General features: G+C 29.6%; 3 protein-coding genes and 3 long non-coding RNA genes across 25 annotated transcripts; 5 read left to right on the forward strand and 1 right to left on the reverse strand.

The window, feature by feature from the left end:
* Positions 1 to 3,098: 3,098 nt before the first annotated feature.
* Positions 3,099 to 5,643, forward strand: LOC149061419 (uncharacterized). The gene is made up of 3 exons (XR_016189477.1): positions 3,099 to 3,398; positions 3,477 to 3,604; positions 5,249 to 5,643. It is a non-coding gene; the product is annotated as an uncharacterized LOC149061419 (long non-coding RNA).
* A 13,264-nt stretch (positions 5,644 to 18,907) lies between these two features.
* PMCA (plasma membrane calcium-transporting ATPase 3) lies at positions 18,908 to 83,630 on the forward strand. Of its 17 annotated transcripts, none has more exons than XR_016192471.1 (18): positions 31,062 to 31,216; positions 48,249 to 48,405; positions 53,884 to 54,048; positions 54,115 to 54,306; positions 54,382 to 54,611; positions 54,691 to 54,826; positions 54,893 to 55,027; positions 55,477 to 55,704; positions 55,767 to 55,969; positions 56,068 to 56,823; positions 56,888 to 57,067; positions 57,130 to 57,324; positions 58,448 to 58,654; positions 59,405 to 59,967; positions 60,491 to 60,629; positions 63,406 to 63,589; positions 66,555 to 66,623; positions 80,072 to 80,214. XR_016192471.1 is itself a non-coding variant. In XM_015516345.2 (17 exons), exons 3-17 carry the CDS (start codon positions 53,892 to 53,894, stop codon positions 80,330 to 80,332), a joined length of 3,651 nt encoding a protein of 1,216 aa, XP_015371831.1. In that variant the 5' UTR covers positions 18,908 to 19,136; positions 48,249 to 48,405; positions 53,884 to 53,891; the 3' UTR covers positions 80,333 to 83,630. The 17 variants fall into 17 exon arrangements, 14 of the variants coding, with proteins under 14 accessions (XP_015371831.1, XP_015371829.1, XP_015371837.1 ...); XR_016192472.1 differs by lacking the exon at positions 80,072 to 80,214 and adding an exon at positions 75,328 to 76,618; XR_016192470.1 differs by lacking the exon at positions 80,072 to 80,214 and adding an exon at positions 69,762 to 71,760.
* Positions 83,631 to 86,115: 2,485 nt separating this feature from the next.
* LOC149061420 (uncharacterized) lies at positions 86,116 to 110,279 on the reverse strand. Its single transcript, XR_016189340.1, has 3 exons — positions 110,018 to 110,279; positions 86,337 to 86,501; positions 86,116 to 86,253 (listed from the first exon to the last, which is right to left on the reverse strand). It is a non-coding gene; the product is annotated as an uncharacterized LOC149061420 (long non-coding RNA).
* Positions 110,280 to 110,461: 182 nt separating this feature from the next.
* On the forward strand, positions 110,462 to 112,706 carry LOC107167340 (uncharacterized). The gene is made up of 2 exons (XM_089215422.1): positions 110,462 to 110,623; positions 111,978 to 112,706. The coding sequence occupies exons 1-2, from the start codon at positions 110,612 to 110,614 to the stop codon at positions 112,626 to 112,628; spliced, it is 663 nt and encodes a 220-aa protein (XP_089071548.1). The 5' UTR covers positions 110,462 to 110,611; the 3' UTR covers positions 112,629 to 112,706.
* An 11,317-nt stretch (positions 112,707 to 124,023) lies between these two features.
* On the forward strand, positions 124,024 to 132,998 carry LOC107167343 (uncharacterized). Of its 4 annotated transcripts, none has more exons than XR_016189339.1 (8): positions 124,024 to 124,458; positions 124,658 to 124,859; positions 124,994 to 125,153; positions 125,670 to 125,832; positions 125,952 to 126,190; positions 127,019 to 127,137; positions 129,866 to 129,987; positions 130,052 to 132,998. It is a non-coding gene; the product is annotated as an uncharacterized LOC107167343 (long non-coding RNA). The 4 variants fall into 4 exon arrangements; XR_016189337.1 differs by lacking the exon at positions 127,019 to 127,137 and having other exon boundaries at positions 124,026 to 124,458; positions 130,052 to 130,224; positions 130,289 to 132,998; XR_016189338.1 differs by lacking the exon at positions 127,019 to 127,137 and having other exon boundaries at positions 124,025 to 124,458; positions 129,815 to 129,987.
* Positions 132,999 to 139,816: 6,818 nt separating this feature from the next.
* On the forward strand, positions 139,817 to 141,796 carry LOC107167338 (uncharacterized). The gene is made up of 2 exons (XM_089215380.1): positions 139,817 to 139,979; positions 141,037 to 141,796. Exons 1-2 carry the CDS (start codon positions 139,968 to 139,970, stop codon positions 141,721 to 141,723), a joined length of 699 nt encoding a protein of 232 aa, XP_089071506.1. The 5' UTR covers positions 139,817 to 139,967; the 3' UTR covers positions 141,724 to 141,796.
* The last annotated feature ends 2,383 nt before the right edge of the window (positions 141,797 to 144,179 follow it).

The following is a 144,179-nucleotide window of genomic DNA, read 5'->3' on the forward strand; positions in this document are numbered from 1 at the left end:
ATTTTCAGAAAAATGTATATGGTAAAAACACTTAATTAAGTCAAAGGCTGATTTTTGACAAATTTTTTTAAATATAAATATTTTCGTTAGGTAAATTATAGTAATTTATAGTTTATACATCACATATATTATTAAAATAAATACAATAAAAAAAATAATTAGATTTTAACATGCACTTATTTAAAAATGTTCTTATAAAATATTAAAAAAAAACTTTATTATTATTTGAAATTACAAGGTTTCTAACATATAATAGATCGTAATTTACTTAACGAAAATATTGATATTTAAAAAAATTGTAAAAATCAGCCATTTGACAAGTGTTTTTACCATATACATTTTTCTAAAAATCAGATTTACAAATTGGCTATATTGAATATTTCGAAAAAAAATTTCATCAATTTTTAAGTTTTTATTTTCAGTATTAAAAAATAAAAAATGTATTCTAAAAATGTAGCGCAAGTGTCTATGGATTATATTTAAAAGAAATTTTTAAAAAATATTGATTAGAGCAAATGTTATGTCATTTGTCAGAATGTCAGATCTCTGTGGGACACCTGTATAGGAATAGATAAAATACCTTTCTAGTTGTGAATTAAAAAAAATAAGATAGGCACTTACTAACTATACATTTGAAAAAAATAAGTAAAATTGATATCTGAATAGAATTAATAATATTCTACCTATTATTAATATTATTTTTATTTAAGTTGCATGAAAAAATGTATAAAATTATAGTTTATGTGATTACAATTCGATTTTCCGTAACTTAATGAAAATATTTGTATTAAATACACTTAGTAATCTTTACTTTTCGTGTTCAAAATTGAAGTTTGTAAATATTTTCATTGCAAATCGAAAGAAAACAAGCATCTATCGTAATAATAGGCTTTCACATTTCGGTGTTAGTAAAATAATAAAACATTTTCCATACCTAGGTAGTGACTAACATTTTATCGCCCCCCTCCCGATACCGCTCCGGGACAGGCACTATACACTTATATCTATAACTGTTCGTTACAAGCTATAATTCATACACTGTTGAATAAAATGTATAGAAGGTAAACAACAATTTACATCAAAAAAATTATTTTAATATTCAACAATAATTACTGAATTATATTGTGTTATGATAATAACAGAATCTTAATTATTATGTGCTACGCACAGTGCAATTTTCCAAACATTTAGACTAACTTTAAGCTATTTCTTTATTGCTGTAATATACAAAACTAATTATTTATCAATGCAGTGGCGCAACTAGGATCTCTGGGCCATTGCAAAGTAAATCTGGGGCCCTATAATAACTCATATATTACTTATTTGTAGTCATTTTTTTCTACTGCTGTCACAATTCGTATTTATTTTAATCGAAATAATACTGTTTACATGATTTATAGTTATATTGTAATAGTAAATAGTAATAGCATAATTACAATATTTATTGAGAAAAAAAATTTAATTTAATTTAAAATATAATTATTTTACTAAGTTAACTTTTCTTGCTTTGGTTTCAGCAAATAGATTTATGATTTTGTCCATATAGGTATTAGATTGTTCTTTTTCGATGTTTAACAAAGCAATATTTGACAAACGATTTTGACCCATTGAATATTTCTTAAATAATTCTTAATTAATTTAAGCTTCGAAAATGTACGTTCTGCTGATACAACTGTGACTGGTTAAGTGAGATACTTCACTATATTACGTGGTACAAAAATCATATTCAATAATAAACATGGCTAGTTGTTTAATATTTTTAGTATTTTTCAAATTTATTAAGTTTTTTATGCATTAAAGTTGTCTGGTGAAATCTGAGCCAATATGGACGTTATAAAAATGATGAAACATGTATGACTTACAAGCCAGAAGTAACGATATTATATTACTGATATAATATAACAATCAACTATGAAATATTTGCCACTGATTTGATTAGTTTTAGTTCAACCTACCATATTGGATACATTTCTAATAGAGAGATAAATTAGTTATGGCGGTATTGTTGATATATAATAGAATATCCTTCATAATAGAGGCTGAAACACTAAATCCACTTGGAGTCGTTTTTCATAGCCCGTAGGTATACCCACAGTGATTTATTATTGAATTACAATTTATCGCAGAAGTGACATAGTTACCTGCTCAATGACGAGATCAATCAAAATCTGCAATTTAGCAGAGAGACTACTGAGGTTTATTTCAATGTTATTTTTAGATTATGGCCACTAGCAGGTATTGACAAAATTAATTGACCTATTGATAAAATGAAATTGTCGTAATGCTACTCCGCCTTATGTTCCTATATGTATACATAAGTAGACTCTTATGAAAACAATTTACAATATCTATTTCTGTCTGACAGCAAGTACAATAATATTTCTGTTTCATAACATTAGTTGTAATAAATGTAGATAACTGTTAAGTTACTTACTTCACAAATGATTTTAATTAAAATTATTTCCCGAGTTTAATAATAAGTTGCATCATTGATAAAATAACCAAAATTTAAACATTTGAATCACTATAGGTAAATATTAAATTATTTCCCATGACTGAAATTGTTCACAGACATTTTCCTCAGTCCCTTGAATACATAATTCATCCAAAACAGAACAGGTGGAATATTAACTAATTCTTTGGACATGTAGTAAACCGACGGAGTCAATTTACTATACTATATATATTATAATTACAAATCAACGATATTACATAATATACACCCAAACCGATGCGCATCTTCAGTATCATAAAAAAAAACACTTAGTTTTATTACCATTTCATATTTTCGTGGAAACATTATAATAAAACGGCAGAATCGTTTTATTATTTGCAATATTATATATCAATGCGCATCTTCAGCCTTGTAATTTTAATACCGCTGCGGATTTATTACAATTCGTAGAAATATTTGATAGCTACGAATGGGAAACGCTTTCGACTACATTTGGCAACAACAACCGCGACGGTACCTTTTGATCCTCCTGCCTCCTTGTCTCTTACGTGTAACAATTTATAGCCACTAAGATTCTGCATAAATACAGGACATCGTCCATAGCAGAGTTAGAATTAGTTTGTGTCTCACCCAATGTAGAACTTAGTATAGTCGTTGAGCTTGTCCTCAACATTGCCGCTATACATAAGTTCATTCCATTACTATTTAATTTTACATTACTAATTTTTCAGGCAGATACTATACGTTCTGTCCTCAAATTTATATAATTTATATTTTTTATTTAATAAACATTTAACAATTTTTGAACGTCGTGCAAATCATAAACTATGTCAACTTCTCCTTTGAAAATCCTGACCGTCAATCCAACGTCGCTGAAATCAAATATAAGCGTTAGCGAGGGATCACTACAGACATCAAGAACACTGCAAACACAGCTGATGTGGTAACTCGAGTCTTGGCGTGCAAAACGATTTATTAGTGATCATCATAAAGAAATGAAATATATTTTGTATTTACTTAGATTTATTGTCTGTTTGAAAATTCTTAATACTAAATAATAGTTGAATAGAATTGGTATCTCAAATGTACAAGCGCACCGAGAATATCTAATCTTCAAAATTAATACTTACTACACTACTACTTAGTTCGGTGAGCATTTAAAACTTTTTGGTATCCAGATAAAAATAATTTTAAAAAAAATATATTATTATTTTATCCATATAATGCATAATGTCAATATTGGCGAATTTTTATTTATGTATGATGAATAGTATACCATAAATTTAAATTTTGTAATCGCGTCGGGACCCGTTGCAGGTGTGAGCACTATATGTCAGTAGCAGACGCGTCGTATATGTATACAACGTAGGTGTATCATGTTATTTTCGACTTTTAAATATTTATTTATCTGCAAATATATTGCATTTATTTTCATCTCCCGATATTTGTACCCATGAAAAATATATATACCATATAATAGAATAATACCCACTACCCGCACGTATGTATATTATAATAACATGATACCGAGTTGTATATAAAATGATATGTATTTTATACCTATACGATACTAACCTATATAAAACCTAGGTATATATATGATATTATTATGTAATTGTAGTGTGTATGTACAATAATATGAATGGGGCGCGATACAGGTAATAGAGCGTATAACTAGACGGTATATACATCGAGTATGTATATATTGTATGTAATGTATATATATATATATATAATATGTATATACCTACGGTAAGTCGACGTGTGACGAGGGCGGCGGCGTGAGGCGTCGATGGGGTTGAAAAGTTACCCGTATCGGCGGGCTCTTGTACTATATACCTATAGCACTATATATATTCATACAGTACAACAGCAATGTAACGACGCAGAGTCAATTCATGCATATTTATGGGGACGCGTTTCCCGGGCATATAATAATAATAACATACATTATACATAATATATATGTTTATATAGGAATATAGGTTTAGGCGAGTCGCCGCACGCGTCGGAGAATTTTTCATGGGATTATAAAATACTACAAAATCGCGTATATTATAGAATAATAGCGTTTAACACACGCACACGTTATATAATATTTTGTTAGACGTGCTTATATTGTATCTCTAGGTAGGTACTATATACACACATTTAAATTATATTATACATTTTTATTATTATTATTTTTTTTTTTTTTGTGGTTAAAGATAATGAACGAAGCGAAGAATGTCGACATTTTTTGTTTTTCTCGTAACCTACGTAAATAGTTATGTAGTTGGCCCTGTGTGTTATCATTCTTACTATAATAAAATTAATGACGAGCATAGTCTTATCTTTCAATTAGCCGCTTAATCTAGTCGGGTAAGGTCGAATCGCACTTATTTTTGTCGAATTCCACTCGGGTTCAAAATAGGTAATGTTCTAATATTTACACTTGATTCCAATTATTATTCAAAGGTCAAAGTCTATTTACTAACGCATATTAGTCAATGGTCTGAAGAATAATTTGTATTTAATATTTTAATAGCCAAATAAATTTATTTTTTTCATTATAATATTATGCCTACTAATTTCTAGTTACGATTTAAAACTAATGATATTAAAATATTTATATTTATGAACTATTTAAGTCATTTAGTAAATAAAAATTCCATTATTAATATTAAACCTATCGACTATGGTCAATGACACACTTGCAATAATTATCAATTAAAGTTAATATTATTTATAACTACTTACTTATGTGGTCTAATGACTGAATCGAATAAAATTAATTCAAACTGTTTGGTTTAGGTAAGGAATGAAGTACGGCGATCCTCGTCTAATTGCAAGTTGGCTGATGAATAATTGACTAATTTTATTAGCGAATGGTGTGCGTATAAAACTAAAAAACTATACTTTAAAATAATGTGAATGGAGACATCTTATCATATCCCATTGTTTTTCACGAGATTTTGCATCTTAAGTATTGTATGTTATTGGAATATTTGGAATGCAACAAAATAATAACCCTATAAAATGTATTTAAACATTTTTGAAATTCTAGGAATTGGCAGTTGAAACATAATAATAATATATAATTTTTAGGCCTCTAAGTTATAATTTTACTTGAGAGTTATTATTATAGAATCTTTGATTTTTATTACTTAGACTATAAAACTTGTAAACGTCATACATAATAATATGTTATATGCACTTATTCTGTCCATAATATAATTAAAATCAATGTCAACATGTTTTTTATAATGGTATAATGCTTGAATAGTGGTGAACTGGTGAATTTTTAACATAATTAGAAATGGGCTGATACCCGATACCTGCTACTGATATAAAATCGATAACCGAAATATTCAAAAACAAAACTTTTGGCCAAAACTGTGAGCCAATATTAAGATAAAATCGATACCTACCTCAAACTTATAATAACCTGGTAAAATTCAGAATATTCAATTATAAAACAAAATAATTAAATAAATAACTTTAGTTATTTCCTTTGATTAATTTACAAATTGTGAACTAAATAACAAACACAGTACAAAAAGTTCAAAACAATCTTTTTAGAAAACAATTTTAATTAAAACAAATTGTTAATGATTAAAATATTAAAACAAAATACAGTACCAAATAAGTAATAATAAATTTAATATTATGTTGATCATAACAAGCTAATCATATGGCAATACATTTTTACAAAATACGTGAAAAAAAAACTGAAAACCTATTGAGATAATAGTACGATTCCAAATTTAAAAAAAAATTAGCTGTATAAGTCATCCTGCCAAATATTCGTGTATATGTCATTGAGTATATCACCAAACCATTTTGTTTTTATGTGTTAAATTTGAGTTCAACAATCAACCATTGTATACGAAAAACTATACTGAACGATACAAAGAATCAGCCAATATTATACGAAAGATATTTTATATTTTTTATTATTTGGTTACGTTTAACTGGAAGCTATAAATGTGTGTTTATGTCGATAATATTTAGAGTAACAAATTCAATATACATAGTAGATACATAATTTAACCATCGATATATTAATATAATGTTTCATGTTGTGTGGTTTTTATAAAGAAAAAAATGCAGTCCCCTTTTTCATTTTTTTTTTTTTTTTTTTTATGTATACAATTTCATTGAAAAATACAGCGATTCTGATCAGACAGTTAGTCTAGGATATTTTATACAGTTGACGCCGTTAAAAAGACTCATTTTAGCATAAAGTGAGCCTTATAACCCAAAATAATCTTATATGAGATATAAAAAATACAAAATACAAAATACTTACAACTTTTATTTTAATACATATCTTTAATATCTATATAGCTTTTAATTTAATATACTTTATTGCATGCATATCACACATTACTTATTAGGGAATAAATGAATAAACTGTACATCCACGAATTAAACAGCGTGAATCAATAATAATCAACAAAAATATGTTATTTTTTATAACATATTTACTTCTGAATTTTTATCAAACATTTTTATTTCCTACCATCTTTTTTAACGACATTTGAGGTTTGTAACCTAATTTTTTGTATAATAATGTATTTGAATACGTCTGGTCCGTTGTAGACAATTTTGAGTTTATTAAGCTACTGAACTTTATATCCATAAGTATTTTAAGCAGCATCCACTGATTACTATAATTATGTTATTATTTCAAAAAAACATAGGTACTTTTGAGACATTTAAACGACATACATTAAACATATTCAGTGAAAATCTCATGCATATATGGTCATTTGTTTTAGAGTTTCACCAAAAACCAAAATTGACTTTGGGGAAAACCAATTTTTCATAAAATTACCTTTTCTATAATTTTAATTTTTTACAATGTTGTGTGTGTGTTATTTTGTTGTCTGTGTACACGATAAATTGTCAAAATAATGTTTCAATTTTCAACTTCAGTAGCTTTTCCGGTTAAAAAGTGACTCTAGTTGATGCATTGGGGGAGGTAAAATTTTAAAATTCCCAATAGTTTTCAAAAGCACCGAAAAAGCCAAAAAAAATAAGGAAAAACGGTAATTTTTACGCAAAATAAATATTTGAGAAAATCGATTTTAGATATTGGTGTAACTCTAAAACAAATTACCGTATACATGACTTTTTCACTGAATGTTTACACAAGCATTTTCTATACATGATAACATTTTCAATAATGTTCAAAACTTTTAAAATTATTTGTAAACATTTTTCAATCTTTTTAATTTTTTTTTTATAAATAACAATAAAATCTTATTCGTTGGGTAAAAAAGCTTAAAAATGTAATACAAGGCTTCTAATATATTGTCACAAAGGTAGTTAAAAAATATTAAAAATATGTCATCACAATTTTTTTTAATAAGTATTGAACGTGCGAATTTTGACGAAATACGTAAAAATCACGATAATTTGCAATTTGTTTTAAGTTAGAAATTCATAAAAATTTATCTTTCTATATCTAAAATTTGAAAACGTAGGCGTGTTTTTTTTATAATCATTTATCACATAAATATCATACAATATTAATCATTCCCCAGGTGCTTTTGAAAACTACTTGGAATTTTAAATTTTGACCATTCAATGCACCAAATAGATTTACTTTCTCACAGGGAAATATACTGAAGTTATCCAAGAAGAAAATCCAAGCATTATTTCGAATACTTATTATTGACACACACATACATACAAATCATTGTAAAACCAATAAATTCATCGTTTCGCTCGAAATCAAAAATTGTAAAAAAATATTTCCATCATTCAGAATCGTCGTAGATCGAAATATGACGAAATATATACCCAATTAGAAAATTTCATAATCATGTGAAAATTATAATGAAATTAGTTTTTGAGATTTGAACATTTATATTAAAACATATTTAAGCTTCAAAATAAAAAAGCTGTAGGTATACATACTATAATTATATACATTGTATTTTTCATTTGAATAATTGTTATATTTTATGAGTTCAACATTTTTAAACATATATTTTTACTGATTGTTAAAATGTTTAAAGGTATAATGCCGAAGTGATATTAACTGTACCCATGTGAAAGGATCATAAGGTTAGGTTTTCTTTAAAACTTACAACTTTGTATTAACTTTAGTGGACAGAGGTGTGTTAACGGGGAGGAAGGCAGGGTCCAGCGTCAAGATGCCGCTCCTCAAAACCAAAAGAAAAAACTCATACGTCATTGAGTGTATAGGTCACCGCACTAATGAGTAATGAATGTGTTGCATTTCAATTCAACGATAAATCATAGCATGAACGAAAACTATTCAGAGCAGACAATCTGATAGACTGTATTACCAAACATATTTTATTACATATTATATTTATAGCTATATTGTCATTAGCAATTTATATTTATATTAGCAATACTATAGTAATATATAGCTATTAAACATAAATACTAAATTTTTCAAAAAATAATTCTCATACAATATATTTAAGTGTAAATACTAATTATTACAATGTGTATTTCTATAGCTGTTATCAACTTGTTATATAGTTAATTATGATGTACATTGGACGGTATATAATCAGGTTTATGATGTAAATATTTTAAAATGAAATTAAATATTATTTTGAAAATATCATTGTGTAATTCAATAATGACATGGGCAACCTACGTAATGGCATAATATTTCAAGTTCCATGAATACTTGTTTTTTCATTACAACAAAATAACAAAAATTGTTATTTTTCATTTAAATATTCCATTTTGCACAAAATGTAGCTGGAAATAACTTTAAAGAAATTACATCTTATATATTAAATATGTATTTACAATATAAACTTTGAATTTAAATTTCAATACATCTATGATAAAATTAAAATTTGTTCAAAATTTAAGAATAATATAATTTGAAAATGTATGGCGGTCATTTTGACGAATTTTGTCAAAATGTATACTTCAAACACTAATGCGAATGTATTTTAATATTTTTAAACAGCTAAAGTTGAAACTCATGTGGTATTTTTGATTTTTCATTAAATTTTCATGCTTGCTGACCGAGACTAAACAATCTTATCAACAACACTTAAGAAATTAAAACATGTTAGGTAAATGCCTGTTGTATATATATTTTTAAAATGTCATTATGTATAGACATTTATAATTTATTGAATAGTTAATAATTAAGGACCCTAGAGTACTAAACCTATTTAGTTTCTTCCAATATATGCGATGCGAAAGGTTTCAAGATTAAAAATAACAATAATCGATAGAAAATAAATTGTTATATATTAATAATATAATACAATTGAATGTAGTCAAATTTGAACTTCAATCAAAAGCCTCATATCTCATGTAATTAAAACAATTTAACTGCCTTTTAATACATTAAAATAACAATATTTTATTTCTAATTTAAGTTATTAAATTATAAATAATTTTATAAATAATTTTTACAATGTTCTACTTACCTTACTTACTACTGTTTTTACGACTACACTCGTAAAATTAAAAACTGTACCTATTTCTTATTGTAAGAAAAAATTAATAAACATATGAATAATATATTTTTTCAAATAAATTATAAATTATTATTAAAATAGTTGATTTAAAAAATAATAATAAATTCCCTAATAAGATCACTATATATTCATTTTTGTTAAAAAATGGAATGATATCTTCTTCAATAAACAGTTAAAAGATCCAGATTCCAGATATTGCTGGTTTATCGTGGAACTAAGTTTGGTTTTATAAATTGTCCATTTTAAAAATATACTTCTACACTTAACTTGTGTGCATTGAAATTTAAGAACGTACTTATTTGAATACTATGCATAGTAATATGATGAACAAAACAGACTCAACAGACATAACAGTCCAATGTTTACAAATTGCCTACCTTGTATTATGTATTTAAACCCGAGTCACGTCTCATAAGTCATTTAAATATAGATTTTCTCATTTGTATCTGGGTCCCCAAAATTGAAAAATATTTAAAGGCCCCCGGTGATTGTCAGATAGTCGGATGGACTGACACTGTTTCAATCGATCATAAAAATTTAGATTTCTTTACAATATAGGTACTTGTTTTTATTAAGCCCTATAAAGAAAACAAATCATTGACAACCACATTTTAACCCAATGGCAGATCTTGTGGTCAACACTCCACACCAAGCTCAATAAAATAAAATCCACAGTCTCCCCATAGCCATTCTTCTCATTGCCAAGACATCAAGAAGTAATTTTAAACAGACCACGGATAAGTCACACATGGATGACTCATAAACACGCCTTATGAACAGATCTGAACCTGACCAATGCCAAACTTGCGGTGAAACTTCCACGGTTGAACACCTAATATGCCACTGTCGTAAATTCACCGACATCGGACAACCTTGAAGAAGCTCTAAGTCCACAGCCAATCAACGTAGAAAAATTAATTAATTATTTAAAACTAACTAAGCTATACCAACTAATATAATCTAGATATATTTAAATCTCATTTTTTTATACTATTATTATTGTTTTGTATATATTATTGTTAATATTTCATACTTATGTGTTAAAAAATATTTATGTTTATAGCCAATAACTTTTGTTATTGAGGCTTAATTAAAATTAAAATAAAACAAATAAGGAATCTTGAATTGAATTTTCAAGTCTCATTTAAGCATTAAAATTTAAATAATTTAAGGATTTTAAATTTTAATACATAGCTATTCATTTAGTTTACCAATCTGGACTTAAATGTAAATTGTAAACAAAATTATGAGTGTATTTTTTATATTTGTTCAATTATTTCGGTAAGAACAGTTGGTGAGTTATGGCTTATGAAGATTATCAAATTTTCAAACTTTTTAACTCACAAACAACAATTTACAGGTTAAAATGTTATCACATAGAACCAAAATAAACTAGTAAATGCCATTGTAAATATGTTGTAAGCATTTTAAGTTTCTGCTATAATTAAACTTAAAAAATAAAATCGATTTTATAAAAAACTTATATTTTGTAAATATTTCCGTTTCTCCTAATTATTTTAAAAACAACTGGAAATTATTTTCTTTTACCTTGTACAAATCCTTGTTTGTTGAAAAGTTGAAAATTGAACTATTTTTATTGGTATTTAAGGCTAGGGGTCGGTCACACTAAAAAAACACTTATTGTAAAATCAATACCTATACATCGCTCCACATTGCTCTATTCAGAATCCAAAAATGTCAATATTTTTAAAGAATTGAGAAAAAATGTCAAAACAAACTATATGATAATCACATTATATGTCATAAAAATATACGTATATATGAATTTGTACAGTGTGGCCAATTATTTTCCTAAATAAATATCAACTGTATGTTAACGTACCTGTCTATATGTCAACTACCTAAGTATTAGGTTCCGTCTTTTGCTGATGGCACTTGCTGTTAAAAAAAAAATATTATTGTTTATTACAATAATAAGTAATTATCTATATTCATTTTAATTTTAACGATCACAGTAATATCAATCGTATAACAATATAAATTACAGTTGATATAATATTATGATTTATGACGGTATAAAAATACGTATGAGAAAGCAACTACTTACGTCATACTACCAGCCTTTTTCTAAACAATTGTTAGTACATGCATTTGTGACATATTGGTGGATTTGGTTTTTTTTACGGTATCAGTCTAAATAATGCTTCAATAATATATAAGCTATACATTCTATCTTTATCGAGTATCGATTCTAGTATATCGAACCATCTCTATACAAATAATGCAGGGACGTTATGTATTGAATTTTTCATCGATATAATTTTCGGGATATTTTTTGAATGCTATCATGTAACATCACAATAAAATTGTTCGTAATAACATATCGCTATCCAATTCAATGGTGAGCTCATTGAGACGAGTGATTCCCCCCCTAGTACGTTTAATGTACATATTACATAATATGTTTATTAAAAATATCAATAAAATGTCCAGACGTTTAAGTAAACACTCAAACGATGACAGTGAATTCATATTATATTCATATAGTATTTTTTTATTATTAGTGATCACTGGTCACCTACCACTTTGCCAAAAAAATAAATAAATAATTTTATTTATTTTAAATAAATAAAATAAAAATAACAATCTACGACTATAAATTGCCTAAAAATGTATCTTACCTGAGTATAATAAAAAATGATATATTCATAGTAATTATTTTTATTTAATCCAAAACTTTTTCGAACATCTGAACATTGAGGACTTTTGGGAACATAATAATGCACTCTACAGTGAACTCAGTGAAGCCCAAAACACACCAAAATACATAAAACCTTTCGAGTGTATATTACTCCGTATCTTATACACAGTTAATCATCAGTCCATTACATATAATAAATACATGCAGATAAAAGCACAGGCCACAGAGAATCCTTTTAAGTTACATCAATTAATTATAAAGCATAATATATTGCGTTGAAATTGCAAAATGTTTGTAGACAGTACAGCAACCGTCACGAAACAATTCGATGTTGACGCGGTGATTGTACGATAGACGATTGTACTTTGGACTATTTAAAACGCACGATGCAAGTCACACTTTTTGCAGTAGATGTATTATAAAGGGCAAACAGTTGGCAATTTAACCGAGGCACTTGGAACCGGACGCTCTCCAAAATCTCTGGACTTTTCGCAATATCATGTTGTTTATTCGTGGACGAAATAAAGCATCATATCTACAACATTTAAACGTACAATATTATATACCTTTATAAGTTATATGTTGAATATTGAAATACCTATGCTAGATTGAATGTGTATATATAATATGGTTTAATCCAGCTTAGTTGTGAGTGGTGTACGTATTAATCTTACATTTTACAAAATATCATTGTCATATATAATATTAGTTGTAGCTATTAGTTTATATATATTTATATATTATGTAAATAATTTATTATAATTATAGGTAATTATATTACCTGAATAACTATTAATTTATGTGTCGTGTATATACTTCATATTTATACCTATATAAACGCTTTATTTTATTATTATCTAGGTATAGATGTGTGTTATTTAATTTTTAGATTTTGGGCGGGACAATGAATAAGTTTTTTTTTCAAATTAATGAATCCAAATAAAAATTCGAAAAAATATAATTTTTGAAGTATTATCAAACATAACAATAATTGTTAAGGATAGTGATTACAGTTAAGTGGATCAAATTTTGATTTAGATTCAACAAATTTCAAAAAACATATCTGCAAAATAATTTATAGTAAAAAGCGTGATACTCATTTGAAATCAGAAGTTTATATCACCACAGGACACTCTTTAAATGATATAAAAAAAAAATCAAATATCCGAAAACACAGTCTTTAATACGTATGTATATATTATATATATAGAAATTCGAAAAATCGGGCTTTTATAAAAGCTATATATAGCTACCTACTCATTATTAAGTGAAAAAGTGGGTGAACATACTAATATTAGTCGATCATCCGGTATTTAAGCTCAAAATTCAAGAGTCAGTGGGCAGGTATTGTTTATTTTTTTACGTTTTTCTAAGTCATCGATCAAGTTTTCTCTGCAGTCTCCGGAAACACAAATAACCTATGCATATAAAGAATAAACATGTACATGTATGATATTATACATTTATGCACCATTATCCTTTTATATGGGTAATACATTTTTTTAACCAAAATTCCAGAGCACCACTGATACCGGAAATTGCGTTTGTATATAATATTTAAACTGGACAACACTGAATATATTATATATATATATATATAGATAGATAGATAGATACTATATACATAATTTGTTCAAGATACATAAGTGCACAAGAACCTATGTATTTATAATATATAGTTATTATATACTTAAGTATACGAAAAATAAATAAAATCAGAATACTATAAAATTCCGAACACTAATATATACAAATAGAATGTTCAATGTATATAGACGACGGTTAGGTAAGAAATTAAATTAAAAATATGTATTGTGCATATTTATACTATATGTATTGAGTAGTAGTTGACTATTTAATAAATAATAAGTATAATTTAACTTTTTTAACACATCATTTAATTAACCAAATGAAAATATGACGAACTATTTGGTAACCATAGTAACCGCTATACACTTTTTATACTACCTACGTAATTATATAAGTAGGTACTATAAATTACTCATTATGCGTTATACTTTACTTACCGAAAGGTTCTGTATCGACGTAACTTGCCAAATAATTAAATAGAATACGAATTAAAGTATCAGTCTATTGTCTATATATATTTTAGAAACAAAAAAAAAAATCAATAAGAATCACAGACTATATAGCTTTAACAACTACACCAGGCATTGACAAAAAGACCTAGATAGGTAACCGATATAATATTATTTATAAATCGTATAACATGAATATTAAAACTTTAAGTAATGGCCTACTTACAAAGTTTTAATTGAGAGTAAATGCCAATTATGTATAGAACAATTTAGTTTTTCACTAAAAATTATTGTTCAGTTTACTTGTGGATAATTCTAACCTTCGATTATTTGAAACTTTCGGTAATTCGATGTAATTGCTCGTTGCGTTAAAAACCTCGCAGTAATTCGAACTAAAACAATGCATTTAGATATACTCGGTAATTAGTTTTAAAATTTCTGGGAGAACTGGCCGTCAACACACGACGAATCAATGTTTAGCGCAAAATCACCAAAATGTATTACTTATCATTTTATCATTAATAGTATATTACTCAAAATTATGTATACATTTAATTTATTCCGATCACTATCGAATTATTATCATAATTACGGAATTTTCTTTTTATAACTCAGTAATTCGAATTATTATTTATTTTCCCTCTAGATATTTAGATCCACTCGGCAATTCAAACTTTCTGTAATTCGAAATTTTTCATAAGTTCCACCAACTACAAATTATCTAAAGCCATCTGTACATATAATTCTGTTGGTTATTATTTTTATTTATTGAATACAACTTAATCATAAAAATATATAAATTGGTATTTTTTATTTTAAGTTACATATTATATGCTACCCATATAATATACGTGATTGAATATAAAAATATACCTATGTAAATGGTGCTTGTTATTTTAAGTTATAAATACGTGCATCTTCCGTATTATAAAGACATAGGTGATAGGCGAAGTTGGAAAAAAGTGTGCAAAACTTTGGTACAGAGTATATAATATAAAACATACCGTGCAGAATCTTGGGGAATTTAATGCTGATAATAATAAAATTTCTACTAACGTAGTTAAGCGATAAAATAATATTGAGAACATTATAATATTATGTCTATCTAATCTTGCAGGGTAATACACTTAACACCTGATTTAGTGGCAAATTTTATTAAGTCAAGCACTTATATGCTCGATATTGTATTATATTATATTATTATGTTTTTACGTATCGAGTTGCCAACGCTGAATTGTTTAAAAACAATTTATATTTCAACGTCGTCAAAAGGGTAAAACATTCACTAATACCTAATAAGTATTATTTACTAATAAATAGAATATTAAATAAAGATTTTATTTAACATACCGTTTTAAGAAGATAGTTTTTTAATTAAATTTAAATGTTCGCTCAACTGAACAACTTACCTTCTATATAAAATACGCGATTAATTTTAGTACTAAATAGTTCATTATTTCTTTCGATGTATCGAGAATAAATTACTAGGATATCTCAAATTATAAAATGTTTAAATGTGCATTGCATCAAAATTCTGAGCGTGTTTCGCACATACGAAACGGTAGGATTTTTGAAATTGCTCGCGTAACATAACTATCTGAAGACCGTGAAAAATAACAATTATTGCGTATTTCTAATAACTCCAACTAAAAATGCCACGATTGTGCAACAATGTTTTAGAGTTTAGAGCTGCGTATTGTACGAAAATAAAAAATCATAAAAACAACTTTTATTAACATAGACAATTAACTCTGTAGTGTAATCTGCGATAACATTTTTAAACGAAAAATCGAGTCAACGATAGTTGTAAGACCGATTTACTGCTGTGTCGGGGATGTTTAATATCGTAACAAAAAATACTGATGCGTCATTATAATTTATAACCCTATTACCCTAAGTGGTTTTGTAACATCTAATGAGTATCGAGCTAATGAAATTTATAATGAAAATATTTAATATTCTATATTAGTTATTGTAAAATCGCATAACTATTTTCCATATCTTAATAGTGGCAGGTGTGTGGCAAGTGTGAAAGCAAGGCAAAGCTCTCCAAGTCGATTTTCCGTCAACAAACATTAGGTTTCCGTCTCCTGCACCTGTCAATTTATTTCCTTATTTATATGACTGCAGTGCTAAAAATATATATCTAATGGTACAAATATTAAACCCATTACTTATATTTTTTATTTTTTATATAACATAGGGGTTTCCAGGAAAAAGGAAAAATATGAAATAACTCTCTAAGATGTAAAAAAAAAAAATGAATTTACAAAATGTTTCCATTGAAAACAGAAACTACATTGAATACTATATAGGTACATGCCATTATAAGAATCCAATGGTTAGAAAAATCTATAAATATCCGTAAGGTGGAGTCCATTCGTCTGCAGAAATCAAACGCGTTGTGCATTGACAACCACGTCATTAAAATTCCAGTGGGGACATTGTATATTGTTATATTATTATTATTTTACGTGAAATTAAGTTCTCTTACATATTATATTATACAATAACAACTGTAATAATATTCAAAGTACGGAAAAGCCAGGGGAAATGTCCCGCTCCTCCTATTGATGCCCATGCAATACCCTCCCAATCCAAAAATCATCTGACTTGATGCCTAATGAGGGTAGGGTTTTTGCGTGAGGATGTTTTAAAAACAGACTGCAGTTGACAAGTTTAAAATGCATATTCAAATAGAAGTACAGTGAAAACTCTCTATAACGAATCTGAAGGAACCATGTGATTTCTTTCGTTATTGAGAGTTTTCGTAATAGAGAGTAATTAATAGGTTTTAAATCAAACCAACCATTTTAAGTTAACTTAACGTTATTTACGCAGTATAGAGTTTTTCGTTGTAACGAGTTTCGTTATAGAGAGTTTTCACTGTATTGCTAAATTTCTCGGATAAAAATTATTGATAGAGCCGTGCACAATATCGTGCCGAGTTTGAGAGAATGATTTTTTTACATTTGAAATTTTATCAGTAGATTTTTTACACGTAGTTATTTAAGAATTCTTCGAGCCACCTATACGCGTGTAATATTGGTATTTGGTCAAGTGATCAAATTTGATTTTTGTACAGGACAAGACTGCGCAGTGCTCGTGCGCGCCAACTTATATATTATTATTATGCCCTTCGTCCGTCGTTATAGTATAGGTACTTAAGTCACACCCTTGGGGGGACGGGGCGGGGCGAGAGCTGCAGACGTTGGATCGGCCCGTTTCGGCGCCAGGGCGGATTTGAGCTTTTCTGCGTGATATAATATTATGCGTCGTGGGGTCCTGGAGGCGGTGCGTGGAGACGGACGAGCGAGCGAGCGGGCGGACGACGACGACGTTTTGGGCGTCCACGTTCGGCGATATAGAGCCGATTCGCGTGACTATTGTAGAGCGATACACGGACAATACGCGCACGCCGCACGTTATCGTATAAATTATAAACAATTATCTCGCCATCGTTTTTCCACACCGCTTTCATTTGCGCATTAATAAATGCCTATGCTCTGTCGGGTAGCCGCAATCACCATACGGCTAATGAACCCTTAAACGAGGATTAGTGGGCCACGATTGGTCCATTACGTTTGATAGCGAACCGTTAAATTAACAACTTTATGCCGGTCGGCGTATTTTAATAACACGACGACACGTATAGGTATTTCGTGTTTGCGTTTCGGCGCGTTACGCAACGGTTTTAAAAAAGCTTATCGGAATGTAAATATATGATAATAGTATTATTTGAACTCGCTCTCCCACTCCGGCCGTACAGCGCCGGCCCTGCAACCGTCTCACGGTCTCCGAGAACAGCGTGAAGCCACACGGTGGTACACTTGTCGTTTATTTATTTATATTTATTTTACCTAACGTGACGTAATAAGACGGACCGGGACCGAGAAAATGCGCTTATGCTCTATATAATAACGCGTGCCGTTATTATAACATAATATCATATTATATTTTAGCGGATCGCGGGTGCATCGTTAGACGGCGTTTTTTTTGTTTTTTTGTTTTTTGAAATTTTACGTTCTCTTCAACCGTTCAAACTCTCGCAAACCTTCGTAGCGCTTAGCTCGGCGTAAGGCACGCACACTATTCGGTGATCGGTGCGCGCGCGTCCACAACCGCGTGTGTGAGCGTGTGTGTGTGTGTGTGTGTGTGTGTGTGTGTGTGAGTGTGTGGTGTGTGCGGTAAACGCGAACGCCGCCGTGCCGCAACCGTAACCAGTAAGACCAGCCGCCGCCGACGCCCGGGGTCTTCCGTCACCGACACCGCCGCTGCCACCCACTATCGATCGGCCACCAAGCCGCCCGGTGACCTAGCGGCAGACTCTTCTCCGTGCGTGTGTACATGCACGAACCCACACGCGCGCGCGGGTGTACCTGCCCCGTATAATATCGTACCCGCAGCGCCGCCGCACGCCTATAGAGTCACCGCCAGGGTGGATATATAACACCGTCTTCAGAATTCAGCCGTCGCCGGCCATCCGACTGCGCCGAGATACGACAGAGGTGAGTTTTATACGATTTTTTTTTTTTGATTTTTTATTACTATTATTATTATCGATCTTCACGGAGGCACGCCGTGCACCGCGACCGTTACGATATTTTCATTTTCATTTTCATTTCCTATTTCTGTTATCGCCATCATATTATATTATTTATAAGCATTTATATTATCACGACGGACGGGTCATCGCCTTGGCGAGGTACCACGCAAAGGTGGCGTAGATCGATAAGTATAGAATATAATATTAGGCTAGCTTATATCGCGACCGCGAATCGTACACGCATTACTACTATACGACTTAAAATAATAATAATAATAATAATAATAATCTATATAGGTTACCGTAACCTAACCTAACGTGATGGCACAAGAGATAACCGACGTGTAGAAATCTACGTATTTTAGGCGCCCGCACACTATACCCACGCCGTCCATTTACGATATCTGCAAATAAGTAGGTACCTATATACATTTATCGAAACAAATTGCAGTCGTAGGTAACGTTGCAGGACGAGTGCCTACAAATTCCGGACATCGGACATTTCCTTTTTTCCCACCGGGACCGCCAAAATATTGTGCATCGAAAATAATATTATCATATTGCCGCGGCGCACATTATTTTTAGCCATACTCATTTCGATCCGTGCCGAATCGGATCCGAGCGTGACCTCGCCCGGGTTTGACGGGTTTTCGAATAAAAAAAAAAAAAAACTCAACAACCGCGAAACGTCCGCCCGCGATTCACATTATTGTGTGTTCGCGGTTTTGGCGGGCGACGGGCGTACGCATGCTGCAGATATGCCGCCGATTGTCGCGCACGTATAATATACGACGTGTGGTACGAGACGTGCAAGCAAATAAGTAAACGTGTGCGTGCGTGTGCGTGTGCGTGATGCGTTTGCGTTCGCGTGCGTGAACACAAGCGCGGTGGCGGCGGTGGCGGCCGAGGCGGCGGCGGTGTTTTTGGCGTCCACGCCAACCCAGGAGGTCGTTATAATATGCAATTTTCGCAATAATACCGTTTCGGCGGCGTGTGTGCGACCGACCGGCCATTGTCAGAAAGAAAACCCATATTATAATATATCGTCGTCACAACTCGCTCTTGTTTTGCCCATTACACCTCCGCCGCCGTCTGTATAGTCGTAACACCGCGGCGTACTCGAGACGGCGGTACAACTATTTTTAACCGTTTCCAAGGGTCTGGCCACCGTCGCAGCAATAATATAATGGTCCAGCACCGGCGGCTGCGGCGACAGCGCTGTCGTCTCTAAATTTAGAGACAGACACATTCGCGCGCACACATTTCGTATGTTGGTCGCGGCCGCCACCGCCGCCGTCGCCCGATCTTCTGTTTTTCTCATTCCTTCTTTCTTCCACCACACCGTCTGCAGCACCCGTCTCTCTCGTTATCACTGATTCGCGGGCGCGTTTAACCGTTTTCGTCATCGCAGAACCAACCCTATAGTATCGCGACGCTGGCCAAATGCCTCACCATCACCTCGTTGTCCGCAACAAATCAGTTGCACTCATTATTATAACTGCTTCGACCAATCATGTGCATGTCATAATGTTATATTATTATTACCATTACGTTACTATATTGTACGACGCGTAACATATTTTACCACTACGCTGCCACCGTGGGCCCGTGTCGTACCCGTGTCGAGTAATGACCTCGGGACACGCGTAAAAAGAGGACATTTGGCCGTGATTGGTTGGTGGTGATGGTGGTGGTGGTGGTGGTAAAGGGATGTTATTCGTTTGTTTTTTTTACGAGAAATACTCGTCGGTCACCACCACTGCGTCCGACGGGTATGTTTCACGGCGGACTATCGTCAGCGGCGTACCAGAGGCGGTGCGTGGTAGAGGGATCGTCGCGGTTACGAAAATAACTCTGTGGCGATTGTTATTTTTATCATTTGGTGGCGGCGACGTGCGTGCACTATCGTACGCCGGCGGAGTCGTCACCACCGATTTTTAGATTCGTACGGTTTTTTTTGTTATTATTATTATTGCTATTACCTACTATTATTATTACGGATTTCAAACACGCTAATCTTATGAAAACGCGACTGCCGCCATTATACCGTCGCCGACACTTTGGTTTTCATGAGCAGACGCGCTTACTTGTTACAATAATAAATAATAATAATATATGTTCGTGCACCGTTACGGCGCCACGCCAGCTAGGGCTGGTCGCCAGGGCAAGACGGTTGAAAACGTTCATTTTTATTTTGTTATCTTTCCAAACACTCGTCACGAGTTTCGTACACGTTTGCGAATTCAAAATTTAAATACCTACTAAATATTAATGTTAATATGTTTATAGCGGCCTGCCCAGTTTTCATTAAATTTAATTCAAAAACGCATCGAATTCGTCTGTTAAACTTAAACCGTATAACAATACACGTTGTTGTTATTGAAGTATACGACTTGTTCCGTGTCGTAAAACAAAAACTTTATAATCTTTCTCGTCGGTCTATCGGACCATTATGAAGTGAAGCCACATAAAAGAAAAGACCGTGGATATATAATATCATTTCAAATATTTGTCAAGGTATTTTTCAATTATTTAAATTATTTTACTCGAATACTCAATGGTAAATCAAGCGAAACTTCCGGTTTTCCTATAAAAGCATTATCGTGGTATAACAACTTTTAAGTACACGATCAAAAATTAAAAAAAATCAACAATAACAATACAAATAATCGCTTTACAGAATTTACAGATGAACGTAAATCATATTTTTAGAATGAATCTTCTTTATTTCTTAATAATAATAATTGTAAATTATATTATTATTTTTACACGACTTATTCGTCTCAATATATTCACAACCGGAAACGCATATGAAATAAATTCAAATATTATATACTCATTGTAAAAGGCAGATTAAAAAAAAAAAAAAATTATTATATACTCGAGTGCACAAGAAACGTAATATTATTTATCATCTGTAGCCTGTATCTTTATGACACTTCATAAGTTTGAAAAACAATGACGTAACCAAGTACAAGATGCGATGAGTTATACCATTATGCACTACGAACGGTGTTATAAGCCCCCCTCAATATTACGGTCCAATCTAGCGCATCACCAATGCACGCATTAATAGACGCAATATTCGGCTGATCGACGTCTCATGATTCGTCATCGTCGTCTATACATAATTATCATCGAACCGTAAGTCACATATTATTATAATATAATATAATACATATTATTATGAGGATGACGGTAAGTATAAATTTCGACCCGAGGGGGGGGGGGATTTATTTGTCAGTGTGTTGTTGTTGGATCGGTAAAAATATACGAAATACATCAGCGTGCAGCGTATATTATACGCGTTTGGCAGGCACCGAAATACTCGACGAAATGCCCGTGAACGATTGGAATGGACTATTTTTGAACTTTTGATATTCATGCGTTACGTTTATTATGCGTAGGTATTTATTATTGTTAGTTTTCCTATGTATCGATTAAACACTAAATACGATTCTGACTATACTCTGCTTCTATGCCATTACTGCACTCATGTTCGTTTTCTTCGATCTCTTTTATACTAAACCTATAACCATTACGACGACTACGTTTTTAATTTTTATAGATCGCAGACAGTCGTGCGGGACTTTTCTTGAACTGCAACCCCGGTAGTTATTGTTTAAGCAACGACTTAGACGTGCCTTTAACATTAAACACATATTGTTATAGTATAGACTATTAGGTACAAAGACCCTACCTATCCTCAGGGCATTACAAACATAATAATAAATAAACTTCTATAGTCAAACAGATAGTTACGCAATTTAAGTATTTTAAACACTAATTTGCCGTATTCGGTACCTCTTCGTAATGAAATCCTATACTTTGCACGCCAGCATTTTAACTTTATTATATACATACCTGCTAATACATACCATGTGTAAGTATACGTCTGGGCTTACTATATTTTATATTTTCGCATATCATTGTTAGTATACACTTGGCTGTACAACTATTATTGTCTGCTTCTAAATATTTATTATTATTATTCTGAGTATAATTCTATAAGATAAACATTTTAGAGTAGACATTCAGGCATCCAAATATAACAATTTTAACATTTAAATTGTATGTTCGTAACCTATATATTATACAATTGATACAGATGGATTGTATACAGATGGATACACTTGGATTCACCAAGCACGGTGCTCACCATCTTTTTTATCTTTAAATAAAACTTATATAAGATTATTAGAATTATAGGTAGGTATATAAATATTGTATATACAAATATAGTTAATAGAATTGTTTACAGTATTTATTACTAAAAGACTCTTTGATTTTGTATCCCGCATTAAAAAATATGGAGTTCTGTGGCGAAACAAACTTATTTCAAATTCAGAGCGGAACAATTAATTTATTAGTTTTATACAAAGGGGGATTTTTTTTTTTTTTATTCCTGGCGTCATTTTTAAAAACAATAAAATCCTTTAAATTTATACTCTGTGTGTGTTTTCTGGTAGCAATTGGATTTAGTATTTTAGGTAAAGGGGATCAAAAGTAAAATAATCCCATCGTCTTTATTTTTTTCAAAATATTTGGCGTTGTTCCAGTAATAAAAATTAATATCTTTTAAGTCTTGAAATGTTCACCAAGTATTTATACTACGATATTTTCTAAATATTTTGGATCCTTTTGTATTATGTGTAAGCGAAATTTTCAATATTTTTTTTCGATGTAGAAAAAATATTATTGTTTGTAGGTAAGAAAAAACTTATAAATTCAGTATAACTTACGATTTCCATAAGTTTTTCTTAAAGTAATTAAAAAATATCAAAAATAAATAATCACAATTTGTTTATAAGTGTTTGAAGTTAAAATTTTTACAAAATTATACGGAAAGTTGCAAACAAAAAATAAATGTATTTTAATACTGAAGACTTTTTTTTTCGTATGGTACTTTGGCTGGGAGTAGGCTTGAGAATGTAATATAAGATTTCTCAAAGTATTTTAAGTTAAATTAAAAAAAAAAAAATTAAGGTTTAAAGCCAAAAATATTTTTATGACCTTTTGAAGTATTTAAATGTTGACGACATTGCAGGATATTAATTAACTAAAGAATAATATAGCAACTTATCCTAAAATGGCTTTTGTTATTTTGTTGTTATATTGTTCATAAAATATTAATTGTAAAATTATAAAATGTTCACTTTCGCTGAAATAATGTGTTATAATTTATAATGTAAAAAATGAAACAATTTCAACACATTTAAGCTTATTTTGAGCTTTATAATTATTTACAATTTTAGTTTTTTTTCTTCATATTTCGAGGATTAAAATTGATTAATTATAAATTATACCATTTATACCACTAACTTATTCACACCATTTTGAAGCAATCGTGATGGATATGACTTGCAAAAATTAGGTACTTAATAATCATAGCTATGTATAATATAATATATACTTACACGAAGTTTTTGCACAAACCGTAATAGGTATAGGTACTATATGTACTACTGATAGAAAAATAAATCATGATAAAAGTAAATAATGAATAATATAAATTATTCATAACAGATTAAACTTCGATTAGAGGTTGAAAGGTACATCGATCAAAATCGTTTTTTGTATGAAAATTATTAATTTATCATTGAATTGAACACATCCATTACAGTGACCAAACAAACTCAATAGCAATAGATAGGTTTAAAGTATATTGTATGATAAATAATTTCGATATTTTTTATAAATATCTAAATCCAAATTCGAACCAGTAGTTTCGGAATTAACGAGCTTTTATATGTACTTATAAGTCTGAAAAGACTACTCTAAACTACTGCAGGTTTGCGTAAAATTAAAATTATTTATATAATATTTAGACTAATATATAAGTATAGGCACTTATGCTCAGATCATTTTTACATACTATAAAATAAAAAAATCCAATATATTTATAATTATTATGATTATTTTAAAGTCATCACATCCTTTTATATATCTTTAAACCATTATTCCAATGCGCTGTATTATTAAGTATATGAATCTATAAAATTCAGAAATTTAATTAGGTCAATTTATAAAAGCACCTTCATCAAAATTTAACAATTTATAGAACATAAAGGTAGTTTTTAGTTTAAAAAATTGAGTTTGCAGCACGAGGTACCTACATACAGAGCGTTATTTAAACTTGTTTTAACAATGTACCGAATTTGAGGTAGGTACCTAAGTTTTTTTCTTCCCCTATGTATGAGTGCTACTTGAAAAATATTTTATATCAGATAACAAAAAGTCTTTACAGAAAGTTCAAAGTTCTAGCGTTATTTTTAATGTTTCAGTATTTAATATAATAATATACAATTTAAAAATGTCTGTGGCTAATGAAAGTTGAATTTTTATGCATGAAGATTTTGCTAACTGTGTTTGAACACTTGAGCTGAGACATATGCAGCGACATAACACAGAACAGATTAGGTACTAATGCATAAAACAGCCTCGTACATAGATGTAAAATATAATAATGCTGTGCAGACGATGTAATATAAATAATATAATAATATACAATATATTATTATGTGTCCCATATCACACTACATACACGTTAACACATCCTTCTATAAAAGGTTATTATTATGTAAGCAGTTAGGTTTCGGGTTTTTTTTTTTATCTCGACGCTATAATAATATAATCTTTAATATTACGTATGTTGTGCAGTGTGTTTCTCGACATGTTCTGAGCCGGAGTCTATATTGAGTAGGTATATCCTCTTACCAAACAATAATAATAACAGAAATTATTCCTTTTTTTTTGGCTTTTCGAATATACGACGTCTGTATGAAAACTCTTGATTCACTCTAACATAATATTACGAAAATAATGCGAAAAAAAATAAAAACAATAACCGACGCGTGTGAATTCGCAATAAACTATAGTTTCTGTCGACTATATAGTTATAAAATTAGTTTAAAATGTACTTTATGGTGTACATACAGCCATGGAAAAATATCTCAACTTTTTCTACTTGCTGCTTTTGACCTATCAGCGATGTTGAGTTTTAAAACAATAGCCGACGGGCATTTTATTTTAAACAGTCAAAGAAAGAGATTGAATGGCCACGCCCGTTCTATAACATTTATATTCGTAAGCTTTACAAAAACTCATTTGTGTTTTTAATAAGAGGAGAATTGTCGGGTGAAAATTGTTTCATTATGAGAATAAACTTATAAAAACTTTAAAGGTATTGTAGTCTGTAAAGCCATATAATACGGGCACGTGTAAATGTGCTGTAATGCCTGTAATATCATTCCATGACTAACAACTGCAGTATACAGAGAACTTTTGTGTTTAGTGCTTTTAACAATAAATTTGTTCACGTAACTTAATGAACAATTTAAACATTTATTAATTTCAACTTATGATAGGTTAGTATATACATACATTGAGTTATTTTAGTAAAAATGTTTAACTTAAAAGTCATTATAAATACCTATATTTATTTTATTGCAGTGTATATAGCAACTAGCACTTATAATAATAATAATATGCATAAAAATACTGTATTTTAATATACACAATTCTATAAGCTGTATTATATAATAATAGTATGCAAGATGAAAGTTAAAAAAAATTCAAATCATATTCCAAGTATTTAAATTTGTATAAATATTGTTTTTTAAATAATTATATTTGTTTTTTAATTTAAAATCATCAAACTGAAAGATTACGGATTATATATAAAAACTAATAATATAATTTGCGTAATCGCATGGGTTATTTTATATTTTATACAAGCATTGACATTTTTTTTTAACGTTTTGCGTTTTATACTTGTTATTTTTACGGTTTTCAATAAATTTACTCCCGTGTTCAAAAAAATAAAATAAATATATTTTCAAAAGGTTTTATTGTATATGGTATTATTTTAAATTACCTTCGTGGTGGTGATTATACGTGATATTAAATTACACATATTATTATGTATGGTATCTAATATCTGTATGTAGGTGTCACTGTGCGAGTAATACACTATATATATACAAGCTATACATGAAACCACTTCACATGGCGTGTCAGTATACACCTATACAGTATACAGCATATATATTAAGTACTAAGTATATATTATAATATTATAATAATACGTCGTGTAACACCCTCGCACTGCAGCACGACCCACCCTATCGCGAACCGTTGATGTGCCCCTGTCGCGGCGGGCCGCTTATTTCGCGTATATGGCAGTGCTGCAATACAAGTTCCTGCCGTGGTCCCTATACGGACGGCGAGGCAATTCGGCGGCAGCAGTTGTATGCGGCGGGCTGAGCGGTTTCAGACTTCAAGAAAAATTGGCCGGGATACCGAATCCTGCAACTAGCTCCTCCGCCTACCCCCTCCCCCATCACACACACACACACACACCGTCACCGACGCCATTCCCGCCGCCTAACACCCACTTTTTATAACCGGGGATAGTATAGAATAAGTACATATTATTATATAGTATTATACGTTATATACGCGTATATAGCGAACGTCAGACGAAAAGTCATAAACAATTTAATGCAAAAAAATACGACATTATTTATATCTTTCAGCTTCATATAATATATGTATATATAGGTATATATACTGCTGTGGCAGTTGGGTAACAATGCGTATCATACGTCATGTTCGTGGACAGTGGATATTAAGTATACAGATACAGACGTATTATAGTCGATAAACAAACAAAATATACGAACATAACATGACGTGTGTATGTCGTGATATATAATATTACTATGCAATATTATTTTAAGTTTTATACTGATTTGTGAAACTTTGAATTCTATATTATACGACTTTTGTCGAAAATACCAATTTTAAATTTGTGATTAACTCATTTTGGATGTCTGATCGTCATAATATAAGTGCATTTAAATGTTATTAAATTGTATACATTTCGTCCTATACTGGTTAATTAAAAACAGTGCAGTTACAACCGTTGGCAAACTATACATATTTTAATTTGTATTCGCTTTGTATAATTAATTCTATTATTATTATTATACTTTTGTATATAACCGAGTATCACGAATTAAACTCAAACTCAAAACCATAGCGTTAGGTATTGATTATTTAAATTTTGTCCAAATCCGACAGCCATATTAAACATCACAAATTATAATATAAACGTACAATTTTTATGATGACGTCGATGACGATTCGAACGAATAATATTTTCGGTCAACGCGCGGTGCTGTATTATCCATCTGCTGTGTGATCGCCCGATCGGCCTCACCAATCTAGTGACGGATTTATAATTTTCACATTATTCAAAAGTGCTGATACGAAAACAAAAATATTTGGATTTCACACCGAAACCGTTGTCGACAACATTAATCGATATTTTCAGTATGCGTTTTGCATACCTATATGTCATATTTTATCTAAATTAGAAAATAATATTCAGTGATTCAGTTGCAGTTTATCGTGTGTATACCTATATGCATATATGTGTTTTGTGTACGATACTCACGTGTATATCTATTGGCTTTACCTCTGTAAAATATATATTATTCGTCCGGGTAAATAAATTGTTCGTTTGTGTAGGTTATGTACGTTGAATTGTATGTTATAGTGAATATTTTTTATTATATTTATATACGTGAGCATCTGTCACCGCCCACCTCGTGCCTGTAAAAATTGATTTAAAAAACGTGATACAACCTCTTTGTTCTTTCTACTACACAATATATATATAGTGATATGTTATGCAAAATTCGTCGATCGAAAGACGAACCGCATCCGTAGCCAATTTTCGTCGTCGCTTCTTCGCGAGTGTGGTATAGCAGCTTATGATCGGAGTCCAGCAGCGCTTTTGCTCGTGCCAACACCATCGTTTTAATATACGATATTTAAACATTATAATTAATTTAATATATATGACAACGGTGAGACTGCGACTTAAGCCCTGGAAAATGAGCGATGACGTACGCAGCATTGCGTGTATTTTAAATTTTAACACGGATATTATTACACGATCTATAACAATTTAAATTGCATAATCCACGCAGTAACAATTATCATTCGCTTTATGACTGCAGTTGCGGCGGAAGCAGTGGCGAATTTAAGAGAGAGTATAGAAGGGCCTGGCTCGTTAAAATGTTTACTAAATTTATTGAAATCGTAAAAATTGTATTGATTGCTTTTAAAAATAACAGAACAACATGAAAAATTCACCGAATGGTATCTCAAGTAGATGTCTATGTCAAATATTGATGTTAAAATGTCATAAATATTTATGACGTTAAATCACCGATCAAATTTATTCGTTTCAAGCACTGAAACATATTTTAAAATTACAACGTATTTCACAGTTTTGAAGAAATGTATATAAGAATGTTTTCGGATCTTTCTGCTGCTGTACCAGTTATGAGAACAACGAACAGATGACGATTTTTTGCTCGCCGGAGTGGCGGACAAAAAAGGGGAAAGCAGCGGAGAACGGAAACGGCTGCATTGGAATCGTGGTAGGAAGGGGCAGCCTTCGTAAAAAATGACTCATTTTTCCATTGTGTTTGCAACTTCCCATATATATATATATATAGAATGTATACATTATATTTTATGATGTACACTGCGCACCCACACTCACGAGTGACGAGCGCAATACGATCATATTATTATTTGATTCGCCGTGGTCGCTATCTTTGCGGACACGCGGTAGACCAATATTATTATAATAATAATATAATGACGTGAGCATTTGGGGACGGAGAAAAAAAACTGTCGTCGTCGTCTTGTTCGTGTCCGGTGCTACTACCGCAAAACGTCTGTACATGCACGTTCATAGAATAATATTATTATAGTCACGGACGTCGTTATTATAACTGCGACGGCAGCGTGTGAGCACCGTGAGGGGGCGCGCGTTAACAACCGTCTCTTGGCTCTTGCAGTGCGGTTGTATTGTAGTAATGATTTGTATTGTAATCTACCTATAATAATCGTGTAAATATTATACCATATGATAACATATTGGTATATAAAAGCGGGCGGGCGCCAGCGTGTGAAACAGTGTGAGCGGCGGAATTATTAGACGTCGTCCGCCTTATTTTGTGACCCCCATCAATTAACGTCCCGAATGACCAGAAAACAAATTACCGTCGTCGTGCAGTCTATTTGACGGCGGACGGCTCTTCTACTCGACTAATATTATTATCGTCATAATATCATACGATAAATTCTAATCGAGTCATCGACGGCGGCGCAGTGGTCGCGACGGTTCGCGGTGGCTGCGGCTGCGGTTCAAATCCAATCATATTGTTAATATCAATTAGTTACCGAGCTACAGTGTGCTATATGGAGCTACTAATTATATAATATACTGTTGTATGCATCTATATTGTAATTATTATCACTGTTATTCTTGCGCACGGGAAGAGGGAAAAATAATTAAATCAGTGAAGGGACAAACGGGTCAATGTAGCGCGTCGGCCGTTCGTCATCGAGCAAGTGCCGCGTGCCGGACGGGCCAAATTGCAGGCGTGGATTATCGGCCGGCCGCCACGTCACCTAACCTACGCTGAATATAAAATATTCCTATACCACCCTGGTTTTAGCCACCGCCTTCGGAGTCGCCGTCGTGGTCGCCGACGCCGCCGCCTAATATTATATTATGCGTAGTAGTGCCGCTTTGACTAACGAGAGGGTTGAGCGAACGCGTAGTATATAGCATTGCACTGCATAATATTGCTGTTCCCGCGGCAAAGCGGAAAGCGGCTCTTCCGCTAGCGCGCGAACCCGCTCGCCTGCCGCCAAGACTTCGGCGGGTTTGGTTTTGCGAGCGGACTTACGGACGGGCTGGCGGACGGGCGAGTGGCGGCTGACCGACGACGACGGGGCGCGACAATGTACGCGGCGTATAACAGCAGCGCTGTGAGCGGTGCGCGGCGGCGGACGTTACGAGCGTACTACGGCGGCGACGACTACGACGATTATAACGATCGTCGCCGCGGCCGCAACCGCCGTTGTCGTAGTCGTCCGATCGGTGCCTTTTCGTTCGCGCCATCGTCGCCTTCGAGTTCTCCCGGCCGCCACGAGACCGCTACCAGCAGTCGCGTAAGTATAAAAACCGAAAACCATAATTTTTTATTTTTTCACACATTATATTATATTTTGTATTTTAATATGTTATCAAAACTGCGTCGTTGAATTTGAGAATATTTTTTTTTTCAATTTTGTACTAGCGTAACATTAAAAATTCGCCGGGGACCGCGAGGTCGATAGCAAAATGATTTGAAATATATTTACGATAGATAATTATTTATAGAGGAATAATGATTAACGTTTAAAAAAAAAAATATTATACATAAAGCATAAAGGTATATTAATATAATTCGATATAATGTAATAATTATTGTTAATCATTTCACATACAAACAACTTAAATATTGTTATACGTGTGTTGTGTACGATATTGTTATTATTATTATTATTATTATTATTATGCGTGACGGGAATCGTGACGATCGTACGGCCTGCGATAAGCCGCCCGCTTTAGTGGTCGCCAGCTAGCTGCTAGCAGTGGCATAATATTATCATCGAACTATATAATATTATGTGTATTATTATTATTATTATTATTATATTATATGATGCAAATTTAGCAGCGGGGATAGCGAGCGAGCGATCGAGCTAGCAAATGTGGGAGAGGGGGGGGAGGAATAGCGCGCGACCGGCCACTGAAGTCGCGGGTACGTGATTATTGGAAATTGAAAGTTTCCCCAGTGCCCTAGTGCTGCAACGCGGTCGTCGCACGTGCGCTCGTCGCAGTAGCTGTGCCTAATCGTCACAGTCGCCTCGCCGCCGTATTTTATAATCGTATTATAATTCTCTAGATTTTTTCCACTCGTTTATTTCCCGCGTTCAATTCTAGCCAATTTCGTAACAATATCATAAAAGTGCATCGTAATATTTGGCTCGTTTTGTGCCTATAACGCCACAACCGAGTATACTCGAAATTATTATGTGAAAACGCCGCGACCCCGTGCCACCCGCACCAACTGCACCGACCGCACCTTCGCCGGGTCACCATTTTAGGCGCGCGTGTTCCGCTGCTGGTAGCACGTATAAAATCCGTTGCCGTTGCACGTAGACCACGCCATCGGCATTGCCCTATAACATTTTTGGCGTTTGTTATCAGGACGAAGAGCACAAGCAACGGTACCAAACTGTTATAATATTATACTAAGTAGGTTTATATAGGACACAACGCATTAACACCGTAACAAGTCGTATCTAACGATATTTATTTTGCGGGCAAACTTTAATACTCGACGATATTTTTTTCGATTTTTTGATATTTTATAATATAGTTAACACGTACACATATTATACTTATATTATTATATTTAGTCAACGTAGTTTTTAACGTTTTTTTTTTTTTTTTTTTTTTTTACCATGGTTAATATAATTTTAATACGATAACATTATATAAAATAATATAACGTCTGCTCTTTGTTCGAATACATATTATTTTGTTTTCAAAAAGCGCTTTGGCCGAGCAAAGGGTTTGGTTTTTTTTATTTAACATTATTTTTATTTTTTACAACCTATTTATATATAATAATAATATCATGATTATTTTTAATTAAATGTATTAATTTTTTTAATTTTTTTTTTTACGTTCTCTTTGATGTTTTATTATGATTGTTTTCCCTCGTCACACCGTTAATAAAGGCACATAAAGCCGGTATCTAATTAATACTCTGCGTATAATAATAACAATAATAATAATAATAATAACAACAATAATTAATTGTATTAATATATTTATAATTAAAATGTATTATATTGTTTATGTTTTATTGTAGTCGTTGTATATTCGTATGTGTATTGTATACCGAAATGTATGCTTAAGCACCCACGTGTTTTCGAAAAGAATTATTTTATTTCTAAAAATTTTTAGAATAACAAAAGTTGACAATCCGGACGATAATTGGGAAGTGTTCACATTATTGTGTTAAGCCATTATACACGTTAACCGACCTTTATACACGCGTAGGTAACTATAGTAAGGTGCCCATATAGAGACCACTCTCGCAAATTACCACAACATTTGAATATTGTATTATATTGTCTACACTGGCGTAATAATAATAACAATAATATAATAATTATCGTAATACATTATTGTGCGTGCGCATTGCACCTAATACGATATATTGTCCATGCGTTAATACACATTACGTGCGAGAATTTTTCGCCTCCGAACGCACAACACAATGCAATATTATTGTTGCACTATTGTCGCGTATGTACAGAGCTTAAAAGACTATTTTGTGTTACGCCAACGGACGAGCAAATAACAAATAATAATCGTACATATACGGTCAGGCGTGACGGAGTCATTCGGGATGAGTCGGCGGCGATGGGCCGAACCGATTTAGAGCGTTTTGAGATGGTAAATTGCTGCTGCTGCTTACTGCACCGTATCAAACCGGCGGCGCGCGAGATCGGTTAATGAAAATAATATCGATACAATAATATTATAACGGCTGTCCATGACTATTACACACGGCGAGTATTTACATAACGTGTAATAGTATTAAGGTCGCGTGGATTAACCCGCGGACCCCGGGCCCGTGATTTCGGAGTTTCGAGTGGAAAATAAGACATTAGACAACAGTGATAATTACCTATGTACTTGTGTTTAATGTTGTTTATTAACTGTAATACTTTTGCAATGCACTGCCGCCGCCGCGTGTATTGTGTGATAAATATTATTATTGCCGTCGTATTATAGTACGGGACATTGCGACGAGCGAATCCGAATAAATGATCGACGACGGTTGCGATCGGCAGCGACTGCACCGTTCACTTTTCCGCTGGCCATTTACACGTCGATAAACGTCACGAGCAGCCAGCGTGACGGCACCGTTCGCACTTCTTAGTGACAGTCAAGTGGCTGCGATATTATTATTATTTTTATTATTAATTAATAATCGCAAAAATCATAATCATCCCGCTACGCGCGTATTCGTGGTAATTGCGGCTAAATGATAATAATATATCGTTTACATCACGTCGCGTCCAAACGAATTAACAACTACCAAACCAAAAGCCGCGCCGGACATTTTTAAGTTTTAGTAGTGGCGGAACGATGGTCGTATATTTTATACGTAATAATAGTATCATGTCTGTGGTGTGTCATTATTACATTGTACACGTATTGCGAACTCGCACTCGATCTCGTATTGTGACGGAGGGCTTCGATGACCCATTTTTTTTTTTTACGTACGCTATATCAATGTTGTTAGGTGTAGCAATGACGAAAACGAAATCGTTCTATTATTCGCATACACGTATTATTAAAATATACACACGTGCGCCGAATGCCTGCTGTTGTGTTGTTATTATTAAAACTAATGTTTTTGTGCTCCTCTACCAAGACGCAGGGACTCGCGTTGTACTATTACTATTACTACTACTACTACTACTACTACTACTACTACTTTTTTTTTTTTTTATCTTGGTATCGTCGAACCGGGGGAGTACTGCCTCTGCTCTGCATTCCCGGACTACTACTACTACTACTACTACCATTACTACCACCACCACTACTACTACTAGTAGTCTTCTACACATTTTTTGAATTTACAATACACGTCGTCTGCGGTTGCCGCGTACGTCTAGGTTGGCAGTACTGGTTCTACGGTGCGCGGCCCGGCTGCAATGATTTGCCGCGGTGGCAGATATGATAGGCTGGCGGGCGGGTGGGGAGTGTAAGCGTCGTCGCTGCCGCCGCCGGTTAAACGCGCCCGCGCGCTCACACACATGGACAAACGGGCACTAGTCTTGGTGTACGCGCGGTGGAGAGGTGTGATAGGCCGGCCGACGAGTGGGTGAACAGAACGATATGCGGTAGGGCGCGGCCGCCGAGGTGGCCGGGCGGTCCTATGAGCCGTGTAACGGGCCGTCCGGCGTGCCGGCCAGCAAGAGAACGGCACTACGGCAGCGGCCAATAGTCGTATCATCATATTTGTTGGGAAGCAGTTGTAATAATAACGAAAACAATCAAACGGTAATATTGTGATCGCCGATCGGCCATCAAATTATTGTTAAAACGAGAAATGAAAAACGAAAACTGTTTATTGTACGACGACGACGATAATAGTATTATTATCATAATACCGTCATCATCGTTGCCGGAATCGTTTGGTTCGCCGTTTTCCGACGATCGTCGTATGCGCTCGTTAGCGGTCGTAACGCACGCATTCCGCACACACCGGGAACGGATGGACGTCGGCGGCGGCAGTTGTGTAGTTGGACGTGGAGGAAGGTGTACACCCGCCGCCGCCGTCGCTGCCGCTGCCGCCGCGATCCCGCATTTGTTTTTTTTTTAAAATTTTTTTTTGCGTTTTCGCTCATTAACCGCTTACCGCACACGGTCGTCGTTGCGCGTGTGTACGATATTTTTTCGTCAGCTCACGAGCGCGTGCGTGAGTGTGTGTAGTTTTCCGTCCTCTCACGACGACGTTACGCAAACGAGATATTCGTGCGACGGCGTTCAGACGTGTCGCGATTAACAGCGGCGGTGAACCGGCGTTTGCGTGGCGACGCCGAAATTCGTGTACCGATCGTACAATCATTTAGTTTGTTTATATTCGTCTAGTGTTGAGTCATTGGATTCGGCCGTCATAGATTACAGCAAATAATAACATTAGAACGCTTTCATTATAAGACGCACGCCACCACACGCAGCACGTACCCGCGGCGACTGCGACGCCGACCCAAAGGTGAGACCATACAAATCCGACGCGCCGTAGGCGGTTGCTAATAATAAAATATTGTGTTTTTGTCCATTAGTCGGGCGATCGATTTCTTCCCTCCTCATAGGCTCGAAAGATTTTCCCGGCATTACAGACATGACGCGATTAACGTTCATTCCCCGAGACACACTAAAATGTAATACGGCTTTATCGACGGGTATCACGGTAACGGGCAATAATAGTAACGACTATTCGACAACGATGGATGTAGATACGACACGCGACGAAGGCTCAATCGCGGTTTATTATTATTGTCGTTTTTGTTTCTTTTGGTTTTCGTTCCGTTCCGATGGCGAAGAGAGCGAGGAAAAAAATCGTTACACGCCAAGCGTTTAAAATAAAACACGACACCGCGTACGGAAACGCGCCCGCGCCGCGGCTTGTGATATTATTTTTATCACACGCACAATAATTCCCGTCTGTTGGATTCCTCGAGGAACGTGTGATGTTGGAATAGCGTTATCGCTCGGCCGAATTCCCGTCGACTTGTTGTTTTTCTTTCCATTCGTCTACCGTGGCAGTCCTGGACATCCGGTTTGCACGTTATCCGGTTATCGTTTACGACGATCGTTAATTTTAGTCGTTTCAATCGACGAGAAATTGATATCGATTTATCTGACGACCGGTGGAATTTCATGACCGAATCTCTCCGCAGATGATACCGGTCCCGAAAAAAAAACTATCGTCGTACGTCATCGTTGGAAATTGTTACTCGGCTCGATTATTGTTATCACATTTTCGGCATCGACTTTACTGACCGTGATTAAACCTGCCTATTGCCGCCACTTTTGGCTGTACACAGTTGTTTTTTTTTTTATCTGATGGAACTGTTGTCACGTTACCGAAAACTACTACGGTATAACGATCACGTCGAACCAGTATAATAAAATAATATAATTATAATTTACCTGAATCGGGGCCGATGATAACGTTTACATTCTGCCACGATAATAATAATTAGTAGTTGGTATTATGATGGTCGTGGCGGGGTCAGACACTCGCTCGTCGGCCACACGCACTCGACGACGACCAATGATGTTGTTGTAAATTTGTGACCGAACACATTGGACCGTATACTATTATAGTATACATAATATATACCGAGTACATCAGTGGCAACGGTCATTGGAATTGTATTGTAATAACTATAAAATAAGTAAACAGTACGGTCTACATGTGCACCGGTGCGCGTACTTCAATTTATCATTTTTCATGTGATATCATAGTATTGTATTCGTTCCGCGCACCGCGACGGTTCGGGCCTACCCGGTCTCGTTGGCGACGAAAACGCGTTTTTATTACTGGTCAATTATTATGCCCACCGGTCGAGGTTGTTGGCATTCGATGGATTTCTTTGATTTCACGTCAGCCCTGTATAGGTAGTAGACGATTCGAATCCGGAAGGTTTTCATTGACGATAGTATTGTATTCATGGATAGGACATGCATTGCATTCAAGTGTATCTGAAGTGCATATTAGTCACATGCAAAAATTAAGCTTGTGATATCCTCACCACTGGTATTGGCGGTATTGCGTAATGTTAATGTGGAATGATAATTTTAAAACATATTATTGCAAAATATCGTTAGGTTTATTACCTGATTACTATAATAATAAGCAAATAAATAGGTAACAATGGAATTTATTGAATTCGAACTTATGGCATATAGCGGATTCATAAATCGTTTTTTTTTCATCTGTACTTACGACCGCATAATTTAACCAAAATTTGGTAACTAGTAGACTCTTCGACCACGCTTTAGTACACCGTTTATATTAATTCTAGATATTTCCTATTCATGTATTTATTTTCTTATTACATAATATGGAAGTTGTTTATTCTATTGGAGTTTCTATAAAAAAGCACACTCGTCAAACGCCGTAAAGTTGTCTCAAACGTGTCGGCTGAAATCGCTCTATATTTTTTTCCTTTTTTACGTAGGTATTATGTTATTATGGTACGTTGTGATAGCCGTCATGCGCCCAACCATCATGGTTCGTCTTAGATTTGTCTGATACGGTTTGATTGTAAAAGATACCTCCGAGTTGTGTATCTCAATTTGTCTCCCCTTTTCGTGTGTAAGTTATAATTTGAGGTATATCTAGGCGTTCCTAGACAAATATATACTTATAAATCGAATTACTTTGTATACCCCTTAAGATTCGAACTATATCCACTCTCGACCGTATTATGATTACAAATTAATATGTTGTACCGTATCATAAAATTTAAAATGCACCTTCTGCTTTCAGGGAGTTAAAATTGGTGATTCACTGTGACTGGTCGTATTGTTATTTTACACATTTTTTTTTTTTTATTAGAAATCCGTAGTAATTAAAATCCATATTATCTAGGTATTATTAGGTACTACACATGTTAATGCCTTTTGGGTCACTCGATTCGGGAGATGAGATCTTAGTGGGCGACCATGTGTCTACGAGGATCATCGTGAAGAAACTCCTTATATAGGTAATTGGCGTGTAGTTACACTTTCGAAATGTCTTCTACCGGGTACCCGATTATACTATATATATATATACTTAAAGGTATCTATAAACTGGGTAAACCGCCATTCACAACTTCCATTATATCTAATAACGCGATTTGGGTATCATCGATTTGTCGCGTAAAATAGCTAGTTGTTATTCAACAATCCATTTTCGGACAAGTTTAATGATCGTGTACTGCATTAATTACTCGATTAATTATATTATCACTGTTGTGGATTAATTTCAACACAATTGATCGGGCTTTAGATAGAATGGTGTGAACGTGTGAAGACATTTTTCGCGTTTGTTGAAATTATTAGATTTTTTTGGGCATAAATCGTAGCGTAAGAAATTAGCTTAGTATCGAAATTAAGAAAAAAGAGTACACTATACTCTCGGTGATGCTATTTTTCATTTTATTTTTTTTTCAATATATTATAGTTTATGTCAAACCGTAGTAACGGTTGCCAAGTCTTAATAGATAATCTGGACCGCCGGTTACTCCGATGGCAATAGTTGGACCGTTTATATTCTTAGCAGCCAATGTTGATGGTACACAATTATTTACAAGAATTTAATAACTTAATGCGTTGCACAATACTACATTGTAATAAAAGCTACACTTTCCTCGTGGCTATCTCTGTGTAATATATTAATATTTAATACACCCCGTTGACGTAGTACATAGGACATAGATAAGTACATGACAAACAAGGCGAATTGCCGAAGTGACGATAAAATATTAGAATAGCTGATGTTTCGTAAATATAATGTTAGTACGTATAAACAATACACATCTAAAAGTTCTCGACTGCGGTTAGTTTTATAGATCTTTTCGTTTAGAAGGCCAGAGTCGGTTAGGTCGTCCTCGTCCGCGCCCCACCGAACCCCGTGTATGTGTTACTTACTGTGTTATAGTTCACACTCATCACAAAAATAAAATTATATTATTATACCTAATATTATCGTGAGCATAGATTAGGACCACACCTATCATCGTTAATCATCATCTTTCATCGTAATGGTCGGCGTACCCACCTAAACAAATTTAATGTATAATAATTGAATATATTATATTATTATGAATTCATCTTAAGCGATTGCGGGTAAATTATATATCCACATCGATGCATTTAGGTCTTTATAATATGATTAAGAAATATATGCCGTGGTTGGTGACGATTGATGACCGTGACCTGCCTTGACGTATGTATTTCACACACGTTCAACGCTGTATTGTTGCGAATCGATCATTTATGTATTAGAACTATATATAGTATACTGACTACTGACTTATAAGTTATAATATTAATATTGCGCCTGCGCGAACATAAATCATGATCGTTCGTTAAAACCCTAACAATTTTTCCCTCTGAACCTTGGAGTTTCAGAGTGAAGCGCTCGTGACGGTTTAGGTGTGACGTAATAAAAATTGTATTATCCATAATAAATATTTCAGATGGTCCTTTTCGAAATGATTAAAAATATGACTAAGGATACTATAATGCCCCGCGTAACTGAATTGATATAGAAGCCACGACTAGTATTATTGTAATGTAATGTTCTTGGCATATTATGTATTTTACCCGGTATTTTATATGACGTTTAAGGTCATTAAATCTTGTGAAACGCTTTTTTTTAAGACTTGTTCTTAATAATTCTAAATTGTTGGTTGTGTTTATATAGGCATCCTCTGAGCTAGTTTATATAAGTAGGTTCTTTTGTAACTCGGTCCATATTCGTTTTAAAAAAAAAAATTTTGTTTAATATAGGATATATTAAAATCTTAAATTATAAAATCATACTTATCCTCAATGACCTTCCATATGTCGACGTAAAACTTAACTGAATAAGCGATATATAAATGCTGTCTAATTTATATAATATAGTACCATAATAGAATACTATATACTATATGTACACACTACACAGATAAGATATTTATTTCCTCTGATAACAATTTCACTATACAACCAGACAATTTTAATTTTTTTTTAAATGTAGTATGTTAAGAAATTAGTAATGGTATTTTAGAATTTAGATACGCACATATACCTACTAGAATTAGACTTCGTTCCAAATTAATTAAACACTGGATCAGATCAATAAGAAAAAACAGGATCTATAATACAGTATTTACACAGTACTAGAAAGTACTGTAGACTACATAATAATAAAATTCTTAAATGTTCAAATTTTAATATTGGGCATTTGCTTCAACATTCAAGGACTTTACCTACGATAAGCAAATCTCCTAAACTGGCTAAACCTATATACCTAACACAAAATAAATAATTTGACATTTTAAACAGTTTTTAAAGTTCGAAAAATAATAACTGTATTATTCGTAACTCGCTTTTGCTCCTCCGTTATCATTAACAAAACTGGTAGGTTCTGTTATTCATACAATGCCTTTCAAAAACTTATTTTTGGAAAGATAATCAAGAACACATATACTAAAAGTATTACATAAATAAAGTTCAACCTTTTGTTTAGTAAAGTTATCATGCTTTTATAGTAGGTATCATAACTAAATTTTGTATCCTGAACATTTTATATAAAAAAAAAATAGATGGTATCAAATATTAAAAGTATTTCAATATCTGTAGGTAACGTGTAATGGAATATCAATTTACTCGTATTTTATTTTCAATATTTATTTTCTATCAATTCTGAGCACTACGCACGTATAAAATATAATTTATAAAAACCATTAAAAGGTACGTATATAATATTGGGTCAATATCGAATTAAGTAAATCGAAAACATACAAAACCATCGTACAAGTAATGAAATCACGCCAAGCTGTCAATGTATTCAAATGTTTTCTGCTGCTTGTGTGTGATGAGGTTAAGGCAAGTAGTGTCTAAACATGAACATATTTTTGTATATAGTCGCGACTGTAATAACGATGTGTGATTAAAATACGAAGTCGAAAAACATTTCGTTAGGGCGAACAAATCGTTTGTAAATTACGTCGCTGACCGCTATTCTGTATGGTGAAAAGGTTGAATGGACATAATAACACAGCGGGGTTAAACGACAACTTGGATGGTTTTTTTTACTCCCTCCAGTCCTTAATCGTTCTATTCAAAGTTGAGACACTGTGATATTGATTTTCATTTTCCAAGAACGCTATAGTAAAAATTGTAATAGCTTTGAACACCTGCATTGATATTCTAAAGTGCATATATATGCAGACAGAAGTTAAACATTATATTATATATAGTTAAAGCCCATTCAGTGCTGTAGGTTCTAGTTTCTTTTAGTAAAAGAAAAACTTTATTGAAAAAAGACATTTGTGCACCCTTTAATACAAATTAGGTCTTATTTACATCGTAAATATGGGGCGTGAAAATATTCATTATACTATGCAAATACCTCGGCAAATACCCATACATATTTTATTAAAGACTCGGCTCTCTCCTTCCGCAACTAAAAGGGTGATTCGATTAAACCTTATTTTCATTATTCGTACATAATATTGGAAATTTGTTTTCAATCACAGTATATATTATATACTTCTATATTATATTTACCTCCTTTGCGATGATCAGATATCGGTAAACAAAATAAATCCAAATTTAAAATATTGATAATTTATTAAATCAACTTGTAAGTATTCCTGTATGCACTGTACCTTATACAGTTATTATGCATTGTCATTAAGAATATTAATTAACTATTTATATTTTCGAAGATCTGTTTCAAACGAGTTCATGTCGAAATCTAACCAATAAATAATACTGCAATATTACGTGTAGGTACCTAAAACATTTATATAGATTCGTATTTTGTTTACAACAAAACGTTTAAATTAAAAATAAAATTTATTTTAAATTTGGTTTTTTTCAAGAAATATATTATTATATAAACTCGAAGAGTCGGATAAAACAAATATTTTATACTAATGTATCATACTATATATATTACACTCCACTAAGGTATATTCGTATTTATATATATATATATATATATATATATATATATAGGGTTTCAGTGTGTTTGTCTTCAATGATTCCGTCAAATATTTTTGAAATATGATGGTATGAAAAACTTATTTTATTGGAAATCTACAGAAATTATTAAAATTTTAAATAAATGTTGATCTCTTCGAACTAAAAATAAAACAATTTAAAATGCATAATGGCGTTTCTTAAAATTTGATAAATCCGTTGTATACATAGATCGAATTTGTGCAAATATAATTTTAAAAGTTCAATTACTGGGTTCCACTATCAAGTATTCAAATAATTGTCATGCGGGTTTTTAAATTTTTTGCTGTTGGCGTGTAAATGGTGTGGGGAAGACAGTTTGCATGTGCACTCGTTATATTTATAAACATAATTTAACCCCGATTCTTTGTCAGGTTAGTGATAGCGTATCATACCTATTATCATACCTATGTTGGGTGTTTTGATAATTGATCACTATTATTGTATGCTATATTGGTACAAAAAAAATTTGGTTCATGTACAACAATTATAAATTATAATGTATTCAACGCGTGAAATAAAATTACCCATATTTTTGTATACACATTAATATGATGTATAATTTCCACGGAGTACTCTATACGTGTGGCGTCTCCACTCTGTGACTGCAGTGAAATATGAAAATATGTATATAGTTGTGTTAAGTATGAGATTTTGTATTATTAGTAGACCGAGTTTAGTGTCGTCGATTAGCTTTCCCTAGATCTTTAATTAAATACGTGATTTGAAAGTACAATAACAATAATAACAAAATAAATAATAATAAAAATAGTAATAGTAATAAACGAGGTAATAAACTAGTTGGTCGTGCGACTAGACTACCTCCAATACGTGTACATATATATTCGGCGAGTATGATTTCTCTACTTAATATTCCTGAGGCAGCATGCTATAGCGGTGGTGTTTGAAATAATAATTTAAAAAATGACACTTTGAAGTTTTCAGTATTTTTAACGAAATAATATATATATTATATTACGTAGGTAGTTAATAGGTAAATAAATAGGTAATAATATTATATTGTTATTAATTTCATAAGGAATAGAAACATTTTTTTTGCTGCACAAACGAGTGGTGTAAGTAAAGGTTTTAAATTTCTAAAATGAGGGCCCGGGGACATCGAGCTTGCTGCAAGCACCGGATCCGATGCGGCTCGGGGAATTGTATTCTATTGGATCTATTTGATAAACTGCCAGCACGCGTGTTTAGTGGTAGGCGGCGTAGACGCTATAGGTACTATATATAGTATTGACTAAATTGTATTTCACTATATTATTATTATTATTATACTTTTACAACCGACGTTAGATGTGCCATAATATTCAGTATTGTAAAAAATACTTTTTATTTTATATTCGTAAACTATTTGAATAAACGGAACAAGTAGTAGGTATTCACAATATTTAAATAAAGAATAATTAAATAAAAATATACTTTTTCATGGCTTCATGAAACATTGAGGTAATTTGTCCAATATTTTACTCTACCTAACTAAATGTATTCTTTATACTTTTTATTATAGAAAAGCAATAGTGAAAGCCCTTAGTGGTACAACCATCCTAGTTAATTTGTAAAACTTATCAAGTCAAACATAGAGGTTATTTTTAAATTATTGATTTAACCTAGATGAAAAATTCACCACTATATTGTAGCTCAAATTACGGTTTTCTTGATAAGTTTTTAACAATGAAATTATAGGGTTATTGAACTCATTTCATCAAAAAATATTCGGTAATCTTTACACAAATACAAAATACAAAAAAGAAAATAGTTCAAAATAGTAAATAACGTAGATTAGAATAATTCATCTCAAATATTAATTGGAAATTGTATTCAAATACAAACAAAGTATCAACATGATCAAAAGCTTATAATTGGTTCGGCCGTATGTACTCATTCAAACCGTTGCTGATGATTATTATTACTCGAGTATTACGTACCCATATTCAATCGTATATTTCACGGTGTTTGATCAATGTCGATTCTACATGTGCACATAGTAACCACACAAACGATGCCGGTTTTGTTGACGGGTTTGTTTAAGTTTAGGTACGTTAATGGGCTTTCATCGCCTAGTCAATTCATTTGTTCGCATACTCAGACGATTTTAAAATCAAATTTCCATGGTCATTTTATTTAATACACTGCTTTGTATAGGTAGACCCTTGACTAAAAATAAAATTGATAGTGAATCATAGAGTAATAATATAAAAATCAATTAAAACAATTGGTTTCAAATTAAACGCTCAACATCTCTGATATAATATGATATTATTACGTACCTATTTACTTTGATGTTTTACTAAATTAAACATATATGAAGTTGTAACGCCATAGACCATAGTGTTATAAGTTATTTATTTAACACTTTATAAGTGATATACTTATTAAAAATATCCTCTACTCTTAATAAATAAATTTTTTACTTTATAATTAATAATTATCCATGTGCATAATGTATTCTTTCAATTTTAAATCATATTTATTATTATTCTTTGTGTGTCAATGAAATATGTTAATATTTTAATTTCATGCAATAACGGTTTTTAGGCTATTGGCAGTTAAGTTTTAAATAAATAAAACGTTCATCGTTCACGTTTGGATATATTCTATTTTTTAGGCTTAAACTTTATAAAATATTCCTATATTAATGTATTTAATATATAATACGTAATAATTCAATTTTATCAGTTAGTAATATTTATTGGGTTGTTGTAAGTATCTTAATCTAATTTTAAATTTAAATGTGTCATTTTGTTTTTTGTACCTAATTAATTTTATTATTCTGAAATGATTCATTTGAAATTGTTCACAAAAAATTAATTGATATATGGTGTGTATCATTTTTAAAAAACTTTTCAAAGTGATAAGCTTATAAATACAAATTATATATCGCATAAGAATTATATCAATAGTTGTTCAGATTGTGTTATTTTTATCGTATCCATTGTTACTTAATATTGTTGTTTATTACCAATTACTTTTACTTTTTTCTTTTTTTACAAGACAGATTTCGTGCAAAATTAATATTATATTAACTTTTACTTTTTTTGACAATTAAATATCACTAAAAACAAAAATAATTTGTTCTTATAAAGTTTCCAATTTCCTTGAAATTATTATTATTTTTTATGTATATTTGAAAATGTTTTAAAAATATTTATGTCGGTACATTTGTGTATATTAAATTTGCGAGATTTTTTATCGGAATAGACGAAAATGTATAATTAATAATAGTTTATATAATTAAATAACAGTGGATAACAAAAATAATGGTTACAACATTCGTTGTAATATTTTAAATATAATACATACTTCAAATAATATCAAAGACTATTCAATTTTGTAACGAAATAATATTTATTAAGAGGCAAATTTTGTAAATACCTACCTATCCTCATACAATACCTATCCTCTTTGTACTACTATTATTAAATAATTAAATGGAATATTAAACACTCGATTAAACACTTATAACTTAATAATATATTGACGTTAGGGACAGAATATGCAGTAAAAAATTCGAAAAATATTTGACTCCGACGTCCTTTGTAAACAGTAAACTAGCTTAAATAATTATACTTATTACACATAAATAATTTATAAATGAACTGATATGTTTTCAACTTATTAGTAATTCAGTGATCGCCGTGCGGAAACTTATATACATGTACGTTTAAAATTTTATTTAATGTAAGTAATGTTAAATATAAATTGTTCTATTGTAATAAATTCTAAAATAGGATAAATACTTGGTAGTTACACGTCGTGTTTTTCACGCGTAGTCATTTAAATGAATTTATTTTTAATTTATAATAAAAAAAATTCGTCAAATATTGGCAACAGGGATCAGTTAGAACGCCTAGAACTTAAAACCTATATTATGTATTAAAGTTAAATTTATTACCCAAATATTATATTTCGTTTTAAATGTTTAAAATAAACTTTTCAGTGCAATATGTGGTTTCCACGTATACCTATCTATTATAAGTTACAACTTACTATACATTCAGTTTATGACTGTTACAATATGGAGATAAACATTCTTATTAATGATTTTACTCGCGTAGTGTGTTATATAATACATTTTATATATTATGCAGAATAATATACTGATATGAAATTATGCAAATTGAAATATTATCTTTCTTTTTTTACTTGGATATAAATTACCAAATAAACTTGTATTTACAAATAAAGTATTGACAAATATTGGTACATCTAAAGTTTCAAGTATTAATATGTGTTTAAAATACTCTTTTTCGTCGGATCTAATGTTATATACTTATTTATACGAATGTTTAGATGAACAATACATGAGTTACATACATTTATTAAGTACCCATTTATTATCATATAATTTAAGTATACGTCTTGTAAATTCTTCGAAACACTAATGAATGAGATCAAATCGATTTCATTTGGATTATTATGTAGAAAGATATTTATTATATATTATAATACAATACTATTTATAATCTCTCCCTGACACACGTACAACATAGGTAGCAACTATACGTATAGCAAAACTAACCCTATGTTATTACTTTTAGTTTTTGAGTGAATTCACCTATCTTCAAACTTAAAGTTAAGAGCATTATCTGTGTGTCTACGTCGGCCATTTTATGAAATTTGTATTAATATATAAATCATGAGCATCTAAATTATTAAATTGTATAGAAATTGAAATATTGTAAAAAAGCCAATTTAGGGATATAGGTAATTCCCTAGCTTAAAGTTTGATAATAGTTATTCTCTCAATTGGTTGGTGCTGCTGAACATAAATTTCGTATTTTGTGTGTGAGTCAGAGATGAGAGAAAACAAAATTATGGTGCACAGCATTCTCTTAATGTAATCCGAAAATAAACTTACTCTTTTTCATAGATATTTAGATATATAGTTTTGATGACTAAGGAAAAAAGCTTAAATAGATTTAATTTAAAAAAAAAACTTATCATGACTCAATACTTCTACATTTACTTTGATATCATGTTTGCACCTTGAATCTTGACCTTACACATAACAAATTCATATTTCGGTATTTCTTTTATCTTTTACCGAATGGAATTATTATCATCGTTATCAGTAATCTGTTAGATTTTCCATTAATTGAAAATAATCTTACCAACAAACTACAAAAAATAATAAATTGTTTAGAACAAAGATTAAATTTCATTGTGGAGTATTTTTGCGCAAATGAAATAATTAACTGTAAATACAATTGTGGCATATAAATATATTCATAGGTTCAATTAAGTAATTGCTTTTAAGTTCACTGCTTAGCGTATGTTTCAAAATTAATAATAGGCATTTTGATAATTGATAAATGGTGTTAAGTGTTAATAGACTGTCCAGACGAAATTTATGCTAATCGTTTAAGTAAATTAATCAAGACAGTATAAATGTACTTGGTGACTCTGAAGTTAATTATTGCTTATTTAGTACGATAATAAATTAAAACGACACACACACATATTTATATACCTTTATATCAAAAGAGTAATAAGTATGATATAAATTTAGTATAAATTGATATAATTTTGTGAAATATTAATTCCACAGAATTGTGTGTCTACGAATCTATTTACGTTAAATTTAATTGATATAGTAATTATGTTATGCATAATGCATATACTATATAGGATTTCATTTGGTATGTTTCGTTTAAAAATAACCAATTCAAATCTGAATGTCTTATAGTAATTTCTAGAAAATATTTGGTATACAATCATAGGACTCCGTGAGAATTATACTCTTTTATGTGAAATTGTAAATATTATGTTCAACATGCTTTTGATAATAATAATATACTAACTTTATGTTAATGTTAACAGACAAATTTTGCTACCGGTTCAAAAGACATCACTAGCACCACTGCAGCGGAAGCAGCAGGAGGTACTGCCGCCACTGGCGGTAAGTTTGCTGACGTCGTATGTCTGTCGTGTCATTAACGACAAAAGCAACACGACGAAATAGTATCAAAGTTAATAGGTATACATAATATTTTATAGTATTAATACTTATTTTAATTAAAATTCAACTTGACCTAATTTATTCCATACCGTATTTTTTTTTTTTACTAATCTGATAAACGTTGAAAGATTAACATTTTCAACTGGGCTTAGTGTTTTTCATTAATTTTTTATTTTAATTATGGAGGTTAATTGAATATTAATTATCTAAAAGCGCAAATGTATTATTTTTAAAGTTGACAAAAGTCGAATAATATTCATGATATATTTTAGTTTTTGAAGTAACTTTGAACCCAATAAACCATAATGTAATATTCAACTTGTTTTTACTTAAAAAACCCTCAGAGAAGTTTGAAACTTTTGAAACACGGAATAGCTTAAAGTTGGCGATGGAATATTAAATTACCTAGTAAAAATATAATTTATGGTTTGAAAGTTTTATGAAGTGTTTCATTTTAATGTTGGGTATTCAGTGGTATTCAGAGAAGTACTAAAATAAAGATATACTTTTTATTTTAATAAAGTTCCTTTTTACGCCCATTAAACCATATTGTCTAAAAAAATAAAATAAATTGTTAAGTTAAGGATTATGTAAAATCTTATTTCAATTGACTGTTCTACATTTTTACGTGAAGTGTTATTTTTTTGTGTACTTATAAGTTATAATTATTAAAATATGAAATTAAAATAAATTACGAAAACACAGTTTTAACGATTATGTACATTTTCTGTTACTACATAATTATGTTATACCCTTAAGCTTTAGCTAATCGCATCATTATAATTGCAGAAAAACTCAATAGAAAATATAAATTTTTGGGACATTTTCATTTATTATTGTTTAAAGTATCAGTAGATGTTAGGGGCTGAATACATTAAAACAGTAATCATGTGTTTCAACATATCATAAAATAACTTAGGTACCTACCAATTTCTAAACTATTTTATTTCGTTGCTACAACCAGATAAATATGTTGATCATATTTGTGTAAAATTAATTAATATCAATTTAATTGAATTTTAAAACGATGGTTCGCAACGTCATTTTAACATCAGTTTATTGCTTAGTATTTATATTATCAGAAGTTTCCAAATCTTAGCATACTTTTTCTCGCGATTATATTTAGTACTTGCATTGCCAACATAAGACTAAAATTACTTTTTATATTTATCTCATACTAAATTAAATTAATTAAATTGCATGATATGTATAGGTATAACATTTGTAATCAACCGATTACAAACATGTAAAATATGCAAGACTAATGCACCTTAATCATAAATAACTGTGTTAAATTTAAAAATAACACATTAATTAAAACATATTTTTCATTGATAAACATTAGTAATAAAAATAATAAGTACCTACCTATTTTGATGTATACAAATTAAATAATACTATAAATCCATTGCAATTTATGAATATATTTGTCGCTGTCTTTTAGAATACATATATAATATATTTGGTAAGGGAATCACTATAAATATTAATAAAACATATTATTATAATATAAGGTGATGTAGATGGCATCGTTAGACAAAAATAGACGAATTACCATAGGAACAAAATTCCAAAGAAAACTACACGTAGGCAAATATATCATAATAATTATTATGAATAGATGGAATTGCGTAATTTATGAGATCATTTACATACATAAAAGAATACCGTAATGACTTAATGCAAATTGTTGCATAAAAGTAATTAATATTGATTGACCCTTATTATTTAATTATTTTTAGATTTACTTAATATGTAACTAATGTATGTGCATTTTATAATATATGATGATGTTATCGTTGAATTCTCAACTCCCATTAGCCAATAATTCTTGTATTACTCCGTACTATGATTATACACGGAAATAGACTATCAGGATGACGGATCTGTGATGTCATTTTCGAGCACTTTTGCAGTTTTTTTATATTATTTGAGCTTAGAAATATTTACAGCAGTAATTTGAACATTACAAATAAGTGTAGGGATATAAAGAAAGATGATGTACTACCGACGTTTCTCCCTACTTCAATTATTACATCAAAGTGACTAATTCTGTAATACTAACTGAAATTGGCACATAGTAGCTAGTACAATATGAATAAAATATAATATTTAAATGTTTTTCTAAAAACAGAAAAACTGAGAAATCAAACAATTCTCTATCCCGCTAGAATCTAAAAAAAATATTACTTAGCCTATTAGTTCTATAAGTAAACAATTAAAAGCAATGGTTTCTATCTACGACGAGATTATTTAGGAGTTTTATTTATTTAGCCTTTTGAAAAAAAAAAGTTGTATCCATCTGTATTTTATTTTTTTGTGAATAATATTATAACTTCTTATTCAATAGGAATAAAATGTCATTTTTTAAATTTAACATAATGGTTTATTTCATTTCGGAATATTGCATACAAATTTACTTTTCACATTTTGAACTCAAAATATAAATAACTGATAAATCTTTTATTGTTCATAAATTCATAATACTTACTACGATTTTTTTAGTTGTAGATGTATAACTTCTTTTAAAGAATTAATTTTATCACCTACTTAAGGTTTTAAATTGTTATTTATTTATTTGGTACCTTTTGTGAAAATGCACTTTCTTAAATCGATAAAAAATAAGTACTTTATAAAGCTTTTATGTTTTACTTTAATCCAATATACACGTAATGCATTTTTTTTTTAAACATCTTATATAAATTATAGTTTATATTTTATCCAAGCGATTATATTTTTTAATTCAAATTACGGATTAAAAGTTGCATCAATCATAAGTTAAATCTAAGTGATTTTGATGATTACATTTTTAAATTGTATTTCTTTTAAATGAATTAGGATTTAACCATTAATGTTTGATTAAAATAAAAAATAGCTAATAACCTTGTAGCTGATGCTGTTACAATAATAATAAAAAAAAAAATAATAATAATAAGAATATTCTATAAATCCTTATAATAATAAATTAAAACCGTCGATTATCATAATATTATTATTCAATTTTCAATAACAATTAACATTTATAGGACCAAATATATGGCGTTGTGAGAATTAAATAACAAATTAAAAGTATTGATAACAATTAATTATTTTAAAATGTAAAAGCATTTCGTAATTAATGTTTTAATGAATCTTGTTGCTCTAAATGATAATTCTAGGCGAAAACAATTCCATATACAATGTTTTATCCGAGGTTTTATTTATATATATACCGTGAAGCATTATAAAATCAATACAATTGTTATGTGATTCTATTCCATAACAATTTCGATAACTTGAACACACCTGAATTTTAGTAACTGTATAAAAATAATATTATTTGAATGCACGGTTTTAATTGAAATTATTAGTTGTGGGTTGACTATTTATCTTTTTTTAAATAAAATAATAATAAATATATTAATTTCGATTCTACGATCCTATAAATAAGATTATTTATTAAAATAATAAACAAATAGCCTACAAACCTAATTTTATAATAGAAACAACATCTAGGTATATTCAAAGCTATACTTTTAATAACCATATCTGATCACTCTTAATTTATCATACTTAGAAATACTAGATTTCCTATCGCCAAAAAAGGATCTCAATGTGAATCGCATGGAGTTAGCCTTTCGATTAAACACATAGTAACTGAGTTTCGGAAATATTAAACCTAACTATTCATACTGACGTATTCGATAACCTCGAAATCTCTCTTGGTCCAAAAATCCTAACCAACTAGAAAAACAATAAAACAATCCTAAAATTCCTAAAAATAACCAACTTGATTAATAAAATATAACAACGTAATATATAAACGTGCACCAAATTAGTTGTTGTTTTTATCATTTGTATTCTTCTCAAAATTTCATATTCGTCCTTCACAACCGTATTTAATTTAATATTGTAATTATTTAAAAACAATGTCACGAAATTTAATTGTAACTAACAGCTTTTACCGCCGATGTTTTTTCGTTATGAACAGCAAAAAAAAAAAGATTGACAGTAATAAAATTGACTTAATTTGTTCTTGTTATCGAAAAAGAAGTAGAAATAATTATATTTTTAATAATAATTTTATAACGTAGAGTTTTTGTTCATATTTAAAACAACAAATTAATAATGTCATACTGAATAAATTAAAACTTTAATTTCGATTAATTCGCAAATTTTCTTTGAAAAGATTTTTCTTTATTTAGTGGTTTAGCTATGTATCCAAAAATTCTAATATTTGTTTGAATTTTAATACAATTTACTACAACGACGAAAAGAAAAAAGAAAGAAAAACTAACCGAGAATGTAAAGTGCATTCTCTATACGAAAATTATAACAATATACCATAGTATGTCTACCTTAATAACTCGTATTATACCTACATAAATACAAAATACTTAATACATCTAACGTATATATTATTTTATTAATAAACGATGCTATACATGGAGGTCAAGGAATGTTCAAACAGTTCGGGCCCTTTGTAGTGATGTAACAAGGAAAAAAAATTACATAATACATTATTATTATTTTAATACACAATGTATTGGTTTTTAAGCGAAATAAATAATTTATCGTTTTCCTTTATGTGCAAGATATCTACCCTTTAAGTCTGACATATTTTATTTGTCTTTTCTAATCGTTTTTATTTTCTATGATAATCGTCTCACGCATCTTTTGCATTATATGTAATCTGTATCTGTAATAATTGTGTTGCAAAATGCCTGTTTTAATTGCCTGCCATTCTGGATCAAAAAGAATATATTTCTGAACTTATTTATATGAACGGCCGTGACGTATTTATAAATAACTCATATAATTATAAAATGTGTTATTATTATTAATTTTATTTTTTACTGTGTTATATTCCGTTTGTCATTGCCCTTTCGAGACAACCGCCATCTTTGGGTTCAGCAATGTTATTATAATATAGTGGCTAACAAATTGTAAATTAATATAATACGCTTGTGTACAGTTCGTGCGTCATTGCTATCTGGGATCATCTGACGGCGGAAAGCGTAAGCGTTCTCGTATTATATTGTATAATATACATTCTCCGACGCCAACTGACGGACAGTAGGTGTAAATTAGTAACGTCCGGTGATGATGAGTACAGCGGTGGTTGTATATGTATATATTTATGTTAATAAATGTATTTAGTGTGTTAATATGCGAGTGCGGTGGTAAATGTGGCCAATGGCGATGTGCATTCGGTGGTGTTGATTATATAGACGTACGTGTGCTCGCTGCTCGTACTTACCAGTATGTGATCCGCAAATTTGTCTCATTTTATAAATTTCTAAATTAATTGTTACTGTTATCGTGGTAATAAAAAAAAAACTAATTTGTATGAAAACTTAATAGTTATGTTAATTTTATGATGAAAAAATGTAAAAAAAAATGACGATAATAGGTCATGATAAGATAATGATGCCTTGACTCTAACGGTTGGAATGAAACTCGATTGCGATGACGGCATTTGCAAAAATGGTTAATTATAATTTTTTTTTTTAACAGATAAAAATATGGCCACAATAGACGGGCGACCCGCCCAATATGGGGTAACGTTAAAACAATTACGTGAGCTCATGGAGCATAGAGGTCGTGAAGGAATCGCCAAACTAAACGAACTGGGTGGAGTTCAGGATGTTTGTAAAAAGCTGTATACATCACCCAGTGAAGGTAATTATTCGTTATTTTTTAACTAATATAATTTTAATTATATTACAATTATGCGATTAAAATTAGGATTAAGCGGATCTACAGCTGATCTGGAGCACAGGAAGGAGACTTTCTCCTCAAATACCATACCCCCTAAACCCCCAAAGACGTTCATGCAACTTGTCTGGGAAGCTTTGCAGGATGTCACTCTAATTATTTTAGAAATTGCTGCTCTCGTATCATTGGGATTATCACTTTACAAACCTGCCGACGAAGAATGTAAATTTTTTCTGGAAATTCTTTGTATATAGTTGATATTTTTATATATTAATACTAAAATGTTCGTTATTGTAGCAATGAGTGCAGAAGACGATGAAGCAAAACATGGATGGATTGAAGGATTAGCTATTTTAATATCCGTTATAGTGGTCGTTATCGTAACAGCATTTAATGATTATACGAAAGAAAGACAATTCCGTGGTCTTCAAAACCGTATCGAAGGTGAACACAGATTTAATGTCATCAGGCAGGGCGAACTGCGACAAATTTCCGTTGGAGAAATAGTAGTTGGTGACATTTGCCAGGTAATTACTATGATAACTAAGTTAATTACAAGTTAATATGAATAGTAAATAGTAACTAAATGTCGTCTTAATCATTCAGATTAAATACGGAGATTTGCTACCAGCTGATGGTGTGCTAATTCAAAGTAATGATTTAAAAGTTGACGAATCTTCTTTAACTGGCGAATCAGACCATGTCAAAAAAGGAGAAGCATTTGATCCCATGGTCCTATCAGGTATAAATAATTCGGTTTTTGTTGTAAAAGAAGTTTAATATGTATATATTTTTTTTTTAATTTAAGGAACCCATGTAATGGAAGGCAGTGGAAAAATGTTGGTCACTGCAGTGGGTATAAATTCTCAGGCTGGAATAATATTCACACTCTTAGGTGCAGCAGTAGATCAACAAGAGGAAGAAATGAAGAAACAACGAAAAGGTAAACTGTTGAATATCGTTCAAACTTGGTGTAGTTATACAAATATATTTCCACATATTAATATTAATATAATGCATAATTCGAAATTTTCGGAAAATCATCTAAATTTGTGTCTTGTTTTAAATTTTATTTATGTAGAGAGTTCAAAGAGATGTGATGACATGTAACAACTTTTATCAAAGTATTTTATTCTGTTTTTAAAATTTATTTTGATACATTGAAAATCAACTTTTTAACTTAAAAATTTGTATCTTGGATATGATTTTTTTTTTAAAGATTTCTGTGCCATCGATATTTTAACAGGCATAATCCTTTTTTTGTGTTTATTAGTAATGCACATGGTATTTTACTTTTTAATTATTTAACCATGCTTATCGGTACTATTAAATGTGTTGAAACTAAATTATATGTTAAAAACGTTAGTAAAAAATATATAATTTTATAAATAGAAGCCAAAAAATTAAAGACAAAGAAGAGTTTAACTGATGAAGTGCCACCTACCATCAACAGCCATGCAACTGATATCGGTATGAAACAAATAGATAAGGGAGGTGAAACAGATGATGATGCTGCTGGAGGCGGAGGACAATCTGGAGAGTCGGAAGAACCAGCAAAAAAAGACAAGTCTGTGTTGCAAGCTAAACTCACAAAATTGGCCATTCAAATTGGATATGCTGGTAAGTAAATCAATTGTTATGTTTTAGATTTTATATTACACACATTTTATTTTCATTACTAGGATCAACGATTGCCGTACTCACTGTGCTTATATTAGTAATTCAATTTTGTATCCATACATTTGTTATACAACAAAAACAGTGGAAGAACCATTATGCTGGTGAATTTGTTCGCCATCTTATTATTGGTGTCACTGTCTTAGTGGTGGCAGTTCCTGAAGGACTTCCTCTCGCTGTTACTCTGTCTTTAGCATATTCAGTCAAGGTAATTAATATCATAGGAATATTATCATGTGTGTTTACTAAAATAAAATCGTTGCAATATTATTTTTAATTATTAACAATGTATTATTAATTGTGTAGAAAATGATGAAAGATAACAATTTGGTTAGACATTTGGACGCTTGTGAAACTATGGGTAATGCTACTGCCATTTGTTCTGATAAGACTGGTACATTAACAACAAACCGAATGACAGTTGTACAGTCTTATATCTGTGAAGTCCTTAGTAAAACAATGCCTCAATTTGCATCTATACCATCAAATGTTGGAAACTTATTAGTGCAAGCAATATCTATTAATTCAGCGTATACATCTAAAATTATGCCACCCGATGATCCAACCAGTGAACTTCCAAAACAAGTTGGTAACAAAACTGAGTGTGCACTTCTAGGATTTATTCTTGCTCTCGGTAAAAATTATCAAACATGGCGTGATGACATACCTGAAGAAATGTTAACACGTGTATATACATTTAATTCTGTGCGAAAGTCCATGAGTACAGTCATTCCAAGAGAAGGCGGTGGCTACAGATTATTTACTAAAGGTGCCTCTGAAATTGTACTGAAAAAATGTTCATATATCTATGGTCGTGATGGCCGATTGGAGAAATTCACACGTGAAATGCAAGATCGTTTGGTGAGAAATGTCATTGAACCTATGGCTTCTGATGGTCTTCGTACTATTTCTGTTGCGTACAAGGATTTCATACCCGGAAAAACCGATACACCCAACCAAGTTCATTATGAAGGTGAACCTGATTGGGATTCTGAAGACAATATAGTGTGCGATCTCACTGCACTGTGTGTTGTAGGAATTGAAGATCCCGTTCGACCGGAGGTAAAATTAACATTTCACTATGGTCATTTAAAAAAACTGTTGTTCACTTGGAGTTTAATTTTAGGTACCTGAAGCTATTAAAAAATGTCAGCGAGCTGGTATCACTGTACGTATGGTTACTGGAGATAATGTTAACACAGCTCGATCAATTGCCACCAAGTGTGGTATATTTAAACCTGGTGAAGACTGGCTTGTATTAGAAGGCAAAGAATTCAATCAACGGATTCGTGATGCTAATGGCGATGTTAGTTAAATTTGTTATTTTAATTTTAATAAAATATGTATTAAATTATTTTGTTCTTACAGGTTCAACAACATTTATTGGATAAAGTATGGCCTAAATTGAGAGTATTGGCTAGGTCGTCGCCAACAGATAAATACACACTGGTAAAGGGTATTATTGACAGTAAAGTGAGTGAAAGTCGTGAGGTAGTGGCAGTAACTGGTGACGGTACCAATGATGGTCCTGCATTGAAAAAAGCTGACGTTGGATTTGCTATGGTATTAAATATAAATAAATATATAAAATCTAAAAAAAATTATAATTATTTATTATTAGTTGTAAAAAATTTCTGTTACTTGTATGGTTTGTTATTTAACAAATTAAATGGGGTTGATCTTTATTAATAACTATTTTTTGTTTTAGTTTATTATAAATACATAATGATAACTTGTATATACACAAATTATGTTGAAAACATTCATGTTCATAGTCCGTGTCATTTTGACATAGATAAGTTATGAATATTTATGTTTTTAAATTAAACTTAATACTTGAACTACAATTTAAGTACGTTTGATTTCATTTGATTCCTACCATAGAAATCTAACATAGGAAGATAGTTATTGTCGCCTGTTGTGTTCGTTAGAACACTTATAATTAAAATCAAAATATTAAAATTCACATTAAAGAGCAATTGTATTTATGTCATGTTTCTATCTAATGATTTTTGTTTTACATAATGACATAACTAATCTACTAATCACACCAGTGAAATTCTATGGTTGTGTGATATTTGTTTGAATAAATTTATGAATTTATGTCCGTAATACCACGTACCTATGTTATATTTAAAATACTTAATTCATACTAAATATTCACATTAATATTTGGGAATTCGTTCTCGTGTTATGACCATTTATAATTGTTTAAAGGAAGTCCCATAAAGACAATGGACGCCCAATTCCCATGTAATTTTTTTTATAGATTTACATTGAAAATCAATTTCAAAAAACAAAAAACAAAATACATATTTAGGTTTTATTTCGAAATCCTTTTCCCAATTATACTGTGAAATAATTGTCTAGTCATTCATAGTTATCTTGAATATAATTAGTTATTAAATCAATGCCATTCCTCTATATTTTCATAGTTGATACCTATTCACTAATTCACTATTAGGAAATTTACCAACTTGGTAATATAACTTACTAGGTTTGTTTTTTAATAACATAATGGACACATATCTTATGGTTAAACATCTATTAATAGAAAATTAAAAAAACGTAAAAAAATAAATAATAAATAAATTATATGATTACAAATTTTTGAATAATTCTTATTGGTTTTTTTTAATTACATTTTAATCCTTCACTTATTATAATGGAATGTTTGTTTTTATAGGGTATTGCTGGAACAGATGTAGCTAAGGAAGCTTCAGATATTATTTTGACAGATGACAACTTCAGTAGTATTGTTAAAGCAGTTATGTGGGGTCGTAATGTGTACGACAGCATTGCTAAATTTTTACAATTCCAGTTGACCGTAAATGTGGTAGCCGTTATTGTAGCATTTATAGGAGCATGTGCCGTCCAAGACAGTCCGCTAAAGGTAAGCATAACATCAAACAAAATTGTAGTAATATTAGTCGTTTTTTATTTTTACTGCAAGTTTTTCAAATAGCTGATCGATTCATTTGTGAATCTAATCAGAATTAATGCGTTAAAAATAAACGCACAATAACTTTTATTCGTATATGTTACAACTAACAAAATATCTCATAGATTATACTCTGCCTTATTGTATAATAAGAGTAACACAGGCGGACTTCTGCGCACGATGGCGGTGGCAATAAGTAGGTGTGTATAATGCGAGTGAGTACCGTGGTCTTAGGCTCATCACTTTAATATTCCAACTACCATCTACCTTGTATTTTGCTTATATTAACGACGGTAAAGTGATGGTTACTCGGTCTTGGTTGATCATTCATAGAAAGCGGATGAGGACGATGACTACGCATTGATCTTTGGATCTGACCAGACCGAACGGAAATCAGCTGCCGCCTGTGGTTAATCTTATGAGAGACAGAGTATAAACAAAAGTTTAAAAATAACTTTTTTTTAACGATAAATTAATAAGAATAGTTTTATGATTAAAAAAAAATTTAAAAACTGTGCATTCTGTTATATTAGGTATTTGGTCGCACATGAATGACGAATGTTTTTAAATCCGTTAATCCGTTAATCCGTTAACGCGGGGAAATGATTAATTATTTATGTTTAAAAAAAAAAAAAAACAACAAATGTATATTTTATTATGTGCGGTTTGTTGACGCGGAATTTTGTTTACGAACTTACTCAGGCCGTTCAAATGTTGTGGGTGAACTTGATTATGGACACGCTGGCCTCGTTGGCGTTGGCCACGGAGCTGCCCACTTCCGACTTGTTGTTGCGGAAACCGTACGGCCGTACAAAGCCTCTGATATCGCGTACCATGATGAAGAACATCATTGGCCAGGCCATCTACCAACTGACGGTCATCTTCTCGTTGTTGTTCGTTGGTGACAAGATGTTGGATATACCAACCGGCCGCGGAGCCGAGTTCGGCTCTGAGCCAACGCAACATTTCACCGTCATCTTCAACACGTTCGTTATGATGACGCTGTTCAATGAGATAAACGCTCGTAAAATCCATGGCCAGCGCAACGTGTTCCAAGGATTCTTCACCAACCCGATATTCTACAGCATATGGATCGGCACAGTGCTGTCACAAGTGTTCATCATCCAGTACGGCAAGGACGCGTTCAGCACCAAGAGTCTCACGCTGGAGCAGTGGATGTGGTGCTTACTGTTTGGGTTCGGCACCCTGCTGTGGGGTCAGATAGTCACCACTGTGCCTACCCGAAAAATCCCGAAACTTCTGTCGTAAGTAAAATGCTCTTAAACGCTGAGCCGAGCCGGCTGTGATAGCCCCGAGGTGCCCCCTCCCCAGGAACACGTCGACAATATAATATTGTGATGATATTTATTATTAGTGATGTTCTGTTTATGTAGCTAGAATTCGGTTCAAATCGTCCAAGGTTGAATACATTTTTTTCGTCTCGGAATGAATTTCCCACTGTTATATCATATAATTTGACTTCAGGTGGCAATATTTACGGTTTGCTATTTTCGAACGGCATTGTCCGTGTATTAATGGTGATAGTTGTGATCTATTGCAAATTGTGACAGATTTCATATCCGAGACAAACCCACCTAATAATATATCATAATCCCGGATCAAATGTTTATGAGTACATTCGAGTTTTTCTACTCCCGATACTATAAAATAAAATCATGAACAAAATAACGTCCTAATTATTATATTGTTGTAGCATTATTTTACCGATTGCGAGACGAACCGCGAATATTAACCACCCTGTCGCCTTGTGATTTTTGTCATTCGCAGATGGGGACGCGGACATCCAGAGGAGTACACCAACGCTATTAACCTAGGTGAAGAAAACAGATACGATCCCGATTCCGGGCAAAAGCCGCGAGCCGGCCAGATCCTGTGGATCCGTGGACTGACCAGGCTACAGACTCAGGTTAGAGCATCATTGGCTGCATCACTGATTGCCGCCAAAATAGGGCGGATAAATGTTGATTTTTTTGACTTTTGTTCACGTCGTTTTATCTTGTTGTCAATGTCAATTCTTATACTTTAAAACGCCCTTAATTTTTGTTTTTATAGATTATTTTATTTCTTCTTGCCAATCGATGTACACGTTACATATCATTTTTTTTTAAAGTAATGTCTTATCGTCGTATTTCTAATAGTTTTTCGCGTATATCTTTCACTGCTGCAGTGCGACCGTATTGTATATTTTAACATAATACGATACATTCTTCATGAATACGACATTTTTTCTTTTCGTCGTTTGTTGTTCGTTTTTCTAAAATTTGTGTGCAAGTTATTTTACGTACCTACATCGTTTTTTCAGTCGTATTATATTGTTACTATATACTCTGTCTCTCTATCAATTTCGCAATTTTTCTCTCTTCTCTCATAGCTAGTATATTATATTCAGTTTTATAGTTTTATTTATTTTTACATGTTTTTAAATTTATTTTTCTACCGTGGTTCGCACATAACGTTACCGAAATGTAACATTATCGTATGTGCGTATATCTATGTATTATTACATACATTTTTATGATGATGTGTTTTCGTTATCGTTATTTACATGACATAAACTATTAACGAATTATTAATTAGGACAGCGTGAGGGTGCGTTACAAGTGATTAAGCCCTACCGAGGGTCCGTAAGATTACTTTATACTAATATTTATACGTATTATTAGTTATCATATATTTCTATTATATGTATATATGTTATACTGTATAACAGTGTACCTATTTATTCAACAGAAAAAAAGAAATAATATTTATAATCAAAAACGACATCACTAATATCCGTTTTTTTGTATTGAAAATCGTCGATTGTTCCCCCCTATAACGATGTCTTGTTGAATTATTATCGTGTTCAATTATTGGCCACGGAATAGTATAATAGACATTTTTAAGTAGTATACTTATTTTTTATTTTCACACGAAGTGAATGTCCGTTACAATATGTTATCTGTGACGACTTTACAACATGATAATTTTATTGTACATTCTTAAAATCCCTCCTACAAACTACGGGTGATATTGTAAGTATAACTTAATGATTTTACATGTCATTATTGTATCGATGATAATGTTTTTCATTTATTGGGGCGAATTTTCTTTTTATTCAATATGCATAAATACTTATTGTTACGACCGACATATGACACGAGTGATGGATCTATTTTTATGTTCCAAGTGGTTTTCATCAGTAGGCACCCATATACTTATTCTAGTAATTCCTGAATCCATCCGTTCGATATCATTATGAAATAAGGAAAAACTATTATTTAATATAGATTTAATAATAATAATTTCAGCCTTACACGAAAACATTGATGTGTGTGAATAACACGGGTTTTCTTGGTCGGTTGAAAACGCGAGTATCTCTCCTGTCTATCAGTAGCAGAGCGAGTGAGCCAGTTGAGATCTACCAATATTTCCTTCCTTACATGTTATTCGAAAAATCCTAAAAACTGATGGGTTGTATAATAAGACAAATCTCATCAGTGGTATTAGTTATGTTATCGTTTTATTTTTTTCGAATAATCAGCTACATTATAGCTATATGCTATAAATATTAATAGGTAAATGTGATATTATACATATTTTTATGTGCTAATTTTCTTTTGTTTAGTTTTGCTTTCACTAAAACGATTTCATTATACTATCGTATATTGAGTGAGTTTCGTTTTATGTGATCACATTGGTGCAGGTCATTTTGATTCTATTAACTGATTTTTTTTTTAAATTATCTTTTATACTTAATTGACTGCAATTGAGTAATTTATTGCTCGTCTTATTTACTTATTAGTTATTTATTTCCTTATAGGTTTAAAGTTGATACACATACGAGTATTTATTTAGTATTTTTTTTCATCTTATGGTGAAATTAAATAGTGGTTCTAATAATTTGTGAAGTTACTGAAAAATATCTGCGAAACATAACTTGGCCCACGACTTAATTAGTAGCATTATGTTATGTTATTATGATTATTAAATTCTGTTTTAAAAACCATACTTTAGATATTATATTGTCTGATTCACGGGAAACCAGTGATCTCATTAAGCAAAACTCACTGTATAACACATTTTCATTATCATTATCACCCACTTTATTATTTGTTGTAGGGTCTAGTAGAATTTACATAGATATATCTAATAAGTAGATAGTCCGCGTTTTAATTACTAACACATTGTTGGCATATTACGTGTTTCAATAATATTAAAAAATATGTATATAATTATCTTTTAATTTGAAATGGCAAATAGTTAAAAGTTCACAGCGCGAAATTTTTAAAATAACTGTTTAGTAATTTTTTGCATCAACGCATAGGTGCGTACCTTATATAAGTGGTTTTATTTGTTTTGACTATAGCTTATGAACTATAATTGACTACGAGTTCGTCAGTAGGTATAATCGTCATAGTATATGGGGTACCTATACCATGTTACCGATTTGGCAATTATTGTATCGCTGTTAGCGTCCTCGCCTTCCCAAAGCTCAAACCCTTCCATAACATATCTCTGATTATATGGATTGAATAATAATAATAATAAAAAAAGTATATACATAATTTAAGACCTATATAATATATCATAATTATTAATTTCTTAAAATAAATAAAAATAAAAAGTTGTTGTACACATCACCTAAAACAAGATAAAAACACACTTCGCATGACACGCGTGTTGTGTTTGTGTGTTTGCAGCTGCGTGTCATTCGAGCTTTCAAGTCCACACTAGAAGACCTGGAAGAACGGCGTTCCATACATAGTTTCCGCACTACTACCAGCTCGCGGGGCCGTCCTTTGTCCGACAACATCACGTACATAGACGAGGAACACAACCACCACCACCAAGCTGCCCCTCCTACTAACAACAAGACACCACTCAGTGAGGGATAAAAAAAAAATATATATATATATATATTCATATTAACGAATTATCCTATATAACGGTCTTGTGAACGTCACGTTTAAAAAAGAAAAAATGGAAAAAAACAACAAACAAACGAGCAATTTCGTAATAATTTATTTATTTACATAATATATTATTATAAATATAATATATGTGTATACCTTATGTAACGATAATCAATATTGTCATCGTTATTTTTTTTATTTAACGAAACGTATATATATATATATATATATATATATATATACATATATATTATAAATATTTATTTTTATTTTACTAACGTCACATTTTTTTATCGACTTATTATTATTATTATTATTATTATACTTATACGTACAAATTATATGAATTTTCGAGCTTGGGTATATTTTGTTTTCGTTATTTTTCTGGGATAGAATATTTTTTTTTTATAAACAAACTGGGTGGTTTTCAATCCTATGTATTATAATATTCTCTCAATGTCTCAATATGTATTTCTCTCTCTCTCACACACACACACATTCTCTCTTTCTCTCTCTCTCTCTCTGCCTTTGCGTGTACCTCCCCCACCGACTGTAATGTGTATGCTGATTAACTCGGGAATTTTTATGCGGTGTCAGCTAAGCATCGTTTAAGGCTTATTTCGAATATGCGCGGCGGGCTATGCTTGAATTTTGATGTATATACTGTGTTACTAAATGGGTATCGCGTGAAATATAGACGTAATATTGTTCTATGCATTTTTATTTCTTTTTATTACTATATTTTTTTATCATCATTCGATTATATTTCGGACACTTGAGTTGTCAGATTATAGTGTAGTGTCTGCTTAGTCATATAAGACAACTATGTAGCCATGATATCATTTAAGCCAGCAGCTATTACAGGGCTAATACTCACTAAATATTACAACTGATGACAAATTAAAATAATGATTTGATCTCTGATCTAAGAATTTAATTCAGACATTAAAGTCTTATCAATCATTATCAAATATTATCAGTGGTAATATGTCTTATAAATATTTCCCTGTAGATGCATATAGCTGCCGACTTATACGTTCTGATTAAAACAATATGTAGTATACTATCTATATAGTTGTTATATATTATATTATCTAATGCTGAGTTGCATGTTTAAAATGTATTAATTTAAGGGTTCATTGCAATTTCATGGACCAATCATGGGCCACTAATTCATGTTTAAAAGGCCCATTAGGTCACTAAATGTTAAGTGATTGTTTATGCAACCCAGCACTGTTAGTTAGGATAAAGCAATGTTAAAATTCAGTTATATAATTATTGTCAAACAAAACCACTTCGGACGTTGACGTTCCGCACGATGCCTATTTATTGATACATTAACATCCAATATTCATACTTCACACACATTTAATAATAATATCATAATACCATGCTTCCCGTACTAACAATAAAAAGGGCAATCGGGTTATACTAACACAATTTACCAACACTACATCAATTAAGCTACAAAGGCAAGATCATAATATCATATTATTTACATATATTTGATATTTATGATATTATATTATATTTATATTTTATATTATTACTTTTATTGTAATAATTATTGTTATATTCATGTTATTATTTTATTTATATTATTATTATTTAATAATTTGCCATATATTTACTTAGGTAAATTCGCCTGCGCTAATAGCTATCGTTTAATGTCTTATTATATTATACATTGTTTGATGTCTGGCTCTCTCGCTCACTCACTCTCTTTCACTCTGTCACTCTTATTTCTCTGTCTCCGTATGTCTATACTTTATTTATTCTATTTACACACTATATATTATTATATACATAATATACTTATAATCACATACTTTTGCGCACATTCGTGATTATGATACTTTTATTATTATTACTATTATTGTTATTATTATTATTGTTGTTGTTGTCTTGCTCTTGCCGAATAGTGGGCATTATACGTTAATACTTGCACACCAATAATATATATATTACAAATAATATTTAATTAGTATTTCTACTTGGGCCACAATGCGAGGTGTCAACATTATCTCAATACAGCAAAATATACGGTCGCGGTACATATTATAGCTTCGTAAGCGAAACAACACGCCAAAAATAATTCAGAATGTATCGCTTTTCTGGACGTGATTCGAATAACTTGAAATACGTAACGCTTATCATGTCACTAACTGGGCGTCACAATAATCATAATATTATACCTTTTTAGGTATTTTTATATATTTATTATTTTTTGTTTGAGATCAACCATCACCGTTGATTATTACGTGTCTCCCCTGTGGGATAAAGATTTGGTTTTTTTCAAACTCTGGTTACGGAAATAGGATGAAAAACGGATTACTCGAGTAATGTCTGTATAACCGGCTTTCACATACAATAATCTCATAACTGATAACTCCATCTTAATTTTTAGGTTGTATTTTAATGCTGGTGGTGATTACATACTGGTGGCTGCTTTGGGTTCCGATCTCTGTGTATTTGTCTGTGTTCGATGTTTTTGGAAATAGGGCTTTTTTTATTTATTGGTGATGAGGCGGTAATTTTGATTTGGTTTGGTTGCGCACTTTTGGTGGTTATCTTCATTATTTCTATCGCACTTTTTCAACTTTTATGCTATATTAATTTCATTTATTCTCACAAACATCTATAACATATTTTATAATATGTACTGTCAGCTATCAACATGGATCATAATATATCACTCTGATGATATATGTGTGATGTGCAGAGAATGAAATTGTAATTATTATGGATTTAAATTGAAACATTTAATATTATGTTTTTATTCCCAACAGGAAAATAGTCAGTCAAATTATAACAATGTATTATAATTGTTATGATAATGTAAAAATTATTAATTGCAATGGTAGAAAAAACATATTTAACGTGGTTTTGATGAAAATTATTCGTTAATCTAATACAATTAATATTAAACGTTAAAGGTGATAGGCGGTGAATTGCAAGAACGTTTGATTCCGGTCCCATACAGCAAGAGCTCCACTGACCAAGCTGTAAGCCGCTTTCTTCCTTAAACTGATTTTGTTTTATTTTCTTGTTTTCATTTGGTTTGTTTGATATTACTACTTTTTGGTCTGCTATTACTTTTTCTACTAATGCTACTACTACTACTATTACTATTAATACTACTACCGCCATTACGAATAATGTTTTATGCCAGGTTTGGCACATTTGTCTTCACCGATTTTGTTGTTGAAATATTTGTGTTATAGTATAGTAAGAGTAACGCGGCCATGATTGTACAGAGGGAATACATTTTAAAAACCTTATACTTTGTTGTATCACCGTATAATATATATATATATATACATAATATATATAATGCATATATTTACTACTTACCAGATGATTCCACATTAGTATTTATAAGGGTTATTAATGATAACGGTACATTATATTATTATAATAATTATACATTTATAAGAATGGATACCACAATATCAATCTGGTTCATCACAACACTGCAGTATATCTGTATCGGAAGTTTATGTGCCAAATTATTGTTTTATATATCAAAATGTAAAAGTAGATGGATGTACTAACCCATTCAAACTTATTAACCATCTTATTATAATTGTTACTAATAAAGTAGTTATTATGATACGCATACTAGTCAAACATAGACAGCGTACGAAGTTCGGGGAGTTTGGAGTTGATGCATGTTTAATAATTTACTAATTTAATAACTTAATAATAAATATGTTTCTGTCGATATTTATTACATTTACTTAAGTATTATAAGGCTGGCGTGTGAGTGCTCATGTGTGTGTATGTGTGTAAAAAAGAGTTGATTTATATTTTTTCTGGTATTTTTGTGTGCAATCTTGGTCGTGTTCTCCATAGTTAGACGGGTCAATTGGTTATCCCTTGATGTTTAAATTAGTTTTAAAAAAAACTTAAATTATATTTATGTTAATATAGTAATAATGTATCGAGCGTTCGTTAAAAACGTTTAATTATCTAAAATCAATTTTTATTATCAAAAACATTTTCTACAAAACCTTTACTACACCTGATATCACACGCACTGATTTGTATTTAATGAAACTGTCGTCGTGTATACGTACACCGAATCAATAGTATATCATCTGTATTATGAAAATTGAATGAACGTGGACTTGACAAAGGTTGACGCGCATGTGCGTAACGTACTTGCTATATATTGTCTGTGACCTGTCGATAAGCTTTCGAGATTTTCGTTTTAAAATTAATAACGACACGTGATCTGCTTAATACAATTACGATTTCAGAAGAAATTCATGGATTCGATTGTGTATAAAATTTGCATCGTTGCGCATGACAGATGTCGGGGAATCCAAATCAGGAGCGTGTGTATTGACATTTATATACTCATATTATAATCTTGTTTTAAACACTCAAAAATTGACCGATAATATCCTGTAATATCTGATCTACTTGAGTAATATGTTGATGATTACGACCATTGAAATATAAGTAATAGTAGTAATGGTAGCAGTAGTAGTATGGTAGTAGTATAGTAGTCAAGAAAAAGTAATACAAATATTATACAATGTAATCATAGAGCATTATGTATATGTTTTCTATGATTGTATACATAAGTATACAGTTATTATGCATAACAATAATGACTATTACATACTAATGCTGCTGCTACTGCTGACCCGATCCTTGAACCTCTTTAGATTTATTTTTGAAATTTTATTTTTGCACGGTGTTGTTGTTTTTGTTTATGTTTTTCTTTATACAGCTTTTGGTATCGGTTGTCGTCATTATTGTATTTGATAAGTGGCTTGCTTGGCTTTTTTATTTGTATACTCTATATTATATTTATTTTATTCTTATTTTCCCACGCGCACTTTACGTTGGAGACAATGAATCATCGATTTATTCCAAACGCAACTTTCATACATTGTCAATCCCCGTCACGTTAAAGTGTGTGTGCGGGAGTTGTGTGTGCGTGTGTGTATGTGCGTGTATGCGTGTGCGTTTACTGCCTTTTAATATCTTCTTTACATATTATTACCTATTATTTAATACATATTATATTTATTATTCAAAAATATACAATTATTTTCGTTATTATTATTATTATTATTAAAACGAAATATATATAGTAGTAGTGTTCAGGTATATATAACGTGAAAGCGCGTACGCGCGCGTGTGTGTGAATAAATTATATATATATTTATAATATAACTATGTGATGGTAATATGTGATAGGAGTTGAACGACGTTTTCATCGTCGGTTTGCGTTATACACATACAATTAATATACAATTATTATGGTTTAATGTTAATAACATAAAATAAATTTACACATTGTATTGTTTGATACAATATTCTGGGTTAAGATATAAATACAAAATTGTTGATAAAAAATTAAAATTAAAAAAAAATCCGGATGCCGCAGTGTTTTAAGGGGCATTGCAATAAACGCCACCCGAATTTGAGGTAAGGGTATATATTAGTAAATCTAATATATATATATAGTATAATATGTATAATGATTATATTTTGTAATTATTATCGCTGGTGTCGCCGCTTAATATTATACCTACTCAAAATAATAATTACCTAACACAATAATTTATTTTGTAATATATTCCTTTTAAGCAATCGGCTATGTCGTTAATAATAATAATAATAATACATAATATATAATACCTATTTTACCTATATTAATTAGGTACGTTTAATAATAATAATAATAATAATAATAATAACGTTGTTTGGATTTTGATTTTTGTTCGGTGTTTATGTGTGTGTAAGTTTTGCGTGCGTGTGTGTGTGTGTGTGCGTGTGTTTAAGTTTTTGCGTGTGTTTGTATGATGAATGGGTGTGGATTTTTTTTTTAATTACACGCGTGATTTCATGCTTTCATATAATAATTGTTGTACTTTCGAGATGATCAATATACGTAATATTTTACAATTGGCTGCTCGATTTTGAGGTTTCCTCGAGGGACTTTTTTCAGTGAAAAGCAAATTTCACTGCCGCTTATGCGATGAGTAATGCGAATAATGTGTGTGGATAATGTTTTTTTATATATATATTATATATATTGATTTTTTCTTTTGGTTTGCACTTAATTTTTTTTTTTCGATTACGTTGGATTTAAATTATTGTAACGCACACGTATTTCTTTTCAGAGAATGTGGCAAGGTCAAATGGTTTGACCGGTTGTTGTTGTTCGTCTCGGACACAAGGCACCACACACACGTTAATCGATAAATACCGCGATATTATTATTATTATTATTATTATTATTATTATTATTTAAATGTAAAACTATTATAATTAATTTTATAATACATAATAATATACGCGAAACATCTCTCTTAAAACTCAAACGCGATAATATATTATTATTATTATACTTTACATTAATTGATTATTGTTAATATTTTTTTCACTTGGTCTAAAGCCGCCGCTGTTGGTGGTTTTTGTTGTTCTTGTTCTTCTTGTTCTTGTTATACTTGTAATAGTAGTTATGTATGGTTATTAATAATATTAATATGTCATCAGCATCGTTATTACGTTGATAGTATCACAGTGAATTTTAACTACCCTTCTTTGACGACGTCTTAAATTTTAGTAGTGTTTTTGCTGCAACGTCGTCAAAAATAAATCTGTGCATTTCTTTCGATTGCTGTTCTTATTCTTCATCTATTTATATGCAAAGATGCGTTTGATAAATGTTTTTTATTCTTGAAATTTCCAAACTGTCATTTAATACAACACACCATTAAATAATATGACAATTGCAATCGAAAAAAAAAACATATACGAGTAATATTAGACCTCTTTACCTTTTTAGTAGACACGCTAGTGATCGAAATATAGGGGCGAATATTAGCGAACTATTTGAGCACGATTCGCGTACACCACTATTTCACCGGGGAAATGAAAATATCTACAAAATCCGAGACCATCTGCTTAATCACGTGCATGTTATTTGTTTCGGTGCAACTATTGAACTAAGTTTAGGTACTTACTGTAGGACCTCGTCCTAAATTAATTTCGAAAGTCCCGGGTCCAATCTCATTAGTCCTCCTCGATCTTTACCCGGGACTTAAAGACTGTACGCACGTCGATGGACACATATTATATTGCTTATACGCGAGTATATTGAATTTTTTTGGAATTTTCTGCGTCGTAAGCTTATGTTTACTTGTTCGAATACCGTATCTACGTATCATTAAGCCAGACCTACTCGTGAGGATACATCATGACAATATTTCTGTTTCGATATTCTAATAATAATACTGTTTGTTCCCTATCTGTAGATGTAATGATAATCGTAAACCATTTGACCAATCGATTGCCACTATAGACATACCTTAAATAGCAATACACAATATAGTTACTGCTATTCGGTGTTTTTATTCTATTGTGCGTATATTCTTAAAACATATTAGAAGCTGCAATTGACACTTTCGGCAGAATTCGATTTAATAAACGTTATAATTCCAACTACTTCTAGATGTTAAAAATATTTAATTGGTGTAAGTTGTTGTAACTAACGTGGGCTCAAATCCATTTAACTATTATTTTAGTATAATAAAAAACTAATATATACTTAACTAACGCTTTATTAATTATATTAATAACAAATTTTTTTTAAATAAGAGATTATAATATGTTCTCGCTGCCAACGAATATTATTAATTATAACAACGATTATAATTACTTGTATAGTGGTGAGGAAGGGGAATAAATGGCTGTTTAGATTTTATGTACAATTTACTATTACTTATCTTCAAATGATAGAATTTACTATACTTATTATTATTATTATTAATTATTATTATTATTATAATTATTAATAATATTATTATTATTATTATTATTATTATTATTATTATTACATTATATTATATTATTAAATAGTTTTTATTGTTTGTCGATTTATAGTCACCACTGCAGAGCATTATATAGTACTCTTCTTTATTTAGTGTTTACTTATACCGATTTTCAAATTAATTATAATATTATATAGTGTAGATAAACGCTTGCTATTATATAATATAGTTGGTTATTATAATATTATAGGTGGATTCCGTGAATAATTAATGAAACAATGTTTCTGTTTTATATTGAAAAAAATAAAAGTGCACAGCGATATTATTATCGTTAAGTTTATTTAAATGATATTATTTTAAATTTATACACCGTTTGGTATCACGAACATTTATATAATATATTATATATATATATACATCAACGCTTTATTAGTATATCGGCAACAAATGGATACAGACGAAATGAAGTGTGTCACAAACGGAAAATGCATATAATTTAAAACTGCAAGAGCAGCGTCAACTGCAATGAATATCGAAGGAAATGACCGTCGCATGTATTAAAAGGCAACTATATTACACGTATACACTCCCAAGTATGTTAAAACAGTTAAATGTGTTTTGTTTCTATTTAGTATATAGCAGTTCACTAACTTATTTGTTATACTTTAAAAATGGTACCTAGTAATCTAATTTATTTTTAATATTTTTTTCTTCGAATTTTACTGTCGACCTATTTTTTAGCCAAAGGCCGTGCAACTAAAAATAATTGCCACATCAAATTCTTTGTTGAGTTTGTTTATAAACCTTACAATTTGCATAAACTAATGTTCTTATATGTTTTTTTTTTCACATGAAAGACAACAATATAACAAAATATTATATTATAATACGTTTAACATCAATCATCGTTAGGTGTGTAGGTATGGTGTATAATATGTGTGTCGTGTGTGTGAGCGTGTAAGACGGTGGTTAATTATTAATAGTGTTTTTTAACATAATAATTAATACTGTTTAGACATATTTTGTGTGTTTGCGTGTTTCAGGTTATTCATTTCAATGATAATAATGATAAATAATTTTTTTAACGTGCGTGTGTAGGTACATGTCACGCATTGTTTATTTTGATTTAAAATTTAAATATAAACTCACCTATATATCAATATATTATAAATTACCAAAATATTTTGCTGCTATATCCGTTTCTTTTAAGGACTGTTTCACATTAACGCGTATCATACGCGCTCGTTATTGCCTATAATTATATATTAATATGTCCCTATAACGTCTAATTATTTTAATTAATCAACGTAATTTGCGAGCGAAGATCAAAAAACAGTTAACCTAACTTATATTAAACTCTATAGAGACACCCCGATTTGTTTCATAATTGTTTTAAATAATTCTGTATCGGATGAATGTCGTAAGTCTGAGTAAAAATATAAATTGATCATAAATAGCCTCCGGAGATTTTTATTGGTCGAAAAATGATTACTAAAACAACACACGCGCGCATCGATCATATTATATTATATTATAGAACATTACTGCACGATAATAATTGTAAAATAAAATAGGTACCTATCGAATTTTTTTCTGCAAAACAGTTATATTTTAATCGGTTTTTTTTGTTTTGTTTTTTTAAACAAAATTATGAAACATAAAAAATACTTATTGTGTTGTCTTAATTTTGGTTTTCTCATATCTTCGTGCATGCAATTATTATTACTTACATCATCAATCATCATTATCATATAATATATTATATAAATACATACAATGTATATAATATATGTCTCATGTATACACACTATCCAACCGCCGCCGCAGCAGCACTAGATATTTTGTTATTGTAGTAGATGTATTTAAAATTTCGTGTTTTATTCTTTTAAGAGTAATATTATTGCTATATATATGTATATGTATATATATAATAATATAATACTTATTGGTAGTGCTCATATGGTATAATTTGAACCGTACCGTAATTTGTTTTCTTCCCTCCTCCCGCTTATTCTATATAATATGAAATAATAATGTATTATTAGTGGTTGTTTTTACTTTATATCAAATGATTATTATTATACAAATCCCGTCGTCGTTATACCTGTCGTGGTTCGGCTTACATTTTATTGATCTGTTCTGTATATTATTTGGTCTAAAAAACGTAATATCTGATTATTACCAATAATATTTAAAAGTTGTTCGTATAATATCTATTAATATTATATACACTATTGAAATTTTAATTGATTAGATCTCCGTTGATGTGTTCTAGTTGCTAGATTTAAATAATACAATAACAAATCATATCAAGTTTACAGAGTAGTAAAATATTGCGTGAAAAGCTTTGTTTTTTTATTTTATTTTTGTGAAGTGTACTATATATTTTACGATTCATATCTTTTTTTGTTTTGGTGTGTAATTGGTTTCGGCAATTATTATTATTTTTTTAAATAAGTATGTAATTTACTGTCAAAAAAATCGATGATATAATAGTCATCATAATAGTAGTATAATATATTATATTATAGAGTTATATAAACAATTTTTATGCTCAGTTGTCTATATAGGTAATATTTTTTCTTCTTAATATTTTTCAACTTTATTGTATTTGATTAGCCGTACTTGTCATTGACCTTATTTCAAAGATATAATATTGATCACAAATTTTGTGTCTGGTGGTATATTACCCCATTATTTTTTATCTTTTTTTGTTGCTCTGATTTTACGGTGTTGCTGCTGCTACTGATGCCTCATATTTTAATTTTATTTATTATAATACTTGTTAGTGTTTTTTTTTACTATATTTCCACCGTCGCTAAACGTATAAATAATATGTATGTATATAATATATTATATACTGCTAGGCGGTCTGTCGTTGTTTTTATTTCTTCTACTACATATAATATAGATACGTATTACTTATTAGTTATTACCAATTGAATTTTTTTTTACTTTTTAAATTCTTCTATCGTTTTTTGCATACGAACCTACAGGGGTACGTAACCACATTGATTTGTAAAGAATGTAAGGATAGCTGTAGGTATATATAATATAGTATAATGTGCGGACGAGCGTAGTGACAGGCGAGTGTGGTATGTGTGCGCATGTGTAATGTGTAGTATGTGAATATTGTATTTATTAAACGTTTAAACTATATAATCCATTATTTTATTATAATTATGATTTCAATACAAATTTTATACATGCATATTATATTAAAATCACAAACATTCAGCAATACTATTGTTTAAAAACCTATTTAAAATCATACGATCGATACGTCACGATGTCTTGTATAAAATGACATAAATTTCATCGATATACTCCCGTACTACAGATCACTGCAGTATACATATTACATATACCATACATGCATAGTGCATACACATCATAATATACTTGCAGTGTGCGACTGCATCATGTGCCGTATTAATATTATGTTACATGTCATGTGACAATAACCTAATATTTCTATCGTTTTTCGTGCTGTACGCGCCGGCCAGTGATCTAACCGTTGTAGAAGTGACCTATAATATGATGACACGGTGTATAGTGTATTTCCGCTTATTGTTGTATGTGATTTCGTCGAGGTAACATGTCATAATGATATTACAAAGATACTCTATAGAAAAAAATAAAAAGTTAAACATTACTTGGATGTTATTATTTATAGCATTTTCGTATGTGCACAAAATAAAACACGTATAGTGGTGATGCTGCTCTAAACTGAGTCTCCGCTGCTGTTGCTCTATCCTCCCGTTATCGTGCATAGTGTTGTTTATTTGCATATTATATGAATAATATACAATAACACTGTGCATTGTTTTTCTATTCTTGTTCACATTCAATAATAATTTACACAAACCCATTTTTTTTTTTTTTTTGTGGCGATTATTGATTCTGTTCAAAGGTGGCCGTGAAGAATAATAAAATACAAGTTTGAACAAGACAACTGCCGACTCGACACACGCGCTCGACGTCACCGCAGGATTCCGATATGTACCGATAAAACCGCGATCGCGCGCCCGCATGTGTGTGTCCCGCAGTAGCTAACGCCCCATGTACACACGTCCATGCTGTGGCTGCTGCTTTTTTTTACTACAGTATAACATTAAAATAGGTGTGATCGTCTAATTTTAACATAATAATATAATTACAGTTTAATTAAGGTTATTATTATTATTATTATTACTATTGTTTATCAAGTTTTGTAGTTTATAGGTAAAATCGTTTTCTTTCTCGGCGACAATATTTGTTATTAATTTATTATTTTAACCGTTATACCGTTTATAACACTTAATATTACTATTATTATTATTATTAGACTTAAAGACGATTAGTTTGTGCGCGTGTATAGTGGAGTTGAGTGCATAAACTCAGCAGAGGACTTGATATTTATATTTGATGTACAAATATAGGTATTATGCAATATTATTATAATATATTATAATATTATATTATAGTATCACATGTTCTCGTCGATGATGTTTTTTCTTATTGTTTTGTTGTCGTCGCGGTTTTTGTTATTATTACTATTATTGTTACGTGTAACGTCATTACAATCATTATTCTCTTATATTATATTTAATGCGCGTAGATGCTATTGTTTATTGAATACATTATACTTATTTATTGTGTTAAATATAATATGATACGATTAGGATATAATATTATTATTATGTGTATTCAAAATAGGTTAGTATAGTAAGGCAGGTATGAGTGTATTTCTACGACTTGTACATAAAGTTAAAATACGATTTTTGCTCATCGTCATCAGTCAGTCGTTCGACACGTAATTATCTCGTAATTAATGAAAGCATTTTTCATTATTATTATTTAAATTTTTTTTTAGAGTCGTTACGAATATTGTTATTTAGTATTATTAATTTATAATATAGTTTATACGTATACCTATATTCTATATATATTAAATATGATATATTTATATAGTCTTTAGTATTATTATATAGTATCGTTGTTGTTGTTGAGAATATTGTTACCTAAACCTATGAAGTAGGATAATATTTAATAATGTTGACGACAGTGTTTATTTTGTATAGTGTTGTTGCCGATGTTTAATACCTTTTTTTAAAAATTTAATTTACACGTCACACATCTACAAGACTCATATTTTTATTATAAACATTATTGCGATTACTATATTAAAATTATTATAGTATGTATTATTATATAGAAACAAATTTTTTTTTTTTTTTATGAAAAACTGCGTTGTAGACGGCATAAAACGACTACCCCTTACCTCTACTCGGAAAAATAATATAATGTATAAACACGGTGCATTTTCAAATAGTAATATTACATCGCTAAATTGCCTACGACAAAACGCATCACGGAGTTCTCTTCCCATGTTATTATTAGATATATATATATATATCATTACGCCCCCCCCTAATGTATGTGAAATTTCACCGAACACGGTTATATGTCATCATTCATCGTCAGATCGACGTGTCCGCTCATCGCACTTACGAAATAATACTATTTTACGATATTTTAATGTACTTTTTATTCACGGTGCAAACCGCGGTGTAGGATTAATTTCTTTTCCATAGAAGCTGGAGTTCAGTGGTTCCACGTGTGGTGAACGCCTACACTGATAACTGTGTGTGTGTGTTGCTCTATAACCTCTGCCATACTTTACTCGCTTCTCCCTGAACATGGTCATACACCTTCACTGTGACAGTGATGCTTAAGACATTTGTACCATAATATCATGTCGACAGTATTATATAATATGTTAAAGTCTCCAACCCTATCCACCGTCGACGACTTTATCACTGAAACCACGATGCATATATTACACCAAAGATGAAGATTTCACACATGCGCGCGTATATGATTGGTGTTCTCCCCCTGATGAACACTTTTCTAAAAACCTCTATTATGTATATTTACCATTCGCACTACTACTATCATTACTGTATACACATCACTGCTACTATATGTATATATATATATTATCATGTGTATAATTACATCTACCGTAGTGTACTACTGTTATTTACCATTATGTAAACTGTACTTAATATAATATAATATAATGTGTTTATAGCTGTCGCTTTGAACTATAGCTTTTGTTGCATGAATAACATTTGTCCGAAAATATATATATATATATATATATATATATATACATACATACATATATATTGGGTGTACTTACGTAGTGCTCGCGGGGGAAGATTAAAGTGGCCGCGTTTTGTATTGGTGCGTTGTATACATTATGTCGTAATATACAACTCTATACAATACGTCTTGACATGTATATACGTAATAATAAGGTGTATCAGGATGCGTAAGGGAGTTGACAATATTATCGTTATTTGAATATTGTCGAATCCTCCAGATACACCGTTATTGCCTATCGTGTACACAAATTTAATGCCGTTTTTGCATGCTAATCAGTAATCACACGTCCGGCTCCCCGTCAGTATAATTTGTGAATTATGTGAGGTATAATATTATAATATACTGTTCGTGTCCCTCGATTGTAATAATGCATATTACAATTATTAACAGCGTACGTAATTGTTGACGTACAAACTGCAAATATAAAACATATTACAAAATATTATATCTACTGTTTTCATATTATTTATTTTGTACGCACATACCACCACCATGATATGGGGTCAACACGAACGATATTGTAGCCTCTTCGTGCAGGGCGCAAGATTAGATCGGGTAGAATTGATCTATATTTACGAAACCGTTGGGAGGGGGTGGTGTGTTATTAAGGGTAAAAAAATAGATCGTCGAGAATAGATTGCGTGTTGTGAAAGGAGCCCCCCCCCCAGGGGAGCATCGTTTGCAGTAAAGGTTTTTCCAGTGTGTTAGATCATCGGGGACAATATATTTGGACATGTTATACATTATATGTTTAACACACTTCCTTCCTACTCTGTCATCTGATCATCCTCATCATCATCGTATCTAATGGTTTCGTTCACAGTTTAACGTGTGACTCTACATTCTTATAAATTATAATATAAGATATGCTATACACCTACACGCAATTACGCCAGTTATATGTTATATATGTATACTTAAATACTTATCACACACGCGCGCGTCACATATATTATTTAACTGTTCATGTATTGTACTATAAATATTATATATGTATAAATTGTTCATCTGATCACAGCAATTCGCGCAGTTGTTCTAATCGGCTCACAATTAATATATTGTTCATTACCCATATATTATGTGATATATATTTGACGCTAATAACACGCATTATATATATAATATATAATTATCACTATGATATTATTATAATATATATAATACCTATAATACATAACATCGCCGCCGCTAATGCTGTTATTGATTTTTGATTTATTTGCCTTACAGTACTAACATTATAATATAACATAAACGTCCATTACCTATCCATCATGTCATATCATATCATAATCATCATCATCATTAATACCTATTATATACATAATATACGCGCAACGATACGTATATACGCGCATTATGTGTATATTTTAACGATTTCCATTATTATTATTATATTCATATATTATAATGTAGCGATGATGATTAACATTTTTTTATTAATACAATACGTTTTGCGTACGCACTCACCCGCATTCGAGTCATATTATAACTATATTATTATTTAATATTACATAGCTGGAACCTATAGACATCATAATATTATCGTTGCGTATGTGTATACCACAGTCTCGTTACATAATAATATTTTATGTATATGCTGGGTACGATATACAGTATATGTAATATAATAATATAATCTATATACATGTTTGTCACCGGTGCGCCGCGGATGTATACAGGGTGTATTTTTATTCCCGACAACGGAGACCAGCCGGCTTTGTTTTTAATTTGGCTTGATCTCCGTCATCACTTCTCCCATTTTAATTTCAAATACAGTAAATCTCCGAATGACCATACCCCCCCGCCCTGTATATATACTGCACGTACGTCGTCTAATCACCATAATGACTTTTTATTATTTGTGCCTATACATACATATAATTAATATATTAGCACACGCTGATTATTTTATATTTTAGTTTACCTGCGTAGGCGCATTTATAAAATATATAATATATTGTGATAATATATTATGTATGACATATAATAGAGCTCGGTCGATTTTTATAGTTTGTTTGTTTTTTTTTTTTTTTTAGAATTTTTATTCTTTTAAACATTAATCGTATAATATAATCATTACGCACATACGCGTAGAGCAAAACATCGCGCGTCGTTATTCTATAATCGCATAATTTATAAATATTAAAAATATTCGGCGCTTTATGCCCGCGGGTCCACGCTCAATAACAGAAAAATTAAAATCTTTTACCTAAACGGTAGGTACAAAAATTGTTTACAAAAATCACTGTTCTTTTTTGATCTAATAACCGTGTCACCGATTGGACATAACAATTATTAAATTTATCACACGAAATAAAATGTATTGCTCAAGTGCGAGAATAACGACGCTTGCGATGATGTTTTTATTTTTGGTTTTTTTTTTTTTTTTTGTACCATCGTTATTATTGAACAAATAAAAACGTACACATGAATACAATTATTTATTATCGCTCAGTAAATATGTTATAATATTATAAATGTTGTTTTTCCGACAATTTCCACAGATACGAGTGGTTAACGCTTTCCGGCAGGGTCTGGACGCACGTTACGGCGAGTCGCTGGCTGAAGTGTTGCGCAAACAGCCGTGCTTCAGCAAGAGACTGTCTGCGGCGACAGGCGGCGGCGGATCGTCGTCCAACACCGGCGGAGGCGGCGGCGGCACCGGCGGATCCATCGAATACGTCGACAGCGACAATGCCATCGGTGTCCCTCACATCGACGTCGAACGTCTATCGTCACACAGCCACACGGAAACGGCCGTGTAAAACATTTTTATTATTAATTATTATTATTATTATTATTATTATTATTATTTTACCTTTTTTTTTCGTCGCTCGAAAAACACGACATTTATACTTTATATACGTTATGATATCGATTCGTTCGTCCCCCCCCCTCCCTCCTGTGACAAACCACACACGAGCTTTCGTCGTTTCTTCTAGTGAATTTTTCATTTTTTTAGTTTTCGTTTTTTATTCGCATTCAGTGCATAAGCGGTTAATACATATTATGTATATATCGTCAATCAGTTAACTCTCTTTTTATTTTCATCGAAATAATCTTTCAAGTCTAGCCCTCCGGGTCCGGTCCTGTCGCGCCATGACTTATTTCCGTGCCACCACTAAATGTTGGTAATATAATAAACAAAAAACAAATTCCCCTGAAGTACGTCAACAAACGCTGTTGTTGTTTAATAATTAATATTCACATCGCCTGTGTTTATACTTTATAGTGATGCGATATTATAATAATATGCGTGTTGTGTATTCATTATAAAATATAATATACGTATTGCTAATATTTTAATTTCAACTAAAAACTCGTTACGTGCCTTATACAAACAACAATGGTTTAAAATATTATTGAAATATTAAACGTATTACGTACATTTATTATTATATACACGTATTATATCATTATTATTATTATCGTCACGTTATGTTGTATTATTATATTTTCCGTGCGTCGTCAAAATATTGGACCGGTGTGAGAGGGGTTAGCTATATCGTTGACTCGCCATACAACACAGCTGTATCGTGAGCGCGGATAATAATATATAATTTAATTAAATCAAACCAATTATTTTACCATTCCGACTCGTGTCCGTCGTCTTCGTTTATATTGTTTATTACGTTATTAACTTGTTGTATCGATCAAGCGTGTGAGCTCTCTCGTGTGTACATCGCAAAGTACAAAATAAAAAAGAACCAAATTCCGTACGGTGATATAATTTTAATATTTTAGCCCCTTTTTCGTCCCACGCCTTTCTTGACTCAATCCAACTTAAATATTATATATTACGATAAGTGTGTGTTCCTTTCGCTAATTCTCATATATGGCATTACCAAAGCATCGTTAAAAAAAAAAATTATAATAATAATAACAATAATAATGATATCAATAATAACATTTTACGGAACACGATTTATATAATATATACGCTATAAATATTATATGCTGCCGCCGACGTTGCATTTATCATAAAATATACGTTTAAATACTAAACATTTTTTTTCTATTTTTGACTCGTAGAAACTCTCGGAATGTGTTCCCTTTAATAGATAAATTATTACCTACTATATTATATTAATATTAATACACAACTTTATTGCATAATATATAATGTCGTGTACTTGTATACATAATATTATATACCTATTAATACATTTATTTCGTTTGTAATAATAAAAATATAATAATAATACATTAGACGTGTTTCGATCAAACATAAAAACAAAACAAAAATAAATAGTTTTGTAGTTATAATTTAATTTTTTTTTTTATATATACTAAACGTAATATTATTTGTTTTGTGTACATATATATAAGAATATAGTTTTTTCCTTTTTTTTTTGTCAAAATAATTTGAATTAATATTCGATTAAAATATTATTATTACCTATGTTTTCGTTAAGCGTAATATGTATATATTAATACTTTTGATATGATATATTGTTATTTCACGTGTAGTTTATTTTATTAGCAACACGGAGTCGGAAACGAGCCATACGACGCTTTTCGTATTAATAACAATACAAATTTTAAAAATAATACTCCAGAATGATTATATGTAAATTTAATGTATCTATAGGCGTGTATCGATAACATTACATAATGTACACTAATATTATAATATAATAATAATGTTAAGGGCGTTATGTTATATATATATATATATATATATATATATATATATATATATATATATATATGTGAATAGTGTTAGGTAGTAAATTTTGAAACTAATTGGCTCAACGCTTACCACATGGTTATCATGTTATATTTATTAATATTTAGATATAATGTATTGACTATTGATAGGTATACGTATAAATGTACTAGATACTTAACCCGCGTATACTGTCAAAGGTCTGACCTGTATTTTTTTTGTTTTGCGCTTCTAAGGCTGCTGAGACGAATAGCTTCTTCTTGGTGTGTGTGATTTTGGGATGGAGAGGTAGACCTAGCACACATGTCGATCGATAAGCATAGGTGTAGCTGTCCGGTCCTGTCGTTATTTTAAGGGCGATGAGAAAAAAAATACATTTACTAGGCATTTTAGTTGTGCACGGCTGTAACACATGCGACACATATCGGATTCGGTTTTTTTTCTTCGTCGTCGTCTTCCAGTGACGAATGATTATAGACCTTAGCGGGTGGAAAAGGGGGAAAATGATAGTGTAGGGCAAACTGGGTGAACAGATTTATGGCTTCGCTGACACTGCCGGCGTGTATTAATTTATAGGAGAAACAAATTGAAAAATTCATTAACTACTGCAAGTCATATACCTACTGTCGGTTTAAGGATTTGCCAATTGAGAAAAACCATATAAGAAATCCAAAAAATGCAATTATTATTAGCTATATTACCAATCCGTTTGTATTATTATTTATGTACATCGCATTGTTTGTTATGATGTGTTTTCACTGTGCGATTTTGATAGTTTTCAGCAAAAAAAAAAAAAAAATGTTTAAACCAATGACCGTCAATAGTGGTGTCACGTTCGGGTTTAGGGGGAACAAAAATCATTTCGTATTATATAGTTTATATACTATATATAAATATATATATGCACACACAACGTCAACATTTTACCCTCCACCTCCGTTGTAGGTGCCATGTTAATTGTTTCGGGTCTGTTACTATATATATATATGTATATATATATATATATATATATAGGTATACATATTATATGCATAATATGATTTTATGTATTGTTATAACCGTAGTTTAATTATTATTATTATTAATTATATTTTTTTAATTAATTAATTTTTTTTTGTTTTCGCATATCGATGATAATATTACTGCTGGAACATTCTGGAGTATTGAGTTCGCCTTATTATACTTAAATACAATATTAAATACACGTATGATTTAAATAATTAATTAATTAATTTAATATCGTAAATTATATAAGTAAATATTTATTATTATGCAGTAGCAATGTACTCGTTGGAAGCTATAATAAATGTATGTTTAAGTGCGCCAAAATATATAATATGTACTTTGTAGACGGCCCAATGGATGTCAAAATAAAACGCAATTTAAATTTTGTATTTAATTTTTTTTTTTTTCTATAAACGATAAACAGTTCAAAATGTTTAGATATGTAGAGTTTAAAAATGTTAACGTACATACATAACGATGTACAATATTATAAAATAATACATACATTTAATATCATATGTATATATATATATATTATACATATTACATAATAATATATACCTACCTATACAATATATAAGTATTAAAGTATATACCTAGTAACACCTCGTAGAAGTGTAAGAAAACATTCGATCAACAATATATAAGCAAAATTTCGTTATATAAAAAAATAATCATAGTATTGTTGTTATTTATTACACCGATTACCATCATTCACGATAACACGTCAATTATTATTATAATCATATTAAATATTACAATGGCGTACATATAAATTATAATTTAGAATTAATTAGGGACTAAAGGCCTACAGTGCCACCGTGTATTCACCCACCCCCTTACCAATATATATTATCGTATATTTATAATTTTTTTAAACTCATCTTTTCGAAAAGTAAATATGACGAGTTACCACAACTATTTTATCTGCTGTGAAAACATACAAAAAATATATTTCGTTGAATGCATATTCAATGGTTAGTGTATTCTTTATCGATGGATACAATGGTACATTGTAATTAACTGCAGAAATAACAATCGAAGTCTAACACTGTTGGTCAAAAAATTTCATGATTAAATTTAAAACTAATAAATTTCAATATTATATTTATTTGTCATAGATTTTTTTAATACTTTAGGATGATGTTACTATTTCTGTAATAACAGGGTTTTATGAAAGAAAAAAAAATCATTGAAAAAACAAGGATATCTTGTTGAAATATTACAAAATTGTAAATGAAAAAAATAAAAAAGTATTTAGTCAAATGAATCGAATGCTATGAGGTATTCTCCAAAAAGGGGGAAATCATAGGTGACCATTCAGTTTTTTCGCGTAGGATTCGAATGTACCTTGTAGATGAGCAGTTAACTGTAATAAAGGAATGGTGCAGGGAATAGGCTTAAAATAAAAGTTTTGTAGATATAAGAGAAATAGTTGACAGTGCTCCCTTTTTCAATTTTGTATTCTTCTATAGAGTTTGTTATAATTATTTGATAATGATATGAGTAGATATCGATAAAACATAAAAATTAAAATGGTTTTATCAATAAAATGTATTTTAACTTATCTGTGAAACTATCAAAATAAGTGAGATGTTGTATTTACAACTAGTATAATTCTATAAGACGTTATTAATACAAAATCATTTCGTCAAAAATAAATCAGTTGATATTTAAAGGTAATTTAAAAAAAAAAATAAGTGTAAGTTAATGCATAGTTTTTTTTTATTATTTTTACCCAATTCGAGTGATGTCATGTGGTAACTAATGGGTGTTACTTTTATATTATAAAAACATGATTATATTTAAAATTGTCGAACTGTTCTTAGTTGATGTCGATAATTTTCAGAAACAATAATATATATTTATTTGTTCTAGAAAATTGAGTTTTGTGAAAATAACTATCAAACACTAACCTAACTATCAAACTATCTCGCATTTATTTTAATGTCCCCACCCGTCGTACTCGTTCATCTGTTCCATTCCATATACCATTCTCTTCCTCAAACTACCATTTAAACTCACCGATTATTCGTCTTATGCGTATTGCCAATACTGACCCTTCATTCCCCCCCCCTAAAAATCTGAGCCTCGTTTCCACAAAGCAAATTACTATTACTTATTATATTATATTCATGTATTTAAAGGGTTCGTCCCGTAATGTAATGTAAAAATAAAAATAAAAATAAATAAAATTAGAAACTGCACAATAATTTAATTTTGACGAATTTTTAAATTCCTAATTGTAACGGTTTTTTGTCAAATCTTATAGAATATGCGTGACTTTTTAAGGAGTACTAGATAGGCATTTCCTATAACGCGTGTGGTTGTATAATAGTAAACCGACCGTGTTCAGATAGATTGCATTCAATTAGCAATAAATTAAAACTAATAATAAACATTTTTTCCTACGAGAAACTAATTTGAACAAATATCCAAACCTACCAAAAAGTCTAAATTTAGAATAGGTAATAGGAAATACCTAGCTAATCAAATTTTAATTCCGTAAAAATATTTGACCTCGTTTCTAGACAACTGTTAAATATGATGCACAGGCTATAGAAGTTAAGAACAATCGTAAAAATATATTTTTTTTTTTTTTTATGGACTGACAACGATTACGCTCTTTATTGCGTGACTATGAAATGGTCTTTAGGGTTAACTTGTGGGTTCTCATAAAGGACGTAATTATAATCTAATAAAAATAGTGCCATTATTTTGGTAAAATAAAGAAAAAACAAACAAAAATTTTCTGATTAATGATTTTTATTTATTTAAAAACAAATAATAAGAAATATATTATAAAATATAAATTAAAAAAAAAAATTTTTATTAATAAGAAAAAAATTAAACTTAAAAGCTATTTTTGAATACATATGTTTTATCAGTTTACTGTGGATAATAATGCTACTGATACTAGTGACAAAGGCTTAAAAATATTTCTACTGCTTAATTAAACTTAATTTCATCTTGTTTCTTGTACCATCGAATTCAATAATACAGACGAAGCTTCTGAAATTTTAAATTTGGCAAGTTTAAATATAATTAATATTAATTGAAATGTATTAAAAACTATAGATATTTATACGTCTTACGCGCGGTGTGTAAAAAACAGTCGAGAAAAAACGCATTCCTCTCTAATTTGTCCATTGAAGCATATAGGTAAGTCTAATTATTTTGATCGTATTTTATGGTTCATGGCTCCAACTGTAACCTTCTACGAGCTTCTAACCAAGCGTACAAACGTTCTCTTTGAAAATCTGAAACAATTACAATCAAAATTAATACTAAAAATAGATACTTATAATAATAATTGAACACACGTTTAATATAATTTATAAAATACCACTAATGAATACAATTTATACATATTAAAACTAAAACTTACGAAAATTATAAAATTATAATTAATTAAACCTGCAACGTTGATAATTGTTAAGAGGATGTCAGCGCATTATTTGTTTCCTCTTTCTGGCTCACTCGTATAACATAGACAAAACGCATTTGCGCAGAATCATTTTTTCTATGTCTTTAAGTAATTTTAGGGTAAAATCTCCCTTTAAAAAAAATTCAGAGAAAAATATTTTTGAGGGAATGATATGTCAATTTTTCTAAATATTGTCTCAAAATAATTTAAACATCATATAAATGTGCAGTTTTTTTTTTTTTTTTGTTTATTTTGAAAGTCAAATACAAAGTCAAATGTCAGTAAAATCGATAAGTCATTCCCTCAAAAATATAATTCTCCATCTTTTTTGTAACGGGTGGTTTTACTCTAAAATTACTTAAAGACTTAGAAAAAATGATTCTGCGTAAATGCGTTTTGTCTTTGTTACGTGAGGGTCAGAGAGAGAAAACAAATAGTCAAAGGCACCCGTAGGGGGGGCAAAGGGGCTATTGCCCCTACTGGGAATATTTAAAAACTATTGTTAATTCAATTACACGCATATTAATAAGACATTGTTAAAAAGCAAAAACAAAAAATTATTGAAGACGTTATACAATCATTTTGTATGCAACCAAGACGCATATACAACTTTTATTTTATAATTAATATAAATATAATTAATTCGTAACATCTTTTCAAAAAATATCAATATTGTGTTGTAAACCTACACATATACGATACTTGTGTGACGACATAATGTTGTTTTTTCCTATTTAGGTTATGCTATTTTAGAATGAAGACACAAGAAATATATTAAAATTTAAAATAATCTTTTTGATTTGGTTTTAGAATTTCGATCTTGCCCCGGGTGGGATTTATCCTTGCGGGCGTGCTTGCAAATAGCGCGCTGACATCCTCTTAAAATACATTAGGCAATTAATTAGATAGTTTCAATAGCGATCCGAATAGTGATGCAATCGTTTTTTTACTTTAGGTTACAAGCTCATAAGCTCTTCATTCAATCAAATGTATATTGTAACTGATTTAAGTTTTATTGGACTGGCAAATAATTTTATGAATTTTATTTACGGTATCCAGATGAGATTATAACTGAGGAAAGTTATTATTTTTCGCACTGCAATTCTGTAGTAAATCCTTTGCTGACATGCCTTGCTGTTGTTTTTCGGGATTTTACGTTTCATAAACGATTTTCCTAGGTATTAAAAAGTTTTAGTCAAAAGTTCGTTGGTTATTGAAGACCTGTTTTTTTATGATTCTATTCCTCTAGATACGAAAACAGAAAATGTTTTACTGCACCGTTTGTGATCGATATCGTATTAAATCAAGTATTTGTAACCGTCAGGTTTCCCACATCATATTTTCGGCCCTAGACAAAGCGAAATCCGGGCTCTTCTTAAAAAAACAATTAATTTTAAAACATTTTTCTAATATATATTCAAATGATTATTTGCATGAACGCCGGAGCTCCTCGAAAGTCTGGTCATCGCCCGTGGGTCCTTCCGACATGGCCCCCTTGTGAGTGCCTTATTTGCAATCGATTTTTTAAAGAATTAAGTAGGTACATTAGAATTAATTATTTTTTATTGTTATTTTAAGTTTTAATTCGTATTCTTATGATAAGTATATTTCAAGTTTATTTAAACGTTATTTTTGAATTTTAGCTTATAGTAATTATGTCTTTATAATAACTCTCTATACCGTACCGCAGTTTTATCTTTAAGGGGTGGGCACTGGGCAGGGGTGGTGTATTTAATTTATAAAGAAAAAATGAATAGCGTATAAAATAAGAATAAATTGTACAACTGGCAAATAATAATGTTACAGCAGCGTATAATGCTAAAGACTTTTGTTTTTTTTTTTTTTTTTTTTTTTTTTTAAATATATAATATGTATAGTTTATCGTTGCCCGTTGAAATGTATTATATGATTCCAAAAGTTCGATCATTGCCAGACCAACGATAGGTACTAGTGAACATCTCCGAACCACTGTCAAACCGATGGTGTTGCGGATACCTTGATTAGTTTTGAAATAATATTTTTCGTCAAGTCCGCGGCGTCCTTCATGTTGTGACCGACGACGACGGTACCTAATGACTTACACCCGAGGCTCGCGTTTAAATGGAGCGCCCGATTATTGTTGTTCGATTAGAGCAACTGTGTAGGTACCTATAATCATATTTCTAAGTGCATGCGCAATGTGTTTATTGTTGTCGGGCGACTACCTCTCGCAAAAAACCGATCTCCTATTATTTTATCCGCCCCTTTTTTAGCCGCTCCGTTTTTTTTTTTTAAATTCCTCCTTGGCGGTATATGGGCACTTATAAACCTAATATCGTCGCGCTAATATATTGTTCGAGTATAATATATTAATATTGGCCTTTTAACGACCGTGTAATAACCTTCTACAGTCCTTATACGATCGCAGCACATTAGTGTAATATGTATATATCATACATACAATCTACTAATATATAAATACCTATCTACAAATATAATACAGGTTTATTATGTATTATTACTAAATAGTTTATTGCCACACGTGACATTATTTCATATCATTCGTAGCTATTTGGATCAAGTGGTATTGTTTTTTAACGTCACGAATAAAAATAAAAAACAAAACTTGTATTTATTATTATCAATAATAGTATGTATAGTTACCGTTCTGCATCGAATATAGGTACAGGACGATTCACCGAGTGTGCTAAGGCCAATTAGATTCTGAACGAAGTGAGGAATGTATTGATTTTACAATGATTTATGTTTTTTTTTTTTCGTGCGCCTGTCATCACGTTTTGAAGTAGATATAATGCTTTGATTTTTGACTTCAGCCCCTCTTTGAAAACAGGAAAATTCATCTAATTGGTACTTTGTGTGGGGGGGAGGGGGGAGGGTCAAATGTAAAAATGTCCAGTACTTTTCAAAAGCGTCAGGAAAACCCCTAAAAAAGTAACAATAACAAACGGGAATTTTTATGCAAAATCAGTTTTCGACAAAATCGATTTTTTATTTTGCCGTTACTCAAAAACGAATCATTGTAAATACTTGAAATTTTCGCCAAATGTTTATATTAGCGTTATCTATTTGCGATTAAATTTTAAAAATATTTTGACTTTTTTAAAAGTTATTTGTAAACAGTCGAAATTTTCGATTTTTCGAAGTTTTTTTTTATTGAAATGCCTATAAAAAAATTTGGCTAATCAAAAAATCTTTAAAATTTAATAAAAGGGTTATTATAAGTTTTATTTATCGTAGTAAAAAAAAATCAAAAATCGTCAGTCACAATTTTCGTTTATAAGCATTTAAAGTTCAAATGTTTACGAAATATGTCAAAATCGCGAAAATTTGCATTTTGAATTTGCAATTATGAAGTTGAAAATTCATAAAATTGTTGTAATTTATACCTAAGGTTATAAAATCCAACACAAGATGATCATAACTTTTTCCTCAAATAACTGTAAAAAAAATATTGCAGAGTCAATATATGAGACATTTTGTGAGCGTATAAAATGTATTTTAAAATATTGCGTGCGTATAAAATGTATATTCATAATTATTCTATATTGATATTTTATTTATTTTAGATTCTATGATTGTGGGCACTTTGTCTTATCGCTATAATTGATTAATTACTATTACATTTTATTATTTAATTCTTCTAGCCATCTAAATCGTTTAGTTTTTTGTTACATTAATATTTTTTTTTTAGAACCTTTGGTCAAATAACTTTCTTTATTTTTTTAAAAATTGATTAACCTTGCCGTATGGAAATATGCAAATCTTCCAAAATCATTCTCAAACATTAATTACTTGTATCAAAAAAAAAATATACCTACTATATAAAAGTATAACTATATAAAATATACTAACCTAATATAATACATCCTAGAACCTAGACTGACAAATCATCTCATCCGTTTAGTAGATATCCTGTCATTGCATTCAAATTAAACACATCCATTATAGTGACCTACTCTCCATCTCTACTACACAGCAGAACGATATACCCATCACTTGCCCACTTTTTATTCAATAAATTATCTGATTTCTGTTTTATTTTAGTTTTTAAAAAGTTTTCAAATATTTAGATTTTTTACCATGGAGTGTCCGGTAGCAATACAAAATTTCTTTTTTTTTGTAATGACAAACCTTTTTGCTATAAATTAAGATTCAGATGATGTTTTTGAAATTTTTAATGTTGGTACCTAGCTATATAGTATAACCTATAAATAAAAATTCAAACGATTAGTTTTTATGTTATTACAGTTTACAACTTATACATAAAGATAAATGATAATAGTCCTTAATAATCTTATTACAAAACTATGAAATATTAGGACAATTCGTATAAAATTTAATAATGTTGATAGTGTATTAGTGTCGTGATATCATATATACTTTCGATAGTTGTGCACCAGTAATCTTGAAAGTTAATGTACAAAAAAGAAACATTTTATTCCTTAATAGACATTTTTTTTACATAATATACTCATCTACCTAAAAAAAATATAATTGACTACAAAATGTTGATCAATTCTTGTAAAATTATTGTCTAACGTACGACCGCTTATCAAAATAGCCTGTTAAAGGGACACTGCACATATGTAAATTTAGTGTTGGGTAGTAACGTAAAGCAAATCACAATTTACTTTAACGAAATTAGTACTCACATATAGTGGCTTATTTAATTGTATTGACGCAATTGTAATGAAATTACTTTTTTAAAGTAATTTCTATGGAGTGACATGATATACCTATTTTCTACGTTATTAAAAAAAGTCATGAATGCGTAGAATGAGTTATGAGTATGACAAAAACTAGGATCTAGGATATTCGAAAAAAGTTAAAAATCAATAAAATGTATTTACGATTTCGAAACTTATGGATAGTAAATAATAATCAACATCATAATTAAAGATTCCAGGAATAGCAGGAATTAATTCTTATATATTTTGTACGTGTACATGACATTAATAATGTACCTTTTACTTGTTGGTCGTTATGAACTAGTTTTGTAATTTATTAAAAAAATATATATATTAATTTACTGTAAAATAATGTTTGGCATTACGAATACAATTTGAATAAAAATATTTAATCTAACGAGTAACGTTGTTTTATTACTTTTCAAAAGTAATTTACATATAACACAATACGACGTATTGTATCTAGCAAATGTTTGTTCAGCAGTTCTAGGTTTCTATACGTTTTAAGACTGGAGTGAAATTACGTACTGTTATCAAATTTAAACAGTTGTTATAAACTGTAATAACATTATAGTTTTTCTTTGATAGTTTATTTTTAAATCGAGGTATGAATAAATTATAAAATATCACAATTTAGAAATGTTCGTTATAGAATTAAAATGTTATTTAAAAAAAAAATAGAACCATGTTCGGACATCACTTAAATCGCACAGTAAGAAAAGATGAGCTATCTGGTCAGCGATTGCTTTTAGGTATATATATACGATCCTAACTGTTTATATAACCCAAACCTGGGTATTAACTGGATTTTACTAACAATTTTTAACTAAAACTTATTAATGAAAAAATTGCATGTTGCAATAGTATGCACGTCTTCATCTACGCATAGGTTACATGTTTAGGTTAGAATATATGAAGAAAAAAATGGTTATTGCCCATCACAATCAAATGTTAAGCTTGTATATATTAGAAAAATAAAAAATAAAATTACTAATTGAAATTAATCTATTATTATTATGCAATTATAAGACAAACGATGCATTATTATTTATTATGTTAGTGTCAAGTAAGCCACGGCCGCAACGCGTTTTGGTCGCAACGTCTGAGCCATTCCAATTTACGCTACCGCACCTAAAGAAGTTCCACTTAAAGAAACAGACAACGATCTTAGTTGTACCTATTTGTTATTTAATAATAGATAAATCAATTCACTTTAATATTAAAACTAACAGTACCGAATTGGAACTGCTGAATGAAATTTTCTATATTGTATGAAGTAGTGGCAGGATTTTAGTATTCGGTTAGGCCGGTTAGGGTTTTACATGAGTAAATGATTTAAATAATAATAAATAATTTGCGTAATAGTTTTTATATAATAAGTTATAATTAATTATAATTAATAATAAATTAACAATTTAATTTATAGTAGTATGTATTTGTATGTTCACAGCCAGCTTTTACGCGGTAAAAAGAATTGTTTAAGTGGAAATGTTCGCCTCCGATAACACCGATTTACCGCGTAACACAATACGGTGATTACATAAAATTGTCCGTCTATTTGCCACTTACACAAAAATATTTACCGCATCAACTATTTTTTATTAGATTTTCTGTTTTTTATTTTTTCAATCAAATATCACACATTTTTATAAAAATAATATTTCAAGTAAAGAAAAAATTATTTAATAAGCTTTTTTTATAAAAATTAAAAAAAACTGAAAATCTAATAAAAAAATAGTTGATGCGGTAAATATTTTTGTGTAAGCGGCAAATAGACGGACAATTTTTTGTAATCACCGTATTGTGTTACGCGGTAAATCGGTGTTCTCGGAGTGGAATATTTCCCCTTGAACAATTTTTTTTACCGCGTAAAAGCTGGCTGTGAACATACAAATACATACTACTATTTATATCTATTAAAAATTACCAACAATGTAAACTGAAATGGTGGTATATACGATTTTTTTCATAAAATGAAAAAAATTCAGGGGGTGGTTAGAACCCTAGAACCATACGACAGGGTACGCCAGTACGGTGCACCCTCAAAATATCTCATGCATCAAAATATCCCTCGTTCAAAATATCCCCCGTTAAAAATATCCCCGTTACAAATATCCCCCGTTAAAAATATCCCCGTTACAAATATTCTACGTTGAAAATATCCCCGTTACAAATATCCCAATTAAAATATCTCCAGTAGTATTATCCCTTAATTTATTACAATATACATAAAAAAAGATTTTTAAACTTTAAACTTTTTTTTTTAACTTCTCATCAATTGGGTTATAGTTATATTAACATACATATTATTTGTAAATCATAGTGTATAATGAATATAAGTAGAATTCAATATAATAGTCATATAACACAGAACACTTTTAACATTATTTTTTAAATAAAATATACATATAAAAGATTTTTTTAAATGAAAAATAACACGCAATGCCTTTTAAATAGTTAAGTACAGTAACATGTTCATAATTAAGAACCACTTTTATCATTTTTATTATTTCAACAAAATACAGGTATTCCTATTACAAGTTCTAATAGTATCTGATTACGCGGCTTAATATAAAGATATCGAAAATGAGATAATCATAAATGACTATTATATCGAATTCTACTTATATTCATTTTACACTATGATTTACAAATAATATGTATGTTAATATAACTATAACCTAATTGATGAGAAGTTAAAAAAAGTTTAAAGTTTAAAAATCTTTTTTTTATGTATATCGTTATAAATTAAGGGATAATATTACTGGAGATATTTTGAATATAGGATATTTTTAATTGGGATATTTGTAACGGGGATATTTTCAACGTAGGATATTTGTAACGGGGATATTTTTAACGGGGGATATTTTGAACGAGGGATATTTTGATGCATGAGATATTTTTAGGGAGAACCCGCCAGTACGCCACTGGTTGTATGTTTAGTAAGATAGATATAACACACGCAGGTGAGGTCCTCTTAAAACTATAACGTAGGTAGGTACCTACACCTAATCTGCATTTTATTGAATGGCAATTTTTTGAAAGTAATACTTAAATATTTCAATAAATATTAATAAGCTGTAGTATATGACATAATTTTTTTTTTTAAACTATATCAAAGAATTAAATCTAGTAAAAAAAAAAAAATATTAATTTTTAGTTTGAACCACTTGAAAGAATTAACTGTTAATAATAATTTAAATTATACTTATTCTAGTTTGTGTTTAACATTAATCACAAGACTAAACTCATATGCAACAACATTTATAAAGTGTGATGATATGTTAAAAATAATTATTTCACATAATTATTGCAATTCACGCGTTGCTTTAATTATATAGTGTATAGGTAATACTAATATGATATGATTATGATTTACTTATGTACCTTGTACAGCTTAAATCGTATGCAATATTTGTACAATTTTTTGCTAGGTGATCCATTTAACGTAAGGCATCACTCGTTGTTCCAAAAACTATAAACGTTTTTGAAATTATTTATTTTTTATGTAATTTTGAGTCGTTAGAAAACCATATTTTGTACCATTTTTTCGAATGAAAACTGTTTTAAGTGATATACATTTTTAATTTCATAATCTTAAGCAAAATATTATTTGGAGTATTTCGGTCTATAAATGTCGAGTGGGTATAGTCAATTCATTTTTAAAAGGTACTTAAGAAGACGTAATACTGACATTTCGTTGTCTCCGTTTTACAAGTGCGTTACATAACAAATTGACGCTCTGCAGCAGATCAAGTGTAGCTTTATTAATTTAAAAATTTGAATGAATAATTAATCTCTTATGAAACTTGATGTTAATAACATTATCTATGTTTGTGTATGTGGGTTTTTTTATGATAGTTAAGTTTTTTAACGAGTTATGGCCGTTATTAACTTATAATACTATAATATAACATAAACTTGCTAAAAAATTTGATTATCGTATAAAACCCACACAGATAATTTTGTTACCTAGAATTTTCGTAAGAGATCGATTCACTCTATGTCGTGAACTAACGGACCTAAACGTGATCAGCTGAGCGTAAATTCTCTATGTTACACACCTGTAAGTCGGAGGAAACAAAATGCTAGTGTTAAGTACTCTTAAAATTTTAGATCATTGGAGTGGAGTGGTGCCCCATGAAATGTTGATGTATATTACTTACTCTGCTCATTTAAACATTAAATGCCTAATTTTTATACTTAGAACAAATAGACAAATAAATTGTTCGAAAAATTATTTATACCGAAATACTCCGAATAATATTTTGCTACGAGATATGAAATTAAAAATATATGTTGCGATTCAAAACTTCAAAAAATTTAAAACTATTACGAAAAAAATTATACAAGATATAATTTTTTTCTTCTTTAAAAGAGTAGTTTTGTAACGACGATTTAAAATTCTACAAAGAAATACTTTTAAAAAACGTTAGTGTCTTACGTGAAATGGATCATCTTGTATTTTTATAAGCTATCTAGACATTGTTTTTATCATATTGAAACAAATAATATAATATGGGTACATAGGCGTGTGCAGGCTCTTTTTTAGGGTATGCAAAAGGTTGGTGTGCCCTGAGTTATTTTAAGCATGTAAAATTCTGATAATTTATAAATCTACACAACACACAAATACTTAAATTTCTATCCGTTTAATTAAAAAAATATTGTAACAAATATCATGACAAACTACAAAAAAAATATGTATTTCACAAATACTTGGTAGTTGATAACTAAAAACTGAATGTTTCAATTTGTTAATAGAACCCGGTAATAGGTAGGTATATGTTTATACGTCGGACGGTGGTTCATGGTATATTCACTTTATTATTATGATTTTATACTTGAAACAAACGTTTTCACTACCGTTATAGACTGATATCATTTCTCTCGTTTTTAGTCATTTGTTATCATTATAAATATTTTAATATACGTGCTAGTTATTTTTCTTGCGCAAAAAAAGTTTTTTCTAGAGTCGATTTTGACCCTGCATACCCCCTTGCGCACGCCTATGTATGGGTGTACGAGATCTTAGGGGTGGCTACTAGTTGTGTCCCGCGGTAAAAATTTCTTCCGAATTGCGGTCCGAGTTTTTTTGGGATGCATACGAATTGCGGTCCGAGTTTTTTTGAGTTACATATGAATTGCGTCCCGGAATTTAAAATTAAATTAATTATATGCCTATAATTATATTTTATTATGTTATAATATGCATGCATTTATGCATTAATTTTCATTCAAATATGTAAAAATATGCAAACAAAAATTCATGTTAATTCAATTTATTTAGTTTAAAAATGACAAATATATATTATAATTCATTAAATGAGTAATATGGACAAAAAAATGTATTAAATATCTATTTGAAATAATTGATGTATACTTAATGTAGTTATTTAGCTATGTATTTTGTATAAAGTAGGATGTTGCATTTTGAACATTCACTCATCTAAATAAAAATTCATGAACAAAAATAAATTAAAATAAATTTAGTATATTTTTATAATATTTCAAAGTTACCTGAAGAGTTACAGTTGACTACTAAATTATACTTAAATTTTCAGTAAGTCATCGGTTTTCAGTAAATATATTCTTAAATCGAGAAAAACTTCGTTCTACATCCGTTGAAGATATTAGGACGGACTTATAAAGTATACCAATAAGTCACTGCATGATAGGTCTTTCAGTTAAGATTAAATTATCTAGAATTTAAAAAAAAATCCGGGCCGGTTAGGTCTGTACCCAAAATAAACTCGGGCCGCAATTCGGATTAGACCTTTTTTCGTAGATATTTTCGGGATGCAACTAGTATGCTGCCGATCTTAGGACCCTCAAAACCGGGGGCCCTGATGTGAATCTTACACCTAGCTATAGGAATCAATTATGGACCTCAATAATAATCTGTGATTTCGTCTATATTACTACTCTACTGTTACGAAGCTCTAGTGAGATGGCTATGTTCTAGATTCTTGTTTTAATAGATTACATATACTTACGTGTAAGATATTAAACATGTCGATAAAAAAGATTTAAATTTTCATATGTTACAATTGCATAGTTTGCATACATAATGTTGTAATTTGTTTTGATATTGAATTATTCTTAACAACTTATAATTATTATGTAATTTACCGATGGATTTTATATTGATTCGAATAGTTGTTTTATTATCGAGAAGAAACATAATCGTACAGCGCTACAGCAGGTATAATCATGTGGAGCAATAATATCTGGTTCAATTAATAATTTCAAAAAAATTTCACCAGGCGAGTATAACATAATATATAAATTAAATGGACCGGTATCTGTATAACCAGTTTCGAAAAAGCCGATGGCCGAACGCTATCGTATGCATTATATATTATTGTCTGCGGTCACAATCACAGACTTGCATACATCACTTGTCGAAAAAATAATATGGTAACGTGTAGTCCGTTCCGTATCATTACAGTGTGTTGTGATTCATATAGTATTATACAACACGAATATAATTATGATGAAACATTCGAAGCAATAATAATTAATAATAAACAATATTCAGAAATAGATCAAAACGATTTTTTTTTTAATAATATTATGCTATACCTGATACTTTCATCTGGCTTTGTGATATCATTGTTATCGTTTATAATTTATTTAATTTCATTGACTTTGATTTGAACAAAGTGACCGATTCACACATTATTCAAATAAACGTATAGTCATAAATAGGTATAGGTATACTTCCCAAAAGTCCATACTTCCAAGTACAGTTGTAGTGCAGGTAATAGGTAGCACGATAATCTAACCGATTTCCTTGGCACTGCAGGACTTACAGTAATATTATAATACGACCTTTCTAAATTTGACTAAATACTTAATAAGTATGCCCCATATAATGCATTTTTGTTGTTATACAACCAATTCGTTTATTTTAGAAAGCAATCGATTTTATGTAACAATATAATTTATTTATTTTATGTACAATATGTACATGTATTGCTGTTTTTTTCTTCAAAAATATATACTGGAATACAGGCCCGGGTTAAGACCTTCGCGGCAATGGCATATATAGTGAGGGTAGGGGTGGCCTAGTGGGTTGCAGCCCCTCCCGAAATTACAGTCTTAACTGTTCAATATATAGAAGTCTCTTGGTGCTAAATCATTATTGTAGGTTGCTATGTAGGTTATTGCCCACCACGAAAATTATTTCTATATACGTTACTGCAGCTCCGTGGAGTCTATTATAATTTATAATGGTCTGTGGACAATTTGGTGCCACTGTTTTAATTACGCGAGATTTGGTCAAAACACGTTTTTCTTTTATTTATAATTTTTGTTTGATTATATGAAATTTTCTGGGAATTTTCCATTTTGACCTCTTTAAAGTACCAACTAGATTCACTTCCCCTCTAAAAAAGATATGGAAGTTGAAAATAGAAAAGTTATTGCGATTATTTAACGTGTACCTACTGTACCTATACATACATAAGAAAAACACACAATATCATTGTAAAATCGTTACATTCATTGCTCCGCTCAAAATCTAAAAACACGTACAATTTCAACATAACGCATGTTATTTACCCTTTTCAAGATTAAAATGCGATTCAAATGTCGTTCTGTAGAAGTTTGATACGCAACTCGTATACTCGACTGTTCACAATCGAGAGATCGAAAAGTTTAATACATTTTTTGTTTGTCGATTCAATTTGGTTTGTAGGCAAAATGTCTACATAAATATCTTATTAGCGGAACATAATTATTATACGATTTATATTACCATCCAACACGGATCATCTGCAGTGTTGATGATAATATATAACATTCGTTATAATTTTTGGATATAAATCATTATATACACAAGTTGTATTAGATTTTTACAACATTTGGTTGTATTTATTCGAATATAGAATTTAAAATGTTTTGCAACCGGAAATAGAGCCCACCATGATGGCATTTAATAAAAATGTTATTTCTAGATATTTTTTATGAAAACTTGAGGATTAACGTTTTGAATAGTATAATATTAAATTCTATTAAAACATTAATTTAAAAAAATGTTTTTAACCACAATAACCATATATCGGTGATAAATAGATACATTTGTAACACAAATTAAATATGTATGTATATTGTATATTATGTTAAAAACTTGATAAAAAAAATATTTTCATATTTGACTCCTATTAGTGCCTATCTAATAGGTTAAAACTTATGTTACTATAGATTGTTGTAAATATTTTATTCAACAATAATTTGAAAATAATAATCAAATATATTATGTACATAATACATACATATATATCATATTATAGGTATAACACATCATGCATAGATGCCCTCGAAAATATAATTTTCGTAATAGGTGTTTTAGATATATCGAATCACTTTCCAATTATTTACGCTGATCGATTTGAACTTGTTTTTGAAATGTTACACTTGTGAGAAACAAATAACTGACCTTGGCGACTGACGCACACGTTGTCCCCTTAACCACACACATATAGGTAGGTATATATTTAAAATTTATAAGGTATAACGCTGTGTGAGGGAGAGATACCGTGCCCACGGTAAATGTTCTACCTATACATTTTTTTAATTGTGTTGCAAGTCTGCAAACATATAGCCGAACAATCATTAATAATATATATCCTTACGGGTTGTACCTATGTAATAAAAAAAAATAAAAAAACACATTACTCGTAGAGTCGTAGTAAAAGTAACTTTTCTTGAATGGAATGTGAGAAAAACAATAATAAAATGATTTATGAATGATATCGAATAAAATTAATTATTACCATTCATGAGCTATTTTTTTTTAATATTAATGATCATATTTATATGACTGTACGCATAGGTATAACTAAAAATGTTCCATCTGCAGTACACCGCAATCGTAAACTATATATAGACCAATCAACCATATATTACTATGCACCGTTGTGCACTCTTACCTAATTAATAAACTGTTACCTATTTCATAATTCAATATTTAGAATATATATTATGTTATTCAATCAAATTCTTTGTATCTGTACCAACATACGAAGGCCGATCTATCGCTATACAAAATATACATAATGATATCATCATAATATATGTCAGGTCTTTTTGCGCACATAATTTTCGTTGAGAAATTGATAATTTCAATATATTAATTTTATCTTCGATCTACAAACCGACCAAACGTCCTGACCTTACGTCTACAAAACACATTGAACGCAACTTAATATATCTGTATCTATAGATATAATTAGGTAGATATCTAGCTGACTTTTATTTTTAAATATTATTTAAAGACATTTTTTTCAATCAGGTAGAAATGATTAAAACTTAGTTTTTTGAATATAGAAACTTAAAATGAAAGAGATTTTACAATAATTTAACTAATTATAGGAAAGTCAAATAAACAATTAAAAACTTATTTTAAATTTGTTAGATTATAAAGTAAATCATAGAGAAAACTAAGGTTCTGATGACTTGAATGATTTAAATATCTCCAGTGCAGTAATATTAAATAAAGAAACGGGAGACTTATTAGATATTTGATTGAGCTGAAAGGAGGCAGTTTTTTTTAATCTGTTTATTGGTAAGTACCAAGTTTAAATTGTAATAAAAATAAAAATAAATTTTAATTGTGTATTTGCGTATTTTTATAAGCCTGCAAAATTTATTGAAATGTATTAATATTTTTGCCATTTTGGACCATAGTATATATATATATATATATATATGTATAATATTATTACATATTATTTTATATAATCTGTGATTAGTTATGGGCGGACACGAATAAAAAATTTTAAATTATTCGAATTATTTTTATTCCAATAATTTAAAAATTAATAACCTCACAATTTTAGATAGTTGAATAGTTAAAACTACAAGTACCTATAACTATTATGGTATTAACCAGAAAACCAGAATTAGGTAAATATATTATCATAGTTAATAGACACTGACCTTATACTATATACAATATAAGATAATATATTATTTATTGCTTATATTCACAGAGTAAAAATGATACTACTAGACAAAAATAAAAAATATTGATGGCCAATTACCCTCTTATATTAGTTATACCTATTTAGTTAATCCAGTTGATCTTAATAGTAAATTAAAACATTTCGTTTTTGTGATCGAGAGATTCTGTGTGACTGTGCTACAGTTAATATTTTGATTTATAAAATAATATTGTAGACTGTATATTTTTATCAACATGTTATGGCTAAAAAAAACAGGTATGGAAGTATTTTGAGAAAAATTATTATGCTCCAAATGAGGCTCTATATGTACCATTTGTAACAAATCGTACCAAAGAGCTACTGGAACATATGACCAGGTTAGAACGGGGCAAAATAATTGACCGAAATAATGAACTCGATTATACCAATTTACCAGGTAAATTATTATGTTTTTTAAACTGGTCAGAATGTTTTAATGGATAAGTATATTGTATACTATATTGATTGTTATTTTTTATCATCACTGAACATATTAATAAATTATAAAGGAACATCTGAGTCATCTCAACCCCGCCAACAGCCGAGTTCTTCCTATTTTGTTTCTAGGCCAGACCCTCGTCTAACTACAACTCAAACTAGTGCTGTCAGGACCGATGCTTCAACCTCTAGTATAATGAATATAGCATTAAAAAAAAAAAATACCAGTATGCTTGATTTAGATGGTTGTAAAACTGGTGGTGATTCCTCACTTTTTTTTTGTCTAAATAAGTGCGGATTGTGTCTATTATCTCCGAGACCCATGATTATTGATTAATAATGTGATTCTTCGCAATTGGCTGACTGATTAAAGAAAACACTCATAAATAATATTTTATATGACCGGACTACTCTGCAGTAACAAGCACACGTTTTAAATGTACTCATAAAGTCATAACCCAATGCCAGATTGTGACATTTTAAGAATTATAATATTGAACGATATTAAAATCTATTGTAATAATTTAAAATGTTTAGTAAAATTTGTATATTTAATAAATTAGAATATACAATTTATTCTAAGTTGTTTTTTTCTGACAAATTTTTTCAGTTTGGTAAACATTTATATCTATATTAACTAACTAAATACCTAAGCCTTAAGTTAAAATGCGGAGAACTTTTTTCTTCACATTATTTTCTAAAGGTTGTTCTGAATATTAATATAACATAACTTTGTTATAGGATATAATTACTTATAAAATATTAAAAAAAATTTTTTTTTTAATGTTAAAGGCTCATAACAGTCATAACTTAGGTCTTAATAGTTATACATATTATACGTTGTGTTTATTAAACTAAAAATATTCTTAAATTTTCAAAACTTAGTACTTCTGGAAGTAATAAAAAAAATAAGAGATTTAAATCTCTGTTTAAAGAAGTTTTTCAAAACTTAAGGATTACTTACTATCGTATGACTCCGGCTGGTCACCCGCCCCCCCCCCCCTTGAGGGACCTATTATATAAAATTATTTAGTTAAGGTGTATATACTTACGTGTCCCCAGCCCCCCCCCACATCGGATATTTCAAATTTTTATTGTGTATGCACATTTGGTGCGTTTTATAATGTAATTTAATATATAGAAGTTGACCCCATATATGGGGTAGACTACTAGGAGTGCCACTATTTGTTTCCCGAAGTCAAAAAGGTCAATAATTTTTATACTATACGAATTTCCTCCCGATTTTATACGAGTTGCCTCCCCATGTACCCTAATTGTTATTGTAAACGAAAAAGGCATAGTACTAGTTGCCTCCCAATGGGCAGGTGATAAATGTATAAGTGGTTCCAAACATTTTCAAATAGCATGTATCAAAATAAGCTTGTAATTTCAAATTCGTATCTATGACTTTTGTGCATTGATATTTGATACGATTACACCTATATAACTGAACATTAAGATAATATACACTTTTGTGTAATAATAAGATATAATCCAAACCAGACTTAGCTGAGCTAGACTGTAATAAATAACATAGTACGCTTCGTAAATGACGGAGAATCCTTTTGTTGATTTCCAACACTTGTTCTCGTTGTACAATTTTATTTTTATAAATTATTAACCAGTTTTAAATTGTTTAACTAATTTTTAGAATGGATCAATCTGAAGTGCAAAACATGGTTAGTGACAAACAAAAAACTGCAGTTAAAGTATTAATTAAGGGATTCTTATCCCTATTAAACAATATTTAACGTATATACTTGGCCTATTATTTTTGAACGCAGCGGAAGTCGGAGATATGTTTTCGATGGAACTAGCGGCTATACAGCCTTTAGATGAAAAAATTATCCAATTTTCAGACTACATATTTTTCAGAGGATTCAATTTTTCCTCCTCATTTAGTGGTAGAAAAAATTTCAAGCATTCAGCGAACAATCAATGCATATGTACGAATCTTTTCATAGAAAATTTAATAGCTATTTTGAGTCTTCACATCCTAATAACATATTTACGTTTATTGAAGTCTTGAAACTAATTCATCTAACCGAGACTATAATTTTTATACAAAGTATTAATAAGCTTAAGTCACATGTACGTTACAAATTAGAAATAAAATAATTTTCATTGACACTCAAATAAAAAATCTAAATGAAAAAAAATCAAATTTTGAGTACCAAAAATAATGGCTAAAAATATAAACCTAAGCAATGTTATAAATTTATTATTTTTTTATTGACTAATGACTGTCACCTGTTGAGTTTATTGACTTATTAGACACCATATATTTTTTTCATTGATTAATTTTTATATAACTAATGTTTAAAAAAAAACATTTTGTGTACAAAAATGTGAATGAAAAAAATATCAAATTTTGAGTATCTACAAATATTGGCTATTAAATATAAGCCTGTGCAATGTTTTACCAAATAATTTTTTTATTGACTATAATTATATTAATAATAAATTATGTATTATATTTTATTGATTAATTGTGTTACCACCAGTTTTTTTTTTATTTGTATAAATGTAAATATCTAATATTTACAATGCATACCTAATAATTTATATTCTTTCACTATAAATAATTAAATTCGATTTACGCATTTACTAGGTGTTTCATAGTGAAGTTTTTGAACCACTACTTCATTCAATACAATAGGCAACTAGTGTGAAAATGTTTTGGAGGCAACTTATATATTATAATTATGAACTATCCGAGGCAACTAGTGTATAATAACCTTTTTATTTACAATAAGGCTGGGAAGCAGTTCATATTTTTTAAGAGGCAACTATTATGCATCGGACTACTAGAACTAGAGCCTATTTGTTTTTGTTATAGGGTAGGTAGGGGGTTACGAAATAAAATACATAATATGATATATGAATAAAAATATTATCTATCGCCGGCCCTGATCGATATTAAAAAACGAGTAAAAGGTTTCTTATACTTTTGAGGGACAACTACAAGGCTTTTCTTGCTGTGTTTATAATTGCCAATGTCAAACTTAACGTTAGGTTAACTTGCTTCAAAGCTTCAGTTAAATAATTAATTGTAACAGTCACTGTCATATTATAATAATACTACAAGTACAATAATAATTGTTATAGTAAATAATATATACTTGATTAGTAAATAAAATTTATTTTAAAATATTTTAATCCATACAATTCAAATTAAAAACCAATCAATACGATGTTTATAAACAAAATATGCTTAAAATATTATATATATAAATATATATTTAATTATGCTTACGCATTGGGTCTGTTAGAGATTTATTTACGCTGTGGTGGTCTCGTTTATATTCCTCTGTTCGAACCATTCGTTCGTTTAATGAAATTGTATCCTTGAGCATTTATAAACGATCAATTATAATATTATAATTCGTAGATATATGACAAGAACTGGATTTCGATATAGTTTTTTTTAATTAAGTAAATGTTAAACGTATTTTTTAATCGTTGCGCCTATACGTCTATTATGACAAACTTTGCTTATGGGACATCGATGTGGTGAAATGTTTTATTTTAAATCGTATTCAATTTGCATGTTTGTATTTATATCGCATAGACAAATACCTATGTTGCGAATAAAATACCATATTCCATCTATAATAAGACTTTATATTCTATTTAATCTTCAGGGCATTATACATTCTAGTCCATACACCTACTTACAATAATATCGTATAGTCAAAGGTGAGCGAGTTAATAAAAATATATTTACTCGAGTTAAAGTAGGTATAAGGTTAAACCGTAATAACACCGGGGACCTAGAGTCAAAATTTCATAGTCAAGAAAAAATAAATTTTACAATAACAAAAATATCTGATCAGCCTTATTATATTAAAATGCTATATTTTATATACTTTATTTTAAGATATCGTTTTTACCATTAGATACAAAATATTATGTCCATGTGCCAATACGGTTATTATAAATGTGAGGACGTGTTGTAGTTGAATCTTGAATAATATAGTATAATCATAAAAGTCTATGTATTATGGTGCCACTAATATAAACATCTGTATGTCATATTTTCTTGTTGCAGTTGGTCGTGATTAGAATAAAGGAACCGTATGTTGAGTTGCCTTAGAGTGCCACAATTTAGGTATATTCGGAGAAACATGACGGCCGGTCGAGTAAAAAAAAATAGTGTCTGCGAGTAGGAAGTTAACGGTAGTGGTGATTTGACAATTGCTGATTCAAATCGTAGTTTAAATCCTCTTGCAGGCTCCAGGTATAGGTAAGAGCGTATAATATTATAATTTGCGCCAAAAACAATACCAAATAATAAATAAATATATATGTCATTTGCGCCACATCTAAAATTGTACTTCGGTAATTTGCCTCACCTTTTTAAGTTTGTAATTTGTGCCAAATAAAACTAAACAAAAAGGCAATACATGTAATCTGCGCCATCGCGTACCTACAAAATTTGTAATTTGCGCTATTGTTTACCTTATTAAAATCGTAATTAGCGCCACTAATACTAAACCAGTCATATTATAATTATAAATAAATGTAGGTATATAAATAAAACGAACACCGTGTATATTAAATAAGTACATTTTCGTTTAGTTATAAAACATATAAATCGAGATTGATTATGTCTAAATAATAGAGGCGATATGCCGATATGTCTCTATTATCAATAGAACATAACAATATTATATTGGAAACACGTCGGTATGTATATTATTGTATATCCTATGCGATATCAGTACATTTATCTGCCGGTAAATTCCAACAATTGAAGTTGAAAGTGTGGCGAAAATTGCATATTTCATTTCGTTTTCTGTCGTGGCGCAAATTACCAAAATTAATTTGTATATGTGGTGCAAAATACATGTTATATTTTGGTTCAAATTACATACGCACTTGAATGTACTTATTTGTGGCGCAAATTACAAGTAATAAATTTGGCGCAAAATACCATCTCTCATACGTAATGGGTGCACTCTGTATCAATTTTGAATCTATTAAACTTGACTCGGGGGTAAAACGTATCACGCAATAAGTATGATAATCGGCTGCGGCTGAGTGAAATATACGTATTATTTAATAGTATATATATAGTATAGACGTGATTGAGGCGACGCGGTGGCTGATGGATTCTGACCAGTATAACCGGAGCGATGAACGCAAATGATGCAATGAATTGTATTACCTACTTACCAATTTAAAATTCAGAGCGGGCCGATAAATGATGTGTATATGCGAGTGTTTAATTTGTCCACACGTGACTATAGATGTTATTTTATAGTAGAAAAAAAAATGATTCAATTTTCAAATTTGGGGATGGTTTCTGGTAGAATATTATATCTCATTGGAACTGTTGATTGTTAAATTAAGCATTTTACAGTCGCCTACTCAATGGCAAAGTACACTCGACAGTTGATACCTGTCCTACTGTAAATAGCGTAATGGTTACCACTATATACTCTCTATTTTTGTTAGTTTTTGGGTATCATCTAAAGGCTTTTAGAAATAATGGACATTTTTTAATTTTTATTTGTGAGAACTGTTTACGGTAGAAAATTGTTTTTAGTTAGTTCTTTGGAGAGTCGAAGAAAAAATTCCCAGGGATAAATAATTAACAAGGATTAATAATGATTGAAAAATAAAAATTACGGAAAAATAGAAATTTTAAGCAAAACATGTTTTCAACCAAATTGATTTTGTATTCAAATTATCAAATTATTTTCGCTCTTTTTTGGTTTATTTATGATGAGATTTTTGTTTTTGATTAAAAGTAGTTTATTATTATAATATTAAAAAATATCAAAAGTATATCATCATAATTTTTTTTTTTTTTGTAAATATTTTAATTTAAAATTTCTTTAATGTATTCATAAAAATTCAGAACAATTGCAAATTATTTTATATTTAAAAATTATTACTTACCAGGTTTAAATATTTAAATAATGTTTCTCGTAAGTGATGCTTTTTTACTGGAATTGGAAAAAAAAATTTAGTGTAAAGCAATATATATTTTATTAAATGAGAGATTAAAATTCAAATGTCGACAAAATTGTACACTAATAGTTTATCCACTAATAGTCTATAAGATTGTTTTTATTTTGTATCACTCAACCAATATTTATCGTAGAAACATGAAATATTCAAGTATTACTAAATTATCACTTTTATTTAAACACAATATGATTTTAAAAATATTTAAATACATTTTAAGCTATAATTATTTTACGAACTTTTTCCAAAGTTTTATATAGTACGACATATTGACTTAAAAATTATAGTTAATATAACAGCTATTAATATTATATGAAATTGTAATATTACTATGACTATACTATACTTATAATTAGAGCGCGGATTTTTATGCACTTATAAGTATCGATATATGCCATATAATATGCAGTAAAAATCATGAAAATATGCAAAAAATATGCAGTTAAAATCATGAAAATATGTAAAAAAATATGCAGTCAAAATCATGAAAATATTTAAAAAATATGCAAACATTTTTATTTATTTAAAATTTACAGTAAAACTTATAATAATCAATTATTTAAATACTTAATAAAAAAAGATTTAGGGAATTTTCTGAAAACCTTAATTTATTTTTAAAATTTTATTTATTATATGCATTTCAAGTTTTTCTTCTGTGAAGCTGTGTCGTTTATCGGATAACATATTTTTAAAGACTGAGAACGAACGTTCGACGTCAATCGAAGTTATTGGGGTATATTTGAAGCAACTTAGTATTGTCGGGTCTTGATAAAGATCTTCGAGCTGAACGTTTTCGCCTAATAACACTGAATTAATTTTTCGTAGAATCTTCAGACCTTAATTTTTGTTGGAAAGCTCGTTTAATTTTGTGGTAAGTGTTGCACCTTTCGATCCAGAAATAGAATGAATTTTTAATCGTAATCGATTATTTATCTTATAAAGGTTTAAATAAATATATATATATATAAATTAATATTTAGTGACTATGAAATTTAGTTTTAATTTTTCTACTTGACAAAAAATTATTTTACACATTTTTTTTTAAATTTTCTCTTCAATATGCAATAAATTTTGAATTTTGTCAAAATATGCAATAACCTTTAAATATGCAGAAATATGCGAAAAAAATTTCACCATTAGCTTCAAATTATGATGATTCGTGGATGATAACTGACAACAATCTAAAAATATTAAAAGGAAAAAAATATGCAATTGCATAGAAATCCGTGCTCTACTTATAATGTATGCGATTTATTTTTGATTATAAAAATTAGTTCGACTAACCATGTTACTGGGTAGTAGGTACAACTATTAGTGATGTGTGCTAGTTTAATACCGTATAATACATAATATTCTGGTATTATATACGCCATGAAAAAATTATTTAGTACAATAGTGTAAAATAGGTACAAAAAATTGTAATACGAAAACTTCTTATTGATTATTTCATTACTCATTATCTATCCAGGGTCGCTTTATATTTCATTTTTTCAATTCCTCCTATTTTTATTAAGATTCAATTTTCATACGGAAAATTAGTCAAGAAAGATCAAATCTACAGTATTATGTGTTTTTAAATTCAAATTTCTTTATTAAAAGGAATTTGATTATGAAATTGATTAATACTCGTATATTGTATACAGGTGATTCGCCAAGCATGCTCAACCCCATCTTTTCTTTAAATAATTAATAATGAATTTATTCAAATTGGTTCTAATTTTTGGAATTTTAAAATATACTCTTGTGTATATAATAAAGAGTGTTCCGTGGCGATACGAACTTTTGTTTTTCAAATGAGAACTTCTCCTCCTTTTTTATCTGTAAATTATTTAGTAGATAAATATTTTTAAAATTTTGATATACTTAATTACAAATTCTAATGAGTAGTTTCTTAGTTATTAAATTGTTTGTATTAGGGATAATCGTTTTACCTTTTATAAAAATGTATAAAATACACATACTAATGGAAGTAAAAAAAGGGGGGGGGGTTCTCATTTGAAAAAAAAAAGTTGGTATCGCAGGACACTCCTTAAGTGGTTCAAAAAATCTCAAGAATTTGAAAATATGATCTTCGAGTATATTTAAAGATTTCCAAAAATCAGAGTTTCAATAACTCCATTATTAAAGAAAAAAAGGGGGTGAGAATGCTTGGTGAATCACCCTGTATATATATTACAAAAGTATATATTATACCGTTCTTTAATACGCACAGTATTCCAAAAAGTTAAGCACAAAAGTACAAAAATATAAAAATATACCTATTTTGACAACACCGACTATATAAGCAGCGTAGAGACTTCTCGGGTTTTTTCATTTTAATCTCTATGCTTACACTTCGTACACGACAGACATGTAAGTACATTCGATGGGCAAAACGTTGTTGTAAATGTAATGCACGTTGCTGTAACAATAATGTCAGCTCGCGATTGTTGGTCAACAGGACCAATTCTACAGAGACATAGAGCCCAATTTATCGCGAACAAACAATAATAATACACACTCACACGCATGCCACACACACGACACAATGTGCGTAATAACTGTGTGTAATAACCTGATTTTAGTTAGTTCGATAATATGATATTATTTCGATAAGATTTCGCCCTGGAGGCATACGTCTCGGACGCCGGAGTCGCGCAATCCGGATAAAATATTATGGCGATCTATATACGCACTTGGCCCCACCCATCCAACAGCCCTCGACCGTGGCCGGTGAGGGCCGAGCAAGGTTCACCACTGGTACACCATTAGGTATATAAGCCCGAGTGCTAGCTGTTAGAGCTTTACATTCAGTCAAAACGTTCAGTGACTTCAACACACTCAACAACCAAAAAAAACCTTATTTATTCGCAATGGCATTCCAAGTGAGTACACACGTTATTGATGTTATTTTTTTAAACATATTTTTGTTTCGTTACCCTGCAGTCTTAAATGTAAAAAATTATTCTCTGGCATCTCATAATTATTCCAAACCTCGCACTGAAATCGAATTTCTCTTTTCGTATAGAACAATACGTAGATAAAAACGTACTTTTGCAAAAAACATATCTTCCAACTATAGTAGGTGTCGTGGCGACTATGGAGTAATGTACCAGTTTTCTTATAGTTTAGATCATAATATTATATTACCTTAATCAATATGTATTAAAGTAAAATTATTTTAAATTCTGACGGGTTTAAACTACATGTCATTATAATTTTGATCTGTTGGTCGATTATAAATTTCATCGATAGTAGTAATATATTTTATCCTCCCATTGCCCGTTTCAGACTCGGATTTTATTGATAACAAATTCGAGGTAAGAATGATTTCTAACAAACCGTTTTTCGATTCAGAGACTTACCTATGGCGGGTTATGGTCGTACAAATTTATAAATCTTATATCAAGCATAGTCCTTTATTTCGTACACCTTGCAGAATGACAGCAACCTAAATATAACCCATTTAAATTAAAGTCACTTCGGTCATATCGGACTCTCGGCAATGCTTCGTAAGAATTACAATCGGTGACAAGTGCAGACTCCGAGAAAGTATATATATATATTTATTTATTATATGACATTCGTTTGATTACAGATTAGTTTATCCTATCCGTATAGGCTCATTATTAGTCAAATGAAACTTAATATTTCACAGCTGTAACTACTGCAGTATAAGAATCAGTCGTACTATATATAGACAAGAATAGACCACTTTGTTTTTCTCGTTTACCAAACCAATATAAGAAAATCTCGAATTCTCGATAGACCACAATGTATTTAGTGCAATCATATAATATTATTCTAAAGTCGCGATGCAATATACCACAGGCAGTGACCTTGCTAATACTGCCCGCCAGACGGTTCCGCATATAAATTATATAATATAGATATACGTAGTGTACTTGTCCTATATACCTAAAATTAGACGCGTAATAAAGTCGCAACATTTGTGATTTATTTTTTTGTTAACAAAACATAATTATTATAATCAATAATTATAAAAATATGTCAGTAAATATTTTATTAATAACCTAATAACCGAATTTGTCCAAACGCTCAAAAAATAAAATTGCCTACAAACACGGTATAATTTGTTTTATCGATGATACCTATTAGCTAATAGCATTTAAAATATAATATTGATTTCGGTTCTTAGAGAGCACGAAAATATTCGCATTTGAAAATTGTAATTCATATTAAAACATAATTATTATAATGTTCAATTTTGCATTTCAGACCGTCGCCGTCTTCGCTTGCGTGCTCGCCGCCGCACTTGCCGCCCCCGCCTACCCGACACCAGCTGCTTACCCAGCACCCGCTGCCGCCTACCCAGCACCCGCTGCATACCCCGCACCCGCTTACTCCGCACCCAAATCTTACGCCCCAGAGCCCGCCTACGCCCCAGCCCCGTACAACTTCGAATACAGCGTGCACGACGATGCCACATACGACATCAAAAGCCAATCCGAATACAGCGACGGTAACGGTTACGTCAAAGGATCCTACAGCCTGGTCGAGCCCGATGGCACCAAGAGAATCGTCGAATACACCGCTGACGACTACAACGGTTTCGTCGCCGAAGTGAAGAAAGAAGGCACACCGTCCTACAGCTCCGCCCCGGCCTACAAGCCAGCGTACAAAGCCCCAGCCTACCCAGCTGCCCCAGCCTACCCATCGGCCCCAGCCTACCCATCGGCCCCAGCCTACCCGTCGGCCCCAGCCTACCCATCGGCTCCAGCTTACCCAGCAGCCGCCCCAGCCTACAAGCCAGCTTACTCCGCCCCGGCTTACTCTGCACCGGCTTACTCCGCACCAGCTCCAGCTTACGGATACTCCACCCCCGCCTACAAGCAATCGTACGCCGCCCCGGCATACAAACAATACTAATTTATAATAAATTCTAGGAAAAAATTATTTATTGTATTATTATGTAAATAAAATTTCAAATTGCCAACTATACCAAAATGAGTTTTAAAACTGTTTTTATTTTTGAAACCTTTTACCTAATCCTCCTAATCACAACGCACTGTCCGATATCTCACATATAGGCAGGTACATTTAAATCGGGCGGACGGATAAAATGTACCTATATATTATATTTGGACTCAAGTGAAACCGAAATTGCGTGCGCAGAAGCGTTGGCCACCGTATACTGGTCATCAACATAGTGTTTGTAATGGTTAGTATTTTGCAAGATTTTATCTTTATGATATCATTATAATGTGTCGATTAACAGATTAACGTGGGTGCCCACATCATGGTGAGAAACAGAACGGATAGGTCTACAGGTCAGTCTATGTCATTTAATGAAAATCTATAAGAGTAAAATCCAAAATCAAATGCATTGCCCGTTAAAACTTTCAGGCTGTCCCCAAAATTAGCGCATGTCTCTACGAAAAACCGTATACCTGCAACGGCGTAAAGGTATAAACTTGATGCGATAGGAATATACGTAAAAGAAAATGCGTAATTCTGCTTGAAATAAAACAACTCTAAAGCAGTCGTCGATTGTTTGAACTGAATGTACCATACTGTTGACCTAGAGGCCTTTGACTCACCGCGAATATCGAGTCAGTACACTCTAAAGCCTCGAGCTGTGGTCTGATAAATTATTATTTATTATGTAATATAATATGTTGCATACGTAGGTACTGGTAGCCAGGTAAGTTTATCAGAAATTATAGGAGTGTCATATTTAATGTTTAATATATTATTATATATTATTATATCTTGTTTCACAAAGTAGTAAGTACATACACTTACTTATGTCTATGTGTTCTATTTTTCAATCGAATAGCAATTATAAATGATGATACTAGAAAAAAATAAAAATCAACAGCCATCGCACATTACTCGAAAATTATATGTTTGATACCTATTATCAAAGTGACATTGACACACATATTGTAAATATTTCACCATAGTGTATAATATATTAATATTAACTATCAATTATTATGGCCTATATGCCACTTATAGTTGTTGATAAATATTTAATTAAAAAAAGCGGGTAAGCCGTGGATGTCGCTCTGCTGTACAGTAGGTTACTGTAATGGATGGGATTAAATTTGAATGCGATGATAGGTATCATTGTATACGAAAAACTATTCTGAACGGAGATGATTTGTCAGTCTAGGATATATTATATTTAAATATTGTCATATATTCTATTTTGAAACAAATATTTTATTTTTCAATTAAGACGCATTTTGCATATGGAATGGTTAATCAATTAGTGTAGTTATCATGTAGTTATCATAATTCATAATACCTTATATATACGAATACCTGGTTTGAGGATAAATCATTACGCGATTTCATAAAAATTTAAAACTCAAACGCTCAAAACATTTTTCCTATAATGACGCTTCAAATTTTATCTATAGCTATTTGAAGCAAAACTTATGGAAAACTTGGTGTTAAATTTTATAACCTTAGATATAAATACAAACAATATTATGAATTTTGAACTACAAAATAATTTGCAAATTGTGATAAAGATTGACAAATTTGTAAGGAATCTTGTATTAAATTTTCAAAGCTTAGATTTAAAAAGAAAATTTTTTATGAATTTCTAGCTTATAATAATTTGCGAATTTTCGTAATTTTTACGTATTTAGACAAAATTTGAACTTTAAATGCTTAAAAAAAAAAAAATGTGACTATACATTTCTTGATTTTTCAACTGCTATTGTAATAATATTTTGGGAGCCTTGTATTCAATTTTAAAAACTTAGGTTTAAAAGGAAAATTTTTTATGAATTTCTAGAATAAAATAATTTACGAATTTTCGTGATTTTTACGTATGTTGTCAAAATTAAAATTTGAATGCATGTAAAAAAAAATGTGGCTATATATTTCTTTTATTTTTCAACTGCTATTGCAAAACTATATTATGAGCCTTGTATTAAATTTCTCAAATCTTAGAATTAAAAAGAAAAACTTTTATGAATTTCGATCTAAGATAATTTGAACATTGCCGTAATTTTTATGTATTTAGTCAAAATTTGAACTGTAAATGGTTATAAAAAAAATTTGTGACTATATATTTCTTTTATTTTTCAAATTCTATTGTAAAAATATATTATGAGCCTTGTATTAAATTCTCAAATCTTAGAATTAAAAAGAAAAACTTTTATGAATTTCGATCTAAGATAATTTGAAAATTGCCGTGATTTTTACGTATTAAGTCAATATTTGAACTTCAAATGCTAATAAAAAAAATCGTGCGTATGTATATTTATAATTTTTTAATCACTATAAAAATAATTTATGAGGAACTTTGTATTAAATTTTCAAGTATTTTGATACGGCCATAATAATTTTATCGACACTTCAAAAATAAATTTTCAGACAAATTGAAAATTTCAGTCGTCTATAAATATCTCAAAAAAAGTCAAAATATTTTGAAAATTAAATCATGTAAAGAAAATGCCAATTTAAATAACTGATAAAATTTTCAAGTATCTACAACTTATACTTTTTGAATAATAACAAATATTTAAAATTGTTTCAGGATAAATCGTTATCGTTACGCTATTTCGTAAAAATTTAAAATTCAAACGCACTTAAAATTTTTCCTATAATGATGTTTCGAGTTTTCTCTATAGCTACTTGAAGGAAAACTAATGGAAAACTTAGTGTTGCATTTTTAATCCTTAGTTTTAAACGCAAAAAATTTTATGATTTTTCAACTTCAAAATTACTTGCAAATTTTCGCGTTTTCGACAGATTTCATAAAATTTTGAACTATAAACGCTTATTAAAAAAAATTGTGACTTACGATTTTTAATTTTTTTTTAGCTATAATAAGAACAACTCAAAAGGAACCTTGTATTAAATTTTCAAGTTTTTTTGGTCGTCCAACATTTTGGACATGATGGACATTTTGGACATTTTAAAAAATAAACAAATAACATTTGTTTTTTCCATCACTTCGTTCAGAATCTAATATATATTCATTAAAAAACTCTGCTCGAAAAGCAGACAACTCCAATACAAGTGTAAAAAACTGCCACATACCTAGGTAATTACTAATTTATGAGGAACTTATTGAACATCTTCAATTACATATTTTATGACAACATCATAGTGCGTATTATTTTTATTTATTAGGTATAAACATTTTTCTCCGCGTTTTTGTTTGTCTTTAAGATTAACATTCTTACTAAAAAGCTACCAATTATGTGTTTGAGTAATAAATACATAAACTGAAGTTTTAAAATAAATAGCAGCAGCAAATATTTCGGTATCAGTACCCCAAACTCCTATTAAAATCAGACAAAAGTTGTATTAATAGTTGTTTACTCGTATCTAATTATTTTGAATAGGTAATATTTACATGCCTTCGTTTTCTATATTATTTTCTTTTAAATATGATTGTAGCTGTTCTTCTCCACCTACATATTTCATTATTTTTTGATTGGTATTTACAATCTATAATAAATAAAATTTGTTATTATTAATAGGTAGGTAGCTAGATCATTATTAATCATTAATTATTTATATTACAGTGGCTATGTTTTGTCTGATGATTGAATGCTGTTCTTCAGTACCAGTTACAATATAAAGAAAATGCTCGAAAAAGACAATTCCCATCGCCAATAATATTTTTTATTGCACATGGATAGTTCAATGTTTTTATTTTCAAATCAGTCTCCTCCAAACTTTTTTTAAAATCAAGCTTAAGTGCTCTACGCTTGGCCTGTTGCCAGTGTTTTCCAACTGGGTTGAAATTCCTTGTTTCACCTTGTACTCTTAATGTCTGTACATACTCAACATCCATAGGTATCGTTTCTAGAGAATTATTGGTTTCATTTCTTTCATAAAATTGTTTTATGTTTTTAAGTAAATGTTTAGTTTTCAATATTTTATCTCCGTTTTTCAATATACATAAATTGTCGTTAATAATTTCATGTATTGAATAGGGACCAATCCACGGAATTAGAGCCCATCCTCCTTTTCGGTCGTCACGTTTCAGATTTTCTAGAAAAACCTTATCTTATACTTTAAAGACACTATCTGCACGAGGGTGTCTTTTGGCATATAATGCTTTTTGTAAATCCTGTGCATGTTTTATGTTTTCTGACACACTGTCTTGAATTATGTCTAAATATTAAAAAGTTCAACTATTAAACTATTATTATGTAAGTACTAACATCATCAAATTATTAAATTACTTTTTTATCACCATAATTTTAGAATATTGTGTGTTGTGAAAATTAAAATTAATTTATTTGAATTGAGAGTAGGTACATATTATATTATAAATTATAATTAGGGTCCAGAATAATATGCACTAAAAATGTACTGATTTTCATTGAAATATGCACTTAAAATATTATGCATAAATATGTGAGTAAAAATGCATTTTAATCAATTTTTTTCAGTTTAAAAATGTATATAATTTAATTAATTAAATAATTAATATGGAACAAAAAAAATGTATTAAACGCCTAGTTGATATAATTTAATTGTATTTTGTATGATGTATTCAATTGCATGTTGTATTTTGAACATTCATTCATTTTAAAAAATACTCATGGTCAAAAATCAATTAAAACAAATTTAGTATATTTTTATAATACAATATTTCAAATTTACTCGGAGAGTTACAGCAGTTGGCTACTAAAGACTTGAATACATTTTCATATAAAAATGCATCTCGATTTTTAGCAAAGTTTTTTCTTTTCACATTCGCAGGTTTTACATAGGACATAGCATCAAGTATTAGTATTAATAACTTAATACTGTTTTATCATAAAATATTTTATAAAAATATAAAAATATACATAAAAATTAAAAATGTTCCAAATGTATGCAACATTTAACTTTGCAAACTAACACATTAGGTTAAGATTCAAATATGTTAGCTACTTATTTATTTAATAAATAAAAATATGCAAATGCATACAATTCCGGGCCCTAATTATAATAATAGAAAATAATTTAAGTTATTCTGATTTTTTTTTAAAGTGTTTTGGTTTTTATAATAATATGAAAAAGAGAGTCAATTTATTAAATGTCCTCTGGAATTTACTAACAACTGCATGTTAAAACCATTATTTCATCTAAGGTATATACATTTTGTAATATATAAATAACAAAACTTAAAATTTTAATTTATAATCTAACTTCTACCAATTTTTTAACAAATCTATTTTGAACAGACCTGCAAGTTAATTGTAATAATAAAATAACATCAATTAATAATATAGGGGGAGAGGTATTATTATGCTTTTATATTATCCTAAATATTTATATTTAATATAAAAATATTAATTATGCTATTGTGATAAAATAAAATAATATAAATATATTATACCTCTCATTGATATCATATACTCCAAAGTTTCTTTAAACTTGTCTTCATTAAATTCTCCAGTAAAAAAATTTCCTTCAATTACACTGCTATTTAATAATAATAATAATAATAAAAATATTCCCTCATTAAGGGAATATTTAATTTCGACTGGGAGTACTGGTTCTCTCTGGTAAACTCGAAAAATGGAGAATATTTTGTAGATGTATGTGGTACAGACCGATATGCAAAGAGAACTCCTTGTAAAACGTTGGGCCATTCAATTTTATTTTCATTGTGTATCTAAAATTAATGTTATTGTAGTTTTAATACATTACCTATTTAAATATTTATCATACTATAAGAGTAACATACTTTGAGCAAATAATTTTTAATGGTGCGATTAAATCGTTCCACAAGACCATTTGCTTGTGGGTGGTATGGCGAAGTAACTTTATGAATGGTTACGATTTTTGGACAGCCATGCCGACAAATAATTTTGTCATAAATAAAATGAGCTACTGTCATTGCTCTTTTATTGGACAATGGCCGTGCCTCACACCATTTACTAAAGTAGTCTATAGCAACTGCTGCATAACGATACCCACTAACTTCTGGCAATGTAATTAAGTCAATGCCAATTTGCTTGAAAACCTTAATAATATTATATTTCATTAGGTTAATTACTAATCAGATTAATAAGTTTTATAAATAATTACAAGTGATATACCATTTTTGGTACAGGAACTGGGTGTAGTTCAGGTATCACTTTTAATGTAGCTGGATTGATGCATTGACAAATATTACATTCTTTAATGTATTTCTTTGTATCTAACGTCATTGAAAGCCAATAATACCGCTGGCTTAATAGATTAAGTGTTGCATCCCTACCACAATGGCTAGAAAGTGAAACTGTTCATCCGTTCTTCGTGATTCAATATGACACGGGCACAATGTTTTTATGGTACAGAGTATCATTGTCCACATAAAATGATTTTGCCTGTCTTCTAAAATTGGACTTATCATTTTTGTGATGTACATTATTAGGGTATCCATGGCCCAATAAATATAATAACACAGCTCTCAAGTTAACAGGCTCCAAAGATTTTTGTCTATCAGGTATTTCTCCAAGTTTTGGTTGGATCTTGGTGTCCTCCCATGGCTGAAACATATTTACAATAACTACAAATTTAAAAGTTATTAAAATTCTTGTTCACTTAAAATAAATAATAGATTTGATTGAGGTTTTTAAAATAACAATGTTTTCCAATTAATTTGAAAAAATAAAATTTAAAGTAGTATTACATTTTATGCTTAATTATGCAAGTGTTGTGTTGTGGGGTCACTGTAATTGATGTTTTGAATTTGATTTAATTGATCTAAAACGATTGCATACAATTATACGAATAATAATTTTTAGCGAAAACTGTATGTCAGCCCATATTACCAATAAGCAATAGCATATTTTATGATGTATTTATGTTGCCATTGAGTTATTTTACAATATTAGTAATATTAAATTCATTTTTGCCCAAAACATTACATTTTAAATAATCATTGTTTTATATGAAATATAATAGCATACTTTAAAAGTTTCAAGTACCCCAAATAATATATTTAAATTAGCACAAAATAACTAAAACTGTTATTCGTCGTTTAATATTTAATTTTGTTCAAATTTAAGCTAAAATGTCTGTCACTGTGACTTGATAACCAATTAGGTATTAATCATTTTATTTATAAAATTATTTTTTTCATTACAGATCATAAAAATATTGGAATTTTGTACATCTTTTTTGGTATTTAATCATGCATGATAATTGAATCATCTGCACTTAGAATTGTAATTTGTCTAAATAGATAGATTTATTTTATTATTTCACAAAAAGTTTTTAAATAAAATAATTTGTTTCCAAAAGCAAGCATGAGTAGGAAATAAGAGTTTAAATTAGATAGCTAATATACATAATTGAATATGAATCAAAAGTGATAAAGTAACATTAACAGGTTTAATTATTAAAATATAAATAAATAATCGGTAGTATATTAAAATCTACATTAAAAATATAATAATCAATTTTAATTTAATATTAAAGTACAACATAGAAAAAACTATATTTATAGTTATTACGATATATTAAAGGACATATTTTATGTATAACATGATACCTAAATAATTTAAAATTAGGGAAACTCATAATATCAACTCCTAAATTATTAGGTACATAAAGTAATACAATAATATTTAAAGGATTTCTCTTACCAAATTCGGTAGTGCATTTATAAGTTCTAAATACATTTTTATTATTTTTGCATGTATTGTACCTAATTTTATTGTGATTAAACCTCAATTAATTTAAATCATATTGATATATACTCGTATTTAATAAGATTTGTTTAACATGTAATTGTTTCATGTTTAAAAGGTCATATTCATTATAAAGAGTTTTGGTGTAGATATGATGTTTTTTTTTTTTTTGAGTAATTCTTTATAATATATTTATAGTTGTATTAAGTAGTTTTAAATGCAATTATATGCACTTCTCAAGCCAGATGTTCCATAAGAGTATAGGTACCAATAGCGCGCAAGAGAAAATACATTGCAAAAACCACTCACAATAATGTATTTAGGTACCTAATGAAAAACTATTTAGGGTTTTGTATTTACAAAACAAACTCTTAATTTTCTTAACTGTTACTGAAATATGAATATTAGTAATTAAAGTTCGTAGTGCCTTAGAATATCTTTTATTTTTTTGGAAACCAAACTATCTTTCAGAATAAAATCAATATCATACAATAAAATTTGTATACACTTTCTAATATTTTTGATTGAGTATATTAAGTTGGTAAATTGGGCGATAGCTAGGACAAACCTTAGTACCCCGTTTAAACAGTGGAATTACACAAGTTTGTTTACATATTTCTGAAAAGCTACCTGATGGGAGCGAAAGGTTTTTAATATGTACTAAAGGAACAAGCATAAGTTTAGACATTTTTTTAAGAACATAATTATTGAAGCCATTTATATAAAAGGAAGTTACATATTTACAATGTATAGGTAGTGAAATTTTTTCAATTCTTTTTGATATAGGTTTTAGAAAAAAACAGTGAGGTTTAGTGTGAATTTTAGTAGGAAAGGTGTTGTCTAGAATTAAGACAAATTAATTAAATTATTAATAATAATCAATTCTATTTTCAATATAATGTACCTAATATTGTCACAATTCGTGCATTTATTAACTATAATAATTTTTTTATAGCAATAAAAATTGTAGTTAGTGGTTTTGGAAATTAATTAATTCCTATAATAATAATGAGACATCCAGATGTTTTGATAACATACATTTTTTTCACAAATCACAATTAAACAATAATAGACTTAAATTATTACAACCGTCATTAATAATAATTTGTGATTTTTTAATTAATAACGGAACAGGAACAGGAACAGAACAAAATATTTATTCACCATTATTAAATAATATTTACTTAACTATTGTCTATTTTCTCTTTACCTATATAAAGTAGGTATCTTAGGACTAATTAATTAAAGTTGTACAATTAAATAATAAATTGAGTTGTTTTAAAATTAAATTAAACAATAAAATATTAATAAAAGTATACGGTATATAATAAGGAAAAAAATTAAATCACCTGCATCCTTATTTATTTTAGATTATTCTGTTATATTTTTTCATCTTAAAGACAAAAGTTTTTCAATTTTTATATTATTTTCTTAACATACAAAAACAATACAATAATACAAATATAATTTCACATTTAATTCCACTTAATACACCAATTTATTTAATTATAACAATTACCTAGGTATTGAAACAAAAATAATAATTATTTGACCTTTATTTTTATCTATTTCTAAAACTGAATATTATGTTACTCATAAATATATTATTCTGTAATCAAAAAATCTATACATATGCCTTGATTTTTTCTATAGAAATTTAAACTTAAAATTATTGCATAATTATATATTTTTATTTTATTTTGTTGCAGTTTAAATACAATTATGTTTTATAGGTATAGCCAGACATTTTCAAATGCAATTTTTATGGCACAAATTAATTCAATATACCTACTTACAGTACTTATTACTTATTGTAAAATAACTTAATAGCAACATAAATATATCATAAAATAAAGCTACTACTGCCTGTTGGTATTATTGGCTGGCATATAGTTTTCGATTAGAATCGTTATTCTTATGCAATTAAATTAAAATTGAACACGCATAAGTACATTACAGTGATTCCCTCACTAGACACATAATGTACAGCAAGTACCCGATTGCTCACTGTTTTGTTAGTTAAATTTAATAAATTTTCAAAATTATTTTCAAGTATCAAGCAAATTTTAACTGTATTCATTTATAGTTATATGCAAGTATTATTATATAATTAAATTTCAACAAATGCTATAGTAATGAAGAAATACAAAATTTTCAAATTTTTTATTGAATACCTAGTTGAATTTTGAAATGATCGTTTACAATTTAAATGGTTTGAACTATAAAATAATTTTGTGTAACATAAAATATTGTATCCATGTTGTTTTATAATAACTTATAAATTAATATACAGAGTAAAACAGGAAGACCAGACAGATTAAATTTTTATAACTTTTGTTTAAATCAATATTTCGATTTCTTTTTTACATATAGTCACTTGCACTACACAAATGATATTGAAATTTTTTTTTTATATACTGAAAAAACAAAATTTTAAATTTGATAATTTAATTCAATTTTTAAATCTGATTCTAAAACCATTTATTTAAGTCAAGTAGTTTATTTTTTAGAATGTTTTAAAATACCTATTAATATTTTTTGAGTAAATTACTTTAGAATAGAAACTTTTTTCAAAATATTATTTTTTGGGAATTTCTTGACATGAGTTTAGTTTTTAAATTATTTATGACCCCTATATTTTTTACAATTTTTGCCATACGTTTGAGAAGTATATTTTTTTATTTTTTTTTGTCAGGTCTTTCTGTTACACTTTGTGCATACCATAAAGCATAAGTTTTTTTAATATATTATTAGGTATTCATTATATTAAATGATAAAAAAATAATTCATTTACCATTCAAATCATTCAATATTCATTAATAATTTTACATATTATAATTAAAACATTTTAATTTTGGTACTTACCTTTTACTGGGTCGTAGATTAAAGTGGAAATCTAAATGAAAAATTTAGTAAAAGTTGAATATTCAAATGAAAATAATAATCTGAAATAAGTCCAAATTCTTAAACGTAAGTATAGGTACCCATCTGGCTGCCAATATTATTTGTCCTATCCCTCTTCTCTTAGGTATTAACATTGTATATTCTTTTTTTTAAATTTTTACCAAGAATTTATCAGCTATCAGCTACTTATAGTTAATATGGGTTTAATATTTATCAACATTGTTTGGTACGTATCTTCATATATACATATACTAACCCATATGGATATACCTACTGTTTTGTCGCAAGATTATACTAGGAAGATCTTACCCCCTATGGAGGTATAAATGTCCTAGGATATTCTTACCGGGAGTAAAATAAGACTAGGAAAATCATACCCCCTCTCGGTATAGTATGCGTAGGATATTCTTACCCTCGGGGGTATGATTATCCTAGGATAATTTTACTGGGGGTAAAAATAACCTAGGAATATCTTACCGGGGGTACAATATTATCCTAGGAAAATCTTATCCCCCCCCCCCCCCCCGAGTAACATTATCCGAGGCTGCGACACCGGCACTGAGCGTATACGTCATACGACTATGGCTATGAATTATGATAGCGAAATTGGTCGTTAAACCATATTATATTTAAACGCGCGGAGTCGGAGGTCAAGGACCCGGTACCTGTTCTACACGGATCGGACATCGGACGGTATCGTTATTAATTATATTATTGTAAATTTGTGATAACGTTGATAACAATCACGTTACGAGTATTATTATTTATTATTTATTGTGAATTACGTATAAACGTATTCCATATTATAATATATTTTTTTTGTCTTATTTGGGCGCCCACCGTCACTATACATTATTATTATTATTGTTTATACCGTATTGTATTATACTCACGTTAGTAGGTATATTATATTTATAATTAGTAGCACGGCGGTGCATTCAAAAGTTGAGTTATTTCTATATGTACCTATTAACGGTCACCCGGTCCTTTGCAGGTCACTTTGTATATTGGTTTTTTGTTAGATAATGTCTGTGTAAAATTTTTTTTAGTTTTTTATTTTTTTTATCACCATCTAAGGATAACCGCCATCCCCGTAGGAGCCTTTGTGGTACACAGGCTCAGTGGAATATTGATTAAGGATGCTCTACACAATTCCGAAGGAGGAAATAAAATTAATAAATTTTAATTTTCCAAAATTGCAAAAGGTACACATTTTTCTTATAAATGGATTAAACATTATGTAGAAACTAGGTACTTTAGTACATTATGTATGTTTTATTTATGATAATTGATAATTGATTATTATGCAAGTTGTTTTATAGTAATACAACCATTAATATTAAAAGTTTAAAACCTATAGAATAATTATTTAATTATTTTGTTGTTTAAATGTTTACTTAATAGGTATAGCAGAGTTATTTCCTTCGGAATCTGAATATGTTTATTTCATTCCATATTTTAGAGAAGGCATTAAAGTTAGCCCAAATCGAGGGGAATCGTACGATAAATATTGTAACATAAAAAAAGAAATTAATAGAATCAATACAGCAACTAAACAAAAAAAACTCTTGTAACAAAGACGATACAGTTTTTATAAACGAAGAAGGTACTTTCTAATAAACAAAATTTTAATGTATTTTGTAACAAATATTTTTATAAATTCTTAAAAACTGATAATTTAATATACTTTTTTATAACATTACTAATTTAGTATTACTAACATAATTATTAATTAAATAGACATTTTGGATTCAATAAATTGGCTAAAGCACAATATTGAACCTGAAATAACTTTGTATAAGCTGTGGGCAGAAACTGCAAGTTGTCGTTTGCAAAAACAAAGTATTGACAAATAACTCTTAAATACCCAGCTTTAAAAAAGTCAAAGAGTCATATACTTGTAAGTTTAACTACCTATATAAATTATGAAATGTGTTTTTAATTGATGCATATTGATAGGAGTTAATAATATTAATATTTTACTATTTACTTCTACACTAAATCCTAATTATACTTAATTTTATCATATTTTAAACATTATATTGAAAATAGTATAGAACTAGACATATTCTCTGTTTTAGATAGATATGGATTTTGATGATTTATATCCGCAAAAAAATCAAAATCTAATAGGTACAAAAGTTTGATATTTTTAAAGATAAATTAAAAAATTACCATCTTAAAAACAGAACATTCAACTTTAATTTAACACAACAGAATTTGGTTAAAAAAATTTCATCAGCTAATAATTTAGGCAAGTTTCTTAATTTAACTGCATAAAAAACTAGTGTAATATACACATATATATATTCTATACATATAATGTTTATAGTGTTTATACACCTAAAAATAATAACAAATAACTACAATATATTATACTATCTAATATACCTACTAATGTTTTAAATTACTTTAGGAGATGATGATTTAGCTGCCATTCAATTATTACCCTACCTATTTAATCCTGTTAACATTAAATTACCAAAAAAAAAACCACTGTCAACAATGTCACAAAATATTCAATGCGAAGACTAACAAAATTAGAACAAGCTAGTTCATAACAAGCTAGTTACATAACTGTAAGTTCTGAACTATAGAACAATAACTAATACATTAAAAAAATAAAATAAAGCATTTGAATACATTTATACATACCTAAGTAGCTAAAATAATTGTGTTTATATTTATTTTATTGTAGAATATCAATGATCTTAAAACAACGCACAAAGAAAAAGTGAACAGGGCATTTAATTGTGGGATTATTGTTCAACGATATATTGCCATTGTGGGTAATCTTGAAGGATAAATACTTCACTCAGCTACTATACAGTTTTTAATGACGTATATTATAAACTAGAAACTCCCATCAAGGCCTTAGATATATACTTTAAATCATTTCATTCATTCAATTTAGAATATCTTCAAGAGGCTAAACAGGTATGGTGGTTCATTCAGGATTATTTTTTTTTGAAATAAACAATAATTAAAAAAAAAAAAAATATAAGTGCCCAAAGCCTAATAAAGGATTTGCAGTAACAAGTTAGATTATATAGGGTTTATATAGGATAATAGGACTCATTTGTTTAATCATATTTTATATTTTATAGTTTGTTGTTCCTACTTAAAATATTTTCTTTGTTTTGTGTAAACATGCTACTTGTATAAATGTATTGACATAATAAATACATTCAATTAATAATTCAAATTTCTTCTAAAATATAATTTTTAAATGATGAGCTGATTTTTATGTAATTACGAGGCCCAATTCCTCAATCATTAATTTATACATTTTAATATTTACCATGATTTAAAATTAATTGAAAAATTTAATTGCCCATTAGATGATTGTTTACGGATTTTTAACAAAGTTGATACTTATAAAAGACATTTGAAACAACATGTATTTTATTCTAATCCTAAAATGAATAAAAAATACATTTAATTTGTTTGTACAAACTACTGACCAGTCTGATCATGAAAAATATCTTGATAATGAAGATATTGGTGAAAAAAATTGTGGTATCCCTCTGGCTGACGAGTTAATACAAATAAGATCAAATGCTATAAGCATGATCTGTAAATAGTATAGTGATACAGTTATTCCTAGAAACAAAATTGACGTTTTGATTAATGATGTTCAAGATTTTATCGATTTGATTGTATCAGTTTTTAGTTCTAAAATTAATATATGTTTAGATAAATGCATAGATACTAATTTCGAGGGTTAATTATCAGTAATACTTAATGAGATGAAAATTTTTTCAGATCCCTTTGTTAATATGAAAACCAAGTATATGAGATTTGAAACACTTCGTCGGCTACACAGCAAAACCTCTTAAGTCACTTTAATCAAATTTTTCAGGAGAAACGAAAAACTCTGACACGTATTAATATTTGATAATCATTAATAGTTTTAACTGAATACTCCTTTTATAATTATTCCACATTCTTGAAAACCAAAAAAATTAACATTTTGATAAAATAATGTTAATAATTTGACTTACGAGTTTTTGACTTTTAAAAAACTTAACTTACGAGTTCTTGTAATTAATTAAATTTACTTAAGAGGTTTTGATTTTAAGTAAATTTGACTTACGAGTTTTTGATTAAACTTTAAAATCCTTTTATTTATAATAACTTATAGAAATATCATTCTACATTACAATACAATATTATAAAAAATACAAATTTCATAAAATTATAAAAAAAACTACTAATATATTTGTTAAAACATTAAATAAAAATTAAATTTTATTGAAAAAAAAAATAAAAATATGAAAACTTTCAAAAACTTTTACAGTAATTTGTGCAAATAGTTATCTTTTAATAAAAACAATGTTGATTTAATTATTAAAACATTAACAAATTAAAAATAAGTTGATTTAATTATTAAAACACGAACAAATTAAAAATAATTAACATGGTAAAAATAATACAATTTTCACTTTTTTTTATTTTTGGTGTATTGTATAGAATCATAAAATTGCCAAGTATGCTTAGGTAAGACTAATTTAAGCTGTTGAAGGTGCAGAAATTTATCTTCTTTAATTTTAATTGGTTCATGATATAAATTTGTTATGGTATAGTTTTGTTCTCTCCTGTTCTTGTTTGGTAAATTAATCCATTGGTCATCATAATTAATTTTATATTGAATAGTAGAGTCTGGATTGTACTTGAGGCATCTTATGTCAGTAACTGTAGGGTCCCCTTTCTTATAACCTGGTCTTATAGATGTATAATATTTTAATGATGAATAATCACTGAAACAACTAAAATTTAAATATTTATCTCTGTATGGATTTTTACTTCTAGCATCTTTGCATACATTTATATAATCTGTAGGCAAGTAAATCTCTCTCTTTTTAAGTTTCATTTCAATAGTGTGATGCACACTATCTACTTCCATTTGTGTATGGCCTTTCTCTAAATAATTTTGTATAACTGTCACCTTTTGATCAATTGCAAACTTTAATATTGCATTGGATACAGTTGTATTACGATTTTGATATCCACAACCGTCACTATAAATCGATATATTGCTAACAGTAGGTTTCCTTTGAATGATGTTGTCTAAATAGTCAAGTATCAAGGTAGCAAAAACAGAAGCCTCCAATCCTGCATTTGTCTCATCCCATAGATAACAACATACATCAGCTGTAGCTTGGTTGAAAACTGTAAAGTTATGGACACAAAGTTTTGTTTTATAGTACATTGAAGATGCTCTGATGAAAGGAGCTAATTTAACAGCTTGTACATCCATCGTTACAGATACATATTCAGTAGGATTATTCATTGCAAGTTGTTTGTCCAAATTTTTTGCATCTCTAGCATCTTTCTTCCTTTGTTGATGATGATCATACACCTCTTGACTTATGTGGCCATACTTGTATCCTTCACATAAATCGCACAGATCCTTTTTTGGTGAATACAGAGCAAGCTTTCTCCTATGAAATTCTTTAAAGAAATTAGTTTTATTAACTGCATTATCTTTATTATGTAATGTGGCTACATAAGCATTAAACAAAGATATTTTTGTTTCAAAAAATGACTCTAAATACATTTTGTTTGAATTTGATCGGCAGTAATGTGATGGTAGCGCAGGTAAATTATCAAAAAAACTTGTCATTTCTTTATTTGTAACAACTTTTCTACCAACTTTGCTTGTTTTCTTGTCATAATCAGGACTAACATTTATTCCTGAACCTGAAGAAGACTTTAATAACCAGTTCCTTACTGACCACTCCTTTAGTCCAAGTGTTTGAAGAAACATATTTTTGCAGACTTGTAAGGGTTCATTATTTATTTTCAAAAAATATTTTATTGTACTGCATCGCCGAGAACTATTTGTACCAGTTTTGTTAACTGTAGTGGGCTGTAAATGACATAACGTTGATACATAAGTTCTCCTATCACTCCAAGTCATAATGTTCCAAAATGTGGAAAACAGTTGTTCTCGATCTTCATCTTTAATAAAAAAACATTTTCTGGAACTTGAATTTTTTTTACAAAAAGTAGAATCACATCTTTTTCCTAACTGTCTTGCAGACCTACTTTCTGTAAATGAGAAATTCCCTTTTTCATTTTTTTTCAGTCCTTTATAGTCTTTACCCTGCATTCTAAGTATTTTATTTTTGTTTTTTATCCATTCTAGTTCATCACCTTCTTCATACTTCAGTTTTCTTTTCGCCTTTACTACATACTCTGATGAACCACCATCATCTATTTCTATTTCTAAAATTTAAACCATTATTTTGACCATAAATATGAATAATAATAAATGCCATATTATTTAGTTGTATAAATAAATTTAATACTATAATTTACCTTTAACAGTAGGTAAATTATTTAATTCAGCCATATCACTATACATTTCTACATCAGGATCAGTCTCAAGTCCTGATGCCATATCAAATACATTAATTTGAGTATTACAGTCTTCATTAATTACAATATCAGTCTCCAGCTCTAATGAGTTATATTAATAAATTTATACAATATTATGAGTAAAATAAAATGTAATAACATAAAAAAACACCTAATATGTTTTACCTTTAATTACAGCAAGTGGATCATCAATATTAACCATTTTATTACTATACATTTCTATATTAGGATCTGTCTCAAGTCCTGATGCCATATAAAATACATCAATTTGAGTATTACAGACTTCATTAATTACAATATCAGTCTCCAGCTCTAATGAGTTATATTAATAAATTTATACAATATTATAAGTAAGTAAATTAAATGTAATTTTATAAAAAAAAAACACCTGACATGTTTTACCTTTAATTACAGCAAGTGAATCATCAATATTAACCATTCTATCACTATATATTTCTATATTATGATCTGTCTCAAGTCCTGATGCCATATCTAATACATCAATTTGAGTATTACAGACTTCATTAATTACAATATCAGTCTCCAGCTCTAATGAGTTATATTAATAAATTTATACAATATTATAAGTAGGTAAATTAAATGTAATTTTATAAAAAAAAAACACCTGACATGTTTTACCTTTAATTACAGCAAGTGAATCATCAATATTAACCATTCTATCACTATATATTTCTATATTATGATCTGTCTCAAGTCCTGATGCCATATCTAATACATCAATTTGAGTATTACAGCCTTCATTAATTACAATATCAGTCTCCAGCTCTAATGAGTTATATTAATAAATTTATACAATTTTATGAGTAAATTAAATGTAATTTTATAAAAAAAAACACCTGACATGTTTTACCTTTAATTACAGCAAGTGAATCATCAATATTAACCATTCTATCACTATATATTTCTATATTATGATCTGTCTCAAGTCCTGATGCCATATCTAATACATCAATTTGAGTATTACAGACTTCATTAATTACAATATCAGTCTCCAGCTCTAATGAGTTATATTAATAAATTTATACAATAGGTATTATGAGTAAAATAATATTTAAAGACATAAAAAAAAACACCTTATATGTTTTACCTTCAATTATAGCAAGTGAATTTTAGCCGACGAGTCTTGCAGAATTAGGGGTATTAAATATTAATCCATCCTAAAGAAATAGTTATTGGTCACAGATTAGGTGACAACAAATTAGTAAATGGAAGAGTTTTAGTAGAGCCTATAGATGTTAAAATATGCTTAATTCCACTTCGAGATATATTTAATAAAAATTTAGAGCACTAAAATTTATTAGATGTAATATTAAAATATACAGAAAACATGAAATCCAGAAAATTAACTTATAACTTTATGCAGTCCCAACTGTGGCAAGAAAAATGTCCAAGTAATTCAAATAAACTTATTTTCCCATTATAATTATATTATGACGATTTTGAAGTCAATAATCCACTCGGAAAACATGCTGGTTCACAAATATTAAGTGCAGTATATTATGTATCCTTGGTATGTTTACCTCCTGAATTATCTTCATCTTTAGATCAACTATTTTTGGTATCTCTTTTTAAAACCAACGACAAGAAATATTTTGGAAATACAGTAGTAGTAGTATTATTTTTAAAGACTTAATTAATTTCCGATTTAAATTATTTAGAAAATACTGGTATTTTTGTTACGGTTAATAATAAAGTTCATCATATATTTTTCTCTTTGGATTTGATTATAGGAGACAATTTGGGCTTACATTCCATATTGGAATTTACTGAAAGTTTTGTTTCCAGATATCAATGCAGGTTTTGTAAAACCATTAAAAATTAATTCCATGTACAAACCACAGAGGTAGATAGAAATCTTAGAAACAGTATAACTTATGTTGATGATCTTGAATTAAATGAAGTATTATTAACTGGAGTAAAAAAATCATGTGTGTGGAATAATATAATTTCTTTTTATGTAACACAGAATTATTGTGTTGACATAATGCACGACATGCTTGAGGGTGTATGTAATTGTGATATAGGTTTGATGCTAAAAATAATGATTTTTGATTTAAAATATTTTACAATTGATAAACTAAATAATAGAATTAGTAGCCAATGGCCTAGATGTCGAGGCTTTTATTAATAATAAAAAAAAAAAAAAAAAAAAAAAAATAGAATTGAGTTATTTGATTATGGGTCAGTAGATATCCGAAATCGATCAACGTTAATTGCTAGTGAAACTTTGAAAAGTAAAGGAAAAAAACTAAAAATTTCAGCTGGTGAAATGTTATGTTTTGTTAAAAACCTGGGACTTATTATTGAAGATTTAGTTCCTATTAATTCAGAAATTTGGTCAATCTACATTATACTTGATAACATTTTAAATATAATTTTATCGAAGTGGATTTAATTTGAAGACTCAATACTCTTTGAAAATCTTATTACCGAACACCACACTACATGCCTTAAAATATTTTGTGTCAGTTTAAAACTAAAACATCATTATATGGTTCACTATCCTTTAATCATTAAAAAATCTGGCCCTTTATCGTTATTTTGGGCAATACGATTTGTAGGTAAGCACAGAGAATTAAAAATTACTGCTCATTTAATAACATTGAGAAAAAATATTTAAAAACATTATGTCTAAAACAACAATTAAGACTTTCTTATAGATTATTATCAAATAAAATTGATTTTTATAGCATTCATATGGGAATAGGGCCAATAATAAAATTAAGTCCAATGGAAATTGAATTATATAATAGATATTCAGGTGATTATGATTTAAATAATGTATTCTTTGTTAACTGGGTAAAAATTAAAGGAATATTGTTCAATACCAAAAATATGTCAGTTATTATGTGATGGAAATGACATGTTACCTTTATTTGGATTAATTAAATGTATTTTTATCATAGAAAATGAACCATTTATTATAAATAATATGTTTAAAACAATTCATTGTGATGAACATTTTGATTAGGTTTTATTGTTATGTTAACTTCTAATTTACATTAATTTACAATGCATAAAATTAAATGAATTAGATAATAGTTTCCCTGTTCACCGCACAAGTATGCCCAATGGAACTATATTCATAAAAATGTATAGGTAGGTACCTAAATTTAAAAATAATATTTATATAATAGGTTAGATTAGATTAGGTATAAATTTTTTTTTTCTGTACAGTTTCAGAAATTTACTGTAGGTGCGTTACACTGAATACTATAATTTATTATAATATAATAGGTATTTAATGTATTAAGTATAATATTTATAGTAATCCTATTACTTATCTCTAATGTTCATATTATATTAAAATTACATTATTATTATAACTTTATATTGTGTATACTGTAATTAATTACATTGTTTATTGTTTTGTAAGATATATTTTGTACTTAATATATCAAAAAAATTGATTTGTATTAAATTTATTACATATTATAATATATTATGTCAATATATGTAATAAAATTCTAATAAAATGATTTGTTAAGCATAATTCTTACACATTATATCTTTTAAATTGTATATGTGCAAAAAAATATGAACAATTAATATTCAAATTAAAATTAAAATTGAAAACTGCCATACTGTCCAATAAAAATAGTTTGTATAACTATAACCATTTTAAATAATAAAACTTAAATGCATCAATACTTCAGTTTATAGGTATGTCAGCTATGATGCTTATTACTAGATGATGGAGGTCAGACAAAAAATTGTTATAGGTAGTTAACGAGTTTTACTATAGTAAATTTGACTTGGGTTTAAAGTGGTCACCACTCACCACTATAAGTTTTATTTTAACATTACCATAAAATTATGTTAAAATTACTATAAACATTGTAAAATAACTAAATTTAAAAGTACACATTACTATATATATATATATATATATGTTCAAAATACTATAAACAATAAACATTGTTCAAATTACTAAATTAAAAAGTACAAATTACCATAAAATTATGTTAAAATTACTATAAACATTGTATAAATTACTAAATTATAAAGTAAAGAGTACTAAAAATGTACAGTACATAATACTATAATTTTAGTCTGGATAACTATAAAATCATAACTACATATTTTTAGTAAATCTGGTTAACTTTATAGCTGTCCCTATAGCAATTGTATAACTCAGTCAATCTTACTATTTTTATGGTGAAAATAACTGTTTTGTTTTTTCCGTGCAACTTAAGTTAGAATAATGTTATTGAAATTATAATGTTATTAAATATAGACCTAAGCTATCTAAAAAATAATGTATTACCTACATTTATTGTTATGTAATTATATTCTAAAGTGAAGTTTGAAGTTTGAATAATTTTATTGTAATTATGATGTTATTAAATAAATCTAAACCATCTTAACAAATAACAGTTTACCTAACCTATATAGGGCAATGTAGAGTATTTGATATTAGGTATTATATTTAGGTGATATTAGGTACTAGATAAAATACTAATAATACTATGACATTTTACTTAATTTGGTCGAAGGTACAACCGTAATTATATAAATAAAACATAATAATTTACAAATATTATAAGCGTTAGGTACTTTACCTTCATATACATTCTTCCTTCAAGATTCAAATGTTTGGACCAACTAATGCTAATAAGATATCAAAACATGCATTATCCATCCCTAAATAATTTTTAAAATCGATTGGGTAATTTTCTCGTAGTTCCTATATTAATGGCAAATGACCAAAACGCCTCCTATATTTCTTCACCACGAACTGCGAACTCGTTTCAATTTTGATCGATTTTGATCCAATATTGAAAACAATCCAACAAACACAATAGTACCAATTTTACAATTTTTTTCTCGTATTTTCATCATTAAAAAAAAAATATTTAAAAAAGCTAATATAAAGCTTATTAAGACAACTATATGCCGACTGAATCATAATCTCTTATAAAAAACTTCCACGTGACTCCAAAACTGTTGGAATTTCGAATACTCCACGTGCCTCGCTTTCATGCGTTCAAAACGTCGAAAATATACTTAAGACGAACGTTTTTGAACGAAGGACGAATGAAAAGAAGGAAAGCGCGCAATAAGAATTTTACAACAAATTGACTAGAGAGGATTACCAGAGTAGGTATTGCACGCATTCAAGTCCTCGCTCAAACCCGTACGTTCCTTTTAAATATTATCTACTGTTGTCTAAAAGTAAGAAAATTGTTAAACAAAGTCTGAACTCTGAATAAAAAAGAAAAACAAGATATACAAATTTAGATTATAATATAATACCTAGGTACCTGTTAATAATATATATTATGTATTTATTTTATACATCTACTAAAAAATATAGCGATTTAAATGTTGTCGTTATTATTTGTTTATATAAAATACATTATCCATCCTGTTATTTGTTAATAAAATAAAGCTATTGACTTTAATTCATAAAATATAAATTATAATTAAATGAATAAATTTATAAAACAAAATTATTTAATTTAACTGAAGATATGATCATAGACCTTTTTCCGAAAATTGGGAAAAGATCAAAATTTTTCAATAAACTGAAGGAATATAAAAGGACAAATCAAGAGAGTTGAATAATTTTGGTTAAGAGGACGCTACACCCGCATGTGTTGTCTCCGTCTTACAAGTGCGTAACATTGCAAAAACTGTTTCACGCGGGAAAGAACCGAGAAAGCTACAGTTATAACTAAGAAACGAAATTTTCACCACATAAAAAGGAGAATTTTGTCTGTGCAATATCGTTTTTATTTTTTCGATATCAGAACTACAAACAAAGTTATTCATGCTTATAAAACACAAAATTAATATATTATAAAACAATAAGAATTTTTTTTGTATAAGTGATAACGAAAAAATAAAAACGATATTGCACAGACAAAATTCTCCTTTTTATGTGGTGAAAATTTCGTTTCTTAGTTATAACTGTAGCTTTCTCGGTTCTTTCCCGCGTGAAACAGTTTTTGCAATGTTACGCACTTGTAAGACGGAGACAACACATGCGGGTGTAGCGTTCTCTTAAATGCCTGGTTTATTAATTTATTATATATTGTTGATTTAATTGTAATTTAATGTACTGTGTAATTATGTGAATTTCCAAATGATAAAATTCTTACATTTACAAATTTCATTCTTCATTCAACATTGTACTTAATTATGTATTCTACATTAGGGAGTTTCCAAAGGGTTAACATACATTTCTACATTACAACCACAGGACGATGGTATGGACGTATGGTGTTAAGTTGTCTGTTATTCATTATATATTCAAATTCAAATTTTATTTTATAAATTAATTTCTACTAAACGAATAGTAACTTACAATGAAGACATTGATCGGATATTAATTGAAATTTAAGAACCTATTGCAAGTGCAGATTTGTTTTCTGAAGGAACATCAAACAGACTAGATTCAATTAGTATTATTACCGACATCTCTGGGTATATGTTAAGTTATTTTGTAGATGAAAAAAAAGTAATTTAATGTAATAACTTGATACAGGTATTGGATCAAAATTGTATTAGATCATAAACTTGATGTATTTACTATATTTATATTTAATATTTAGATTAAACAATTATCATAAAATAAAAAAAACTTTTTCAGCCGTTGATTTACCTAGTATCAAAATATATATACATATATATTAAAATAGTCTTATTACATATTATTACTGTAACTTGTTATATAATAAACTATTTAAAACCAATATATACATTTTCATTCCAAACATAATTTTTACCCCAAATATATTCATTGTTGATGCATAAACGCGTATTTGTTTTTTAAAAATATAGGTACTCGTACTATTCATGATTTTTAGTTCATTTATAGTACCTACTACACTACTACCCATGTTATATTATTTTGTATGTGTTTTTTGGTTCGCCGCTTACGACACCATTCAATTATACATGTAGATCACGGTCATTATAATTATAATTATAATTATGTTTTTTTTAAATTATCATAGATTACATAAATAAAATAATATATCGATTATTTTAACTGTGTATTCATTTGTTTAGTAAAGTCACTTTAATGGATGTGTGATATATTACATTTGGATTCTATTATATAAAATCGTATACGAAAAACAGTCCGTTAGCGCGTTAGCCTGTATGATATTATATTATACGTAAGTACCTATGCTGAAAAAAAATAATGCAGATTTACACTCAACTTTATTTCTAATTTACTCTAATCACAATTTATGATTAGTATTAACTTTTTCATATTTTCTGACCGAAGGAATTTTTTTTTATGATAAAATTTGATAAAAATTGAAAATTAAATATACCTATAAATAGCTCAACCTGAGTCAAATTATTAAAATAATTTGGTGACGTATAGAAAATGGTAATAAAAATCGCATGTATGTACATTGATTATTTTAGGTATTATATACCAAATACCAAAATGGATTTTCATTTTTCTCTAAAACCGATTTTGCATAAAAATTCCGGTTTTCCCTTAATTTTTTTTTCGTTTTTCCCAGCATTTCTTTCTAAAAACTACTGGCAATTTTGAAATAATGAATGCACTAACTGGATTTTCTTAACCACCAGAAAAGATTCTTTATTTGAAGCTCGAAACATTATTTCGAGTACCTACTTATTGTGTACACAGACAAATAATATTAAAAAAGAAACACTCTTTATTGTTCCACGCAGAAACTAAATAATAATTGATCATCTATTTTATTTTGAACATTTGGTGTAGTACAATTTTATAATTTGATTGTCATATTAGACATTTAGAATTATTCATAAGTGGGCGTGTGGCTGGTGTCTCCTTGGTTTCATGAGAAAATCGTAGCCCCCATCCAACTTTTTCAATGGATTTCCACCTATGATCTCTTTTAAGCTAATAGCTTGTGTTAAAGATAGAGAGTAATACATTTTTAAAGACATATGTTATATACTTATATTATTCATATCGTTATGTATCAATTTAAACAAGATAGGTTATTGCTTATTACTTTCTTATTAGTATACCTACCCACACAGTGAAAAAACTAAAAATGTTAGTTCTTTCGATATTAAAATCATTTCCCTTCCCGTTTTATTCATACTTAATAATGACAACTTTTAGTGTGATTAATATTAATTTTATTTTTATACTTGAATATGTATAAAATTAATAATTTAAAAATTAAATCAATATAAATACATTTAGGTTGACTTTGAGGCATGCACTTTAAAATAAATTATATTTTTAAAAAGGAATAACAGACCAATAAAAATTGTAAAACGGCTATAAAAAAAAACATCGAAATAATTCAAAATATTTTTATCATATTAATATATTGGTTTTATATATCCCATGATTAGGAAATTGCCATTTACCATTACCGATTTCCGAAAGGTATAATTTAGATAACTTTTCTGTTAACTTAATTTCAAACCCTGCTCACCCAATTTACTATAATCCATAACTGGTTTTGACGGGTAAACCGATTTCTGTGTATAGGTAGGCCGCGTAGTAGGTATACAATTTACCCACACGCGACTGTCGCTATCAAGTCGAGTAAAAGTAAATACCCACCTATATAGTATTTCGCAATGCATTATGCATCCATCATTCTGTATTCCAAATGTCGTTAGTTGTATGTAGGTACTAACATTGCCAAATAATAATAATTGTTATAACGTATTAGGTATTTACTATTTAGGTACCTACCTAATGAATAATAACATCGACATACGACGTTAGCTTTCAGCTGAATCATTTCCATTTGACATTTTTACCATAATTACCGATTAAAAAACGAAATCAGAGTTGCACGAACTGCTTAGATCGTTTTTCTAATAGAGTTCAATGCATTTTGTATAGGTAGGTATTATTGCAGTTCCCACTCAATATTTTAATTTTTAGGCATTTTTACGCATGTGTACAAGGTTGTACAATAACTCTCCCAGTTTTGGGGAGTGTATTTGAATGATCCCCTTTGCCATAGATGAACGACAAATTATTTTAGATAACTTTTAAAACGTTATTTTAGCATCTTGTCGTAGATAAAATTAGTCGATATAACAATAATTGCTATACTAGGGTAGGTAGTGCACGCGCACGAGCCGCCAGTGATTGTTCTGCAATAATAAAAATAATCAATAGTTACTTAATAAATCATCAAACCTAAAAAAGACGAACACGTTTGGAGAAAAATGTCACTGACAAAATCATAATTAAAATATAGGTACACTGTTTTCAAACAAAGATTTTGTTCTTTCCAAAAAACCATGAAAAATGCATTATAAAAATTTACTTCAATTTAGAAACACAGCAGATAAAGTTCTGAATTAAAATAACAAATGATTCAAATGTAGCTGCAAAAATACTGGGTACAAATTAATTGAATAAACCTACGAACATGTTGCGTTCAAAAAAAAATATTCTTCTTATTATATACATATATACAAAAAAAAAACAGCTGGAAATCATAAAAATGAAGTTACCTTTATACTATAAACTTTCTGGTAAAATTAAAGTATGCATTTAAAATTACATACATTATTTAAAATTTTTTTTATTAAACAGAAAAAATTGTCAAAATGCTAAAGGAAAACTCTAAACACTAAACAATGTTCGGGGGTTTAAAGTACACCTATTTTTGAGTGGATCGATTTTGATTAATCTGTTGTAAATCAGAATGACAGAAAGTCTAACAATAATAATAATAATAATAATAATAATTATTATTATTATTATAAAATAATCTCAGCGACATGATGCAATTTTTATACACCAATCTAATACAATTATACGGTAGCAATAATATAACATAATATACAAAATATGACTCCTATATAATACGACTATACATTATACAATTTACGCTATATTCAGATTGTAAGTATATCGAGACTTATTACGATTAGTGTTATAAGGTTAATTTTATTAAATTTCAACAGCATCAAAACAATTTTTAATTGTTATTTTTTGATAAATCTCAATAACGTTATTTAAATTATGGCGATATTATTTTTGGGTTTAATTGAATATCATCGAGCACACACTTATTGACGATAATCAGGCAATTAGTTTAGATTTATTTTAAATACAGTTGGTTAGTTTTGTGAATATTCGAATGCAAGGTTACGATTGTTACGATACCGGGAAAACGCCCCGCTATGCGCCTACTAAATTGTTGTGAATGGTCGCGGTACCACCAAACACCGAGTCACCTGCCGTCGGCGGTGAATTCAACGCTCGGATATAAAGTGTATATAAAGCCAGTCTTCGTCGATAAACTTTACATTCAGTCAACGTTTAGTGAATCAAACACATTCAACAACCAAAAAAATTTATTTATTTACCATGGCATTCCAAGTAAGTTTTTTTAATGTTATTGCATATTATTCTTTACTATACAGATAATAAATTAGATATTTTTACTATATAGAATCTATATTATAGATAATAAATTAGATATTTTTTTCAAAATTATTTACCTAAGTACGTTTCTTTAAGTCGCTCGATCATAAAAACACAAATTAGACTTAATAATAAGTCCAACGCATTAATTCGCATGTGTTTATGAAAGTGACTTTGGATTTAAGATCTAATACACATCATTTTAGACTATATTTGGTCTTTTTTATTTTATTTCTTTAAAGTCATTCAACAGTATTCCTAATAACAATTTTTTTTAAAGTAAATTATACAGAATATAACTCCGTCGGAGATAAATAACAATTGTATTTAGTGTTTGATTCAGTTCGTGCTTATTTTGAAATATTTTTTTGATAAAACCTTTAAACCAACAATAGTTATTTGAAATTAAATTGTTGGTACGGGTATATCATATTCATAAGATACATATTACCAATATATATGTTTTATGATAGGTAGTATTAGTCTGTTCTCGAAAAACCATTTACAAGTTTTATCGAGCTATTAAAAAATTTATACGCAAGTATGAATACCTTATTTCAGAAACGATCGTTTACCATAATTGAATTTGATATTACGGCTCAATTTTTAATTAGAGGGCTGCGGCTCACGTTACACAGTCATTGCTATACATTCTTAATATTTAGAACGCCATTTAACCTTGTACCCTAAAATTTAAAACTATAACCTATAGTATATCATATAAAGTTTAGACAACTCAAATATAATTATTAATAATATTCTGCAATACTGCATTTACCATAACAGACAGGACAACGATCAATATCTATTATACCACGGTAGATTCGGTACATAATATAGCTTATAATAACATCAGCGTCCGTTAAGTCAAGAAGCAGACAAAAAATATCTATCTGTGCATTAGAATAGAATAAGATAACTATATTCATAATATATTGTATAAACTAATTATTGTGTGCAAAATAACTAATAATATCATATTATATTAACTTGTGCTGTTCTCCTGTTGCAGACCGTCGCCGTCTTCGCTTGCGTGCTCGCCGCCGCACTTGCCGCCCCCGCCTACCCGACACCAGCTGCTTACCCAGCACCCGCTGCCGCCTACCCAGCACCCGCTGCATACCCCGCACCCGCTTACTCCGCACCCAAATCTTACGCCCCAGAGCCCGCCTACGCCCCAGCCCCGTACAACTTCGAATACAGCGTGCACGACGATGCCACATACGACATCAAAAGCCAATCCGAATACAGCGACGGTAACGGTTACGTCAAAGGATCCTACAGCCTGGTCGAGCCCGATGGCACCAAGAGAATCGTCGAATACACCGCTGACGACTACAACGGTTTCGTCGCCGAAGTGAAGAAAGAAGGCACACCGTCCTACAGCTCCGCCCCGGCCTACAAGCCAGCGTACAAAGCCCCAGCCTACCCAGCTGCCCCAGCCTACCCATCGGCCCCAGCCTACCCGTCGGCCCCAGCCTACCCATCGGCTCCAGCTTACCAAGCAGCCGCCCCAGCCTACAAGCCAGCTTACTCCGCCCCGGCTTACTCTGCACCGGCTTACTCCGCACCAGCTCCAGCTTACGGATACTCAACCCCCGCCCCAGCTTACGGATACTCCACCCCCGCCCCCGCTTACGGACACGCCGCTCCAGCCTACAAGCAATCGTACGCCGCCCCAGCGTACAAACAATACTAATTTATAATAAATTCTAAGAAAACATAATTTATTGTATGTTCTTGTAAATAAAATTTAAAATTTCCAATACAAAGTTTTATTTATTTTGATTTTGATAATTGGTCTTATCCTCAACATCTCAATGTTTGAAATCTAGGTTTCTTTGAAATAAATTATGTGAATTGTAAACATTTGTTTTTAGATTTTCACGGACTTTGATGTAGATGAATGTAATAATGAACAATAGTGTCGATATCGTGACAAAAATTAGACAATAATAATCACTATGGAATTTCATCAACAGCAGTTTTGATCATTATTATAACTATAGAATATAACTTATTATTGCAAACGTCAACACCCGGAATATAATGACTAAAGACCGTATTTAATTGATATTGCAAATTTTTTTTCCTTTAAGATAAACCAAATCTGATCAAATGTATAATCGATGTATACTTTTTGCATTATTACGACCATTTAATTTTATAATGTCATTTCTTCCAATTGTCTACGTTTTTGCAATTTTTTACAATTTTGTGTGTTTAAATGAACAATATATTAAATTCAACTAAATTTATTACATAAAACGAATGCTATAACGACATAGGTACCGAGTTTTCTTTCTGATTGAAAGTTTAAAAGACGATGCTATATCAGCGTGGAAAAGCTGAAACATCTTGTACAAAATAATGCTTTAAAATATGATTTGCATTCAAAAATTACACTTATCTGAATTATTCATTAATTTTACAAACTTGGAAGCATCGAATTGTGAACTATTTGACATTTTAACAAATATTCCTGGTCCAGATGGAAATAAATTAAAGATAAATAATTTATGTTTGTAATTGAAAAAAAATGTAGGGTATAAAACTATTAAATCTTATTAGTTATTATAAAGTCATATCAGGTAAAAAATATGTTAATTTAATAACGCCTACCTTATTGAATTATTTTAAATATGCACTAATAACTAGTGTAGACGTAGCACGTAGTTTTTCTTTGTATTGTTGTGAATGCTAAGAACCCCTGGCTAGGCTGGCTACATATTATATGTAGAATAAATGTTATTAGTATTAGTAATATTGTACACCACCTCCGGCCAAAACGGAATGTGCTGAGCAAACCCTTTCGGCCGGACGGAGCAACGACTCGCTGTGTATAACACAAGCGAGTCAGTCTTGGTTTAGAATCAGAGCCTTATGATTGTCAGAACCTCACATAACATTCGGAACATTTTATATTAATCATACTTATTTAGAAGCATCTGCCGTTATTAATGACATCCAATAAAGTTAATTTAGTTCTTTTCAATTTGTGTTGTGACTATATTATTTGTGACTGAACACCTAAGTGCGTTCATAACAGTATAAACATATTTTAAGTATAATAGAAGATTTAATTTTAATGAACATAATTTGGAAATGTCTATAACTATCAATTTTAATTCAAAAAAGTAACATTTATCTAATTTTTTTATATAATTTGAATTTTTATAGTGCAATTTATTATGCACTTCTTACGTATTAATTGGTGCAATTATATAATATTTCAATAGGTAATTTTTGTGTATTTCCAATGAAATTAAATCCGGTCTTTAATAATGACTGAATTATGTTACATAAATTTGTCTCTGTATAATATGAACAAATCTTAAACAAGATACTAAGGATAAATTGATAAAAGATAAACATAACGAATATATAAAATATATTTTATCTCCTTAATTACTTTTGAAAAGTAGCTTGTCTATTCACTAACTATTAATCGTTTTTCGGATTTCGATTCTTTCTTGTACAATAATGCTAAGTCACCTATTTCCCATTGGGCACTTTGGGCACATGACCGGAGCCCTGCGATCCATAAGGCCCCTAGCTCCTGCCAAATCAACAACCAACAGTGGCGCAAACTGGGGGTCACAAAGGTATTGTATTGCGACCCTAGAAATTTCATTTATAATAAAATTATAAATGAAAAGTTTTTTGATGTAATAATTAGTAACTATATATAATTTGGTTTCAGTTAAAATTGTTGAGATTAACTCATATTTTGAGAATCCATGAGAACAGTATTTTACGTATTCGAATAATCGGATTTCACGCCATAGCCGGCATATTATTGTCTATTTTTAGTTATTCTTTGTGGACTATGATTACTGGTTGTGCACTAATATAAATATAATATAATCAATGATAAAATATGTAATCCTAATATCGTATTAACTATAAAAATATCGTATTAACTTAATATAATGCAGTTGCGCAAGTTTGCACTTGCAATAAACTGGCCACGATGTCCATATACTATAAGTTGTACCCCTACAACTCCGTGCTGTGGACACTCCCCCCTACCATTTAAAGGTGTTGCTTGAGTAACACCTTGACCATAGGATAGCCGCCACTAGGACTTATTCCAAGAAGATACCGCGCGATCGACGTCTAATTATGGTTCGGTTGGGTGGGGAGTGGTAAGTG

This window comes from Diuraphis noxia, unplaced genomic scaffold (genome assembly GCF_037042655.1).
Source record: "Diuraphis noxia isolate RWA-SAM2 unplaced genomic scaffold, SU_Dnox_SAM2 contig0001, whole genome shotgun sequence".
NCBI classification, from domain to species: domain Eukaryota; kingdom Metazoa; phylum Arthropoda; class Insecta; order Hemiptera; family Aphididae; genus Diuraphis; species Diuraphis noxia.

Coding starts and splice junctions, on each gene's coding strand:
- PMCA (XM_015516345.2), top strand. CDS start 53,892: ATGGCCACAATAGACGGGCGACCCGCCCAATATGGGGTAACGTTAAAA. Junction 54,049..54,114: donor GTATACATCACCCAGTGAAG/GTAATTATTCGT, acceptor GATTAAAATTAG/GATTAAGCGGATCTACAGCT. Junction 55,028..55,476: donor AATGAAGAAACAACGAAAAG/GTAAACTGTTGA, acceptor TTTTATAAATAG/AAGCCAAAAAATTAAAGACA.